Raw genomic sequence first — 130,592 nt, 5'->3', positions numbered from 1 at the left:
ATAATTCTATGATCATGATCCCAGTTCTTCCAGATCTCGGCTCTGGGCTCTCTCCAGCTATTCCACTTCAACTGGAAACATGGTGTCCTCAGCATTAAACAGAAAGTCTAATTCAGAATAATAAATACATCAGTTGAAGTATCTGACACGTGAGAAAGCTGTTGGTTATTTTGTCAGAAGGAATGATTTCTGCCTTTTCCAGAACAGGATGACATTGTACCATTGCTGCCCATTGCAGCCCCAAACCTCTCATGCAGAATCCTTGTGTTACCAGATATTGGTTATTCCAGCTTCTCCACCAGTTGGTCCTATCTTTTGCAAAAAGGAAAAGCCAATCTCCAGTGTCCTACAAAATGCTGCAGTCCCTTTCATCCTGCTATTTGCAAATTCAGTAAGGACGACCTTCATCCCATTTTGCAATTTTCTAATGAAGACCCTGGATAGCTCAGGACTCAGAACAGCCTTCTGAGATGTCCTTCTCCCATCATCACCATGGTAACTGGAAATTTATTAACTGCTGTTCATGAACCATTTTTCCTTCATTTCCTTTAGCCCATGATCAATACTGGGAAAGAAAAAACAACTTGAAATTGAGACAAAAACACTCAGTCTAACAAATATGATGAAAATGTTGTAGAGCACCACGTGTGAGAGAGACCCTTGAGGAACCTCGGTGCCAGAGCACTGGTCAGGGATGGATACACCCTAAAACTATTCACCATTGTGGATCTGATGCCCTGATATTGTCCATTGTCCCCATTGTTCATTGTCTGCCTTGCAGACAGTTCTAGAGTTTATCAGAAGGGCTCCCAGATGGAATTCCTGCACCCCTGGGGAGCAGCTCTGCCATCAGCAGCCGTGGCTGGCACTGGTTGTGCCCAACAACCGGATCTGGAGAACAGGAATGGTCCCCACGTGCCCACTGGAGCATGGATCAGGCTGCCAGGTGCCTTTGTGAGTGGGACCAGCGGGTCAGGGTGACACTGCACGTGTTGATAAGCAAACAACACCTCTCTGGAGATGGGTTTGCTCAGGTTTCTCTGTCCGTCTCCAAGCACAAATGTCTCTTTGGGTTTTTCGTGAGCATTTTTCTTTGCTCCCAGCCCAGCAAGATCTCTGCTGGCCTCCAGGCATAAGCATTAGATGGGATATTAGGAAAAATATATGCACTGGAAGGGTGGTCAAGCACTGAAAGAGGCTGCCCATGGAAGTGAGGGAATCATCACCCCTGGAAATGTTCAAAAAACAAGTAGATGTGGTGCTTGTGGATGTAGTTTAGTGGTGGCCTTGGCATTGCTGGACTTGACCTTAGAGGGCTTTTCCAGCCTTAATGATTCCAGGATTCTATTTTCTACGCTGTTTTGCTTTTCTCTTGTTTCCCTCCATGCCCACCCAGATAACACAGCAGCTGGGAAGCCAGGGAGGATGGAGAGACCTGGAAGGACAAAGTTAGGAGGCTTCTTGTGGGAACACCATGCAGTGGGATAACTTTGAATACCATCTCCAATGGTCATAAACTTTGCATGGTCAGATTGTTGAAGAGTAAACTGGAGAAAGGCTCTTCCCAGTCTCTCACTTGTCACTTGTTTACCCCTTTTCCAGATTTCTCTGTTCCCTCTCTGTTTTTTTATGTCTCTCCCAAACTCTTTGCCACTACAAGTTGATGCCCTGGGAGCCCCCATCGTCAGTCTTTGGTTTTTTTCCCTTTCACTCTCTCTTTTTCGTGTTTCCCATGACCACTGCAAGAAAATAACTCTGCTCATTCCTGCAATTGACCATTCATAACCTTTTAAAAGGAATAATTCCATTTACTGGAGTTTTGAAAGAAAATAAATCATTACTCTTCTAGCAGTGGGTGTTTTTTTTTTGGTTGGTTTTGGTTTTGTTTTTGGCAAGGAAATGGGTGTTTTTTTTAAGATGTAGAGTTTATTTTATAGGTATTGAATGCGATTGTTCCTACAGGTGTTCAACAGGGAATCCCTCATTCCAGCTGAATTCAAACAAACACCACCACTCCTTGCTGATGTTGTCTCAGCATGAAGATTCATCTTTTCTGGATGCAAAACCAACAGCTAAAATTTCCTCCTTTCAGTTAAAGCTCAAGGAGCAGAAAGGATGAGTCTGGATGAGCCTAAAGACACACAAAAGGAACCACTGCTGGGAGAGGCTGAAGCCTCACAGGAGAAAGAGAAGAGCTGGACAAAATCCAGCAGAGGAGGGGAAGGATCTTTTAATGTTTCTTCACAAAACATATTTTCATTGTATTTTTGAATCAGAAATGATCTAGTTTTGATGTAAATATTATTTTTTTTAATCCAAGAAATTCTAGAACCATCTGTCCCCAGGCAGATGTTTCCATCATTCTTATTTCTTTCCAGCTTTTTCCTGGCACATGTAGTGACCTCTTGTGCTCCCTGTACCATTTGCACAAGACGCCTCTGTACCAGTAAATTAAATATTTTCAAGAATGGCAGTAAGAAATGTAAAGTACATTATCATGATATAAATCTGGGCTTATTTCCCCTTGTTTGTCACCTTGAAATTACCAGTTTTTGCAAATCTTTCCCAAAATGCTTAGCAGTGAACACAGTCTTGGTCCAGCCTAAGTCAGAGTTTTAGGTATGGAGGATTTCTACTGTGCAGCACCAGTAATGGACTAAGGGATTAATTGGATTTATGAGATGCTCCTACTGAGGTGCTCCAGGAAGGGCAGATACAATGGATGCAGTTGTACAAAGCGGGTACCTTGACAACTTTTTAAAACTACAGATAAATTATCCAGCAACTTAAATAATGGTTGTCTTTGCTGGCTTTAAGCCGGACCCCTTGTCTTACACCTGTATTAAATTAGGTTGGGCACTTCTTCACAGGAAAACAAAGGCAATAAGAACTGTCCTGTCCTATCCCATCCCATACTATCCCATCCCATCCCAATCCCATCGTATCCTTTCACCTGCCAAGGGTGCCAGATACCTACAGGCTGTCTGTGAAACCCTTACACTGAGAATTTTCATACAATCAGATAAAAGTCCTCACCCAGCTCTTCCAGCTGGCCAAGGAGGCCAATGGCACCTGGCTTGGACCAGCCCTGATGTGTCACAGCCCCAGGGCAGGGCCCATCCCTGTGCTGGCACTGCTGGGGCACCTCCAGTGCTGGGGGCAGCTCTGGGCCCCTCAGACAAGAGAGACATTGAGGGGCTGGAGTGTGGTCAGGGAAGGGAACAGAACTGGGGAAGGGTCTGGAGCAGCAGGAGCAGCTGAGGGAGCTGGAGGGGCTCAGCCTGGAGAAAAGGAGGCTCAGGGGGGACCTTCTGGCTCCTACAACTCTCTGACAGGAGGGGGGGGCAGGGGGGGTCAGGCTCTGCTCCCAGGGAACAGGGGACAGGATGAGAGGGAACAGCCTCAATTTGAGCCAGGGGAGATTTAGATTGGATCTCAGGAGAAATATTCTTCAATGAAAGGGTTGTCAGGCATTGGAACAGGCTGCCCAGGGCAGTGGTGTAGTCCCCATCCCTGGAAATGTTCAAAACACATGTGGATGTAGAACTTGAGGGTGGGGGTTTATGGTGAACACAATGGTGGTGGGTTAACAGTTGGGCTTGATGATCTTACAGGTGTTTTCCAATAGTAATGACTCAATTATTCTATTCCAAGAACATGTGATTTGTTTCTGTGGCTGGTGGTGCCTTAGGAACTCCTTTTCCCACTGCTCTTGGTTCATTGAACCCAGAGAGGAAAGACAAGGAGGTGAAGGCTCAGACAGTGAGATGGCAAAGGGATCTGGGATCTCCTGACTCCTCTCCTCTGGCTCTTTGCACTTGAAAACTTGAAGCCAAGTCCTTGGCATGTCTGAGTCAACTGAGTCTTCTGTTGTGCAGGAAGGAGATGGCAAAAGGATGGCCTGGTTTGGCTGTCACCATGACATTAAACTGCTTCCAGCTTCCAACACAGTGTGGTTCTACCCAAAATACCTCTTGGAAATGGTCCTTGGTCAATGGCAAGTCCTGAATTTGCACTTGGGATCTGTGAAACTGGGGCTGGTTGTCCTGGGACACGGCAGCTCCCAGGCTGTGCCAACCACTGAGCACTGTTTAAACTGGAGTATGGGCGCACCCTAGGGTAGCTCAGGATCACAGCAGCTCCAAGGATTAAAGAAAGAAAGAGGAGTAAACACAATCAAAACTTCTGAACTTCACAAGCCGTGGTGAAAATTTTCTCTGGTGAAGAGTATCCAGTGATGAGTAGAAGATCTCTAGGAAATGAAAACATCACCACTTTTATTCTTATTTACTCTCACTTTTGGTAACTAAACTTTCATTATAGAAACCTGGAGTATAATAATAGAATGGGTTTAGCTTGGAAGGAACCTTTAAGATCATCTCATTCCAACCCCCTGCGAGAGGAAGGGACACCTTCCACTAGCCCAGGTTGCTCCAAGCCCTGTCCAACCGGGCCTTGAACACTTCTGGGGATGGGGCAGCCACAGCTTCTCTGGGTAACCTGTGCCAGGGCCTCATCACCCTCACAGGGAAGAATTTATTCCTGATATCCAATCTAAACCTACTGTCTGTGAGTTTGAAGCCATTCCCCCTTGTCCTGTCACTCCAAGCCCTTGTAAATAGTCTCTCTCCATCTCTCCTGTTGGTTCCCTTTATGTACTGGAAGGGGCAATTAGGTCACACCAAAACCTCCTCTTCTCCAGGCTGAACAACCCCAATTCTCTCAGCCTTTCCTCACAGCAGAGCTGCTCCATCCCTCTGATCACCTTGGTGGCCTCCTCTGGACTCGCTCCAACATCTCCATGTCCTTCCTGTGCTGTGACCCCAGAGCTGGACACCCCCGACCTGAATCACTCCCCAGGATAAACCTTCCACATGCCCACTCTGCCTTGGCTCCTCATCTTCCCTCCAGGTGACATTTCCTCCATTTCACTACACAAATCCACATATTTTTTTCCAAAACATGTTCTTTCCAGTAACATCACCAACCACATTCAGTTTGATGTGAGTCAGCAGGGCTGCCCTTGGCCTTCTTGCCCACCTTGGCACACCTGGCTCATGTTCAGCCATTCCCAGATCTTTTCAATTTTCTGACCCTGCTTTTTCCTGAAAACCACAGCAAAATATCTGCCAACCAGCACCCCCAGGGCCTTTCCCATCTTTCCAGCCACTCTGTCCCCAGCCTGGAGCTGCAGAGGGTTGTTGTGCCCCAAGTGCAGGACCCAGCACTTGGCCTTGTTGATCCTGACACCACTGACCTCAGCCTGTGGATCCAGCCTGTCCAGAACCCTCTGCAGATCCTTCCTGCCCTCCAGCAGATCAGCACTCCCATCCAGCTTGGTGTCATCTGCAATTTTACTGAGGGTACCCTCGATCCCCTCGTCCAGATTATTGATAAAAGTATTAAATAGGACTGGGCCCAACACCAAGCCCAGCTGGTATCCGGCCCCCAGCTGGTTTTAACTCCATTCCCCACCACTCTCTGGGCCCAGCATGCAGCCAAGTTTTAACTGAGCAAAGAATGCACACTCCCACAGCCATGAACAGCTGGTTTCTCCAGGGCAGTGCTCTGGGAAACAGTGTACTAAAGCTTGGGGGGACAACATCCACAGCCTTTCCTTCATCCAGCAGCAGATCACCCTTATCCACTACATCCTTCCCCTCCCCAGCTTCTGCTGAGGGCAGAATGTTGAAGGAACAACACTGGTGATAGGAGAGCACCACCCAGCAGTAGCCAAAACACTGAGGTGTTTCCAACCCCTTTCCAGCTCCGAATGCAAGGCCCAGCACCATGAGGGGCTGTGGGAAAAACTGCCTCCACCTCAGCCAGACATGACACAATGGCGTTGAACAAGGCTCTCCCCATCTGTGGGACTGGCCATTCCCAGATATTTTCACTTTTCTGACCCTGCTTTTTCCTGAAAACCTCAGCAAAATATCCGTCTGTTGCCTGTGCTGATGCCCTCTGCAAAGTCACACTGAAAGGGTGGCCAGGCATTGGAATGTGCTGCCCAGGGAAGTTGTGGAATCACCATCTCTGGAAGTATTCAAAAAGGATGTGGATGTGGCACTCGGGACATGGTTTAGTGCTGGTTTAGACTCAATGATCTTAAAGGGCTTTTCCAACCTTAATGATTCTGTGAATCTATAAGAAAAAAAGCCACAGTGCTACAACAGCAGCTCTGCTTTGCCTCTGATCTTACAGTTAAAGAGACTTTCCCTCTGCTCCAGCACCGCTGGGGAGTTACAGCACAGCTGGATTTTTTTCCAGCTCTCACTTTCTCCATGTCCTTTTTGATTTCCGAAATAACAAGTCACTGCTCTAAATTTATGCCAATCATTGCAACAGGGAGTGGAACAAAAAGCATTTCAGCTTGTAGGAGGTTGTCTGTCTCTGCTGGGCTGCCCTGTCTCTAATCTCTTTTTCACACATAAGCACGGGTACTCTGGCCACTTGTTCTTTATTAACTGGAATCATTAATTGGATTCTGAAGGAAAAGATTTTCACTTCTGAACATCCAACAGAGAGAACATTTTCTCCCACACCGAGCACACCTTTTTTCCCCAACAACAGTGATTCACACCTCAAGCTACTCTTGACACTCAGCCTAACAAATCTAATTCAGGCTATTCGTATTTGATCTTAAATACTCAGCACAGCCTCAGCAGTCACTGCTGAACTGACAACACCAGTGTGTGGTTCCAGCTCCTGACATGGGAAACCACCGTCCCTGGTTGTGAAGGTCAGGTTGGATGGGGCTTGGAGCAACCTGGGATAGTGGAAGGTGTCCCTGCCCACGGCAGGAGGTTGGAACTGGATGATCTTTAAGGTCCCTCCCAACCCAAACTACTCGGTGATTCCGTGATTCCATGAAATTCAAGTCTCACTGCCTACTCAAGCAAAACTTCCTAAGTTTTTGTGTCAGACTTCCATGCTGGTGGATTTGAGAATCTAAAGGGCATCCTGGAGTTGGTTAAATGGTTCCTTGGATACAATTGGTGTTGCTTGTTCAAACCATTGTGAAATGTGACCTCCGAAAAACACCTCAGTTGGAGACTTTCCTCCCTGTCCAACAGGGCTGGGGTGAAGCTATGCCAGGTGTGTGGCAGAACCACAATGTTTGGATACACAGAGATTGTAAATGGGAAGAAATGTATTCCTGAGTCCCTTCACATAACCATGAGAAGCCTGCTCACTTTATAGGGGTGAACTAGTAATTAAACAAACTGGAATTTCTTATGGGGCAACTTGCCAGGTTTCACCAGTTCTGAAAGAGGTTCTTCCCCCAGAGGGTGGTTGAGCACTGAACAGGCTCCCCAGGGCAGTGGTCACGGCCCCAAGGCTGCCAGAGCTCAAGGAGTGTTTGGACAACGCTCTCAGGGACAGGATAGGATTGTTGGGGTGTCCTGTGCAGGGCCGGGAGTTGGACTTTGATGATCCTTTGTGGGTCCCTTCCCACTCAGGATGTTCTGTGGTTTTCCTACATGAAACTTTTTGGGTGTTTTTTTAAGCAGACACTTTTACCAAGTCTCCATCAAGTCTAGGAGGGTTTGGTTTTGAAGATGTAATAATTCTCTTCAAGAGACAATTCAGGATTCAGCTTTCTCAGGAATGATCTGGTGATTCCCTAATTTTGGTCAGACTCCAAGAACCCAGTTTTGGAGTTGTAAAGAATTATCACAACATAGGCAGCTCCCAGGACACAGAGAACTTGGCCCATATCCTATGGAAAAGCACCTAGAAATATGTTTTTAAAGCACCACAGCTTTTAAGTAGTAATAATAACAAATCGGTTCATAAACAATTTATCACCTCACATTATTCTCATTTGCCTTTTCAGAAATAGCCTCCAAATGTTGAATCATGTCCAGAGCTAAACTCTCAAAACCATCCACCTAAAAAATCATGGCACATCAACACATGAAAAATTTATTTTATTTTATTTTATTTTATTTAGACCCCTGTGCAGTGGCCCAAGTTAGTGTTTCTTCAGAATTTAATATTATTTGAATCTATGAAGAAGGTTGAGATTTTCCTCCTAACAAATTCTAGAAAAGCCAATTGCAGATGATATCAGATATCCACGGATACTAATGAGTGCTGAGGAAAGTTTTGGGGACTATTTGTACTGAGGGATTGTTCTCACTCACTCAGAATAATTACACACAACTTTGGCATCACCCTGTCTGTGCGTTTTGCATGGTTGGCCCTAAAGATATTCCAAGAGCGCAGAGACCTGGAGGGTTGTTCCTGGTGAGTGCCTGGATAATTCCAGGACAAGAAAGGATTTTACTGAAGTGAGGAGAAAATAAACACAGAGTTCCTTCTTTGTTGTGCAGACATTTCCCAGCTTGTCAAATGAAAACTGAAAAAACAAACCTTGAGATGGAAAAGAAAATGTTTGGACAAAAATGTTAAATTTAGAATGACAAAATGGGTTGGGTTGGAAGGGACCTCAAAGATCATCCCATTCCAGCCCCCTGCCATGGGCAGGGACACCTTCCACTAGACCAGGTTGCTCCAAGTCCCATCCAACCTGGCCTTGGACACTTCCAGGGATCCAGGGGCAGCCACAGCTTCTCTGGGCAACCTGTGCCACAGCCTCCCCACCCTCACAGCCAACAATTCCTTCCCAATATCCCATCTAACCCTGCCCTCTGGCAGTGGGAAGCCATTCTCCCTTGTCCTGTCCCTCCAGGCCCTTGTCCCAAGTCCCTTTCCAGCTCTCTTGGAGCCCCTTTAGGCACTGAAAGGGGCTCTAAGGTCTCCCTGGATCCTTCTCTTCTCCAGGTGAACACCCCCAGCTCTCCCAGCCTGGCTCCAGAGCAGAGGGGCTCCAGCCCTCAGAGCATCTCCGTGGCCTCCTCTGGACTCTCTCCAGCAGTTCCACATCCTTGTGCTGTTGTTCCCCAGGGCTGGAGGCAGCTCTGCAGGTGGGGTCTCACCTGAGGGGTCAGAGGGACAGAATCCCCCCCTCCCCTGCTGCACACGCTGTGGGACGAGCCCAAGACATGGGGGGTGCCCATGACCTGGGCATGTCCAGCCTCTCACCCACCACCACCCAAAGTCCTTCTCCCCAGGAACATTATACCATGTCCCACGATTTTTTATGACAAAATGCAAAAACTTCATGAGTAACTAGCAATTCCCTGGGAAAAAACAAAAACAAAACCAACTCTGCTAAAAAGAATGTGTTATGGAAATTTAGACCCAAAGAACATTTTGTGTGTGCGGTGTCGGGTACATGTGTGTGTCTGTCTCCTGCCAGCCTCCCTCCTCCTCTGGACTCACTTCAGACTTGCCCACTCACTCTCTGGTTGCCAGATCCCCAGTTTGGACTTGCTGTGGTGTCAGGAGCACTCACTGGGAAGCTCTCCCACACCTTCAGGCTCCCTCATCCCAGCTGTCAAGAGGATAAACCCAGTTTGTGGGGTTTAGGGAAGAAATGTGGATGGCAGCTCTCAGGACACACTGTGTGCTCAGATATGCCAATAATATCAAGTAGAAAACAACAAATAAATCACCTTCAGCTGACTTTCCTGCTATTTTAGCAAATTTAGTTTAAATAGAATATTTTTTCTGCTTCTTTATAGAAGGGTTTTTCTCTCCTCCTCTTTCTTTTCCCGATACCTGGCTACGTCCACACAGTAAATAAAGAAATGCCAGGACCAGGCTAAGACATAAAATTTCTCCCAGCCCCTGGCACTCTCTTGGTCTGGGCAAACTGGCTCAGGAGTTAGAACAGACAGCAATTCCCAGCAAAGCTGCCCATTGTGGATTCCTTTTTTGGGAAAACCAGGAGATCTTAATATCCTATATATGGCTTGGCAATGCCAGCTGGCCTCTGGGCTGCCTTGGATTTATCCCTGTGGATGTGGACACTGCAATCACAGCTGATTTTCAGCCACAAACATCCTTTACCTTGTGCTTTCTGCTCTTGCACTCCCCTTCCTGGGAAAACATGAGAGGGTGAAGCAGCTGGGTGTTTGGATAACAGGATCACAATCTATTTCAGGAATGAAAACAAGCACAGAGGGAGCCTTAAAAAACACCAAGTGCTCATCCAAGAGGCAAATGGTCATGGGACTGCAGCATATGGAGGGTGATTCTCTGCTCTTCTGCAGCCAATTAGTTCTTGGATTTCACATGGAAAACCCTGCTGGTGCGAGTGCACAGAGAGTGGAGGAGAGCTCACCCCCTGAAAAGCCTAAAATCATGGAAATCCCTTCTGATTTGGGACATGTGGGCTCACCAGAGACTCTAGATCAGGGAGAGGAACATCTGCTCCCCAGGGTCTGCCCTGGGGTCTTTTGGGGAGATGCAGGAAGAGTGGCCAGAGAGCCAGACAGTTCATGATCCTGCTCTCCAGGCAGGAAAGGAAGACATGGGAAGAGCCCTGTCTCCTGCTGAGGACAAACAAGCTTCTTGGCAAACCTCTTCAGGACAGATTATAGGGCAGAGGGAAGCAGATGGCTGGGTGTTTAGGGGTCTGGCAGGAGGAATCTCTGGGCATTTGGCAAAGGGCACTGATTGAGCTGCATTTCCTTCTGCCTGGACACTTTCTATTTGTGCTTCTCCTGCTCAACAGGCCTGAGGTTTCTTAGGAGGCTTTACGAGAGCAAAGAAAAGCAGATGCTGCATGGAGATACCTGCTTTCAGAAGCTGGAGAGCCCTTCTTAACCCATCGTGGGTTGTTATAACCCAAATGCACCCTCACAAATACCTGTACAGCCTATGGGATCACAGAATATTTAGGTTGGAAAAGCCCTCTAAGAGAATCGAGGCCAACCATTCATTCCTCCAGCACCGCCAAACCCACCACTAACCCATGTCCCCAAGTGCCACATCTACAAGGCTTTTAAATCCCTCCAGGGATGGGGACTCCACCACTGCCCTGGGCAGCTGTGCCAGGGCCTGAACACCCCTTTCCATGAAGAAATTTTTCCTAATTTCCAATCTAAACCTCCCCTGGTGCAACGTGAGGCCATTTCCTCTTGTCCTATCATTTGTTATGTGGAAGAAGAGCCCGACTCCCACCCGGCTCTACCCTCTGTCAGGGAATTGTAGAGTGAAAAGGTTCCCCCTGAGGCTCCTTTTTTCCAGGTTGAGCCCCACCCAGCTGCTCCTGTGCTCCAGACTTCTCTCCTTCATGCAGGGAGGGGTCTGTACCCCCTGCCACAAGATTATCCTAAAATTGTTGGTGTGCACAGCCCGGCCCGAGGGTTGGGATCTTTCTGCTCGACTGGGGAGCAGCAGCTGTGGGATTGGGAACACAGGACGGGATAATTTGCGCAGGACCAAGAGATAAAGTTTGCCAGGGCTGTGTTTTGTTGCACAAGAGGCATGTTGTTCCCCTCACAATGTCCTGAACATCTCCCATTCTCCAGAGGATTGGAGCAATGTTTGCTGACCGATATCAGGGCTCTGCTGTGCCAGGCAGTGTCAAAACACAGGGAGGGAAGGGCCCTGCTCCAAAAGTTACTGATCCTTATTTTACAGGAGAAAAAACAAGTCCAAAAGAGCAGGATGGCCCTCAGTGTCATGTTCAGAGGTTCCTCTGGAAGAGATGAGATTCAAACCAAATTATTTTGGGTGCAAGCCTTAGCAGTCCATTCTCCCTTATGCACATGGAGAGAAGACAAAAAAGGCAGGCAGTGAAACCCATCCCATTGCCAACCACTCCTCTCCTCTAAAGCACCTCTTACTCCTTTTCCTCAGTGTAATACCTGATATGTCCTTGATTTGAGGGCTGTTTGTGATTGTTTTTTTCCTCTGAGCTGGGAGAGAGATGATCCACATCACCCAGGGCCTCCAGAGTTGTCAGGACTAACACTGGCCTTACAATCAGTCCCCCACGTGCAGCCACAGCCAAAATTTTCACTCTTCCCTCCTTCACAGAGGCAGCAGTGCTGTGTCCCCACTGTCCATGGGGCTGAAGCCTTTGCTTTTCCTCACAGCCACTCTTCAGTTGCAGCTGCTTCATCCCTGGAAGTGTTCAAGGCCAGGTTGGATGGGGCTTGGAGCAAGCTGGAATAGTGGAGGGTGTCCCTGCCCATGGCAGGGGGTGGAAAAAGATGAGCTTTAAGGTCCCTTCTGACCTGAACTATCAAGAGGCACCAGGGGAGGTTTAGATAGGTTATGAGGGAAAATTTCTTCCCTGAAAGTGTAGTCAGGCACTGGCACAGTTGCCCAGGGCAGTGGTGGAGTCCCCATCCCTGGAGGTGTTTAAAAGCCACGTGGATGTGGCACCTGGGGACATGGGTTAGTGCTGGCCTTGGGCAGTGCTGGGGCAACAATTGGACTCAATGATCTCAGAGGGCTTTTTCAACCTAAATGATCCTGTGATTCTATTCCATGGTTCCATGACTGTGTTCTGAATGCTGTTAATAAATATCATTCCCCACAGCACCTTCAGTAGGATGGAGGCCACCCCACATTGGAAGCAGCTGCCCCTCACCTGCAGGGTCTGGTGGTTCTTCCTGAGGATGGGGCTGTGGGGGCCATGGGGATGGAAGGGCTGAACACAGGAGAGCCCAGGAAGTGTCTCCTGAGAGGCTCAGGGGGGTTAATATCCATAACTGCAAGGGATCTGTATGGAATCATAGAATCCTGGAATGTTTTGGGTGGGAAGGGACCTTAAAGATTACAACCCCCTGCCATGGGCAGGGACACCTTCCACTATCCCAGGTTGCTCCAAGACCTGTCCAACCTGGCCTTAAACACTTCCAGGGATGGGGCAGATACAGCTTCTCTGGGCAACCTGTGCCAGAGACCCCAGGAGACCACAGGCCACTGTCCTGCAGCTGAGGAGGTCCCCAAAGCACCAACCCTCCCTGTGCAGTTCCCTGTCCCGCTGCTGTGCTGGGAAGGCTCAGGGAAACAGCTTTTCCTCCTCAGCCAGGATAAGCTGCCCAGGTGAGCAGCATTTTAACAGTCCTGCTCATGTCCTGGAGATGGGAGTGTGTGTTTAGCTGTGGATTCATGTGAAAGAATTCCCAGTTCATGCAGCAAAATGCAGGGAGGATTAATCCTGTGCTCCCAGGCCATCTCAGCACTGAAGTGAAAGCAGCAATGGAGACACGTCTGTGTTTTAAGTTACACGCAGGACTCCCAAGCTCTGGAAGCTTCAGTCCTGGGAGAGACCCCTCTCCTCTTCTGGAAGGGTTGGTGATGTGGATCAATGCAAAACCGCTGTGAGAGGAGAATTAATTGTCCTTATTATGAATCTTTGCATAAATCTGCGAGATTAAAATGTCATTAATTAGACTTCCAAATCATCCTCAGATATTGCAATCACCTGAACTGCCAGCATTAATAAGACACAACCTGGACAAACTCAGGCTGAACTCGGCACCAGGGGTGAGTTTAAAAATTCGGGTCACTGTATCTAAACACCTCTGCAATCCTTCTCAGGGGCAATTGCCCAGGACAGGCTGTCATCCAAACCTGCCTGTTGGCATCTGCACGGAGAGTTCCAGGCTGCTTCCATCAGGCAGGGACTGAACAACCTTGAACTTGCACCACTGAGCTGATCACGGGCAGGACGGCACCAGGCAGCTCCTCACCCCCTCCAAAGAGAGCCCCAGAAATGGCTGGTGACCTGATTTCTTTGTTCTTCCTCAGAAACAAAGCAGGTGGAGGCTTAGGAACTGGAGTTTCTCCAGGTGGGAGAGACCCGTGGTTCTGCATCAGAGCCTGGTTCCACCCACAAGTCCAGCAGTCCCTTTCGGGGAGCAGCCACGGTCAATACGAACAGCAGATCCCTCTTCAGGAGGATTCTGGAATTTGCTGTCACCCTGGAGAGTCTTTCATCTTCTTTCCATTCCTTAGAAGCTCACTTTTGCTTGGAAGCACAGGGCACTAGCCCTTCTCACCCTCACAAATACTCTCAGGGTAAATGCTGGATTTCAGCGTTACCAGCCTTGATTTTGGTTTTTAATCATAAAACAGCAAAATGGTTTGGGTGGGAAGGGATCTTGAAGATCATCTCATTTCAACTCCAATAGACCAGGTTGCTCCAAGTCCTGTCCAACCTGGCCTCGAACACTTCCAGGGATGGGCATCCCTCCCACGACTCTGTCAATAAATTCAGTGGGGACATTTAGTTTTGAGCTGTGCCTGACCTTTCAGATCTTCTTAACAGAGGTCTTTTACCATAATAATTGAGGAAAAAGCACTTGATTTTATGCACATGTGGCCCTGCATCCTCACCACTGGCTGTAGGATGTTATGTCAGAACTTCCAGTGCCTAAAGGGGCTCCAAGAGAGCTGGAGAGGGACTTTGGACAAGGGCCTGGAGGGATAGGACAAAGGGGAATGGCTTCCCACTGTCAGAGGGCAGGGTTAGATGGGATATTGGGAAGGAATTGTTGGCTGGGAGAGTGGTAAGGCCCTGGCACAGGTCGCCCAGAGAAGCTGTGGCTGCCCCACCCCTGGAAGTGTCCAAGGCCAGGTTGGACAGGGCTTGGAGCAATCTGGGCTAGTGGAAGGTGTCCCTGCCCATGGCAGGGGCTGGAATGGGATGAGCTTTAAGCTCCCTTCCAACCCAAACCATTCCATGATTCCGTGATGGAAATGCAAGTGCCGGGTGCTGACCCAGCTTGGAGGGTGCTCTGGGGGTCCCTGCACAGAGGGGCAGATGGAGGGGACCGTCCCCCTGCCAGGGCCGGGTGTCCTTGGGGAAGAGCCTGAGAGGGATTTCAGAACACAAGTGTGGGGTGGTCGGGCTGAATTTTTGGCCGTTTCTCCATTTTTTTGGCCGGGCCGGGCTCAGCCGGGACCTGGGGATGTGTTTGCTCCATTCCCGCAGGTTTTGGACCCAAACCGCGGCTGCCTCGGCGAGCACCGATCCCGGCCCTGCCCCAATGCCCTGGGCTGGGGCGCTGGGATCCTGCTCCATCCCTTCCCGCTCCATCCCCACTGCCTTCCCTGCTCCATTCCCAATCCATTCCTGCTCCTTGCCCCCTCCATTTCCGCCCCCCTGCCCGTTCCCATTCCCTCTCCCTGCCATTCCCATTTCCCTTACATTCCCTCTCCCCTGCCCCCTCCATTCCTGCTCCATTCCTTCTCCCTTTTCCGATCCATTCCCGCTCCCTGTCCGTTGCCATTCCCATTCCATTCCCGCCCTCTGCCCGCTCCATTCCCAGCAAATTCCTGCTCCCTTGCCCGTCCCATTCCCGCTCCCTGCCCGATCCATTCCCTCTCCCTGCCCGCTTCATCCCCGCTCCCTGCCCGTTCCCATTCCCACTCCATTCCCTCTCCCTTGACCGCTCCATTCCTACTCCATTCCCGCTGACTGGCCGTTCCCACTCCCACTCCATTCCCTCTCCCTTGCCCGTTTCCATTCCCACTCAATTCCCTCTCCCTGCCCGCTCCCATTCCGTCTCCCTTGCCTGTTCCATTCCCTCTCCCATTCACGTTCTCATCCTCGCTCCGTTCTCATCCTCGCTCCGTTCCCGCCCCGCCTTCCCTGAGCCCCGCCCCTACACTAACGAAGCCCCGCCCCATCCACGAGCCACGCCCACTCATACCCCGCCCGCTTTGCCCTCCTCTTCCCTAAGCCCCGCCCCCCGCGGTCTCCTTTCCCATAGGCTCTCTTACCCTAAAGGCCCCGCCCCTTCCCCTAAGCCCCTCCTCTCGCCCCGCCCCCGCCTTCAATCCCCCCGTGATTCTCCCGGAACCTTTTTCGCAGGGGTCTCGGGGTGCGCCGGCCCCTTTTCCCGCACCGCCATCTCCTCCAAGGCGGATTGGTCCGGACGGCATCACCTGACCGGGGAGGCTCCCGGGGAGGCGCTTCCGGGCCGTCCCGCTCCGCCGGCGGCTCCCGGGAATCCGGGGGGGGTCCTGGGAATCTGGGGGATCCCGGGGCTGCCTCCTGTCCCCTCAAGGGCTCTGACTCCCCGGGGGTCTCACCGCCCCCCTCTGTGTCTCCCCACTCTCCCCCCGGGCCCTGAGAGCAAAGGGGGGTCCCTGCGAGGGCCTCGCCCCCCCCCTCACACTCCGCTCATCATCCCCTATCCCCCGAGAGCCGCGACCACGGCGGGTTATGCCCCTTCCCGTGCGGGTGGGACCGCACAGACCCTCCCCGGCGCCTCCACCCCCTCCCTGTTTTCCCGGTGGGTTTTTTCCCGGTGAGCTTTCCCGGTGATTCGCTCCCGCCCCCGCCATGGAGTTCGCCGAGCTGATCAAGACGCCCCGCGCCGACAACGTGGTGCTGCACCGGCCGTTCCACGCGGCCGTGGAGGGGACGCTGTGCCTGACCGGCCACCACCTCATCTTCTCGTCCCGCCGCCAGGACAACGCCGAGGAGCTGTGGCTGCTCCACTCCAACATCGACTCCTGCGAGAAAAGGTGGGGCCTCTCAGGTGGGAAGGCTGGTTGTCCCGGATCCAGGTGTGGAGAGGAGGAAGGATGGAGATGGCAATGGGGTTATGCTGCGCCAGGGGAGGTTGAGGTTGGGCATCAGGAGAAATTTCCTCATGGGAAGGGTTGCTAAACACTGGAAGGGGCGGCCCGGGGAGGTGGTGGAGTCCCCATCCCTGGGAATGTTTAAGGAATGGCTGGATGTGGCATCAGTGCATGGTCTGGGTGACAAGGTGGTGCCAAGTCACAGGTTGGCACTCGATCCCAGAGCTCTTATCCAACCTAAATGTTCCTATGAGAGCACAGGGCAGGATTTTCCTTCTGCCTGGATGTTAATTTTGACTGTTGCATCTGAAAGGTTAATTTTTTGGTCATATGGAGAGTCAAAATTTGTGTGTTTGAACACTTCTGCTCTGTGTCAATTATTCAATGGATCCATCAATAACCCTTGGAACACTTGAATACTTCAATAACACTTGAAACACTATATATAATTTCTAAATAATGCAACTCTACTACCTCTTTTGCATTTTTACCACCTCCTTTACCCTGCCCTTTGCAAAGGGGATGGAACTCAGAGCGCTGGTGGAGGGATTTGCTTTGTGTCACCCACCAAAACTGATGGACTCTGGAATTTCTCATCCCCAAATCCACCTCCTGCTGCTCCGCAGCATCATCCCTCGCTCCTCCAACTCCTCATGGGAATCAGTAACCCTTTAACAATGTATTTTTGTGGTTCAACTGAGCTGTAGCTGCAGCACTCCCATTATTTTTCTTCCCCACTCTGTTTTTATTACAGAAGCTCCAGAGATTTGGGGTTTTTTTACTCTCATTCCTGCTTTACCTGCCCCATCACCCTTCCCTCCCTCAGTGTCTGCCCCATGTCACCTGGTCTTCTGCTCCCTCACTTGCTCCTGTTTCAGCTTCCTCATCATAATTTTTTAATTAGTTACAAGGTCTTTCCCATTTCTCTTGCCTTTTAAAGAAATCTGGTAGAACAGATTTTTCTGGAAAAATCAAGCAGGAGCAATTAAAACCCACCAAGTTGGCAAAGAGTCTGGAATGGGGGGAATTGCTGAATGCTGATTAAATCTGTTGCTGCTTAAGTTTATTCCTGATTTTTCTGAAGTGGGAAAGGAGCAGAAGGGTGGGAAACTCAGGGAATGTGTTCCCATGGAGCATTGCTGAGTCCTCAGGGTGGTTTGGCCTCATCCCTGTTACTCCTTGTACTAAAGCTCCATTTTGAAAATTAATATTTACAAGCTTTTCCTTCAGTTTTTAAATTTTTTATGAGCTCAGCTGCAGTTGCAGTGGAAGTTAATCCCAAATAAGGAAGGAACATGGAGTTATCAGAAGGGATTGCTGGCTCAGCACCTGAGTTACTACAGAATTACTCTGCAGATACTCACAGCCCTTATTTTCCAGGAGGTCTCCAGAGCACCCCCTGAGTAGCTCTGTGAGAGTGAAACTTTACCATTTGAAGGGATAAGAGCATTTTCCCAGTGCTGGAGAGGATGGAATAACAAGACTCTCAGATCTGTAAAGGGTTTAGAAAGGCCCAGCCTGACCCTGCTGCAGGTTCTTAGTGCACAATGTTGTGCCAGGCTCAGAAAATCTCTTCTCCCACTGAATTATAAGAGGGGTTTTTTGTACAAAACAGTGTTTTTTCAGATTTATCAGATGATCAAACTGCTCCTTGAGCTTTTGTAGCTCTTTAAGCAGCTGGAATAGGACTGAGGAGGGCATCTGGGAGCTGGATTTGGTTTGGAACCAGAGGTTTTTCTGGGCTCTCTGGATTTGTAACCAGTGGTGGGGGGGTAAGACCTTCATTCCCTGAGATCTGCAGGGCAAATCCTGGCACTGCAGGGATCAAACACCAAACTTCCTTGTTAAATCAGAAATCCCAGACTGGTTTGGGATGGAAGGGAACATAAAAATCATCTTGTTTAACCTCCTGCCACTTATTTCCTCTCCCACTATCCCAGGCTGCTCCAACCTGGCCTTGAACACTTCCAGGGATGGGGCAGCCACAGATTCTCTGGAAAAACTGTGCCAGGGCCTCACCACCCTCACAGACAACAATTCCTTCCCAAAATCCCATCTAACCCTGCCTTCTGGCAGTTTGAGGCCATTCCCCCTTGTCCTGTCACCCTCACAGTGGTGTAGTATCTATACTTCCACTCCATAGCACAAGGATGGAATAAATTAAAATAAAAACAAGCTCATGCCAAATAACAAGTTGGTTTTATATCTTTCTTTTCTTGCAGGATGATATTGGGGAAAATTTGCTGCTAATGGAGTTTTGCCTTGTAGGAATTTGTGGTGGGAAGAGCTGTAACATCCCCTCACACCTCCCAGATCCTGTTCTGATGAGGCTCCTGTTCCATGTCCTGCTGTAGGTTCGTGGGATCGTTGGGCACCATTGTCATAAAGTGCAAAGACCTGAGGATCATCCAGCTGGACATTCCTGGGATGGAGGAATGTCTGAACATCGCCAGCTCCATCGAGGTGAGGATTCATCAGCATCAACGGAACCTGCGGGTCTCCATCTCACCTCAACCTCAACAGCTTTTTGTCTCCAGTCAGGGAGGTTTTCACTGGTGTTATGTAAGGGAAAGGAAAATTCTGGAGTATTTCCCACCAGGTTGTGGGATATTTCCCATAGGTTGTGGATTCCTCATCCCTGGAAGTGTTCAAGGCCAGGTTGGATGAAGCTCTGAGCAATCTGGTCTGGTGGAAGCTGTCCCTGCCCATGGCAGGGGGTTGGAATTGAATGAACTTTAAAGTCCCTTCCAACCCAAACCAATCTATGATTGCTGATAATTGTTAAAATCATGGGGTTTGCCTCTAGGTTTGTTTTTGGTTTTGTTTTTTTTTTAATTAAAAAACCCCTGAAACTCCTTTTTTTTAAGCCCATATCTTGCCATAGCGTTTGGGAATAGGAAACTCATTATGCTGAAGCATCAGGAGTCATACAATTATCTAGTGACAGGACAAGGGGGAATGGCTTCAAACTGCCAGAGGGCAGGGTTAGATGGGATATTGGGAAGGAATTGTTGGCTGTGAGGGTGGTGAGGCCCTGGCATGGATTGTCCAGAGAAGCTGTGGCTGCCCCTGGATCCCTGGCAGTGTCCAAGGCGAGGCTGGACAGGGCTTGGAGCAACTTGGGCTAGTGGAAGGTGTCTCCCTGCCCATGGCAGGGGGTTGGAATGAAATGAGGTTTTAAGTTCCCTTCCAATCCAACCCATTCCATGATTCCATGCTTTCTCTGATCCTCCCAGGTCCTTTCCACCCTGGATTCTGTCACCCTCCTGTATCCCTTCTTCTACCGGCCCATGTTTGAGGTGCTGGAGGATGGCTGGCGCTCCTTCCTGCCTGATCAGGAGTTTGAGCTCCTCAGCTCAGTGGTGAGTTGCACTGGAAGGATTTCCACAGGCACTTGGATATTCCCTGAAGGATTTCACTCAGCAGTGGCTGAACTGAAAATCCTGGATGGTTAAAAATTCATCTGTTGCCTGGGTGAGGAGTGAGTGTTGTTCAAACACTCTGTGAACATCAGGCATTTGTGTGTCATACAAGAGGAGGTTTGAGGAGTTTTTAAAATTTATCTGGGAGGACACAAAGGTAGGGAATGTTTTGTCCTTTGTGAATGACTCCCTTTTTTAAAACAACAAATTGAAGCCCTTTGGCCTGGGTTTGCTTCACTTCACTTTGAATCTGGAGTGGAGTGAAATAAATCTTTGTCAATCCCTTAATTTAAATTAATATTTTAATAAAACTGCTCAGGATTCCTTATATCTCCAGGAATATGACAGTAAAGATGCCCAATTTGAAACTCTTTTAGCTCTAGTTCTGCTGGGGAAATATTCAGGGAGGTTTAGAGAGCAGGAAACCTCCAGTCCTCTTTTTTCCAGGTGCTGTTGAGCAAGTGTTGATATTATTTTGGTGCCATGTTGATATGGTACATGTAGATATTTTTGGTTGGTATTATGGTACATGTTGATATTATTTTGGGTAGGAATTGTCCTTGTGGCATTGTCTGTTATTCAAACTTAATTTTAGGATGCTGAGTTTGAATTGAACCTAATTTTAGGATGCTGAACTATCTTGGTGCAGGAACTTCCTTGGATTTGCGTCTCTATGTTCCAAGTCTTTGTTTCCCATCCAATATGAGCACTTGCTCTACCATCTCAGGTTGCTGAGCCCACATCCATTAGTGTAGCAGCACAGAACATTGATTTTTTTTCTTTTATCTGCAGCCCAGCCTGTCTGCAGCATCTATCACTTCCTGCCTGGGACTGATAACTGAATAATATCATCAGCTTGGCCAGATTCAGGTGATGAAATCACCAGAAAATTAAAGGAGTTCAGAGATCTGGCTATTTTTGTCTCATAATTAGAGAACTCTCATGTGTCTTATCTTCATCTGATGTCCAAAGGCAGACAATCTGACTTATTATCATAACTAGCAACACATGGATCCCTTAATATGCTTTTTTTTCCTTATTTTTTCAGAGATTTTAAAATGCATGTGAATCTCTTGTTTTTCTGAACATCTGCTCCTTGTAAGACCTACATTTAAAAATCATATTATTGTATAGCAATATTTCATTTCTTTAAAATATCCCTGTCTGGCAGCTGTTGATTAATTCTTGGCTTTTAACCCTTAAAACCTCAATTTTTTTAACAAAATGCTGTCAAAAGCCACCTTCAAATGATTTACATTCCCTGAACAACAAATAAATATGTTGTTGTTGACCAAATATTCCTTGTTCTGTGATGAAACTGCCTTATGTGAAGTAAAAGTAAAAGGCTGATTAAATTCTTTCTGCCATAAGTTAAATGAGTAGAATTCCAGAGGTTCCCTCCTTTCCATTAAATCATCCACCTGGATCTGTTATCCCTGACCTTCCCCCACATGTCAAATCCATGTAAAGTAATGTATTAATTCCACATTTGTCTGCCACAGGAGAGTTGTTTTAAAACATGGACACATTCTCTAATGGCAAAGTAAAGCTGTAAAAGTTATAATTTTAAAAAAAAATTAGATAATACATAAAAAATTTAGATTGTCTGTGATGTTCTTTGTATTATTCTACTGCATAACCAGTGAGGGGCTGAATGGAATTCAGAGTTTGTGCAAGGGTTTCTTATTTTTATTGAGCAGTCAGAGAAGAGTTGAGAGGTTTCTCTTCTGCCAAATTCCACAACTTCAGGACACTGCAAACTAACTGGAAATTGTTTCCTAAAATTATGTGAAGAGGCCATGAGAAGTTTGTACATTAACACTATAATTAACATAAAGGTATTTTATTGCCAGAAAATTCAGTCTTAATTCTCTTTTTATTTCCCTTTTTTTTTCTTTTCCTCCCTTTCCTATTTTTCTTCTCCCCCCTTTCCTCCTTTTTCTTCCTCCCTTTTCTTCCATTTTCTCCTCTCCTTTCCTCCTTTTTCTTCTCTCCCTTCCTGCTTTTTCTTCCCCCTTTCCTCTTTTTTCTTTCCCCCTCTTTCCTCTTTTTCTTCTCCTCCTTTCCTCTTTTTTCTTTCCCCCTTTTCCCTCTATTTTCTTTCCCTTTCTTCTTTTTTCTTTCCTCTGCTTTCCTCTTTTTTTCTTCCCCCCTTTTTCTCTCTTTTCTTCCCCCAACTTTTTCACTCTTCCCTTTCCCCTTTGTGGCTGGAAAGAGCTCAGGAATCTGAATGGTTCAATTGTACTTTATCTTATTGGAGCTTCTTTTAAAAAATCCCAGTTTTCTGGCTTTGGGCTCAGTTTGCAATGGTTTGGGTCACCCCCATTTTGCTCTTATCAGAAAATCATCAGTCTTTGCATCTGTTATGCTCCTTTTTCATGCACAACCTGTCCCTAACAGGGCTTTTTCCTTGGGAATGGCCTCTGCCATTGCTGCTTTGCAGGATCCCTCAAGGTTCTTGATGGTTTCCCAACTTTTTTTTTTAAGGCTTATTAGTAGAACTTGAATTATTTCCCACTGTTTTGTGGAAAACAACCTTTCCTGGCAATTCTGAGTTTTAGGATGAAGGATATCTTGGACTTCTGGAAATCAATATCTCCAAACAAGTACTAGGACAAGAAAAGTAGAAATCCCAGAGTTAATCTTGCAAGGAGAAAATACTCATTTTTCTTTCTTTGGAGTCCTTTCCATTCTGCTCAGTGTCCTTTGCTGCTTCTGCCCTTAACTTTTTTTGATTCCTAAAAGAACAGATCTCACGTTGGGAGAATTAAATGTTAATTTTGTGCTTTCTCTGAGTTTTACACAACACAGTTACCTGGTGATGCTGAAGGTGAGGTCCCTCCTCCCTTCCACTGCAGGCCCTCTGCTGCACATACCTAAATTGCTGCTGCCTCCTTCTTCCAGTTCTAATGGCCATTTTTTCTCCCAAATTACAGGTCTACCCCCCAAAAAAAGCTAAGAATGGAGTTTATTCCAGCAGTTTGAAGCTGGCACTGCACAGGTTAATGGGATCTCTGCAGGAGGAGCTGTGCCAGGGAAGACAAATGGTGCCAACTGCTGCCAGGCCCCTCCTCCTTCCCGTGGAACAGTAAATTACAACTGGATGACATAACAGGATCATCTGTCTCGTGTTATAAGTGGGGAGGGGAGGAGGTTCTGGGCAGGGTTAAATTACCAGAGTGGGAGATAAATCAGGGGATGCTTTTTCAATCCTTTTCATGCTGGTGATAGCAGTGACAGCCAGGCTCAAACACACCACAGAGCTCTGGCTTCGCCTTCCCCACATCCTGGGGAGGGGGGGGGTTATCAGTTTTATATTCCTGTAATGTATTTATCAGTTTTATATTCCAGATCCACACAGATTTTTTTCATTGTAATCGGATTGTACACCTTTATATGTAAATTAACACAGACCCCCCAAAAAAGCTATAAAAATAGCATTATTTTATAAAAAATGTCATTGTTGGTGCATTAAAAGCTGGAGCTGTGACCAGCCACATCCCTTTTGTGATCCAGAACTTTTCATCTCTGCTTATAACCTGATGTCCAGAGGCAGTTTGACTTTGCATCTGGGAGAAGCTCTGCTTTCTGTAAACTGGAGCTGTTCAGAGAAGCTGTTTTGAGGCTAATTAATAATGAAATAAGGTTATGGTGCAAGACTGTCCAGCTGGGCCACTGCACACAGGCAGCAATTTCTGCTCTTGCTGCTGCTGCTGCTGATCCTGATGCACATAATGTGTGTTTTTCCAGCATCTTTTTCTTAGATTGCCACTAAAAAGGACAATTTTACTGTCTCCAGTGCCACATATCCCAGGCCTCAGAGCTCCTGCTGCTGAAAGTGTTGTGAGTCAGATCAGCTTGTTGATCTGATGGAAAGACTTCATTGCCAGAAAACCTTTGTGAATTGATCCCAGTTTTCCACTGGAGCAGGGAGCTGGTCAGGATGATTTATATAAGCAGGTAGCAGCCAGGAGGTGCATGGTAAGAGGTAGCAAGCCTCTGGAAGAAAGGACAGAGGGAGAAAGACCTCATTCTGATCAGAAATGTGCAATTAATACATGTTAAACCAGCAGACCTGAATTGAGGTGGGGTTGTGTGTATCCTGTTACAGGTTCATTTGTGCTCTTCCCTTCCTTTCTGTGCTACCTGCTTTACCCTTCTGCCTTTTAGTCTGGCTGAAACTTTCTGTGAACACATGAGCAGAGGTTTTATGGCATTTCTGTGAGGTCTCTGCCTCCTGCAGAGCTCCTTGTTGACCTTTTTTGTTGACCCTGGGTATCAGGTGCCTGAGTTCTCATGCCAAGTGCCTGTGAGGTGCAAGGTGCCAACACTCAGCACTTCTTTCCCAAGGGTTTGGCTCTTGGAAGCTCAAAAGTTACGTAACAGGAGCTGAGGATGAGACCTTGGGCCTTGGATGCTCTGCTGCTTCCAGAAGATGCTTTGGGAGCAAGAGCTGTCATTGAGCACATGGAAAAGAACCAAGCTGGAGGTATTAAATTGCAGTTTCAACCTCAAGGCAACTCCAACATCTGGAGTTGGTGGAAATTCCTGCCTTTCTCAGCCCCCTTTGTCTTGTGAACTCTTCTTTCAGCCCAGATGGAGAGTTGAGCCCATGTTACTGCATCTAAATGAACCTTTCTGCCCCCTAAATTTGCTGATGTAGGAACACATTCCTGCTCTGGGATCTCCCACGTTGTCTGTGCCTGTGAAATAATTGAAAGCCACAATCACCCATTTCTGACCACTTGGGCTTATTTGGTGCTGTTTGAGGATGTGGATAAACCAGAGAGGGAACTGTTGTTCAAGTCCTGCACCTCAAGAACCAGAATCACCTGATCGTTTCCTCCACTGCTTTATCTGCACGTTGGGTAACGAATGTCTGGGAGCTGCTGCCATGAGATGTTTTCAGGGAGCATCAAGGATTTGGGGGAAAATTAATGGGTCAACAGACCTATAAATGCTTGGTAAAAGGACAACTGAGCTTTCACCTGTGGTGCAGATGGAGCAGATCACCAGTATTCCTCTGTGTGTGCCTTATCCTGCACATGGAAGTTCTTCTTCCCAGGTTTTAATGCTCTACCACTAATAATGTGTTTTCTGACCCAAAGCCTGTGTGTTCTGGTGTTTTTCAGACAGATGAGTGGCGTCTCAGCTGCATCAATAAGGAATTCTCTGTGTGTCCCTCCTACCCTTCAGTTGTCATTGTCCCCAAATGCATCACTGATGACGAGCTCCGGAAGGTCGCCATGTTCCGCCACAGCAGTCGCTTCCCAGTCCTCAGCTACTACCACAGGAAAAATGGGATGGTGAGCTGGGTTTGGGTGTTGGTTGTTCCTGAAGGAAGTGTGTGGATCTGTTTGTTTCATGGAAAAGCGACTTGTGCTCTGGAATTAATACAATTTGTGATGTTTGCCCGGTTTATTTTCCGACTTTCTCAGTGGCTGCAGTGAAACTGGTTCTGGGGGATGGAATGAGTCATCTCCATCCTAGAAATAGCCATTAATGTGCTTGTTTGGGAATGTGCATGGCATGAGCTTGCTTACAGCAGTTAAGAACAAGATGAAGCTTGTAAAAGCACTGCTGGCACCCTGACTTGCTTTGTCTGCCAAGAGGCTTCAAGGGAAGGATGGCAGGAGCCACATTGTCCCGTCTGAGTGGTGGGCCCTCGTCACATCATGGTGACAGCAGAGCCAGCACTGCTTCTGCTCTCTGCCTGTGGTAGGAGGATCAGAACAAGCTGTTCTCTGATCCTGGCAGTGCAACATGATTCAGGAGCAGCAAATTCTTGGTGTTGCACAGACTTTTTGACAAGCCAGAGTTTAATGGAGTGACTGATACACTGTAATTAAGAAATGCACTCTATCAAACTGTTGAGTAATTGTGTCTCTTGCTGATGTAACCAGTTCTGAGGATGTTGGGGTGTCCAACCTGCAGCTTTTAAACTTGATACAGGCTCCTCAAATGCTCTAATGCCTTCTCACCTCCTGGTGCCAAGATATGTAAGCCTTGAATTCGAGGACGTCTAGTCTGACTCAGTAATAACTTGGGGCTTTTTTGCCTTGCTTTAAAATCAGCCACCCACCAGCTCCATATCAGTTGTGCTTTCTGCTTTTTCTCAGCTCAGCTGAAAACCATCAAAGGAAGATTTGCTCAGTTATCTCTCCAAATTGTGCATGTTTCAGGTGTGAGGGATATAATGGTGTGTGGCTCAGAGCACTTGAACTTGTGACAGTAACTTTGTCCCTCATGTTTTCCTCTTGCCTCTGAATTCCCAAACGTACTTGGGATTGCTGACTGGCTGCCCTCACATTTTAGTGATCATTTGAGCTGCTGGGGAGCTCCTTAATAGAAAAGCATTTACTAAAGAGAAATCTCAGCTCATCAATCTGTGGACTTAAGGTTTATTAGTTTATCCACCAGAGAAAACTGTCCCTAAGAGGCATCTTTAACATGTGAATGATTTGAGTGTTTTAAGAACAGAGTTGGGAAGAGACCTTAAAAATGACAATCCCAAAAATGTTTGCTTCATAGGATTACAGAATGGTTTGGGTTGGCAGGGACCTCAAAGACCATCCAGTTCCAACCTCCTGCCATGGTCAGGGACACCTTCAACTAGACCAGGTTGCTCCAAGCCCCGTTCAGTCTGGCCTTGAACACCTCCAGGAATTTATAACACTTCCAAGGTTTATAAAGGAGCCATCAGCAGGAAGCCAGTTCAGAGTTTCACGAAGATGGTATTTCAGACATAATTAAAGGGATAAAGCCCCTAAGATGATATCTGTAATTTAGAACTTTACCTGCCAGATATCCTCAATTCGAGGATATGTAGTGTGGTTTTTAAATACGTTCAGTTCCTGCAAAAGATTGGACTTAAAAAAAACTGAAGGATTCAGGGCAAGGCTTGGAGCTCAAGTGATTGGTGCCTTTCAATCTGAACTCCCTCCATTTCCAGTGCCTAATTCCTGGTTTTGTGTCTCCCCAGATCATGATGAGAAGCAGCCAACCCCTTACGGGTACGAACGGGAGACGCTGCAAGGAGGACGAGAAGCTGATCAACGCCTCGCTCCGGCCCGGCAAACGCGGCTACATCATTGACACCAGGTCCTTGAATGTGGCCCAGCAGGCCAGGGCCAAAGGAGGGGGCTTTGAGCAAGAAGTCCACTATCCCCAGTGGAGGAGGATTCACAAGGCCGTCGAGAGGTGAGTGGAATCACACAGGCCCTCCCTTGGGCTTGGCTTTGTCAGGGCTGTGGTTGCTCCATGAAGTATTTGTTCTGTAAGAAGAGTTGTGTATCCTGGTTCCTGTCAGCAGGGTCATGTTCCTTTTATGGCCAAATCAGGATGTGTGGATGATAAAGGTTATTTGGGTTTCGGTTCCTTGTTCTGAACAACCTGCTGCAGGTTTCAGGCATCAGGCATCTCCCTGTGCCAGCTATAGCCACACTCCAGCCTTCCTGTGTTCCCTTCGCACTGGACGGAGCCAGAAAACTTCTGCAGGTGAGGATTTGTTCTGTGGCAGTGGCAGTCACAGTTTTATCCAGAGGATTTTCCCAGAGAAGCTATGGCTGCCCCATCCCTGGAAGCATTCAAGGCCAGGTTGGACAGGGCTTGGAGCAACCTGGGGTAGTGGAAGGAGTCCCTGCCCATGGGAATGAGATGAGCTTTAAGATCCCTTCCATCCCAAACCAGTCTGTGATTCTATGAGCCAGTGCTTTTCACTGGACATCTAGTATTGTTTGGCCATTTGGAGACAAGTTACTAAATTAAATAGACTTTTAACCTGGCCTTGTTCAACTTCTCTCAACTGTAATTTTGGGAAATCCTTCTACACAGATGTGCAGTAATGTTAACTGGAGCTATTGGAAAGCAGTCACTCCTCTCATCACTGTATAGACCAGCTCCTGAGGAGTTAATTAAGGAATTTCCTGGCTGTTACTTTGAAGTATTTGGTTTTGCTTTTAAAGTTTTTACTTGAACTTACATTTTTGTTGATTATTTTACAGTTCTACAAGCATCAAACAGAAGAATGAATAAACCACAATATATGAACACTAAATAATCCATGTCCTGGTTCCTGTGTTACTTCTTACGTTTCCAATAACATTTTCCTTTTCCCAAAGGTTTAATATCCTGCAGGAAAGCCTCATCAAACTGGTGGAAGCTTGTAATGACCAGTCCCACAACATGGACCGCTGGCTCAGTAAACTGGAAGCTTCCAACTGGCTGACTCACGTCAAGGAGATCCTGACCACGGCTTGTCTGGCTGCTCAGTGCATTGACAGGTAAATCTCTTGCAGAAAGGCTTGAGTTTCTCATTCATTTGGTCATTAAATACCTCTGGAAGTATTAATAACTGCCCTCCACGATCTGGCTCGTCCCCGTGCAAGATACTGTTTCATCATCCTGGTGAAGGAATGTTCCTCCAGTAAATCATGCTGAGGGAGGCAACCTCGACTAAGAATAGGGTTTAAATTATGTAATTGAGGTGTATTCCTATGTCTGATGCAACCAATCTGATTTAGATTGCTTTATTGAAGGTTTAGGTTAAAATGTGCCCATTTGAAATGCTGTTTGAGAGTAAAGAGAGAACACAGGGTTGATTTTTTTTTTTCAAAAAGTCCTTTTTTCTTTTCAGCTGAAAGTTTCCAATACCCCACCTCACTTACAGAGGTTAAACCAATGGCATTTCCTTGTTTTCCCCAGGAATTGGCCCAGTGCTTTTCCCCTCTTACATTTTCATCCCTAAGCAATCCTGCTCATCCCTTCTAAGTGCTCCTGACCTCTCTTAACCTGACATTTCTGTCACAAATCCTGCTGACTCAGGTGACTTGTGTTCAGACCTCAGCCTGGAGAGCCAAACCTCCCTGTCAGGTGCCAGGGTTTGTAAGGCCAGATGAAGGATTTAAATATGTGTTTTATTTGTGGCTCCAAGCAGGAAAAGCCTATCCCAAAATTCAGGGAAAACCTGGCTTTTCATACCAGCTGGAGAATGTGTTCTGCAGGCACACAGGCAGGCTGGAATGCTGTCTCAGTGGTAAAAGAGCATCAGAGCATTTAAAATGTGAGCTCTGTGCTTTTTGAAAGCACTGACAGTGCTGGTTTCATTACTGACTGTGCCAGAAAAGGATTGCTCTGGATCAATACTTTTGTCTGTAATTCTTTCCTACATGGGTATGATAAGAAAGATCAGTGATGAAACCATTCTGGCTTGTTGGGACAGTGTCTGATTTCATCATTTTTAAGCTCAGCTTTGCTTTTTCTGTTTACCTGGAGCTGTGTCAGGCCATCTCCAGGTGCCTGACCTGCCTCACTCGGGGCCTGGAGGTCAGAGGTGAGCTGACAGGGATGATTCCATTATTTGCCATGGGCAGGAATGGCTGGGATGGGGAATGGCTGGGACAGATCTTACAGCATCTTGAAGGTCTGGGGCCTGAAAGGTGAAAGGGGAAACTGCTGTTATCCTGCTGTGCCCCACTTTGAGGAGGGCTTAGGTTGGCAGCCTTTGGAATTGTGCTTTATCTGTCACTGCTGTGAGAGGAGGGGAGAAAGGTTAAGATTAGGTAGGAAAGGAAGGTTTAGATTAGATATTAGGGAGAAATTCTGTGCAATAACAGTGGTGAGGCCCTGGCACAGGTTGCCTAGAGAAGCTGTGGCTGCCCCATCCCTGGAAATGTTCAAGGCCAAGTTGGATGGGGGTTGGAACAGCCTGATCCAAAGCCTGACCACTCTTTCAGTGAAGATATTTTCCCTAATAGCCAATCTAAACCTCCACTGTTGCAGCTTAAGGCTGTTTCCTCTTGTCCTGTCACTTGTTACCTGGGAGAAAAGACCAACCCCCACCTGGCTCTGACCTCTTTTCAGGAAGTTGTAGAGAACCTCAGTTGAGGCCCAAATTAAACCCAGGTTTGAGCAAGAACCTCATAATACTGATTTGCAGAGCATCTGGGTGGTGATACATCTTCATTTCAGTGCTTATGGGAAGATTTGAGAGTAATGAGCAAAACAGTGAATGACACAAGCTATTTTGAGCTGCATTTCCCAGCTATAACTCACAGGGGTACCAATCCAAAAGAGTGAGAACCACAAAGGAGGTCTCCCTGTGAGATCAAGACAAAGGGTCTGGATTTCCAAACTGCTTAGCAAGAAACTGAGCCTTTTGTGATGCAGAGCTCTGGTTAGTGTTGGTGAGGACCCAGGTGAGAAGGTGGGATGCTTCCTTAAGGGATGTGCTCATAAAGAACCAACAGAACCTCAGCATTGTCAGCACTGGTGTCCATGGGATGTCATGGCATCCACTGGGCTGTGTATGCCCTTGGGATGTGTTCTGCTCATTCATACTTTTGTCCCTTCCCACCTCTTTCTTTCCCAGGGAAGGTGCATCAGTGTTAGTCCATGGGACTGAAGGAACTGATTCCACCCTCCAGGTCACTTCTCTGGCACAGATTATCCTGGATCCAAGGTGCAGGACCATCCGTGGCTTTGAGTCTCTGGTTGTGAGGGAGTGGCTGCAGGTAAGAAACACCTCTGGACAAAAGGGCAATCTGTTCCAGTGACAGCTGGATTGGGAAATAGCCTGAGAGGCAGCAAACAGGTTGGGCCTTGTTGCAGCCCTGCTTGGTGTGAACGGCCTTTGTCCTCAGAGCAGCATCATTCCCTGAGTCATTTGTACCTCTGGCACTTTGTGGGGCCTCTGCCTCTCCTGGCAGTTTTTTGGGTTTGGGGAACTGCCTGTTTTCTGTGCTCAGGGTGGACATCTCTTACCACAGAATGGTTTGGAGTGGAACAGACCTTAAAGATCATCTTGTTCCACCCCCCTGCCATGGGCAGGGACACCTTCCCCCAGACCAGGTTCCATCTCTTCAGAGCCCTGTTCAGACTAAACCACAAAACCTTAGTTCTGCTCTTTGTACCTTTGCAGTCTGGCCCCTCAGTGCACCCTCACCAGTTTGTTCGTGGTCACATTCTCTGATCAAACACAGGACTGTTCACACAGCCTGGGAAAGGCAGGCAAATTGGTCACAGAATCACAGAATTGTTAGGGGTGGAAAAGCCCTCCAAGATCATTGAGTCCAGCCATTCCCCAGCACTGCCAAGGCCACCACTAACCCATATCCCCAAGTGCCACATCCATATGGCTTTTAAATCCCTCCAGAGATGGGGACTCCACTGCTGCCCTGGGCAGCTGTGTCAGGGCTGGCCAACCATCTTCATGAAGAAATTTTCCCTAATACCAATCTAACCCTCCCTTGGCACAGATTGAGGCCATTTCCTCTCATCCTGTCCCTTGTTCCCTGGGAGCAGAGCCCGACCCCACCCCGGCTCCCCCCTCCTGTCAGGGAGTTGCAAAGAGCCAGAAGGTCCCCCCTGAGCCTCCTTTTTTCAGGCTGAGCCCCCCCAGCTCCCTCAGCCGCTCCTGGTGCTCCAGCCCCTTCCCCAGTTCCGTTCCCTTCCCTGGACACGCTCCAGCCCCTCAATGTCTTTCTCGTCATGAGGGACCCAAAACTGACCCCAGGGTTTGAGGTGAGGCCTCAGCGGTGCCAGCACAGGGGTATAATGGTTACCAGCAGCTTGTTACTGGATGCCTGAGCAATAACAGCATGGTCACATGGACAGAACTGTCTCTAAGGTCTTTTTTGCTACACGTACCCACATCCCACTCTTTGTGTGTGATGCTTCCTCTGATTCCCACAGGCTGGTCACCCTTTCCAGCAGCGCTGTGCCCAGTCAGCCTATTCCAACAGCAAACAGAAGTGGGAGGCTCCGGTGTTCCTGCTCTTCCTGGACTGTGTGTGGCAGATCCTTCGGCAGTTCCCTTGCTCCTTCGAGTTCAATGAACAGTTCCTCATCATGCTCTTTGAACATGCTTATGCTTCCCAGTTTGGGACTTTCCTGGGAAACAATGAAAGTGAAAGGTTGGTAAGGATGCTTGATTTGAACCCTTGTGTGTCTGACAAAAAATCATGGAATGGTTTGGGTTGGAAGGGACGTTAAAGATCATCTTGTTCCAACTCCCTGCCCTGGGCAGGGACCTTCTACTAGACCAGGTTGCTCCAACCTGGCCAAAAATCCCCACCCATCCCCAGTTTATATAGTCTCTTACACAGAAACTCTTCCATAAAAGAATAAACAGCTGGAGTTTGACATGAGTCATGGCTGTGGGAAGCAAACTTGTCCATGCAGGCCTGGAGGAGAAGGTCAAGGCATCAGAAGCCAAAGCTGGCAAGTCTGGTCCTTACCTGTCAGGGAGGAACATAACTCTGTAGCCTGGTGGTCCTGACACCCCCAGGTCCAGCCCTGAGTGGGGCTGCTGGGAGTAGCAAACGGGGGGGAGGGCTGGAGCCTCCCACAGCTGCCAGAGAGGTTTGGATTCCTGTTTTGAGGTTGGATTCCTGTTTTGAGGTGAACAGTTCTGCCCTCAGGACTCCTGACTCCAGTAAGACTGTGTCTGATGGTCTCCTGCTTAACTGAACATGAAGGGAAAAACCGAACTGATATTACAGATAAGGAAGGCAATTTAAAGCTTCCTCTAAACCTCTCTGCCCTTCATCTTGGCTTAGAAGAGACTCTGCTGCCTTCTGCAGGGCTGCTGAACTAGTCATCTGCAAAACCAAGTTAGACTTGAAACCAATAAGATGGAATTTGGAAAAGTATTGGATGTTACATGTAATAACCTGCCTGTCACATTCGAGCCCGTCAGCCTGAGAACACAGACAGGGTTTGAAGTCTGATGTGAAGCTTGTGCTGTCTGAAGCATTCACAGGGATGGTGAATCTCCTCCTGGCTGGCAGTTCAATTTTCTAGTGCAGGCAGGATGTTTGCTGCAATCTAAGGAATAGAGATCCCTGTGTAACTCCTTGTGGTGGGGTTGCCCCAGGAAAACAGCGCTGCCTGCCCTGTGTGCTTAGATCCTTCCTGCCACCAGAGGGACCTGTCAGATGTGCCCATTGCACAGTTCCAGCAGTTACACTGCTTTTATGTACTCAAGAATTCCATTTCCATCCTTCCCTGGTGCAGACCCATCCCACTTCCCAGCTATACCTTAACACAGGAATTCAATCCCATTCAAAACCTGGCACTCGAACTGCTGTGGGGAGGTGACTGATCCTTCACTTGGACAGGAGGCAGCCAACTTAAAAATGTTATTTCCCCATCTTTTATTCAAAACTAATGGTAATCAGCCAGGTTGAGTAAATTGCTTTAGGTTTGCACCCTATGCCACGATGGTGAGAGGTACTGAAGGGATTGTCCTGAATTATCTGGGCTAGTGGCGTGTTGAGGAACTTTTGGCCTTCTAGTCTGTGTGGTTCTGACTAAAACAGTCTTTACGGATGAAAGTGTACAAAACTAACTTGCTCCTGTGGGTTTCTTAGGGCTAAACTGAAGCTGCCTCAAAAGACCATGTCCCTGTGGTCCTGGGTGAACAGGAAGGAAGAGCTGAGCAAATTCAAGAATCCCATTTACGAGGCCAACAGCTTGGTCATCTGGCCCGCCGTGGCCCCACAGAGCCTGCAGCTCTGGGCAGGTAAGCCAGGCTTCATCTTCCTGTTACAGACAATATCTGCTTTGGGACTGCTTGTAAAGCTTCTCCTGACCTTTTTGGATAATCCATGTGCAGTGGGTTCCCTGCTGCAGGAACTTTCTCCATCCCATGGGTGCTGAAGAGTTGGTAACAGTGAAGCAAAGTGGGCTGTCATGGAAGCAGGGAGACATGGATGGGTCTGATCAGGATATGAGGAAAAGAATGAAACCCCCTCATTTTTTCTTTTATTAACCTTGTTTAATAGAATGGTGAACTTGGAGAGGAGAGTCAGTATTTTTAATGGCTGTTTAGGGGGGAGGGCAAGGGAAGAATTTGTAAACTGATGGAATATGAACTCCTTGTAACAAGAAGCCCTCGTGACCTGTCTGCCCTGGGCTTTCAGGTGTCTTCCTCCGGTGGAACAGGCCTTCCCAGTACCTGGAGGAAGCCCAAGAAGAAATGGTCAAGATCATACAACACAACAAGGAACTCCAGGACAAGGTGAAGGTGTTGAGGAGGCAGCTGGCAGAGCTGGAGGCGGCTGCGAGGGTGCAGCCAGACCTGTGACCTGCCCGGGCTTTGCCTCAGGTCCTTCCTTTCCAGCCCCCTCTACACTAAAGACTGAACATGGAAAAGTGCATGTGTTGCTGAGCCCTTGGGTCCAGCTGCCCTCAGCCCTCCCACTGCTGAAACCTTCACACTATGAACCTCCCTGCTCTCCTGGGAGGGGTTTTTGTTTTGTTTACAGAAGACACAGCTGGGCACAGTGTCCTCTCTTGGCCGCTTCTCTGTCTCAACATTGTGTACAGTGTCAGCAGGAGCTGGAACTCTTTACCTCCAACTGTGTGGATGACCAGGATGGGCCAAGAGACAGGATGTCTCAAATTTATTTTGGACTTTTTCTGGGTTTGTTGAACTCTCTAAACACTCACAGGATTAAAATACAGACTTCTACATAGATAGGTAAAGGCAATTTGTCTGAAAGCACCTTTTCTCTCCAAGAGTAGGTAAGGCAGCTTAGTTCTTTAGTTTCCTAGAAAAACTAGAAATTGTTAAAATCTAACTACAGTTTCTGCCAGTCTACACAATCCTCTCAGTAGCCTTCACATCTGACACTTGGGTTTTTGTGTTCAGCATTGGCTTGGGAGCAGAAATTTAAATACCAAACCAGAGCAAGACTTTTCAGTGCAATACAGAACTGAAGTAGGGATTCTGCTGCTAATGTTTAAGCCATGACTTCCAGGTGGAATTGTCCCTCATGGATAAATATCTCCTAAGAAATAACAAGCTTCTTTTCTTCTACCTGGAAAACAAAAAGGTTTGGTAGCTGCTGGAGGTGTTCACTTGCAGAATAGGGGCTCAGAGCTGTCCTTGTAGCCAGATCCAAGCTGCCTTCTTGGAATTTTCAAGTCCCCTGGCTGGGTTTGGACACCTGGCCAGGTTCACAGCATTGCATCTACAGCTCAGCAAAGCACTTTTGCTCCAGCTGATGTGCTTTTCCCTCTTGTGCTCTTATATCCATGTTGTGAAACCTCAAAAAAGCAGGAGTTGGAGGTTCAGGTGACCTCCCAGATCTGCTGCAGATTAAGGGGCCATCACACTACAGAAATGCTCAGAGTTTAGATGATTTGTAGCTGCTAAAATTACTTAAAGACTTTAGGGATAAGCTTTTTTTTTTCCATTTAACTTTGTATTTTGTAGCTACTCTTCCTGTTTCTGCGATTTCAATCTGGTTTTATGAAATTAGAGTTTTCTTTAGCGATTTTTTTTCTCCTTTCAAAAGACAGGTAAGAGTAGGTCTGAAATACTAATTTTCTCAGCTTGATTCCATGGATGGACATGACTGAGAAGAGTTGAATTAACAGCAGCACATGTGGCTGGGATTATCCAGAAATCTTGCTGTTACTGAAATGGAGCTGCAGGAGGTCAGTGGTGTTCTCTTTGGAAACTGTTGAGCTTCCTTTTTATTTAAAAGCCACTTTCATACAGATAAATGTAAAAATGGAGGATCTTTAGTTGTTGTAGAAGCAGCTGGAGAGTGATCTGCAAAAATCATGTGGTCACTAAATATATTCTAAGGAAATCCTATAACCAAGGAAGCAATATAAAATTATGTTATAGTGATTAAGTGCTACCTTAATGCCTTTTGTTCACTCTTTATTTCCTTAATTCTTTTCTTCTTGATTAAGCTAAACTTAGCCCTAAAGTCATGAAAAAATACCAAGATCCCTTTTAAGCCACTGAAGGCAGAAAAGTAATTCTCCCTGCTTGTAACACTGATTTTTTTTAGGTTTGGAGAGTGATGGTTTTGTTCACTGAATCAAGTCTGACACAGGTAATGCTGCTCAGGGTGATCTGTCCTCCATCAGAGGGGAGGCACAATTTGGCTGTTCCCTCTTCCCACCTCCAAATCTGGCTGCTGGAGATACCTCTGGGTATGTTGTTAATATAAGCCCTTTAAAATGACTGTTCACCTTTAAAATCATGTCTGTGGGATCTGCACCTCCCTGGGTGGTGTTTCCCTGCCCAGTTCAGGATTTCTACATCTGAAATCCATTATCCCCAGCCAGATGGGAAGGATTCAGAAGGCACTGTTTTCCCTGTAATAGGCTATACATAAAACACCCTTAAAGGTTATGCAATTTCCTAACACAGTAATTATAGATTGAGCTAAATAATAGAGAAGCAGAGACGGGGTTTTTTGGGATCTAATTGCCTGGCTCCTCCAGCCTCTCCTGCAAACTGCAGGCATCCCAGGAAATTGGGAAACCAGCTGTGACAGCCAACAAAAGGCAGCACGTTCCCTCTGAGCTGGCATTTATTCCATCCTCCACTTGTGTCTCAGGGCTGAATCCACACCCAAGTGCTGTGTGTGCCTTGGCTTGGTGGATCCCAGCCTTTGTGTGGAAGTGCCGGGGTCACCCTGAGCAGCTCCAGCAGTTCATTCCATAATTCCTGTCCCTGCAAACAGGTTACCTGGAGCAGCCCTGTGAGGTGTTGCAGGTGATGGAGTTGAGACACGATGTAGTATTTTAGCTCCTCCTGGGAGAGGACAGTTCACAGAGCTCTTGTGTCAGGCTGCTTCCATGTTCTCCTTTAACTGTTCCATTCATTCCCAGTGCTTCCCAGGCACCAGTCTGGTGGCTCCTGGTGTGAAACACAGTGGAACACTCTGATTCTTTGCTTTCCTGCTTGTCTCCCATATTTAATCACGTATTTAATATCGATGTTGGGTTTGCCCCCTCTCAGAGGGGGACACCTGCCCCCTGAAGTCCCTGACACCCCCATTGCAGATTCCCAGTGTCTTCCCAAGCTCCAAGTGCTGTGGCAGTGCCCAGCTCTGGCTCTTCCCCGTGCCACTGCCTTACACCCCTGCTTACCCCCTGCTTCTGCTCTTTTGCACACACTAATTGTGGAACAAGCTGGACACTGAGGGCCCCACCTCCAAATTCTGGGGTCAGTCAATGAGGACACTGCCATTTACCAAAAGAAAAAAAGAAGAAGGGAAAAGGAACTAACTTGCACAGTTTTCATAAGGGAATTATTTACCTTCAATATTTTGATTGTATTGATCTAACTCTTGAATGTGGCACTGGTTGAAGTGCACTCCTGTTGCATAGGATAGAACTTCAAATTGCACTGTACAGCATTTTGGTGTCTCATGTGTGCTTTGCTCCAGCCTTGGGAAGTGCTCTTGTGTGTCCAGGCTCCGGTGGGAGGGGGGAAGGTGTATCCCAGCACTCCTTGTATTTTGTGATAGCAGCACTGTGTGGTGTGTGCTCTGTATCTGTTCACTGCTGCCAATTCAAATGATGAGTGCACTGCTGTCCCAGCGTCTGGAATTGCTATTTGGACTTGGCTGCTGCATCAGTCTTGATTTTTCTTGTAAAAATTGCAATAGCAGGGCTGGGAGTTGTGCTGGTTTAGGTGTATGCTGTGCGTGTACAGAACCCCAGCTGCTGTGGTGTGGAATATATTGCAAAAAAAAAGGTAACAAATCTGAGGAAAAAAGATCATGGCTCAATGTTCAGCCATTTGGGGAGAGAAAAACAGATACAAAGTGGCTGTAAACTTTGCTGTAGATATGTGAGAACATAGTAAATGTGTCTGTTTAAATTAAAATCTTGAAGACTAAAAAGTTCTTTAATTATAGTGCTGAATCTTTATTGGTGTGGCGTCTGCTTCCCACTGTGTGTGTGTGACCTGGATGTGAGTTCTTGCCTGAAATTTTAGCTCTTCTCAGCTCATGTGTGTTTTATTTTACAGCTGAACAGGTTCTGTGATGGTAGAAGAGGGATGGAAGGAGAAGGTTGAGAGCCTGAGGCTGTGAGTGGCTGGCAGAGCTCTGATATCAAGGTTTTGGTCCTTGGACTCCAGCTCTGCACATGATGGATAAATAATTAGCTTGGCAAGGTTTTCTGCTGGTATTGATCTCTGCAAAGGCAGAGGGGCAGGGGTATTCAGAGGGAAAGGGGTTTGGACTGAAGCAAAGCCCTGCAGAAGGGAGATGGTGACAGAAAGGGGAATGGTTTTAAACTAAAAGAGGAGATGTAGGTTAGATATTGAGGGGAAATTTTTCCATGTGAGGGTAGTGAGGCCCTGGCACAGGTTGCCCAGAGAAGCTGTGGCTACCCCATCCCTGGAAGTGTCCAAGGACAGGTTGGACAGGGCTTGGAACAACCTGGGATAGTGGGAGGTGTCCCTGCCCAAGTCAGGGGGTTGAAATGAGATGGTTTTTAAGGTTCCTTCCAACCCAAACTGTTCTGTGGCTATGAAGTCCATCTGTAGACCTGGGGTCACAGTTACCTGTTGTTTTTGAGGGAGGTGGGGGTACCCTGGTGCACTTGGCAGGGGAAGGAATGAAAAAAGACTAAACAGCTCTTGGGAAATGCAGGCTGGTAACTGTGGAAGCTCCTGGATCTCTCCCTGCTGGTGAGTCAGGAGTCTGGGAACCACTGGGCTCTCTGTTTCCCTGCAGTGTCATCTGTGATCTCTGCAACTCCTTGGGAAGGTGATGAGTTTTTGTGGCTTTTGGTGTTGGAACAGATGGAGACTGGGGGGTTGTGTGCAGCCCTGTGTGATAACACAGGGAAAGGTGCTGAAGGTTTTGATGTGAAAAGATTGATCTTCAGTCCCTCTATTTGCAAAACGTTTCCAAAAGTCCCAGCTGAAACAGAGTAGGTCTATTTAAAATACTTTCAGCTGTGATCAGGCAGCCTGATCTGGGTTAAGCTTGATTTTAGGAGGGGAGGGAGAAAATAACTAAAGAATCATAGAATGATCCAGCTCCATGAGCAGGAACACCTTCTACTATCCGAGGTTCCTCCAAGCCCCATCCAACCTGGCCTTGGACACTTCATGTATCTGACCAAGTGTTGAAATTTGGTTTTATTCACCTTTTTTTTTTTTTTTGAGACTATTGGCATTTCTGTTTTGAAAACCCAAGTGTTATTATTTAGTGCCACTGCAGGACTCTCTTCCATGCTGCCTGTTTTTCCCCCAAGCAGTGAGAGAAGACAATGAGGAGGATTTACCATTGCACATGGGCTGGAACTCGGTGATGCTGGGCTGTGTTGGCTGCTCACAGCTTCCCCTGCTGTGGGAATGTCATGACAAGCCCCTGGCATTTGTCTTTGAGAGCTGAGCTGATGATCCTTTGATGTTCTGCTGTTAGAGTGTTGCTGATGGATTCAGATACTTTATCTGATGCTGCAGCTCAGCTAATGGAGGGTTTGCTCCTAAAGCTCCAAATCTGCTCCCTCAGTATGTGAAAGTGCTGGCAAACAACCCAACCACTGCACTGAGTTGGGGCAACCCATGGGATCAATCCAGGCTGGGGATGAACAGATGGAGCAGCCCTGGGGAGAAGGACTTTGGGTGCTGGTGGGTGAGAGGCTGGACATGCCCCAGCCATGGGCACTCCCATCCCGGAAACCCCCATGTCCTGGGCTCATCCCACAGTGTGGGCAGCAGGGGAGGGGGCATTCTGCCCCTCTGCCCCCTCAGGTGAGACCCCACCTGCAGAGCTGCCTCCAGCCCTGGGGAACAGCAGCACAAGGATGTGGAGCTGCTGGAGCCAGTCCAGAGGAGGCCCCGGAGCTGCTCTGAGGGCTGGAGCCCCTCTGCTCTGGAGACAGGCTGGGAGAGCTGGGGGTGTTCACCTGGAGAAGAGAAGGATCCAGGGAGACCTGAGAGCCCCTTCCAGTGCCTAAAGAGGCTCCAGGAGATCTGGAGAGGGACTTGGGACAAGGGGTAGAGGGACAGGACGCAGGGAATGGCTTCCCACTGCCAGAGGGCAGGATTAGATGGGACATTGGGGAGAAATTGTTGTCTGTGAGGGTGGTGAGGCCCTGGCCCAGGTTGCCCAGAGAAGCTGTGGCTGCCCCTGGATCCCTGGAAGTGTTCAAGGCCAGGTTGGACAGGGCTTGGAGCAACCTGGGGTAATGGGAGATGTCCCTGCCCATGGCAGGGGGTGGAACTGGATGATCTTAAAGGTCCCTTCCAACCCATCCCATTCTGTGATTCTGTGACACACAGACTCACTGTGGTAAGATGTGTGTTACACCAGTCTTAAAAACACTGGTTTAGTTACTAAACTCAGATTTGTTACAGCTTGTGGAGTTACACGCCCAGTTTCCAGGACTGCACATCCCAGTCGGTGGTGGTACCATCCACGATGGTCTCTGTCCTGACATGAAAAACGCTTGTGATGTCCCAGCAAGGTAAGTGCAACATTTCCTTTTGGCTTGTAGATCCTTGATGGTATGGAATAAAAACTTCCTGGCAGGAATAAGGGTTGTTTTAGAGTTTGGGCTTTTTGTTTTAAACAGAGAACTGCTTGGAGTTCTTGGAGCAACGTGGGATAGTGGAAGATGTCCCTGCCCGTGGCAGGGGATTGGAATGAAATAGCTTTAAGGTCCCTTCCATCCCAAACCATTCCATGATTTTATGGCTTAATGAGCTGTCACCTTAGACTGTCACTGCAGCTGGATCCTCACGTAGACTGGAAGAAAATTCCTTTTTTATTTTTATTGTTTTAGGCACCGGACTGGGATTTGGGAGAGTGAAGTCCTGGTCCTGCCACTGCCACAGGATTGCTGGTGTCATCTCAAGTGAGTCGCTTCACCAAGGAACCACAGGGACAGCACATCCCTATGGCAAGAGCTTTGCTGGGTCTCCAGGTGTTCTGAAAGGCTGGGAAGAGCTTCTTTCCCTCAGCTATCCAAGCACAGAGGGTGCAAGTTCAGCAAGGGCAGAGGGGAGCAGGATGAGACCACAAAACCCCACAGAATGTGTAGGAGGGGATGGGAGGGAGATCAAGCCTGAGGTTCTGGGAGAGGCTGTTGCAGAAAGCTTTGAACAAGCAGCACTTCTGGATGCTCCATGGGAAAGGGGAGGAAAAAGGCAGTGGTGTAGAGAGGGGAGAGTGACAGGAACACTCTTAGAGCCACCATGGCTGCCTAGGAGAGGATGGACAGTGCTTGTCTGCTGATGGAGATTCCCAGCAGCAGAAGTCATTCCCAACAACCCTGGTCACCATCCTGGCAGTGCTCAGAGTCCCAGCATGGAGAAGTCCCTCACCACGGGCTATGCAAAGGATGCTCAGGAATTTCCAGTTTACTGTGTGTTAATAAACTGCCCCTCCTTCCTGGAGGGTGGGAATGGTCGGGAGGTTCTGTTGGTCCTGGGTGACACCATGTTAAATATGTTGCAGTTTTGGAACTGTTTGAGGCAGGAAGAAATGGGATCAACTGCTAAGGAATCAGATCCCTCAGGGACTGGCTGCATATGTTGCTCTCCAAATCAGGAGCATCCCTAAATCTGTAACCCAACTGCTGTTCCAGAGTGTCTGAGTGAGGGAGTTGGATAATGTGCTGTGAGGATCAAGCTGTTCCCCTTCTGAGTTAAAATCAGCCTTTTGCTGCCCTCTCTCCCTGTTTTCAGCTCCCTGGATTTCTTTCTGCTGAGAAACCTCAACACCCAGCCCAGATCTGACTTTTCCCTTCCCTCTCATTATGGCCTTGAGAGGCAGAGCAGCTTGTTGGAACATGTCCTGCTCTCTTCCCCTTGATTTGCATTCCCAGTATTCCCCCATTAGTCTGTTACTGAACTTCAGGCTGGTTTTTTATGTCTGAAGTCTTTTGGACATGGATTTATATTATTAAAAAAAAAAAAGGAAATCCAGACAACAGACAAACCCACAAAACCTTAAAATCCAGATAACATGAAAAATACAAACCATACAAACTTCTCAGTAGCCTGTAACTCTCTCTCTCTCCATGGAGCATTTTTTGAGGCATATCTTGACATGCACAGAGATTCTCTGAGCAGGATTGGAACAAGCTACCCAAGGAAGCAGTGGAATTGCCCTGGAAGTGTTCAAAAGGTATGTGGATGTGGTACTTGGAGACGTGGTTTAGTCATGGCCTTGGCAGTGCTGGGAGAACAGTTGGACTCCGTGATCTTGGAGGTCTTTTCCAACCTAATTCTAGGATACACAGAGGTGACGACTGTCACAGAATCACAGAACGGTTTGGGTTGGAAGGGACCTTAAAGATCATCTTGTTCCAACCTCGTGCCATGGGCGAGGACACCTTCCACTATCCCAGGTTGCTCCAAGCCCTGCCCAACCCGGCTTAGTGAGCTCCAAGGCTGTGCTGACCAGAGGAAGACACCCAAGGTGTCTTTGCTGCCCACACTGGTGCTCACTGAGTGGGAGGATCACCCTCAGCTGGTTGTTGGAATGGAACATCCATGCTGCTGAGATGCCATCCACCCATCTGGGCTTGAGTTTTCTTCCCTTCAGGATTTTTTTCTGCCTTCCCATATTGATGGTTTTACTTTTGCCCCTTGGAGCTGCTGCCATTGCATTGACATTCCTACCTCTGTCCCTGGTTTTACCTTTCTTATCTTGCAGGGCTTTATGCTGTTTCCCATGAGCTGGCAACCTCCTCAGCTCTGGGAGGAGGGTTTTCCAGCTGGGCTGTATCAAGGAGGCCTTGGATTCCAGCTGAACCCAGAGAACAAGGCGGTTCAGGGCCAGCTTTCTGCTCACTCCATCCTGCTGATTCCATGCCAGTTTAATGCTCCAAGTGCTGGCTCGGTGCTGGAGGAAGGGAATGGTTTATGGAACCACTACAGATCCCTTGGGGGATCTGCCATCCTGGTGTGATCCTGGTCTGGAAGAGAAGTTTACTGTGTGTCCAGGGAAGGGAACAGAGCTGGGGAAGGGTCTGGAGCAGCAGGAGCGGCTGAGGGAGCTGGGGGGGGCTCAGCCTGGAGAAAAGGAGGCTCAGGGGGGACCTTCCAGCTCTGCAACTCCCTGACAGGAGGAGGGAGCCAGGGGGGCTTGGGCTCTGCTCCCAGGGAACAAGGGACAGGACAAGGGGAAAGGGCCTCAAGTTGCACCAGGGAAGGTTCAGGTTGGATATCGGGGGGAATTTCTTCATGGAAAGGGTTTTTAAACATTGGAAGGGGCTGCCCAGGGAGGTGGTGGAGTCCCCATCCCTGGAGGTGTCCAAGGAATGACTGGACGTGGCACTCAGTGCTCTGGGCTGGGGGACAAGGTGGGGATGGGTCACAAATTGGACTTGATGATCTTGGAGGTCTTTTCCAACCTAAGTCATTCTTGGATTTACATTGACTCAGCTGAGCAGATACAGCAAAGCCCTGGGTACTCCAAGCAGAAAACGCTCTTTTCTTCCACTCTCTGCACTCTCAGGGTCGTGGGGACAACAGGATCTTTTCTTTTTCCCTCTGCAGCATCCCAGGTGACTGTGTCTGCCCTGACTGCAGGGCTGGGCTGGATGCACAGTGCCTTTCCTTGGAGCAGCCACGGAGTCATGGTAGAGGCTCTTACTTCCCTTCCATTTGGTGGCAGACAAATCAGCCTGGAAAAGGAATTGCTGAGGTGATGATATGATGGAAATCTGAGATATATTGGTCTGGAAAATCATGGAATGACAGGATAGGTAAGGTTGAAAAGGACCACTGGAAGTCATTTCACTGGAAGCAATTCTTCCCTGTGAGGGTGGTTTGGGCCTGGCACAGGTTGCCCAGAGAAGCTATGGCTGCCCCATCCCTGGAAGTGTTCAAGGCCAGGTTGGACAGGGCTTGGAGCAACCTGGGCTAGTGGAAGGTGTCCTAGCTCATGACAGGGGGATGGAACAAGATGGGGTTTTAAGTCCCTTCCAACCCAAACCATTCCATGATAATAAAGGGAACGTTTTACTCCCAACTTCTATTTTAAGCATGAATGAGAAAAGGTGCGTTTGTGGATTTTCTGATAGTACTGGGAGCTTCAGCTGGAAGTTCCCTGTTTGATTAAAGTAACTTTGAGGATTGCTAAAAACATTTGAATTTAATTTTTAAAATAACATTTCAGTCTGGCTACATTTTAGTCCCTTAACAACAAGTGTCCAAGGCCAGGTTGGACAGGGCTTGGAGCAACCTGGTCTAGTGGAAGGTGTCCCTGCCCATGGCAGGGGGGTGGAATGAGATGATCTTTAAAATCCCTTCCAACCCATGGAATGCATGACTCTGTGGAGTCCAACCCGGCTGCTGGTGGCCTTTGAGACAGCACAGAGGGTCAGATGATCCTTTAATTTGACTTTTTTTGGCAGATTCTGCTCAGTCTGTAGTAGACAGAGCGACACTGCTGACACTCCGCGGCTTTGCCTCTCCAAGGGCATTAACTGCACTTTTTCAAGGCTCTGCAGTGGAACAAGAGACTTCTTTGTGTTTATTTTCCTCCTGAAGCGCTTTCCCTCTATTCAAGAGGGACAGCTGGTTTGGTGAATGGTGCTTAACAGTCCTTTCAAACTCAATTAGGCACTTGGGAGCCAGGAGCTGTGAGCATTCGGCTTCCATAGCCAGCTGAGGATTTTCCCCTCTGGAAGCTTTGGAAATAGTGGTCAACCCTGCTTTGTTTGCTCTCTGAACTTTGAACGATTTCATTCAGCACTTTTTTAAGAGGGGAAAAAATAAAATTAAAAAGTAAAATCAAAAAATAATCAGGCTCTGCCCCAACCCTGAACTGACTCTTGTCTTATATTCACAGCAAATTCCAGGGATTTTTTTGTTGGCAGGCTTGACAAGAAACCATTCCTGCGTTTAAATAGTGAAGCCCGAGTGCTTTATCCTTTTGTCTCAGTGCATATCAGGGCACAGTGTTTGTGTAGGGTCTCCTCCTGCCCCGGAGCTGTGCCCGGGTCCTGCCCATCCAGGCGGGAAGGGATGTGATTAATCCCTGTCAGACGCGGTTGGCTCTACCTCTGATCTCCGGGCTGGGGAGATCTCGGTGTGTGCACTGGAGGGTTTTGTTTTGCTTAGCAGAGCTCTCTGAAAGGTTTTCCCCTGATACTTTAATGTTCATCTTTGTCCTGAATGAAAATTAAGACCTAAATGTATCTTTTTTTTTTTTTTGTATTACACCGTTTTTCCTTGGTTTAGTTGAGCTCCACAGAGTATTTCCTGAAGGTACCTTTAACAAAAGCATTCTTAATATTTCAGGATTCCTTTTTTGGGCTGCTGAGCTGAAGGTTCCAGCTCAGTGAGCTGTGCCCTCAGAGGGGCCTGGGACACTTCATGTGTCATATTTTCATGCTTTGGGCTCCTGCCCAGGAGCTTCCATGAGACACAGAACTGAGCTGGCTTCAGGAAGTGTGTAACAAGGACCAGGCTGGTCAGAGCAAAGGTACCAGCACCTCCAGCAACCACAATCTATGGATATTTAAGGAGAGATTATAGGGAATGGGACCAGAGCAACCTGGTCTAGTGGAAGGTGTCCCTGCCCATGGCAGGGGGTTGGAACGAGATGATCTTTAAGGACCCTTCCAACCCAAACTCAACCTAACCCAAATATCCATTCTAGGAATATTTCCCAGACTCCAGACTTTTATTTAAGGAGAATGAAAATTGAATTATTTAGGCAAAACCGCCTTTTTGTCCCCAAGGAGGATTTTTTTTAAAAATTTTTTTGCTGAGATTGCTCTTTCCCTGGATGGAAAATTCCCAACCTGCTTGAGTTGGCAAGCTCTGGTTTTCAGTTAAAGCATATGCTGATGTATGTGTATATCTTGCTGCAACAAAAAGCTGTGGATAAATCAAGAGCTGAAGGCAGCAGGCAGTTCCCTTCCCCATCCCAACAATCCTCATATTGCCAGTGGGAGGGTGGAAAAATGGCAATTACAGTTCAGTCTGCAGGAAAATGACAGCGAAACTATACTAATGAAATAAAATATAATTCCAGCTTTATTATCTGTCCTACAGATAATACTGTAAATTCAGGAAGAATTTCTTCATGGAAAGGATTGTCAAACATTGCAAGGGGCTGCCCAGGGAGGTGGTGGAGTCCCCATCCCTGGAGGTGTCCAAGGAATGACTGGACGTGGCACTCAGTGCTCTGGGCTGGGGGACAAGGTGGGGATGGGTCACAGGTTGGACTGGATGATCTTGGAGGTCTTTTTCATACCGAGTGATTCTATGAAATGCAAAAAGATCCAGAAAATCTGACCTACAGCACCTGTTGCCTGAGAGATGTCACGTAAGAAGAAGGAATAACCTGCTTTTATTTCAATAAAAGGACTATTAAACTCCAAGAACAAAGTTTGCAGCCTCATCATGCTACATTATAGTGATTATCCACTAGCACTGGCTGGAAAATGGAATTCCTAAATGTTTTTGCCTCTCCCTGGCTCATAACATGATGCCTTATTACCCTCCAGCAAAGGCAAGGAATTCTTAGGCAGATTTTTCCCTGGCACCCTGCAAGCTCCTGCTGGCTGCTCCATGGGCTGGACAGCTGGGAGAGGCTGGAGAGGCTGTGGGAAAGGTGCCTGCCTGTTCCTGGAGCATCCAGCACACTCCCAGCCCCTGATGAATGGTTTTGCAGCTGTGAAAAGGGCTCTGGTTTGCAGAGATGGCCGGTTTCGATTTAATTTTAAATGCATTTCAATGCTTTTCTGTCCTGAAATTCCCCTCTGAAATCTCCCGTCAGAACCAGCTTTATTTTAGGGTGTGAGTTTTGAGATTAATTGATCAGGACACTTGAGGGATGAGGGATTTAAATCTGTGAGACCTCGCAGATTTCATGGAATGCCTGGATGTGTTTTTAACAGGCTTTTCTCAGGGTGGTTCATGGAGGTTGCCCTGTTCAAGAGCAATGAAACCCAGTGCTTCCCTGGACCATTATGAGCTACAGACTTCCAGTACCTAAAGGGGGCTTCCAAGAAGGCTGGAGAGGGACTTTTCACAAGGGCATGGAATGACAGGACAAGGGGGAATGGATTCAAAATGAGGGTAGGTATTAGAAAAATGAGATTAGGTATTAGAAAAAAATTCTTCCCTGTGAGGATGGGGAGGCCCTGGCATAGGTTGCCCAGAGAAGCTGTGGCTGCCCTCAGATCCCTGGAAGTGTCCAAAGCCAGGTTGGACAGGGCTTGGAGCAACCTGGGACAGTGGAAGGTGTCCCTGCCCATGGCAGGGGGTTGGAACTAGATGATATTTAAGGTCCCTTCCAACCCAAACCACTCAAGTGATTTTATGATTCCACATGAGCAGTTGTGAATCAACTCCCAGATCTGGCAAGTCACAAATTTTACAGAGTTTGACCCCTGACAGGAAAGCTTTTTGTTACGTTATCAGGTGAAACCTGAGTCCTTTTCATAAACTCACTCTTTATGCTCCAAAGTCTATTTAACAAAATTGTGCTCAGTAAATAGAGTTGGGAAAGTGACCTTTCACTGGTTACAGGGTTTTCCTTCTCTGCTTTGTTCCCTTGCAGACAATGACCCTGATTCATGGCACATCCTGTCAAGTTGTAACTGGCCTCAGCCAACTCTGCCTGAGGCTTCTTCTTGGCCAGCTGTGATGGTGGGAGGAGAAGGGGAGGAAACATTGATGTGGGACTGATGAACACCTGAACATTTCCCACTGAACTGTTTTGGGAGCATTCAGTGTTTCAGGGCTGCTTCCTGGTGTTCAACAATTTCCATCTCTTGGGGCAGATGGAGGTAAATCATAGAATCATAAAATATTCTGAGCTGGAAGGAACCCACAAGGATCATCAGAGGAGGGTGATCATCTTCCACCCTCTGTGTCCTGCTTGGTCAGTGCTGGGATTTTTTTCTCCTGTAATGTTCAATGCTTGCTCCTGCAAATCTCTTCTTACCATGGGATGCAGAGGTGTGGGGTTTGGGTCAATACTGTGTTTTTCTGCTAATTACAGAGGCTGTTTGGTACCAACTAGTGAAATAGTCCTGAGAGACCACATCTACAGGGAGCTTGTGATGCCAACCTTGCACTGAGGTGCCCACAGCAGGGGGTTGGAACAAGGCGATCTTTAAGGTCCCTTCCAACCCGAACTATCCTAGGAATATTTCCCAGATTCCAGTCATTGCTGATTTTTATTTAAGGAGAATGAAAACTGAATTATTTAGACAAAACCTACTTTTTGTCCAAAGGATGAATTTATTTTTTTTTTGCTGACATTGCTTTAGTCAAGAAACTCAAATCCATCTTCAAGGAGTGTAAAGCACCACAAAAAACCCCACAGCAGACCATTCCTTCTGGATCAGGTGGTCATTTCCCATTTTCTTTGTTTCTCAGCTTTTTAGGAAGCTGCATCATTGCATTGACAGTGAAGCAAAGTTACAGAAACCACGGCACAAAGATGTTTTTCCAAAACCTGACTTGCATTCTGTGCTTTCCAAATGCAGAGCTGTGGGGTTTGGGTCAATACTCTGTGTTCCTGCTAATTTACAGAGGGTGTTTGGCACCAACCAGTGAAATGGTCCTGAGAGACCACATCTACAGGGAGCTTGTGATGTCAACCTTGCACTGAGGTGCCTTGTCACTCCTGCCTGTGAGAAAGGGACTGGGGTGATGCAGAACCTTTCCTGCACAATAAATGTAATTATAAAAAAAAGGAAGAATTGCCCTTTTAACCTGAGAGCTGTGTGTTTTCACCAGGTGAAAAGATTGCATATGCTGATGCTTTAGTCAAGAAACTCTAATCCATCTTCAAGGAGTGTAAACCACCACAAAAAATCCCACAGCAGAGTACTCCTTCTGAATCAGATGGTCATTTACCATTTTCTTGGTTTCTCAGCTTTTTAGGAAGCTGCATCATTGCATTGACAGTGGACTGAAGTTACAAAAACCACGGCACAAAGATGTTTTTTGAAAACCTGACTTGCATTCTGTGCTTTCCAAACCTTCTCCTCGCCAGCATCAAGGGATCCATCCATATACAAAGGCTGTTAGGGTGGTCTCTTTGCTCTTATCTGAGCATCCCAACAACTGCAAGGTTGCCTCAGGGTGGTGCAGCAGATGCTGCACTGTTGGGGTTGGAAAATCCTTCCCATCAAAACCCTTTTCTCTTGCAACATCTGCTCACCTCAGAGACCTGAGGGAGCTTGTTTTCATACCAGGTTTTGTGTTGTTTAGAGGACACAGACCTTTGGGAAAGCAGGCCATGATTTACTGGACAGGGAAGACTTACCGTGAACAAACTCTCTCCTGCTGACCTGAGAGTGTTTGATCTGCTCCTGCTTAGACTGGAAACTCATCCTTGTCATTAGCTGCACTAATTATGTATCTTGTTTCCATAGCCTACTTGAAATGAATCCCCGTGTGGAAACCTGCTCTGTGAAGGCCAGTGAGGAAGGAAGGAAAACGGATGTTCTGTGCACTCCAGACACGTTGGTGAATCCAGTTCTGCAAAAACAGCTGCTGAGGGTTTATAACGTTTCCCTTCTGCCTTTGTTTCTGGCTGTGGTTATTCATTTTTGTTACAAGGATGAATATTTGGCCTTTATAGAAGGTGTGAAGGGCAGAGAGATTGGTTGGAACTTACTGTTTCTGTCCTTAGTCTTCCATGTGGTGTTTTTATCACTGCTGGAAAAGTCATCATAGAATGGTTTGGGTCGGAAGGGACCTTAAAGCTTATTTAGTTCCAGCCCCCCGCCATGGGCAGGGACACCTTCCACTAGACCGGGTTGCCCAGGGCCACATCCAACCTGGCCTTGTCACCAAAAGAAGTGAAAGTCACTTTAAATTACAGCACTGCCCCCCCATGAGCTCTCTGTATCTACTCTGAGGTGTGAAATCCCTGCTTGAGGGCAGGTGACATCTTACTGTGGATTTCTTAGCAACCTTATGGCCTCTGCACAGGCAGATGTCCATGGAAGGTGTGACTCAGGGCCTGATTTTTCCCCTCAGAAGTCCCTCATTTCCCTCAGTTAAACCATTGTTATATTTGGGATGCTTCCTTCATCCATTTTGTTTGCTTAGATGTGAAGGTGCAAGGCAGTGTGTAAATGGGGAAGTATAGGAGAGTGTTCAGGGAACAAACAAAGCTGTTTTCTTCCCCAAAATAACAAATGTATCCCTTGGAGATCCAGGAATCCCTGCTGGCTGGTTGCAGTGCAGGTCGGGACTTCTTGAGGGTTGTGTACTTCAGAACTCCAGTCAGTGGCTTTTTTGGGTACATTCTCAGGATAAACACTCATTATTTTATGTGTTTATTGGAGAAGCAGCAAGGAATGGGGAGAGATCCAGGTGCTAAAACTGAAGAGAGGAGGTGGGTGAGACTCTCCCTGCCCTGAGACAGGATCCACTCAGCACATCTCTGCTGATGGATCTGACCTGACCTGCTCTTAAATCTCGTAGCAACATAACTCTCCTCCCTCCCCAGGTGACTTTTCCAGGACTTCCTTACAGCTAAAAGTTGGTCCTAATAACTAATCTTGTCACTATTTGAGCACGTGCCTTCAAAATCAATATATTTGAGGTTTTTTGTTGTGGTGGTAGTGGTGCTTCATACTGTAAGATTGGCCCCTTTTCACCTCCAGCCACTTCTGCTCTTCACAGGGCTCTTTCCTTCCCTTTTTCCCAGTTTTTTTATAATTCTTGTTGCTGTGGACTGTCCTTAATTGTGTCTCATCCCTCTTTAATGCCTGGACGTGGCACTCCGTGCTCTGCTCTGGTTGACAAGGTGGTGATGGGTCGAAGGTTGGACTCGATGATCTTGGAGGTCTTTTCCAACCTTAATGATTCTGTGATTGTAGAACCAATCACCACGAGGGTGGAAATTAGAACTTTGGATATAAAAGAAAGCAGATTGTTTATCTGCCATCAGCGCATGAGCAGAATTCACGTGTGTCCTGAGGGGAGTTTCCCTTGCAGGATTGTTATTCCCTGGTCACAGAAAGATGTTGATTATAAGAAAACAGCAACACGGAAGCACCTGGGGAGCACTGGAGGCTTTAATCTGGTCCATTGCAGTGCAAGAATTTCTCTTTACTGTGATTGCAGTCCCCAAGGTGTGAGCACCCAGTGCTGGAGTTAAACCTCCTGCAGAGGCTTTGGCTCCTCTGAGAGGCCTTTCAGGCAGGGATCTCACACACAGTGTGATCTCCAGGTGGGAGATGCCACCAGCAGAGGCATTCTTCCTCCTCAGCCTACCTGGAGGGCCAACACCTGTGTTTTCACTTTGCTGGAGCTCACCGGGAGGGGAATGATGCCAGGGGAATGTGTTTAAAAACAAACCATCTGTGGTTCACACAGTGCTTCACCCCTCATTAGAATAAAAAAAATAAATAGACAAGACAAATCTAATTGAACCAAAGATCATCGAGCTCATTCTTTTAATTAAAAAAAAAATTACTTCTAACTAAAATCTTCCCCTTTTTTCTTCTCCAAGGAAGCAGCAACCCAGTGTGACACACACGTTTGGGCGCAGAAGCGACGCCAGTCACTCACAGAGGGAAGATGAGACCTGGCTGTGATCAGTGTGAGGTTCTCCTGTGCTGCCAACTCGATGTGACACCTCCCTGTGCCTGGGCACAGCCCGTGTCACATCTGCTGGGGATGATGAGCATCAGGGTCAAACCAGTTCAGCACCACAGGGAGAAGATGTTTCTTCTTTTCACATCCTGTGTGGCTGAGCTGTCACATCAAGGCCAAGTTCAGTCTCCCTCCCTGATGACTCTTTGTGGATGTTGTGGCACATGTGGACACAACAGGAGCTTGGACATGTTGCTCACCAGGGCTGAGGGACATAAGGGCGTATAAAATCCAGGCAAAACTCCACTTCCTTATTAATCTGTCTCTGGGCAGTGGCAAAAGCTTGTGGAAAAAACAGGAATACAGCCTGGCATACCTTTGTGGGCCTCCCTTGTAGTGGGCCTAGAAGGAATTTGGAGAGGGAGCCTTCGTCAGGAACTGTAGTGACAGGACAAGGAGTAATGGGTTCAAATTGAAAGAGGGGACATTTAGGTTGGATATATGGAAGAAATTCTTCCCTGTGAGGGTGGTAAGGCCCTGGCAAAAGTTGCCCAGAGAAGCTGTGGCTGCCTCATCCCCAGAAGTGTTCAAGGCCAGGTTGGATGGAGCTTGGAGCAACCTGGGATAGGGAATGTGTCATGACTGCACCTCATCACAGATTCACAGAATGGGTCAGGTTGGAAGGGACCACAGTGGGTCACCTGGTCCCACCTCCTTGCTCAAACAGGGCCATCCCAGAGCACACAGCGCAGGATTGTGTCCTGACAGTTCTGGAATATCTCCAGTGAGGAGGACTGCACACCCTCTCTGGACAATCTGCTCAGTGCTCAGTCACTGCACAGCAAAGTTCTTCCTCAAGTTCGGGTGGAACTTCCTGGGCATCAGTTTCTGCCCATTCCTCTTGTCCCATTGCTGGGCACCCCCGAGCAGAGCCTGGTCCATCCTCTGCCCCCTCCCTGCAGACCCTGACAGACATGGATGAGGTCCCCTCTCAGTGTCTCTTCGTGAGGCTGAACAGCCCCAGGTCCCTCAGCTTTTCTTTGTAAGGGACGTGCTCCAGTCCCCTCAGCATCTTTGTCACCCTTCACCGGACCTGCTCCAGGAGCTCCATGTCTTTCTTGTACTGAGGAGCCCAGAACTGGACACAGAACTCCAGATGTGCCTCACCAGGGCTGAGCAGAGGGGCAGGATCCCTTCCCTGACCTGCTGGCAATGCTCTTCCTAATGGTCAGTGTCACTGCTGGATCATGGACAGCTTGCTGTCCACCAGGACCTCCAAGTCCTTCTCAGAGCAGGTTGGGCCCCACGCAGATGGAAAATTCTTCTACCTCCAAGAAAGAATTCTTAAAGGGGTCCAAGAGCACACTTCTGAGAGTTATAATGGCAGAAAGGTGTTTGAGTATTCAAAAAACCAGAAGATCCAGAGCCCCATCATGAAGATGATAGAAGGAGAAAGTCCTCTAAGACCACATTCTACTGTGCTAATTAATGATGGCAAAACTTCAGGAAAAAATAAAGAATTAGACATTTGCCTTCCTACGTGGAGGAAGATGAAAAAGCAAAAGCTGGAAGGTGTTTTATCTCCTCTCTTCCCCACTGTGAGCAATTTAAGACCTGTTTATGGGCAGGAACTAAGCAAGATGGAAAGAGTATTATCTACAGAACACTGTGAAATTCAACAGACTTTAGAAAAGACAGGCAATGTTTCAAAAAATATGGTTAAATGGGAACTCCATGTCAAAGGAGGAGGTTGGTTTGCCTTCCAGGAGCACCTTCAAATTCAAAGTACTGCAGAGAGGGAGGGTAAACATGACTCAAGCACAAATAATTTTTAAATTAGAGACTGATAAACTCAGCACCACACAAAAAAGGCTCCATTGTGTGAATAACAATCAATTGGGTCCAGCAAACAGACATGACCCTCACTTCACAAATATAATTACTGCACTGGGCTTCCTTGTGCCTCAGTGTTCTGCTTATAATAAATGGCCTTGAAAAACAGCATTTTTATAGAGAGTGGTTTGTTTGCAAAGCTCTCTGGGCTCCTCCTCTGCTCCTTGCTGTGCTGAGGCAGGTTTTGCTCATCACTCAGGAAACCCAACTAAGAGCATAAAAGCAACCACAGCAAATGAAGCAAAGATCCTCCCAGTCCAGTTTCTTTGTCTCTACCAGCAGCTCTTTCCCCACAAAACTCTCACAGACCTCTGTGATCTTCAGCTGAAGGACTTTCTGAACCAGACACCTGCACACTCAGTATATTCACAGTCACTCCTCATTAAGGTTTTTCTCCTCCACAAACTCAACCCACGTGCTTTTGAAACTCAGGTGAGTTTGTAGCGTCCACACTGGATAATGTCCCTCCTTCCCATGTGATTTTGTGCCCTCTAATTACAGTAGCTAAGCTGTTACATAACCATCCCAACCTCCCTGCCAAGGGGTGGAATTCATAAGCGGGAGGGAACGGAAAAAAAAGAGCTTATAAACACCTCTGTGGCAAAGCTAATCTTATCTCAAAGCCTTTGTTCCTTGGGGAGTTAATGTTTGGGGTTGTGAAAGATAGATGTGTTCGGAATGAGGGGAAAAAACATGTAGTAACATTGTTTGCTGGAAGTACAGCTCAGCAGAAGGAAGGAGGAGAAGGATCTGGAAGGTCTTTGCACAAATGCTGTTGAGCATGAGGATCAACTCAGGGGAAGGAGGATTTGATCAACTTCTGTCTGAAGACTTGCTGTGGTCCATCAAATCACTGATCCATCAAACACAGAGTTCTGTTTGCCCTCATCTTGTCCCCTTTGTCCTTCAGAGGACATCCTACTGATCCCTAACTCTGCTCCCCTGAGAAGGAGAACAACACACAAACTTCCCCTTCTGGTAGCACCTTATGTTGTCAGAAGTCACCTTCTCCCTCAGCCAGAAACAGCAGAAGAACCTAAATGGCCTTCAAGGTCCCTTCCAACCCTAAGCATTCTATGATTATAACCATGATTTAGGACTGGGATTCCCATGTCAGGCCCTGCTTCCTAGTCTGCAACGCCCTATCACAGCAGGAGGCTGCTCGGAGATTTAGGAAGTGTGACATGGGATCAGATCTAAGTCCAAATACTTTGCACAAACTGCTCCAGGCTCTCTAATCCCTCCTGGTCACTCATTAAGAGCTCCTTTAAGAACTTCCTGCTCCCTACAGCTTTGCTGGATGTCTAAGAAATTGGGCAGTGCCTGGACTGCATCAAACCATGTTGTGTTTCTGGGTTTCTGCAGTTTTGGCCCCTCTCTAGAAGGATCCTTGGCCAGGACCCCACAAGAAACGTGCAATGGGGTCCTTGCTGCCTCCATAAATTGTGGGGTTGGAAGGGACCTTAAAGTTCATCTCATTCCAACCCCCTGCAATGATCAGGGACACCTTCCACTGTCCCAGGTTGCTCCAAGCCCCATTCAACCTGGCCTGGAACACTTTCAGGAATGGGAAATCTGCGACTTCTCTGGGCAACCTGTTCCAGGGCCTCACCACCCTCACAGGTAAGAATAGCACATGACGGGCTGAGAAGCAGAAGAGAAGGAGATTCATGACTCCAAAGCAAGAAAAGGACTGCAGGGAAGCTACAGAGAGACTGAGTGAAGGACAGCATTGGAGAACTCAGGAAGAACTGGTGTGCAGAGGTCCCAGATGACTCCATGAGCTGCTGTGTGCAGTCACTTCTCCCTGGAGACTTGGCAGCTTTTCCAGGAGAGTTCACCACAGGTTTCACCCCACAGCTTTCCTGTTGGGCTACCAGAGCTGCACCAGCAGGGATCCTGGTGCCTCGGGTAACTCACCCCCTTTGTGCAACCCAGGGGGGGTCCAGGAGCTTATTTTACACCCAAGGGAGCTCTTTGCTCCAGCTACCTGTGCACCTCCCAATCATGTGGACAGAAGAAACACCAGGTGCCAAGGAGATCAGCATTTCCTGATGCAAACTGTAACCTGAGATAGGAAGAGAGTCCCAAGGCCCTGCACACAGATGGGTATCTCTGTGCAAATGACCTGGAAGGCAGCTGACACCCCAGAGCCCACTTTACAGTGATGCATTTGGGGGTAAAAAAAGGATTTGTAGAAGTTGCCTCCTCTGTTGTTGATGTGAAACACCAACACGGGGCCTTCAAATGAAGGATAATTCCCCAGAAAGGAAAATAAAGAAGCAGAATCTGTAAGCAAGAAGCACAGCTCCCAAACCTCAGCAGAAATAGCTTTGGAGGACATGGCAGGGTGTAGGACTGCATTTTCTTTGGAAGGCTTGTCACCTCACAGAACACACACTCCTGTGGCTGAGATCCAAAAATGTTGAACCTGGATTCACAACCCATCAAGCAATTCAGCTTCTCTTCGTTCAAGAACAATGTGCTCATTCAAGAACTCTTGCCCTCTACAGAAATTTAGCAGTGGTGTTTCCAAAACAGAAATGTCTCCAATGGAAAGGGCCATCCTCTCTCAGTTCAATATACCTGATATCAAGTGATTTCCCTCTCCAAGACTGTTTTAGCTTTCCCTTGTAGTGTCTGAGTGTCTGAGTGTCAGCCTTAACCCAGGGTCTACCCCTCAGTGAGATCCTTGCTGTGGACATGCAGCTCCACTGTCTTTATTCTCTTCATGGCTTCCTACCTAAAAAATGTTGATGGGATGAGTTCTCAGAGTAGCCACACCCATCTCCTGCACACAATCAGCCTCCAGACTCTCTCCTGTGATATGGCAGAAGCTGCACAGGAGCTCGATGAGCAGCTGTGGGAGGGTGTGTCCTGATAGGGGGTATCTCCAGTTTTGAGGACCAATGTCACAGCTCAGGCAGCACGAACACAATGATTCCTACAGTCCATGCTCCAGGAAAGAGCCTCTTGACTGAACCAAGTCCCCCCTTCGTTGGTTTCTGTATGTGAGAACAACCAGGTGACTCTTTCTGCTGGGCTGAAGCCTCGGTTAACGAAGCCATTTAGGACTGTGGCCCTCCACAGTGTCCCTGGTTGGGAAGGGGAGACATTTTGAATTGATATTTTAGGAAACAGATTAGAACCTGAGAGGTCCTCCCCAGCCACTGTGACCTCAGTGAGAGTGGGAACACCAGAAACCACAGTACAAATCTTAGCAGGTGTTCATGTAGAACAGCCACTGGAAGGATGCAAAGACAGCAGAGGAAGTTTGAAAGGCAGAGGTGATTATCAGCAACCGAAAGATCACTTGGATACTGTAGCCCTCTCTGATGTCTGAGCATTTAATGAGCTGGTGATACATTTAAGGAGCCTGGGAGAGACAACTGTACCTGTGATGTAAAGATGATGAGGGGAGTGGAGCATCTCTGTGATGAGGAAAGGCTGAGGGAGCTGGGGCTGTTCAGCCTCGAGAAGAGACACTGAGAGGGGACCTCATCCATGTCTGTCAGGGTCTGCAGGGAGGGGGCAGAGGACGGACCAGGTTCTGCTCAGAGAGGCCCAGCAATGGGACAAGAGGCACAGGCAGGAATTGATGCCCAGGAAGTTCCACCTGAACACGCGGAAGAACATCTCTGCTGTGTAGTGACCAAGCACTGGAACAGACTGCCCAGAGAGGGTGTGCAGTCTTCCTCACTGGAGATATTCCAGAACTGTCAAGACACAATCCTGTGCCAAGTGCTCTGGGATTTCCCTGCTTGAGCAGGGGGGTTGGACCAAGTGACCCACTGTGGTCCCTTCCAACCTGACCCGTTCTGGGATTCTGTGATTCCATGACCAGTGCAGTGTTGTACCACAGCTCGGGGGGTGATTGCTGACCAACATCAGAAGGATGTGGAGCTGTTGGAGCAAGTCCAGGAGGCCACAGAGATGCTCTGAGGTCAGGAGACCCTCTGCTCTGGAGACAGGCTGGGAGAGCTGGGGGTGTTCACTTGGAGAAGAGAAGGATCCAGGGAGACCTTGGAGCCCCTTCCAGTGCCTTAAGGAGCTCGTAGAAAGCTGGAGAGGGACTTTGGAAAAGGGCCTGGAGGGACAGGACAAGGGGGAAAGGCTTCCCCCTGCCAGAAGGCAGGGTTAGACGGAATATTGGGAAGGAATTCTCGTCTGGGAGGGTGGTGAGGGGTTGGCAATGTTGCCCAGAGAAGCTGTGGCTGCCCTTGGATCCCTGGAAGTGTCCAAGGCCAGGTTGGACGTGGCTTGGAGCAACCTGGGCTAGTGGGAGGTGTCCCTGCCCGTGGCAGGGCGTTGGAACGAGATGCTCTTTAATGTCCCTTCCCCCCAGTCCATTCCATGGCCGGGAGGTCCCGTTGTATAGGCTCATGCCCTGGGACTGGCCCCCCTCGGCTGGGCTGGGCCTGGGGGCCCCCCGCCCCCTCACAGCGGATGACGTCAAGGCTCAGTGACGTCACTCGGTCCCCTCCCCGGCTGATGTCAGACCCAGCCCCGGGGAAGCGGCACCGGGACACGGACGGGGCGGCGGCGGGAGCGCGGCGGGCCCGGGGTGAGCGTGGGGCCGGTCCCAGGGGGGCTGTGGGTCCATGGGGGTTATTCCGCGGGTCCGTGGGGGCCGTTTTTTGGGGGGATTTGTGGGCGCGAGGCCGTCCCGCTCCCGGCCGGGTGGGAATGAATGAGGCGGGGGAGGGGAAGTGGGAGCCGCGTCCCGCCCGGCGCAGCCATCAGAGCCCTGTCCGGGAGCGGGGGCGGCTCCCCCGGCACCCCCCGGCATCCTCCGGCTCCGCTCGGTCTCCTCCTGGGGACCCCTCGGTCCCCTTCGGGGGCGGCGATTTGGTGCTCGAGCCCCATCGCGGCTCTTTTGTGCCTCTCCGCGGGCTGGGGGGTTTTCTTGGTCCCCGTCACCCGCAGCCGGCGTTTGGCTTCATCCGCGCAGGATGGGCAAGGAACGGAATCAGGAGTGGCTTGGGTTGGAAGGGATCGTCTTGTTCCAACGCCCTGCCATGGGCAGGGACACCTCCCACTATCCCAGTTTGCTCCAAGCCCTGTCCAACCTGGCCTTGGACACTTCCAGGGATGGGGCAGCCGCAGGTTCTCTGGGCAACCTCTGCCAGGACCTCACCACCCTCACAGACAACAATTTCTTCCTAATATCCTGTCTAAACCTACTTTCTTTCAGTTTAAAACCATTCCCCCTTGTCCTGTCCCTCCAGACCCTTTTCCAAAGTCCCTCTCCAGCTCTCCTGGAGCCCCTTTAGGCACTGGAAGGGGCTCCAAGGTCTCCCTGGAGCCTTCTCCTCTCCACGTGAACACCCCCAGCTCTCCCAGCCTGTCTCCAGAGCAGAGGGGCTCCAGCCCTCGGAGCATCTCCGTGGCCTCCTCTGGACTCGCTCCAGCAGCTCCACATCCTTGTGCTGTTGTTCCCCAGGGCTTGGAGGCAGCTCTGCAGGTGGGGTCTCACCCGAGGGAGTAGAGGGGCAGAATCCCCCCTCCCCTGCTGCCCACGTGTGGGATGAGCCCTCGATACATTTGCCTTTCAGGACCAATCTCCCTTATCTTCTCCAGGAGCGTCACACCGTTCAGTAGCTCTGTCACACTGTTCAGTAGCTCCGTAATCTCCCTTTTTTTTATTTATTTTTGGTGCCTGGGGTCAGGTTTCCAGCAGCTCCCTCACTGCCTCGGGCTGACGTCTCCTCTTGGCCGGCTTTGCCCGGGGCCCAACGTCATCCCACAGCCATGCGTCACCCCTGGAACAGGATCCACGGGGGGTGTGTGTGTGTCAAGGTTATTCCATCAGAGTTTGGCCAAGAGCCTCCTGCCAGGGAGAACAGCTCCAGCCTGGACACCCTGGCACACCCCCCCTGCCAGGGAACATGGGGAGGGACGCAGTGTCCCCGGCTGGGGCTCTCCAAACCAGAGGAATTACCAGCAGGGGGTGTGTGATGGATTTGGGCTGTCCAGCAATCCAGGCTGCAGGAATTGTGGTTGAGCTGAGAGTTACCCCTTAGTTGTGGCAGCTTGAGTGCTCCCAAATGCGGGGATCCAATGGAATTCCCACTTGGCAGCACTAGGGCATCAGGGAATAAGGCTTTCCCGAGGGCAAAGCGGCACGTGCTTCATCTTCTGGATGCCCAAGGGAGGCACTTGCTTTCCCCTCAAGCTCTTCTTGGTACAGTTGGAAAAAGTAGAGGAGCTTCCCAAAACATAAGCCCTTCTCCAGGTCTGAAGCAGAAACTGTGGGGTTTGGAGCCAAATGTGAGTTGAGAACTTGGTGCTCAGAGCGTTGGTGTGGACCATGTGCCCGAGGACGTGGTTGGGTATCTTCAAGATCCTGTGTCCTAGAGAGTACCCGATTTTCTTGGAAAGAAAGAAGCTCTGGATTCTTTGGTTTAGCTCCATGGAGGAGCATCCCATGGAGCCTCAGCAGCTGTGCAGCCCCCAGAAACCCTGTGGGAGATCTGGGATTTAGTTCTGGCCTCTCTCTCCTCTCTCTCTCCCATGTTCTTTGAAGCTCACTGGGGGAATTTCCAGACCAACTCGGTGACTTTCTTATCTTCCTTATCGCCGTGACAGTCTATTAATAACTAATTTATAGGAACTACTGCTTTCTATAAACATATTTCTGACTTTTATGTGAGCAACAGGTGTTGCTGCTTATGTAACACCTTGGAAACCTCGCAGAGGAACAGCAGCTGGCTGTTTCCTAAATGGCATTTTATGAATGTTGCTCCTTTTTTTTTTCTACATTCCCTCTTTTCCCTTTCCCTGTGCTTTAATCTCCTTACAAACCCCCGAAATTCCTGCTATCCCAGATTATTGCTGTCCACTGGAACACGTGTTTGCTTTGTGCTAATCCTTTGCACTACCACTAATTGGTTTAAACCTTGTCCTTCAGGTTGGGTTTTGGGACTTAGAAAAGCTGCTTGCCCAGCTTCAGAGCCCTCTCCCTGCCTATCCCAAACTTCCAGGCATTTCAAAATCAAGGAGAAGGGAATGAAGTGATATTCCTGGCTGCTGCTGCTCTCACGAGGACGTGTTTTTTTTTTCCTTTTTTTTTTTTTTTTAAGGTGTGGGACAACTCCTACTTTGTGCCAGGTTTTGATTGGCTTTCCACAGAGGCAGTGTCCTATAAATTCCCTTCTCCTTTCTGCTTCTGCCTTATCACCAGCTGAGGGACAGGTGAGTACAGAGGAGGGAAAATTCCAGCAGCAATTCCATTGCTTAATCCATGATATTGGCGTCAGTTATTAATTTAAATTAATGGGGTGGGGGGAATGACTTTGATGTTTCAGAATGAAAAATTCCTCATTTTACTGACAGTTTCTGACATCAGTTTGAGTGGATGAGTAAAATCAGAGACTAAAAATATTCAGAAGATAATGGGAGGGGGGGAAATATTTTATGGAATCATGGAATGGTTTGGGTTGGAAGGGACCTTAATGCTCATTCCATTCCCCCTGTACCATGGGCAGGGTCAACTTCCACTATAAATGATGTTTATATTTTATTTTTTTTTCTCTTCAATTTGTAATTGAACAGAAGTTTTCCTCCTTGGGATAGTAAGAAAGAAACCTATAAAAAAATTTAATATTTTACATCAGTTAAATGAATATTTTTTGTGTTCAGAGCTATTAATTAGTCCTAGAATTCATTTAAAATGGGAAACTTGGATTTAGCAGAATTGGCTTTTCTGTCTGAGTTGCTTTTGCAAGTTAATTACTGTGCTGCAGCTGACTTTACCTCTTTGGGCAAGTATTTTTAAGGCATAATGTTAATTTCTTTATATATCTGTGCATTTATTGGCAAGTTTAAAATTTAATAATCACACCTCTTTTCCCCCCCCTTCCTGTTTGAAATAGAAATAAATGCCATTGGTGGATTTTTTTCACTGCTGAGGTGTTTCAGTGTCTGGTGTAAAATGAATTTACTGTTCTTTTGAGTCAGCCTAGACCTGTAATTCTGAGCTTGAGCCTTTGTGGCTTCACTCCAGGTACATTTGGAAAAACCAGTCCAGTCGGTGGGGAACCAATTTGTTTCCAGTGTGGCATTTTTAGTAAAAACTAAAGTTAGTTTGTGCTTTGTTTATAGAACTCAAAATGTCAAAATGACTTTGCAGGTACTTTTAGTGGGAATTTTCCACGACAGAGACCAGTGAGTCTCTGTCAGTGCTGTAGGATTTTATTTTCCCATTGTGAAGCAGGAAGGGATTATCATGAGATCCAGTTGTCCAGATGGATTTTGAATATTTCCAAGGATGGAGACCCCCATCACCTCTCTGGGCATCTCAGACTAAGTCTCTTTGATCAGTTTAATTCTATTTTTAATATGCCCTTTTAATGTGTCTGTGCTATTAGACAATAGGTAGTTTAGCAAACCCTTTTGTATTTAAATAGCAAAACTCCCTCAAGTACCAGAAAATTCTCAGCCTGGTGAGCTCAGGAGTGAAAGGAACACCCACATTCATCACTTGCTCCCTTTTCTCTGCATGGTAAATTTGGAATTAAATTAACTGCTGCCATTTCTGGTTGTGATCTTCCTTCTTCCTGACTCCCCCTTTTAGAATATCAGGAATTCCCAAAGAAAGGAACTGACAAGGCAATCTCATCAGGGTGGTCTGAAACGTGCTTTAATCTGGGAATTTGCTTATTATTTGATATTTGGGAATGACTTAAAAGCTGTTGAGAGGGGATAAGGAAGAATTTAAGTGATTGTACCTCAAGAATAGTTTTTGAAAGAAGTAAACTGGGACCTCAGAAACCACCAGTTGTGGCTGCAGGTGTGATTTGTTTGGGGTACTTTCCATTTCCTTCCCAAATGTGAAAGATTTGGAGAGGGAAAAAAACAAACTTAAGTGTAGCACAGAGTAACTTATTAATATGTGAAATAATTCGGATATTTTCGTGAGTCCTGGCTAAATAGTGCCACTCCTTTGTTTGCTTTCTGGGTCCCATCCATCAGGAGTGTTAAGCTGGAGTAAATCTCTCTTTTTTAAAGGAGATTTCCTGCTGCCTCTGGCTCAGCAGCTCTTGCTGATGCAATTCTGAGAAAGTTTGCTAATTCATGGCAGCCTGCAAACCCTTCACTCCAAAGTGGAATCACAGAAGCTTTGTTGAATTCTGTGTTTGGTGCTTGAAATCGCAGTTTATATTGATTTATTTTTTTTGAAAGGCTTAAACTTGAACCGTGTTCTTATTGTTGATTTTCCTGAACCGTGCATATTTTCACGAGCTCCCTCCAGGGAATACATTACCTCCACTCATGTTACTTCCCAGGCAGCTTCTGGGACACGTGGCTCATCATCCGACCCTTGGATTGCATCAAATTCCTCCGAATCCCTGCGGGAGTTTTCTCAGGGAGCGTGTTTAAAAGCCTTTGAAGTCACTCTGACTCATCTTTTCTCTTGTGCCCGCAGCAGGTTTGAAAGGGGAAGATGCCAATTGTCAGGAACGTGGGCAGGGCTGCCAGCCAGCTGCTCCAGAGCTCGGGCTGTGGCTGTGGGATTTCCATCGTGCCCGTTCGGTGCATCGGGGTCTCCCCGCGCCAGGTGGCCTCGGATGCGAGTTTCCACTCCGTCACCTTCTCCGAGTCGGATCATCCTCGGGTGCTCATCACAGGTAATTCCTGTCATAACTGTTCCTGCTCCGCTCCCCTCCTGCCTCCCCAGTGGGCAGAATTCTGGCAGCAAAAGTACCCCAAGTGCTCTGGAATTGTGATGATCTTTCCCATGGGAGCCCCATTTGAACTTTCCTGCTATTTCAGCTCCGTAACTCTACTAAAACCAGTTCATTCGGCTTTCCTTAAGAAAAATGATAAAAGCTTTCTGACTCGCTGAGAAAAATGGTTCTGATTTCTGATGTCATACATACAATAATAATGAAATTCTGTATTTTAATGATCTCCTCTGATTTTTGTCTCCCAGGTGGTCTTGGCCAGCTCGGGGTGGGACTTGCAAAGCTGCTGAGGTATGTCCTGATTCCTTGATATGTCATGATTCCCCGGCTTGCTATTAGTGAGGAATTCAAGCTTTAGCCATTAGTTTTAGAAGCAATAATTTTCTGAAGAGTTGTTTATAAATGAATCCCACTATTGACTGCAGGTTCTTTTTTTGCCTCTCAGCTTTGTAAACGACATTAATGGTTGGACCTGATGATTTAAAGGTCTTTTCCAGCCTTAATGATCCTGTGATTCTTAATGATTCTATGATTAAATTTTCCCCATCATTTTATATTCCACTTCTGTGTTTGTTTGAGGTTGCTGACGTCCTTTCTGTTTGTAAATTGGTCACCATTCCCAAAATAACATAATTTTGTCCCAGGGACAGGGTGCTGAGTTGTTTGCCTCCAGTTAAATGGAAGTATTGAGAGGCTGAATCCTCAGAATTTTCCTTTTCTCTTTTTCCTTTTCCTGTTCCCCCACCCCACACACACAGTTACCTCATGTTCTCCATGATATCTTTTCAAGAAGTGCTCCAAGAGCTCTCCCTCATCCATATCCATGTCCTTATCCACACCTGCTCAACTCCAGGGAATCTGGACTAAGACCAAAAGTGAGCAAACTCACTGCCCTCAACACTGTTGCAGTTTGAATGTTTTCTGCCATTTCTGTGATATATTTAAAAATCATCCAACTAATGGGAGGCTGGAATGTGCTCCAGTGCCATCAGCTGTGACAGCCTTGGGTTAATTATCACAAAGTCACAATTTCTCTGTTTTATTTACTTTGTTGATACAAAAGTAGCTGCAGTTACAGCAACCCAGTGGCTTTTTGTTATTTGCAGGGGAGTAAATTATCTCTGGGTATAATTTTCAGTAAGGAAAGGGTAGGAGGGTCTTTTTCTCAACATATTTTCACTTCCTAAAAGACTTCTCTATCCTTGCACAGCCCTTCACTGCTACTAGAAGTAGTTCACTCATTTTCTAAGATGTTATATTGACGTTTAAAGGTTCAGTGGGGTTTTTTGAAGTGCAATAACTGATATAATTGCTGAAATTATTGTTCTTCTGACATTGCTCCTGCAAAACAAAATAGCAGCAACTGATGGGTTATCTCAAAAGGCTGTAGACTCACTGTTCCATGTGGGTATTTTTACACAGGAAACGCTTTGGAAAGAACAATGTGATCTTGTCTGACATTAGAAAGCCTGCAGATAATGTTTTTTATAGTGGTAAGTGACTGGGGAAGCACATGGAAAAAAACCATCTTGACTTTACCTCTGATTTTCATCGACTAATTACCAAACTGATAAGTGGATTGCACTAACAAGCTGCTGTTCTAAACTCCTGGATAATGCCTTCCTGCTTGGAAATCTTGCAATTGATTGATTTCTTCTATTATTCCCTTTTCCTAAATACTTTTCTTTGCATTTTTGCACTGTTGCTTTGCCACTTCGTTGAGCAGAATAACAGCTCGAGTCAGGCTGTGCTCCTGCTGTAAAAAGAGATGCTTTTATTCTTTTGGAGGGACCGAGCTGGAAATTAAATGTGCGGTGTGTTATTCCATGCTCAGGGAATTTTTATGACAAGAGGGATGTACAGTAGGACTTTAGATTCTTTGATTTCCATTAGAAACTTGCATAAGTTGCTGTTTAGTGATGTATTTAGGTGGTAGAAGCAGCAGCCTTGAGTTTCTGGCAGAACTTTTCCCAACATCCATTCCTGGCAGTGAGTTTCCCACTGGTTCCATTCCCTCCAGGTCCCTTTATCTTCGCGGATATCTTGGACTACAAGAATTTGCGGGAGATCGTGGTGAACAACAGGATAACTTGGCTGTTCCACTACAGTGCTTTGCTCAGCGCTGTTGGAGAAGCAAATGTCCCTTTGGCCAGAGCTGTGAACATCACTGGTAGGTGACAGGGATTCCATGTCCCTGGAACTGTGTCAGGGAAGGTTTAGGTTGGATATCAGGAAAAGGTTCTTCCCCCAGAGGGTGGTTGAGTGCTGAACAGACTTCCCAGGGAATGGTCATAGCCTTAAACCTGCCAGAGCTCAAGGAGTGTTTGGACAACACTCTCAGGGACAGGGTGGGATTGCTGGGGTGTTCTGGCATGGCCAGGAGTTGGACTCCCAACTCAGGATATTCTGTAATTCCTATAATGAAGAAGTGGAGAGCATGTTCTGATAAATCCTGTTGGGTTTTTTTCCAGGTTTACACAACATTCTGGATATTGCAGCTGAGCATAATCTGAGGCTCTTCATTCCAAGCACTATTGGGGCCTTTGGACCTACCTCTCCTCGAGACCCAACTCCTGATCTCTGCATTCAGAGACCAAGGACAATCTATGGGGTCTCCAAGGTCCACGCTGAGCTCATGGGAGAAGTGAGAATTTTTTGTTTTATTCATTTCTTAAAAGTTCTGGGAGAACTTCACTGGCACAGGTTGCCCAGAGAAGTTGTGGCTGCCCCACCCCTGGAAGTGTCCAAGGCCAGGTTGGATGGGCTTGGAGCAACCTGGGCTAGTGGAAGGTGTCCCTGCCCCTGGCAGGGGGTTGGAATGAGATGAGCTTTAAGGTCCCTTCCAACCCAAACCATTCCCTGATTCTATGATTCTAACTTCATTCCTTTTGTAAGATTCCTCACTGCAACATTATTTTCCCTATTCTTTCCTTCCTTCAGGTTTTAGTACTTAGTAGTAGTCTGAGGCAGCTTTTAAGGTCAAATATCTTTTGAGTTTTGTTGGGAAAAGCCCAAAGAATTGGAAACTGGGAAACATCTGACTTCCAGTATTCTTTCTTTCCCTGGTTCTTTTGACTTTGGCCTCTCTGCCTCATCTGGAATTGGATAAAGGACAGTGTACAAAGCCTTGTGAAAGCAGGGACAGTGATGGCTTTTGCCCCTCCTCTCCAAAAAAAGACTTTAAAGTCAAACCCATGGGGATCTGTACATACACAACTTCTCTTTTGGCTTTGTAGTGACTTATATATAACATTTTTAAAGCTGATATTTTTACATACAGATTCCTCACATAGGTCTGAATGCTGAATTAGCCTGAAAAATCTCACAAACTTAGGAGTTTTAAGCTTCTGAACACCAAATGTAGACCCTGCATTAGCAGCTAATCCATATCAAGAATCCATATTTACTGATGTGGATGTAAAAAAAGGGCAGGAAGGGAGTTCAGCTGCCTGGCAGGGAATGGGGGCTGTTTAGTCCCTTTTCTTTCATCCCCATCATGGAATGGTTACAGCATGAGGGTTCATCCTGTGGCAGATTTTTCCTGTGAAATCAGTGAGTGTGTGGCCTGCTCTTGGTGTGTAAAACTGTTCCTCTCCTCCCTCCCTCCCCAGTACTACCATTACCGGTACGGCCTGGACTTCCGCTGCCTCAGGTATCCAGGGATTATATCTGCTGACTCCCAGCCTGGAGGGGGAACAACTGGTGAGTGGATTGTGCATTATGAGAAGGCTGGAAAGGGACTTTTCAAAAGGGGCTGCGGTGCCAGGAGAAGGGGGAATGGCTTCTCACTGCCAGAGGGCAGAATTAGGTGGGATACTGGGAAGGAATTCTTCCCTGTGAGGGTGGTGAGGCCCTGGCACAGGTTGCCCAGAGAAGCTGTGGCTGCCCCTGGATGCCTGGAACTGTCCAAGGCCAGGTTGGAGCCACCTGGTCTGGTGAGTGGCATCCCTTCCAATGGCAGGGGTTGAAACAAGATGATCTTTAAGTTCCTTTCCAACCCAAACCATTCAATGATTTATGATAAATAACACACAGTCCTGCTGCTAAATTTTAGACAGGAGACTTTGGGGGCGGTCTGAGGGTTGTTGCCTGTCATGGCACACACAACAGATCGACCCACATGAACACACCCACCCATCATTCTCCTCCACAGACTATGCTGTCAAGATTTTCCATGATGCCATAAAGACTGGCAAGTTTAAGTGTTACCTCAAGCCAGACACCCGTCTGCCTATGATGTACATCGATGACTGTCTGAAGGCAACGCTGGAGATCATGGAGGCCCCTGCAGAATCACTGACCATGAGGACCTACAACATCAATGCCATGAGCTTCAGTCCCGAGGAGCTAGCACAGGAGGTGCAGAAGTATGTTCCTGAACTCCAGGTGACCTACAACGTGGATCAAGTCAGGCAGGCCATAGGTTAGTATCTTCTCAGGCAGCAGGTAAGAAGAAACATCGAATCAAGGGCAAAATAAAGTTCCTTTTCTCTTTAGGCGCTTGCGAATTACCCCCGTGCAGTTCAAGTCTTATGGTTTGAAATTCAGCTTCGGCAGTTCAAACCAGTGATGAAACGCTTGAAAGTTTAAAGGAATTTTTCTTAAACCTCATGTTTCTTGGTTCTTTTCCTGTTCCCTGCAGCTGACAGCTGGCCCATGAACTTCGACGACAGCAACGCCCGGAGGGATTGGGGTTGGAAACACGATTATGATCTCCCTGAGCTGGTGACCACCATGTTTAGTTACCTTGGGTCTGACTCCAGGATTGCCCAAGCTAACTGAAAATGCTTTCAGATGTTTCCAGATTTCCACAGAGGACCAGGAAGAAATGGCTAAGTTTAGGTTGTAATTTTCTGAGCCTTAGAGCACGTCAGTGGTTAATTTTCGTGAGTAGCAACAGAGCTGGGCAGAAACATCCTGTAGCTGGAATGTACTTTAGATAAATTAACATCAGTGGGTGCTGACTCCAGACACAACACAGATGACAAACACAAAGTTATTGAACTTTCACACTTAGAAAAAAAAACACCAAAAAGAGCACTTACTCCTGGCTGGTGGCTCTCCAATCATTCCTACCTCTTCTTTGGCAAACAGTGTGGGACAGTGTTGTCCAACCTGGTGTTTCAGGCATATCCTGCAAAGTCAGCTATAGGTGTTTTGTTTTCCTGGTGGAGAATGTTAGGGTGTAGTAAGATAAGATCCTTTCTACTCTTTGCTTCCAAAAGAGACTTCAGAAGAGCTACTTCATGTTTCCAAATTGCAGGGGCTCGTTGCAATTTTAGTTTGAAATCAAACTTTGTTCGATAGTTCCTATTTATATTTAGTGCTGTCTAAGCATACACTTTTCTATATGTAGGGCTTAAGAGCAGCATTATTCTTATAAAGCTGCTTACAAATGTGAAGTGGAATAGGACTTGAATTCTCATGATGCTTTAAAAAAAACAGGTTTTATAAGCTAAGCTTCATCCTGTTCTTTGCAAGTGCCGCTGCCTTCGGTGTAACCTTGGAGGGAGATCTGAAGTCCGGAGAGCTGTTCCATGGATGTCAGTCTGGGTGGTTTTTCAGGAAGGCAAAGGGTTTATTAGCAGTACTTTGGGTTCTCCCAGTTGTTTGCAGGACACACTGCCTGGGGCAAGGTTTAAAGGTGGGCTGGTGATGGAGCCTCACGGTAGAGCTGGGTCAGCCTTTGAAATCTTTCGTGTTCACCGCGTTTTCCACCTGCACTGTGTCTGTAGATGCTGTTCATGTGTTACTCATCCCCTTTTGTTCTTCAGAGAGGGATCCAGAAGCTGAAACCATCTTCTAGCTACAGTTAAGGCTGTTCTGCCTGCTGAGTTTCATGCACAGGAGGTTCTGGGATGAACAAGGGAGTTTTTGTAGGTGCATACAAGGAAGAGGTGTCAGTTCAAAAGCTACTTAGGAGACTTTGGGAAGTGACAAAAAAGCCATTTTAGGTAAAACACCAGTTTCCATGGATGTGAGTCTGAGCTGTCAGCTACTCCAGCTGAAAAGCAGCCTCTGAGAGCTTTGGATTTTATTTTTTTTTCAAAGAAAAATTATCTTTCATTTTCAAAATGACTGGAAATTCCCTATAGGAAGCTCTCCATCTTTTTTTTTTGTTGTTTTGCCTTGTATACTCCAATAGTGTGTGTAGGTAAATACATTCAAGTATTTTTGTTTTCTTTTTTTGCCTGCAACTTGTTTGCTCTGTTTCCTGTGATGGTGCTTTGGTGGTTGCAAGTCTGTTCCATTCTCTGTAACCTTGTGGTGGTCCCTCAGTTGGTGGATTAATCAGATTTTTGTCTGTGTGTGAAGGACTCTGCTGCAGGGAATATGTTTCCTCACAAAAGTAACCTTCAAATGAAGATTCTGTGGTGAAACCCAGTTATTTTAAACATTTGTTACACTTGTATTTCTTGCTTTTGTACTTATTATTTCACCTCTGGGCAAAGTATGAATTTCCCAGGTATTTAAACTCAAAGGTTGTGGCCTGTTATGGAAACATTTTTGTATTGTTTACATTTCTGAAAAGACAAGTTCGTAAACTTTGGCTGCTGTTCAAGTGTAATATTTGGCCCAATGGGCCAGTGAAGTCCATTCACACCCTGCAAGGAGAGACTGGCTCAGGTTTGGCCTCTGCCCTGCCCAGACTGGGTTGGATCCAAACTGGATCTCCCAGTGAACTGGAGCTGTCAGATGAGGGGCTTTAAAGGAGCTGAAGTGTCTTGTCCACTCCAGCCTCTCGTCATTCCCACCCTGGGGGCTCATCATTGCCTCTGATCCATGAGATGTGTAAAATAAAGAGCTGTTGATGGGTCTCACTCCATTTCCTTCCTTCACTCAAAGTCGTGGGGTCTTCTTCTAACTCCAGTTTACCTGCAGTTAACAAGAGTGAGGAGTAGGAATGTTCTTTCTCTGTAACACACTGTCCTTGGTGGTGGCATTGCACCAAAGCCTTGGACAAGATGTTACAGCAAAGGTGAAATTCAAACCTATGACATTTTGAACACTGTTGTTTTTTTTTTTTTCTCTGTCCAAAGTTTCTGACTTCATTTAGGAGCAGCCATTTAAGCAACTTAAATTCTTTAAAATCTGAAATAAACCGTGTTGCAATAGGGAATGGTCTGGAGATAACTGGTGATAATCAGGGAATGTCATTAAATGTGTCTGTCCTGTTTGGAATTCTGGTTTTCAGCCTGTGACCAATGATCCATGTATTTTTTTCCATGTCTTTCCCATTAACCTCTGTTGTAACTATGTTACAGTCTTTTCTGTATTAAACCAACTTGATGTGATACAAAATGTCTTACCTTTTGCTACCAGTTCGAAGTTTCACTTCTGGGCAGAGACTTCCTTCATGACACTTGAGCACTGTAGCTGTTAAATTACCTATTCAGGAAAAAAAAAAAAAGAAAAAAAAAAGTTGTTAAGAATATTTTTTCAAATATTGTAAGTTGTGAATGATGCCTACTTTAATAAAATCCTATGCAGATGTATCCTTGGTTTGTTATCCTTGCTCAGAGCAGGTCAGAGCAGTGATAAAGGATCCTGGTCAATGAATGATCCTGATCAGTGCTGAAACCTTTTATGAGCCAGGTTGGGACAATTCCAAGCACAAGCACAGGCTTGGAGGAGCACGGATTGAGGAAAAACCCTGGGAAGAAGAACTGGGGGGTGCTGGTGGGTGAGAGGCTGGACAGGCCCGGACATGGGCACTCCCAGCCCAGAAATCCCCCATGTCCTGGGCTCATCCCACAGCGTGGACAGCAGGGGAGGGGAGGATTCTGCCCCCTTAGCTGAGACCCCACCTGCAGAGCTGCCTCCAGCCCTGGGGAACAACAGCACAAGGACCTGGAGCTGCTGGAGAGAGTCCAGAGGAGGCCACGGAGATGCTCCGAGGGCTGGAGCCCCTCTGCTCTGGAGCCAGGCTGGGAGAGCTGGGGGTGTTCAACTGGAGCAGAGAAGGCTCCAGGGAGACCTTGGAGCCCCTTCCAGTCCCTAAAGAGGCTCCAGGAGATATGGAGAGGGACTTGGAACAAGGGCTTGGAGTGACAGGATGCAGGGAATGGCTTCCCACTGCTAGAGGGCAGGGATAGGTTAGATATTGGGGAGAAATTGTTGTCTGTGAGGGTGGTGAGGCCCTGGCACAGGTTGCCCAGAGAAGCTGTGGCTGCCTCTGGATCCCTGGAAGTGTCCAAGGTGAGGTTGGACAGGGCTTGGAGCAACCTGGTCTGGTGAGTGGCGTCCCTTCCCATGGCAGGAGTAGGAGATTGTCTTTAAGGTCCCTTCCATCCCAAACCAATCTGGGATTCTGTGATTAACTTTGTGTTGACTATCCCAGTTGCTCAGCAGAGCCACTCGCAGGGAGACACAGCATGAATACCCCTCAGTCTCCAGTGAGCCACGAGGCTGGGCTTGCAGGTGGCAACCATCCAAGAAATGATGGCTTTCAACTATTCCTCTGTCTCTGCTATATTTCTCAGGGTGAGGAGCCTTTTGTTCCTTCCTCAGTCATGTGTCTGTCTCTCTTTATAGCTTGAAATAGAAAGAAAAGAGCAAGAGTGTTCTGGGGGAGGAGCTTTGAAAGCACACCCCAAGAACTGAAGATTGTTGGGTCCTTGTTTCTGCAGGTCTTGTCTCCAGCTGTTGCACAACCAGCAGGGTTGGTCAGCAGAAGCTGGTGCAGTGAGAATGAGCGGACTCACCCTGACTCATTAATCCATGGATAAGCCTTCCCTTCAGGTTAAACAAGGCCTTTCCCTCCTCCTACACCTCCACTTTCTAATGACGGGAACCTCTTGTGGAGAAAACATTCCTCTTGACCACATTTGATGACTAATGTGACCATCCTGCTGCTTGCAGAACACGGAGGGTGTTGCAGCTCCACCCTCTGCCCACCTACTTCCCTTTGATTTGGCTCCTGTCGAGTCCTGCTTGACACAGGCCCAGTCTGGCTTCCAGAAATGCCACAGGTGATCATAAGATCCAAAGATTCTACAGTTGGAGACAGGCTGGGAGAGCTGGGGATGTTCAGCCTGGAAAGGAGAAGGCTCCAGGGAAACCTCAGAGCCCCTTCCAGTACCTAAAGGGGCTCCAAGAGAGCTGGAGAGGGACTTCAGATAAGACCATGTTGACAGAACAAGAGTAATGGTCTTTAATTGAAGGAGGCTGGGTTTAGATTGGATATTAGGAAGAAATTCTCTACCATGAGGGTAATGAGGCCCTGGCACAGGTTGCCCAGAGAAGCTGTGGCTGCTCCATCCCTGGAAGTGTCCAAGACCAGACTGGATGGAGTTTTGAGCTGATTTCTGCTCTTGGCTGCTTAAGACATAAGAGAGGTGCAGCAGAGGTGGAACCTTCTTCCCTCAGTGAAAAGGTGTGAGGGGTGTGGGTGATGAACTTTGTGACTTTGGAAAACGCCTTCTTTCGCTCCTCAGGATGGAGTCAGGCTCTAACACACTGTTGTTGGCAGCTCCTCATTCCTCCAGGGGAGCGAAGCTCAGCCCAGGGAGCCTAAGAGAGGGTCAGCCAGAGGGCAAGAATGTGGCTCCAGGGGCTGGGGTGCCCATTTTGCAGCCCCCCCTCTCCACTCTCCGTGTTTCAGACTGGGTTGGTGTCTTCCCTGACACCCTCCAGGCAGGTTGTTTCTATTTTAGGTGACCATCAGCTGGCATTTGCCCTTCTCCTGGAGGCTCAGGCCAGACAAATGCTCTGCGGGCTATTTTTGGCTTCATACCATAATTGTATGTGATCCTAAATTCCCTGTGGGTCTGAGTGCCTGAGGGGCTGTGCAGGGAGAGGGAGGGGCAGCTTCTGGAATAAACCCAGGGATTTAAGGATGACCGGGACTCCATAGAGCAGTAAGAGAGTTGGCACACACAGCTGCAGGGACAGGATTAAAAAGACATTTATGCTTCAGCAGCACCATTATGGAACTTAAATCCAGAGTGGGAGTTGCTCAGTCAGGGAAAAAAGTTGCTTCCTGCCCCTGATTCTGCAACTGGGAGCACTTTAAGATGTTCTCCTGCCCCGATTCTGCAGTTGGGAGCAGTTTAGGATGTTTTCCTTCCCCTAATACTGCAACTGGGAGCAGTTTAGGATGTTTTCCTGCCCCTGATGCTGCAAGTGGGAGCAGTTTAGGATGTTTTCCTTCAAGCTGGCAGTGGCTATCTGTGCAATTTTGAGGACTCAAACCCACAGTTTGAGAAAACTGACTTCCAGTTTAGCATTGGAGTGGTTTTCCAGTACAACCACCACTCAGTCTGACCCAGGGTCAAATGCTTCTATGCATTTGATACCTTCCAGTGGCTGTATTTCCTATAATCCTTTGTGCAGCCTCCTGAAGTTCCCAAGAAGGTGCATTGCACAGATTAGTGTAAAGTTTTGAGGGAATTTAAACCTTTGGACAAAAACTATAAAGAGCTGAGTGCCATCTGCACAGTCCTCTGCCTTTTCCCCCACCTCAGATGGGTGCCCCACAGTAGAAAAGGTCTTAAGTGTAGGATGACATTTCTTCTGACCTCAAGCAGAGCTCTGGTCTTTCAGCCTGGAGAAGACTCCAGACCTTAGAGCCCCTCCCAGTGCCTAAAGGGGCTCCAAGAGAGCTGGAGAGAGACTTTGGACAAGGGCTTGGAGGGACAGGACGAGGGGGAATGGCCTTAAGCTGAAGGAGGGTAGATTTGGATTAGATATTGGGAAGGAATTGTTGGCTGTGAGGGTGGTGAGGTCGTGGTACAGGTTGCCCAGGAAGCTGTGAGTGCCCCATCCCTAGAAATGTCCAAGGCTTGGTTGAAGCAATGCGGGATTGTGGAAGGTGTCCCTGCCCATAGCAGGGGGTTGGAATGAGATGAGCTTTGAGGTCCTTTCCAACCCAAGCCATTCCATGATTCTATGATATTTTGCAAAGCCAAGTCCTACGAACAATTCCATATTTCCATTCTGCTTCCCTCACCCTTTGGCCATTCTGTTTGTGCCACCTCGTTTATCCCTTATCCTTCCAGCGGAGGTGTGAGATTCTCCAGACAGTCTGGGGGCTCAGCAAAATCCTCCTGGGAGCTGCTACAGGCACTCACTGCTAAATGTATTTCTAGCTCAAAGTGCCAACTTTTAAAAAAGTGAAAAAGTGCTGGTTACAATGACATTTCATGTGGAAAATACATAATTTCCCTGTAAATTACTTTTTTGGAGTGAAGTCAGAAACTTCCCCTATAGAAGTAGAACAAGACATTAATTTTAAGTTTAATTTTTCCAGAGCAGCCTTTTATCTTGCAGTGTGCTTCACCTCAGAGGATTTCAGGCAGTGAGAAATTCCACTCCTTTCCCAATCCAGAAGGCATTTCCCCAGCACAGAAATGCCAATTTCTTTAGCTACCATGTCTTCCCAGGCTACTTGATCTCATCTGTGCACCAGGAAAAGCAGGAACCCCTTACAGATGTCAATGCTTGAAGGTCTTCTTATTTTTCGTACTTTGTGGTCACTTTGGTCTTTAAATACAGAGTGATCCCCATGTCAGATCCAGGCTGGAAAGACTTTTCTGTCACAGAGTTTTAATGTCGTGACAGGAGGTGGATATGGACACATGGAAGAAGAAAGGAATGTGGGCTTGGAGTCGTGGTTGGAAGCAGACAGACCTGGATGAAGACAACTCTGTACATCTCCTCAGCTCTTCAGGAGGTGAATATAAAGCTGAATGGAAAATGGCCACAGGAGAGGTTATTTCTTAGCACAGATGGAAATAACCTCAGGTTTCTCTGCCAGAATTTCCCAGAGGAGAAAATGAGACCCTTCACGTGGGTGAGCTCCCAGCTTGTGCAGTGGTTGTGGATGTCCTTAGATCCATGGCTTTGTTTTCCACTGTCCTGAGGGGAAAAGCAGCTGAGAGTCCAAATCCCTGCCAGTTTGGGAGTGAGGTTTGGGGCAGGAAGGGGTTTAGGGATGGGGAGGAACAGCACAGCTTTACCCGGATTACAACAGTTGCCTGTTCTCCTTATTTACCTCCCAAACTCATCCCTGGGAATAGGTCAGGATTAGCCCAGGGCAAGAACCACGCCCAGCAGGCAATTGGGAGGCAAGGATCCTATTTTGGATGGAAAATTAATTCAATATTTGGTTACAGCCAGACTGTGCCAGCCAGGGAGGGCCCAGGCTCCAGGTTAACCCTAATCCTGACACCAACAGGCTTGACCATCTCCAGCCTGTCCTTTCCACCAAATTCCTGGGACTTGGACACCCAGGGACACTTGGGAAGAAGCATGAGGAGGCTCTTGGATATCTTCCCATAATCGAGTGATATGTCCCCTGTCCCTCTCCAGCTCAACAAGTGTGTCCTCCACCTCGCTGCAGGTTGCTCAGCACATCCCTGCTTTTGTTCTTTGTCAGGGGAAAAGGCAGGAACCATGTTCCTGGCAGGACAAATGCATGCCCAGGAATTTCCCTCCTGCAGGGAGGTCACAGTGTGTTCCCGGATGTGTGGCATGACCTTTAGGCCAGGAGAGGAGGTTCTTGGCAGGGGATGTTCAGCTCCAAGGACACCAGGGAGCCCGTAATTTTTTGGCCAGACAGGAGCATTGCTGCTGATGTCACTTTACCCATGTGATGCAACAGGTCCTTCATCTCTCCAGCTTTTCCATAATTCCAGGTTAAAGATCCATCATCAGTTGCGAAAGGAGTGAGCCAGAGGAGAGAAAGTAAAGTCCAGGGTTCATCCACTGACCATCCTCTGCCCCTTCAACCAGCACTGCCCAAAATCCATCATATTTGGGGCATTTTTGAGGCTCTTCCTCCTGGGGTCTTGTGATTTCACGCATGAAAAAAATCTGTTGTTTCAAGAATAAGAAATACAGATTCAGAAATATCACAATTATTTACAAATAATGAATAAGGGGGCCTGGTTTATCAGCTTCTATGGCAATGTAGCAAAAAATGTTTAATTTGTACACAGGTTTGGTTGTATAAAACACGTGCTAAATAAAATGGGGTGTGAGGGAAACTTCCAGCTATTTCCTGAGTAAAACACATTTTATCAAAACAGTTAGAGAACACTAGTATTTGTGCAGTTAAAGCAGTTAAAAGTTCACAGCTTGTAGAATGAAGTTCTCATTTGATTTATCAAGTTATCTTTTATCAAATCTTTTCATCTTTTCACATGTAAATCAGTTTATTTTGAACAACTTCCTAATTTTATTACAGCTTTCATTCACTTGGAATTTTCTGTGATTCTGTGGTTCTCAGAGACTCCCAAATGAGGTTCAGGAACAATCCCTGCCTTTCCAATCCATATAATGTTAAGGAAAAATTAGTCTTCTGGAAATTAATATGAACTGTATGAGCTCAAAAATCTGCAATTAATTATAACAAGTGTTGCATTTTAATATTTTGTTACTATTTTATTTATAATAATTTTTATTACATTTTTATTATCTGGCTCAATTTAGTGAGCTCACAGTTTTTCACTACATGGCCACAGAAAATTCCTGCATTCCTCTGATAAATACAGGAATTACATTGATAGTGCTCAGATATGGTTTGCCAACATCTCCTAAATTGTGATAAAGTGCTAAAATGACATTTTTTGGGGGATAGTTTTTTACAGGGAGTTCACTACAGCGTTTGAGTGTGTTTGGTTACACACAAACACCACCCCAAACATGCTGTTTCATGGGATAAGTGGTTTATTGAGCTCCAGCACCAGGAAAACTTGGTTTGCTATGGATTTGTGTCTTGCAGCTGATTGACAGGGATGTCTAATAATGAAATAAAATATGTTCTTTTTACAAGTAGGTGCCCCTTCCCTCTGCCTGAGTCCAGCCCCATCATGGGGGTCACAAGTGTCCCTTCAAGTTGCCTTTGGGGAATGTCAAGGGAAGAAAGGTCAATAAATGAGCAATTTCCCTTTCTTCATATTCCTCCTTTTCATGTCATCTCTCCTCCTTCCACATCCATGTGGGTTTTTTACATGGTTCTGTGCAGGTTAAGCAGGTCTGAAGTTGTGCCAGGGTCCAAAATGTGTCCCAGCTGGCCCTGTTGAAGGCAAATTGTGCTTCAGAAAATGGGAATAACCCCAATTCCTCCTGCAATCTTTTCCCCGCTGGAAGGTGGTGTGAAACCTGACATATTTAACCAACAAATACAATCTCCAATGGGATAACAGCTGCTTTTAGGGTGCTGAGGGCAGGAGGACGAGGAGCCAGTGAGCTGTAGATCCTGCTCACCCAAGCCCAGGACAGCTGATCATAGAATCATAGAATCATTAAGGCTGGAAAAGACCTCCAAGACCATCAGGTCCAACCTTTGGCTGAATGCCATCATCCCCACCAAGCCACACCATGAAGGATCTTCTGGTTTCCTGCAGACCTTGCAGAAGCTTCCTGGGAGGAGCCGCTGCTGCTCGAGTGTGCTGATGGCAACCAGAGGGGTTCAGCATGTGGGAGTGGACTCTGGTGAAATCTGGAAGAATTTCTTTGTGTAAAGGGTTGTTAAGCATTGGAAGGGGCTGCCCAGGGAGGTGGTGGAGTCCCCATCCCTGGAGCTGTCCAAGGAACGACTGGACGTGGCACTCAGTGCTCTGGGCTGGGTGACAAGGTGGGGATCGGGCACAGGTTGGACTCGATGATCCTGGAGCTCTTTTCCAACCTAAATAATTCTGTGATTCTGTGAAATCTGAGCTCTTGCCAGGAGCAACAGAACCCCAGGGCTCAGCAGGGATGCAGCATGGCCTCATCACCCCACTGCACTGTGTGTCCAGACTGCCCTGTGGACACCAGCTCCATGTGCTCCATGTCTGAGGTTCAGTCCTCGATCCACACCTCGATCCCACCACCTCTTCCATCACTTCTCCATGAATATTGCTGCCTCCTCCGTCAAAGGCAGAGGCCTTGCAAAGCCCTAAGCACAGGACAGTCTCTGCCCAGTCATTTGCTCAGCTGTTTTTTCTGCTGTCTGGCTGATGATCTGCCAAGAAAATGGCAACACCTTCATTTCTCCATCCATCGGAACTTCAGCTTTGCCAGGTGGAAAAACTGCCCCATCCATTGCACAAGAGCAGCAGAGTCTCACTGGAGACACTCTGGAGGGGACAGAGCAGATGTTTCAGTGCCAATGACCCTCGACTGCCCGGGGGTGTTTGCTCTGTTGGCAGCGTGTCCCAGGATCAGTGCCAGGAGCAGATTTTCCACCTCCCCACCTGGCAACAGCAGCTGGGCCGTTTGCCTGAGATAATGCTGAGCCTCTGGGGGACAGAGAGGGGACATTTCCCACATGTCCCCAGGCACGTCTACCTGCCAGGGACCCCAGGTCCTCAGCTGGCAGGAGAATTGGAATATCAGGATCTACATTGCATGGGAATGGTGGCACCTCAGTCCCTGGGGACACACCATGGCCCTGTCCAGACAGTGTGTCTGTGCCAGATTCCTGAGGAGTTTGGAGGGGTTTTTATTCTCCAGAGAGTCCAACAGAGCTCCAACCACTGTGGTGAAGGGGGTTGTGATGGGGAAGGGCAGTTTTGCTGTGGACAGGAGGAAGAAGATGTGGCTGGGCTGGGAATTCAAAGAGGGACTCCAGTCCACAGCCCCTGAGCTGCTTGCTGGAGGCAAGTAAACAAATTGTAATTTAAATAATAAAACCCCATAAAAATAATAGAAACATGGAATGGTTTGGGTTGGAAGGGACCTTAAAGACCATCTAGTTTCAACCCCCTGCTGTGGGCAGGGACACCTTCCACTATCCCAGGTTGTTCCAAGCCCCATCCAACCTGGCCTTGGACGCTTCCAGGGATGGGCAGCCACAGTTTCTCTGGGCAACCTGTGCCAGGGCCTCACCACCCTCACAGGGAAGAATTCCTTCCTAAAATCTAATCTAACCCTGCCCTCTGTCAGTTTAAAAGGTCCTATTTCAGCTTTCAGGCCCTATTTAAGCTCTGAATGCCGGGATAATGATGCAGTGAGAGCAGAGCTGCTCACACTGGGAGCTCAAAGCCTGGATGCTCTTCCAACACCTTGCTGTTGTTGCCAAGAAGATTCCACTCATTCCTCTGGCTGATGCTTCTTCACAATGGCTTTTTTTCCATGGCTGGTGATCACATATTTGCTGAGCTCCAGGCATGTGCTGCTTGCCTGCCAGTTTCCAAATCCCTTCCCATCACAGCCACCTGCCAATGCCACCAGGAGCAGCGTCTCCAGCTCTTCCAAGACACGTGGAGCCAGTCACAGCTCTACTTGTCCTCTGGCCAGGACAGGGTTCTGATTCCTGCTGAGATGCCTGTTGAAGTGGAAAGTTTAATTTAAGGCTTAGCTTGTCCTCTCCCCAGAAGCCATAAATTAATTAGTGCTGTCTTGGGCTGGAACGTTGGAGAGAAGGGCTGAATGTTGCTGTTGCTCTGGACATGGAAGATAGTTGGATGTGCAGGAATTGCCCCAATTTGGGGTGTTCTTGGGGCAAGCAACACTGCTGGAGCAGGAGAAGGCTTTGGAAAGAAGATGCTCCGAGGGCTGGAGCCACTCTGCTCTGGAGACAGGCTGGGAGAGCTGGGGGTGTTCCTCTTGAGAAGAGAAGGCTCCGGGGAGACCTTGGAGCCCCTTCCAATGCCTAAAGGGGCTCCAGGAGAGCTTGGAGAGGTACCTGGGACAAGGGCCTGGAGGGACAGGATGAGGGGGAACGGCATCCCACTATGAGAGGGCAGGGAGAGATGGAATATTGGGAAGGAATTGTTGGCTGGGAGGGTGGTGAGGCCCTGGCACAGGTTGCCCAGAGAAACTGTGGCTGCCCCATCTCTGGAAGTGTCCAAGGCCAGGCTGGATGGGACTTGGAGCCACATGGGCTAGTGGAATGTGTCCCTGTCCATGGCAGGGGGTTGGAATTGTGTGATCTTAGAGGTCCCTTCCAACCCAAACCATTCTGGGATTCTACAAAAGGCTTTTTCCATGGCCAAGGTTGGTGTCAGAGGAACATCTGGCCCAGGTTTCTTCTGTGAGCCCAAGAAGTGGCTTTAACAATGACTTTGGAAGGTGAAGGATTCTCCCTCCTCATGCATTAAGCCCCAAGTCAAAAAAGCTACTTTGCATTGGCACATCCTCCCTCCTCTTGTACGTGAGACCTTGTGCATGATGACATCAGTGGGGGCTGATGACTCAAAAGTTCCAAAAAACTGGATTTTGTGAAGTTTTTGGATTGTTTTGTATTTTTAAGAGAAAATGATGGTTATGCACAATCGATATACACATGCTTATGTGAAACCAGCTCTTCCCTCCCCACCTGCATCACTATTTTGATAGAATCATGGAATCATGGAATCATAGAATCACAGAATCAGCAGGAGGGCAGGATGGGAGGCTTATAGACAGAGAGGAAAATGCTCCTTGAAATAAATCCCCATGGGAAATGGGAGGATGGGAACAAAGTGTCTCCCAAGAAGGTCAAATTCAGGTAGGGAATACAACCAGGTGATCTGCCAGGATGTTTATGGGACCAGCACTGCTTGTTCAGTTATTTTCTAAAGGTGTTGAAATGCAGCCATTCCAGCCTTGCTGTTCCCCAAGCTTCTGTGCCATAGGCATTTTTTATCCTTCTTGCCAAGGAAGTGAAGCATTATTATGCCTGAGTGTTATTCCCTTTACCCACCAGCCCTTCCCCAGCAATCACTGCACCCCATGACTGATTTCAGCCATGTGGCACCGAGAGCTGGAGAGACAAAAGATGCCAAGTCGGTAGAAAATCTGAGGCAGGAGCAGCTGGAAGGAGTGAGAGAGAGATGCCATGGGGTGAGTTGAACCTCACATTAGACATAAGAGAAGCCCCACCCTGGCACAGGTGGCTCCCAAGTCTCTCCCTGGGACTTGTGGATACTTTCACCCCAAAATGTGGGTTCGTCTTGCCATCTACTGGTGGATCCTCTCAGAGGAGCAGGACTGAGGGACAGAGGGCATTCAGGAGAAGGAGAAGGGGAGGACTGAGCCCTGTGCTGCTGTTGGAACCCCTCAGGTGGGACCAGCCTGGTCAGGAGGGGACCAAGCCCAGCCTTGCAAGGTAATTTATTGCTTTCCAGAAAGCTTTCCTCGCTCCTGGGCCTACTAATTCCTGCTTAAACATGTTCATCCTTCTGATGGATCACCCCTCTCCTAAACTCCTTCAGGGTACCTTCCCTTTGGGCCCCCAGGGATGTTCCCTTCTCTGGTTTGTCGCTTCTGTTGCTCTCCTGGTTTCACCTTCCTCAACACAGAGGTCCCAGGGATGAGCTGCAGGTGGGCTGGCATGGATTTTGATGGAGTTAAGGGGCTGTAAAACCCATCCCAGGAGAGATCTATGGACATCAGGGCTTAGAGAAACAAGGGGACATCTCCCACCTGCAAACACAGATGCATTGGGAAGAGATGGACATGAAGGATCCTCACTGTAGGTCTGGGGGGATGTGTCCCAAATATACCAGGCCATGCTTGGCACGGTGCTGGTGGTGCTTTAGTTTGGTCCAACATGGTTCACAGGGTTTCCTGGAAGAAGTTTGGAAGCACACTGCACCCCATTATTCCTTCAGAGGCTCCTGTGGGTGAAGCAGCACCACACCTGGATTTTGGGGTTGCCTGACCCACTCAGAGGTTTTGTTTGTGCCTGTGGCCCAGACCTGAGGGGTGAAAAGCAACCCCAGTGCCTTCCCCATGAGCTTTTGGGAGAATGGTTGGACCAGTAAAAGGTGTCAGGAGAGGGAGCCAGAGCCTCAGCTGAGAGTAGCGAGAGCTGCCTGGGAAGGGCTGTTCAAAACCGATACAGAGACACCCCAAATGACACAACCACCCCTTTGGAGTCAGTCCCAGACACCTTCGAGGATGCCCAGAGCAAGTCAGGTCTGTCAGGGTGCTAATTTTTGGAGGCTGTCCTAGTTTCATGGAATCATGGAATCGTTTAGGCTGGAAAAACCCTCTAAGATCATCGAGTCCAACAGTTTGGCTGGGAGAGAGTTAATTCTCTTCCTGGAAATTGAGAAAATGCTGCATGGGTGATTAAATCGGGATGGAGACACATCCCGGGGCATCAGTACCTCTGGGACAGCAGTTTGAAGCCCAGTGTGAGTTTTGCCTTGGATTTTAATTACACTGAGAGCTGTGAATGCTTTGGGTGGGATGTCTCCTGGTCCCCTCTCCTGCTGCATCCAGCCACACATTTCCATCTGCCTCAGCAAACACGATCCCTCTGTTTTGCTGTGTCCTTCCTGAAGCTCAGCTGATAAGAAATGCATCCAAGGATGGGTTGAATTCCCAATTTAGCAAAATACATCCTCTGTGCTGCTGTGTTAACTTCAGCTTCAGGCTTTTACCTTCCAGTTTTCCTTCTCAATGAGTTTAAGGGATGCTCAGAAAGATGTGAGCATGTCAAAGATGGGAAGAGAGAAGCATTTCTAACTGTATGGATACCTCAACCTCATCAATAAAATGGTGTTCCAGCAAGCTCAAAACCTCACTCAGGGCAGAGAAAAGCACAGAGCTGAGTGTGGGAAGAGGTCATAAATGAGCCTTGTGACTTCCCTGGGAGGGAAAACTGGAACCTGGTGGCTTGAAGCCCGGAGAGGAGCAGGATCCCACCACCTTTATTTGTGGTAGGAGGATGGATGGTGAGGCTGAATTTGGTGTCTGGCCCTGGAAATGCAGAGGTGAAAGTGCTGCATTCTACACACCAGGATTTGGCCACCCTGACCCCAAGTCCTTCAGGCAAGCACTGCCCTGCCTCTGTCTCCAGCTCCATTTCAGAGCTTCCTGAATTATTGATGGCTCTGATGCAGGAACCTATAATTAGCTCCCCAGACCTTTTCCCTGTGGGCTGGAGCTGGGAACACTCTTTGTCTTTTGGTGGTTTTGCTCTGACTTGAGCAGATTGATGAGGGAGGAGGGGATGGCCAGGGAACTTGGGGAACATCAGGGGAGGACCAGGGTGGCTTTGAATGCATGGGGTAGTTTAACAGTGGCCACCCTCATTATAGTCCATCACAGAAAGGGATCTGGGGAGAGCCTGGGCTGTCTGAGGGGTCTTAAACCCAGCTTGTGCAGAGTGGAGGTCATACCAGGAACCAGGAGAAGGCAAAAAGGGTCTTCATGTCACATTGTGGGGACTCTCAGCCTCAGTGCTGAGGGATTTACAGATCAGGGGGAGAAAAATACTGAGCCCTGGCTGCTAAGAGAGAACCAGACTTCATCTCAAGGGGTGAAGGGCTGTGTTTGTGTGTGTTTGGGTATAGAAAATGATGGGTTAGGGACACAGATGGGCAGCAAAGGGGCAGTTCAGTACCTTAAAGCTCTGCTTTAAGAGCCGTTCATAGTCTAAAAATTGCTTTGGTGATTTCTACGAGCTCTGGGTGCATTAACACTCATTCCTTGAAACTGTAAGTCCCAACCAAAACGGGAGCACAAATTCCCTGGGGTCCTGAGCTCAGAGGCAAAACCAGCTCTCAGGTTTAACTCTAGGAATTGCTTTCTGAAGAACAGGCAGTTTGAGCTGCAGCAAACAGTGGTACCTGCAGGCTGCCCTGGCTCCCACAACCCTAATTCAGGGGTTTTGTGTTTAGGTTGGAGATGTTTTGCTTCTATACTTACAACAGTTCTCTTGAAGCGTTCAAGGCCAGGTTGGACAGGGTTGGAGCAACCTGGTCTAGTGGAAGGTGTCCCTGCCCATGGCAGAGGGTGGAATGAGGTAATCTTTAAGGTCCTTTCCAACCCAAACCATTCTGTGATTGTATGAGAGGCTTGACCAGGGACTGTTTGAGGCCAAAAGTCTTCTCCACCTTGAGGTCTCCCTTCTTCAGCTGGTGGAAATCCCACTCCACAGTGCTGGGGGGGGAAAGACTGGCCTGTAAATAAGGGGAGCATATTTTTGGTTGCAAGATGAATTGTGAGACTGAAACTGAGGACAATAACCTCCCCTTCAAGCCCCAGAGACTCTGGCCACCACATCTGAGCACAGCATAGACCTTCCTGCAAGCCTTTCCTGCAGAATCCTCCTGCATGGAGCAGAGATGAAGGCCGGGGCCAGCAGCAGCAACAACTCACAGTAAGATTTGTGCCGCTGCTGCCAATGCTCGTGTGAGTGTGGGGATGATCAAAGGCCTGGCAGGAGAGCTCCCATTCCCACATCTTTGCTCCAAGATAGAATCATGGACTCATTGAACAGTTTGGGTTGGAAAAGACCTCAAAGACCATCTAGTTCCAACTCCTGCTATGAGAGTGACACCTTCCACTCCACCAGGTTGCTCCAAGCCAACTAAACCTGGCAAATATTTCTCTGGGCTACTTTAAAAAATGTCTGGAGAATAAGGAATTTCCCTTCCTGAATGAGACTCCTGGTGAGAAACACTTTCCTAATCTCTAATCCTGCTACAAGGCACTTGGCCTTTTAATAGGATTCTTCTTCCAAGGAGATGCAGTAGGTGGAAGGGAGGAATGGCAAGGAAGTGGCTCATCAACAAGAAGGAGTTCAATCCCAGAAAGACTTGGGCATGGTGATAGGGGCTCTTCTATGAAGAGCTGGTCCTGGGTTCAGCCCGGACAACACCATTCCAAGGACCACTCCTGTTTGCTACAGCACATCCTCCACTCCCCTGAGCTTCATGGGGACTCTGCATCAAGGTTTGCCTCAGACACTTCAAACAACACCACCACCCGGCCTCCAGCAGGAAACTGCATCTATTTATAGAGCATTTGCATAGTTTAAGGCAGGGCTGACCCATGGCCGACCCTTGTATCCTATTCAGGGGCAGGCTGAGCAAGGGGCAGATCTCCCAATGAGGGCTCATCCTGCCCTGGTCCCATCCCCTCGGAGACCCCTCACTCGGTGCTGGGAGGTGTCACTGTCCCCTGCCTTGCTGTAAGTTCTTGCTTCAAGATGTACATTAAATATATATATTTAAGCACATTCCCTAGAAATTGTCCCTTTTTTTTTTTTGAGAAACATGGTGTAATTAGAGAGTTGACTTAATTCCAGCTGTGTGGGAAGGGCTGAAGGCAGGGTTGGAGCTGTGCTCCTGCTCTGCACCAACTCATCAGTGATCTGTGGGCAGAGGTTTGGCCAGGATGAATCCCACTGGCACAAACATGTACATGTGCACATGGGGGTGGTGGACTAAAAAAATGGGGAAAAGGAGGGTTTTCCCAGAAGGCACCACCAGGGTTTGGATGGAGATGAAGGATCCTGCTACAACTTGTGGATACTCTACCCCTGAAAGTGTCCCAGGCCAGGTTGGGCAGGGCTTGGAGCACCATGGTCTAGTGAAAGGTGTCCCTGCCCATGGCAGGAACTGGATGATCTTTAAGTTCCTTTCTGACCCAAACCATTCTTTGATCCTCTCTACACCTTGAGAGTCACTCTGGGGTGAAAACACAAAACGAAGGGATGGAGGAGGTCACTGGGATAAGTGCAGCCATGGGACCAAGCGGGGATGAAGGGCATCATTCATTGTGTGGCAGAGGAAAGCCAGGCCAGATGGGGCAGAGGGTGAAGTACATGATGTAGGTGTGGTACTTGAGAGACCATCAGATAGATGCTGCCAGCGCTGGTTTATGTGTAGTTTCTGCTCCCTCAGGGCAGGGAAATGATCTGAACAACCTCTCAAGGCACTTTCCAGACCTATTAATCTGCATTTCCAAAGTGCCAAGCGAGCCTGTTAACCCACAGACTGACCTTCCCTCTCACCCAGTGATGCAAAAACCCGGAGCTGAGTGGATAAGGGAGCAGAGGGAGGTTTAAGGTCAGGACACGGGTCATGGGAGCCCATAATAAATAAACAAGACTTGTTTAGAAGATGAGATATGCTGCACTAATATTGTTCCCAGTCTCCCACTCATCACTGCAAGCTAATTACCCTTCTTGGAGCCATTAGACTTCCCTTCTCATCTCGTGTGCACTATGCGAGGACCTGGATATGACTGAGTAGCTTGGGGCTGGGCCTAGCCTTTCTGTTTTGGTTTCTTTTACCTTTCCTGCTGTAATTGGTCCTGCAGTTCCACACTAACAAGCTGTATCCTGGCCTCTGAGGAGCTCTGGATCCCTGCCTTGCTTCCTTGAAAGAACATGGAATGGATATGAGGTAAAGTCCCACATAAATCTTATGTGAGGCTTTGTGCAAACGGATGCAGGTTGAAATGGGTTTCATTGGGTGTATTTGTGCCAGCAAAGAGGGTCTCTGAAGGCTGGGAGATGGACCCACTCATTGGACCCTGGACATCTCTGCTGGGCTGTCACATTTTCTCACATGGTTTTGGCCCATTCTGTGTGAAATGAAGGTTTTTTTGCCTCAGATCTGGAAGGGAAAGGGTTAGTGGTAGGACGGTGGAGAGACTGGGAAGCAGGAATCCTTCCCCACTCTTGGTCTGTGTGATCTCTGAGAGATGGAGGCCCTTCTACCAAGGAGGACCTCATGGAATTACAGGTTGGTTTGGGTTGGAAAGGACCTTGAAAATCATCTTGTCCAGCTCCCCTCCCGTGAGCAGAGACATCTTCAACTACATCAGGACATGACTGAGGACGCATCTTGTGATGGAGAACACCAACCCTTGCTCTTTGCTTTCTGTATCATTTAACTGGGACAAAGTCCAGCTTGGGATCACCTTTGCTGTGTGGTGTCATGGTGGGGAAGGTGTGTCCCCAAGCAGAAAAGGATCTACTTCATGCCAGACTTACATCAGAGTGGTATCAGTGGGCCAAACTCCCTCACAAAATCAGTCCCACTGGAAGTTACTGACCTTTTTTGACCTTAACACCACCCCATGGCTCCTGAGAGGGAGCTTTCAAGCACATCCTTGAGGACTCCAGGTCCTTGAGGCCAGTTCAGAGGTCCCCTGGATTTGGGTGGTGGGTGCTGTGAAGAGCCTCTGGACCTTCATCCAGGGTTCAGGACAGCTGCTGGGACTGGGGTAGTTTTTAGGATCCCTCAGCTGCAGGGACATCCTACAAAGAGATGAGAGTACACCCAGGAAAGCCAGGAATGGATAAATTAGGGGTAAACCATTCTCTGAGAGGAGGGGAAGGTACTGCCAACTAATTTACCAGAGGATGAGCCCCAAGCCAGGGTTGGCTCCAAGGGTTTTGCAGGTCTATGTGATGATGGGGCTCAGCCTTCCCTGCTGCTCCTCATCTCCTTCTGAAATGCCTGAGTGGCTCGTGCTGCAAAGCTCAGAAGTCTTTTTTCCTCCTCCTTCTCCCCTGCATGATTGATCACCCAGGCTAATTCTGTCACCCCAAAACTGTCTCCAGGCAAAGTGTGCTGGGGGTTAGGTAATAAATCTGCCTTTGCTCCCATCCACAGCATCAATGATGGACCGAAAACCAACTTGCTGTGTAGTAATTAGGATGCAGGAGCTGGGCACAAACAGCTTAATTTCCACCTAACCCCCCATGCTTCCAGTGCCAAAGACCCCTGAAAGCCTGTAGAAAACACTTGATCCAAGGATTTTTGGGTGTCTGCATCTGAAAGGGGGGGCCTGGGGTTGATTTTGGGTGCTGGAGGCTGAGACAGCCCTGACCCACATCACTGACTTGGCTGCAGGGTCTGACTGGAGGAGTCTGCACCTGCCTGAGTGTAGGGAACATCCTTATTATCCACAGGGATTTATTTATTCATCAATAGAGGACATTTTGGGACTGTAAATATAACCCAACCTTAGTTTAGCTCCAGTGCAAACACCTACTTAGAGCAGAACACAGACATATGGAAATCAGGTGTATGGAGGCAGGATGGGGCTGGTTTCCTTTGTGGTGAGAAACCAGGAGCTGACACAGGAGTCTCTGGAGTTGCTTGCACTGACCTCACCGCTCTCAGGAGAAAGTTAGAACCAAGCATAGCTGAGACCATTCAGATGCCTTGTTTGGAAGAAATAATCCCTATATGACAAACCGCAATAATAAGAACAAACCAGACAAGGCACAAAGAACTGGAGTCTGCATCGCAGAGAATCATAGAATAGTTTGGATTTGAAGGGATGACCTTTTTAAAGGTGATCTTGTCCCCCTGCAATGAGCAGGGACATCATCAACCATCCCAGGTTGCTCCAAGCCCTGTCCAACCTGACCTTGAACATTTCCAGAGATGGGGCAGCCACAGCTTCTCTGAGCAACCTATGCCAGGACCTCACCACTCTCACAGTCAAGAATTTCTTCCTAATATCTTATCTAAATCTACCCTCTTTCCGTTTAAAGCCATCACCCCTTGTTCTGTCACAACAGGATAAGGCAAACCTAAAATACCCTTTCCCAAGGTGCTCTTTCAAATCCAGATCAAAGTATTCCTGAGCTGTGCCTCAAGGTATTCCTGAATTCGTCTGTTGTTTCCATCTACTCCTTTACCAACGCTGAATTCCACTGTCACAAAATAATCTGGTGTCCCATTGATTTCATATCAACTTTTGGCAGGAACCTCGCACCAAGGAGATCTACAGTTCTGTGATATGAATCCATTTTTAAGCACTTTACCAATTCAATTGGGTGGAAAACAGGGTAAGAGTCAGTCTCTGGGAAATACCAACACCTCCTCCAGGCCCTGGGCACAGGCTTTGGCTTCTGTCCCTTGAAATTGCTGCTGCCTCTGGAGCAAAGATTGGGACAACAGATCCTTTCATACCTCAGAGGAGAAGGGAGCAGGACCACAATGCAAAACACCCAGATTTTCCATGGTTTTGGGCCAGACAGGTGGAAAACAGGACTGTCAGCAGAGTAAAGAGGGAAACCCAAACACCTTGGATGCAGTGTTTCATGGCGCTCCAGCCAAATTTGAAATTCTTCCCCCTGAAGGTTTTGAAATTACTGTTCCTGAGGCTGAAGATGGATGGCTTCATTCCTTCCTTTCCCAAGTGTAATTTCTCTTATTCTGACCCTATTCTAATAGCTCCAAGTGTTTAATGTCTGGGATGTTTTCCAGGTAGTTTAAACACCAACTTCAAGGGCTGACTTGATGGTTTCCTGCTGTGGGATACCCTGCAGTTGGATGCAGGAATGGATGCAGGTGATTTCTGGATGGTTTTCTCCACAGAACAACAGGTTTCCATGGAACAACAGGAATTTGCCCCTCCTCAGAGTCTGGTTTACCCTTTCCACATGTAACACCTGCTTTGCTTTTTGAAAATTGCTCCAATATGCTGAATCTGGACCTTTGAAGAGCCTCTTGCAATGCTCTGCCCTGACCTTTCTGGATGAGTGGTTCCCATCTATTCCAGGGATTGATGTCATTGATGCTCAAAAACTATCTGGAAAAGTTTATTTAAAAAAAACCAATCACCAAATGTAGCCCTCAAGGGATGAAATATGTTCCCAGCCTGGTGAGTGGTAGCAGTGAATTTATTAACACAAACCACAGCAGCAATTTAAAATCATGGAATAATTCAGGTTGGAAAGGACTCATGGAGCTCATCTTATTTTATGTCCTAATCAGTGCAGGTCTAATGAAATCAGGTCACTTAGAGCCACATCCAGTTGTGTCTTAAACAGCTCCAAGGATGAAGGAGGCAAAGAAAGGCCTGGCCATGCTGTGTAAGGTTTGGGGAAGGATGAGAGTCTGTTTCCAAGGTCTGGCACAGTCTCCATGGTCTAACAGAGCTCCTCAGAGACAGGCAGGGGGAGTGATGGATGGTGCAGCTCTGCAGCCATGGTACTCCTAAATTTGGTAGGGAAATGGTCTTTGCCATGGTCTGCACAGGCCTGGAGGCTTGTGCTGAGAGAGCTGGGGGTGTTCACCTGGAGGAGAGAAGGATGTGGGGAGATCTTGGAGCCACTTCCAGTGCTTAAAGGGGCTCCAGGAGAGCTGAAGAGGGACTGGGGACAAGGGCCTGAGGGACAGGAAAAGAAAGAATGGCTTCCCACTGCCAAAGAGCAGGGTTAAATGGGATATTGGGAAGGAATTGTTGGTTGTGAGGGTGGTGAGGCCCTGGCACAGGTTGCCCAGAGAAGCTGTGGCTGCCCCATCCCTGGAAGTGTCCAAGGCCAGGTTGGACAGGGCTTGGAGCAACCTGGGAGAGTGGAAGATGTCCCTGCCCATGGCAGCAGGGGGGAACGAGGTGAGCTTTAAGGTCTCTTCCAGCCCAAACCATTCCATGATTCTATCCTTCTGTGACCTACTGTGATTCCATGATTCTGTGATTCTATGACCTACATGATGGTTCCTCCAGGAACCATCATGGCCGTGGCTGGAGCTGTAGCTGTTAAGAAAGCCTTGAAGCTTTGCTGAATTTGGAATTGAGTTAAAGGAATTCTGAGTCTGAACAGGGGCACTGGAAGGATAAAACCCAGCCTTGTGCTCACACCCATCCTGGTTTTGCAGTAGCCCCCCAAGGTGGTCCTGCACTGGTTGGAAACTTGACAGCAGAGCAGACCAGAGCCCTTCCAGTCTTTGGGATATCTCATGTTGGAGTCAGACCCCAAGATGCTCAGATCCTTCATGGAAAACATCCTCTAGTGTTTAGCCAGCCAGGAACCCTGGGGATTGACAACCTGTCCCAGAACTCTCTCCTAGCACGAGAGATTTCCAAGGGCTATGGCAGAGGAAGGGGTGTGAGTTGCATGTGTTGGATGGGAGCCACCAACCTCCAGCCAAAGGACACGTTCTGCTCCACCAATCTGTTCCCTGTTTTCCCTCGTTAATGGCACTTCCACGCTCGACAGTTGTGATTTGAATAATTTGGACTGATTAGTGTTTACATAGAAACATTGGGAGGAAATGAAACCACACCAGAGCCAACAGCCAGCTCAGAGCTCTGAAATGCTGGGGTTTGGGGGGTTTTCTAAAGAAAGGGGCTTACACGACCTGAAGACCTGTTTCACTTCTTGTCTGCAAGCTTAGTCACCTTGAAATAGGTGACAAATCTGGTCTAGGGGGGCAGGTCTCAAAGATAGTTGGTTTTTGAAGGTTTTGAGTAAAACTAGTTGCTGGCTGGAAGACAGGAGATGCCTCACTGTTGGCACTGAAGGAAGGGCAAGGGTGGCAGTGCCTCAGATTGTTCATATCCCCCAGAGCTGAGCCAGACCAGCTGGGTAGTGCCTCTGCCCTCTTGCTCAGCCCCTGCATCGCTCCAAACAAGGCCAAGACATGGTGTATCCACAGCCAGGAGAGCAAGGATGGGCAGGAAACAGGGGGATGGAGGAGAGAAGGCAGTGAAAAATTACACCTGAGAGATAAAAAGGACTTAAGAAGAAAAAAAAAGAATTATGGGATTATGTGGGAGTCTTGTGTAAAGGGTAAAAGCAGCCTTGGAGCTGTGGGACACAAATGTGAGCACTGCAAAGATTCACCCATTGCATGGAGCTTCTTTGCCTTTTTTCCTGATCAAAGATCATTTTTCAAAGGTTACTTAGGAGGCAGAAACCCTTTTAGTGAATCCCCTGCCTTCCTTCATCTCTGCAGGCAGAGAGGCCTTATAAGATCTTTTCCTGCCCCCTTCTTCAAAGGTGCTGGTGGAAATTGTGATCCTTGAAAATTTTATGTGCAAAGCCAGGAAGGTTCCTCCTCCTCAGTCTACTTTTGGCACTGGCAACCTCTGCTTTATTCTTGTCTCCCTGGGGCTCAGTATTTGCTTGAGCTGGTTCAGACAGTCCCAGGAGAGTCCTGGTACCTCAAACAGGGGGTTGTTCAGCCTGGAGAAGAGAAGGATCTGGGGAGACCCTTCCAGTACCTCAGAGGTACAAGGGACCTGGAGACGGACTTTGCACAAGGGATGGAGGGACAGGACAAGGGGGAATGGCTTCAAACTGTCAGAGGGCAGGGTTAGATGGGATATTGGGAAGGAATTGTTGTCTGTGAGGGTGGGGAGGCCCTGGCACAGGTTGCCCAGAGCAGCTGTGGCTGCCCCATCCCTGGAAGTGTCCAAGGCCATGTTGGACAGGGTTGGAGTAACCTGGGCTAGTGGAAGGTGTCCCTGCCCATGGCAGAGGGGTGGAATGGGGTAAGGTATAAGGTCCCTTCCCACACAAACCGTTCTATGATTTTATGAAATTCCTTGAAGGAAGAGTTGAAGGGGGAATATCTCAATGCAGGGGAGGATCTGGATAACATCAGTGGAGTTTTTCTGCTCTCCCAGTTCCCAGTGGAGCTCTGAGTGCAGCAACACTGGTGAGACACAGGATTCTCCAGCAGAGAAGAACAGGGATAGGACCACCATGAAGTTTCAGGGATCCTTTTGTGCTTTGGTTTCTGTAGTACTTTCCCCTCTCTTCCTAATCCACCCTGCAGCTTCCCCCACTGGCATTCACCTGAGGGCATTTCCCACCATCCTCCCTCTCCTGTAAGCCCCAGTCAACTGGGAAAACCAGGAGATTTAACAGAAACTGAAATAATCAAATCCCAAAGTCCTTCTCCAAAGCTGATCTTTCATCTGAGGAAGGGAGCAGCTCCCAAGCCCGCTCAATACCCGTCAGGACTGTGAGCCAAGTACTGATCCTATTCAGGGGCTATCTCTGATCTCCAGCAACAAGTTGAGGGTAAAACTCTCAGAGGACTAAAGAAACCTTCCTGTGTTTACTTATTTATTTGGCACTGTGCCCGTGGGCATGTTTGTTTGTGTGTACAGGGATTTCTGAAAGAGCACAGGTTTGGATTTCCTGGCTGGCTGTTTGTTTTTTCCCTGAAAAGACCAGACTTCAACCCTCTAATTTAGGTGGATCTGAGTGTTGGCAGTGCCCACACACCCCCCAGGTGCTTCCTCAGTGTTTCTGTGGCTGGTTGAGCAGACCATGGCTCTGCCTGCCTGTCCATGTCCTTTCTGAAGGAGGGAAGCGCCAACACTTCTGCCTTTTCTCTTCCTACCAGCAGATGATACTGCCAAGGAAATGCAAAATCACTCTTCCTGGCTGCAGGAATTAATAACCAGCTTATTGAGACAAACGACACCAGGCTCTGCCTGTTCACGGCTCAGCAAACTCCAATTCTCCTCTCCCAGGGCTCTCAACTCTGCATGTGGTGCAGACAGAGATGGAATGCTGCTCCCAGGGGAGAATTATCTCCCCCTGAGACTGCGGCTTCCTCTGTTTTCCAAGGTCTCTATCCCTTCAGGATTTCTGGGCACTGACTCTCACTGTCTCTGCCTTACCCCACCTCCTGCTCTGCTTCCCAGCTGGACTGTGGTCTCCCTCAGGATGTGTTTTCACAGCTCTTTGGGAGGAGAGGCATCAGTCTCAAGAGGAACTGTGAGGATCCAGGTGGCATAAGGAGGAGTGGACGTAGGGAATCTCTCCAGGGGTCAGAGCAAGGTTCCTTGCACCCGCCCTGCCCCCAGAGAGGCGTTTTAGGGAGAAGTTGTGAATGCAGCACCTCTTGAGTGCTCCCCCAGCATCCTCACCCCTGGATCAGGGGCACCAGGGAGGACATCCCTGCCTAGTCTTTAACATCCATTTATGGCCTTGCTGCTATTCCTCACTCTCTTCCCAGTATCCTTTTACTTTCTGACGCCCACCGTGCCAAGAGCTAATTTGTGTTATCAGTTTTACACTGATTTCCTCATGGTTTCATCCCTTGCTCCCCAGGATTTGTCATATCCACCTCCTCCAGGGCCACTTGATGCAGCCAGGGGTGCCTTGGGACAGAAGACAAATCCAGGCACTGGTTAGTTCGTGGAGGTGGATGTAGTTAGTCTCCAACATGTGTTAGAAACCTAAAGATATGGAATAATTTGTGTTGGAAGGGACTTTATACCTCATCCCATTCCACATCCCTGCCATGGACACCTTCCACTATCCCAGGTTGCTCCAAGCCCTGTCCAACCTGGCCTTGAACACTTCCAGGGATCCAGGGGCAGCCACAGCTTCTCTGGGCAACCTGTGCCAGGGCCTCACCACCCTCACAGCCAACAATTCTTTCCCACTATCCCATCTCTCCCTGCCCTCTGGCAGTGGGAAGCCATTCCACCTTGGCCTGTCCCTCCAGGCCCTTGTCCCAAGTCCCTCTCCAGCTCTCTTTAGGCACTGGAAGTGGCTCCAAGATCTCCCTGGAGCCTTCTCTTCTCCAGGCTGAACAACCCCAACCCTCTCACTCTCCTCTGGATAAATAAACTGATGGAAAAACACTTGAGAAACATTTGTGGGAATGTGACATATCTGAGGTTCACTGCTCTGTCCAATCTGGATGAGGAGGTTCCAAAGTCGTTTGGAGGGAAGGGGAGTGGATGAGAGTGGGATACACAATCAGTGTCATTCATAAGTATCACAGGAATAAAACAAACATTCCAGAAGCAGCTTGTGCATCAACAATCACAACTGATACCAGGAGAAGGGAAATCAGGACGAGTGGGGAAATTTTCCAAGGTGCAATTAATCAGATGCACCAAATAAATCACAGCTCTGCCTCCGAGGAAGCAGCAGAAGCAGAGAAGGAGAAAACCAGGCTGAGCCACTCTCCCTCCCCACACCCAACATGCAAATCCATCCTGAGCAATTTCTGGAGCAGCAGCAGGTCAGTACTTGATTTGGAGACCCGGGTTTCTGAGTACATCACGATGCAGATGTGCTTCCCAGCCCGGCACAGCTCCCACTGCAGCAAATGAGCTCAGAATACGAATGGAGAGGGGAAGGAGAACATTCTTCCCTTGACAGGGGAACAATGGGGAGATAAAAAACCCTTTCCACGCTGAATTAACCCACTTTTGTCTTGAGTTGCAACCCCCTTCCCTCCCCCCCTTCACTCCCCACAGCAAAATTGCCTTGCTGGGGTAAAAGGAGGCAGTAAAAGGAGGGGAGGGGATTCACCAGGGGTTATTTTTCCCTTGATTTGGAAGCTGCTTGCTTTGGAAATGTTTCTGCAGTTTCAAAAATCAGAGCAGTTCTGTTGCTCCTCATCTCATCCCCACAACTCAGACATCTTTTGGGAAGGATGGAGAGTGAGACGAACCTCATCCCAGGGATGAAACCACGATGGTGGAGGGGGGAATGGCTGTTCCTGGCTGTGGTGGCTGAGCACTGGCCCAAGCACATGTACCAGAGACAGCTTCCAGCCCAGATCTGAGCCTAAACCTTTGGGAACCCTTAACAACCTCCTGACTCCTGGACTACTGCATCTTCCTCAGGAGTTCTGGAAATTAAAGGAGAGGATAAGAGAAATTCAGTCATGTTGGTCTATCCACAGCAATTGAATGAAACCTCACTCAGGAAAATCTTACACTGATGTTAGAAGCTGAAAAAGGAGGGTCCAGGGTGAAGATGAACAGTCAAAATGAGAACCTGAAGAGAACAGATTGGTTTCATCCTTCCCCACTGAAATCCTGTGCTCATTTGGCCCTTCCTGTGATAAGGATTTGCCCAACTCATGGGCCAGCAAAGGCTCTTGGGATGGTGACACCCATCCTTCAGGACCTGGATTGAGAGCCATGGCTTTGTGCAGGGTGATCTTGCTGATCCAAACCAGCTACATCTCTGGTTTATGGGCTTTAGCACCTGAACACCACAACCTTGGAGTACAAAACAGCTGCTCACAGAAGTTACAGTGCTGAGAGCTTTTGTTGTGGTCTAAAAAAAAGCCAGGTTTGCAGATTTTAAGCCCAGTCTGCCTCCTTAGCAGCTCTGGATTTTTCAGTAGTGGAGTTGGATGAGTATCTCAAGAGTCATTTTGAAAAATTCAGGAAAAAAAAAAGGAATGTGGTGCCCAGAAGAGCTTTGGGCAGCTGGGTCTCCATCCCTCAGCACCCCTGCAGTGCAAAGATCACCTCCTGCCTGCTGCAGGTTTCAAGTTTTCATGTATACAGTGCTCCAAGAGGAGGGATCCCCTGGGATCCAGGCAGTGCAGGATAAGCACTAATCAGAGCAGAGGAGTATCTGGGAACGTGACTAAACAGTAGAGCAGGCCCAGCACAGTTATTCTTTATTTCTTCTTTAATTATGTCCTCTCTTGTAATGAGATCTGCACTGATACAGAAGACAGATGGGCCGGGTGAGCTGAGACTATTTTGTTCTCCCCCTCCTCATTATTTGTACAAAGAGGTGCTGCAGGGAAAGGCAAATATTTGACTGTTTGGGATGCAGGAAAAAGAGAAATTGAAACGTGAGCCAGCAAACAGCTCCTGACTCAGGCAGGGCTTTCTGTGGCACTGACACAATCCTCCATCAGAGGGGCTGGAGTGGGAGGTTCTGGCAGCCAGCTGGAAGGCAAGACTGAATGAAGGACATCTGCATCCTTTTCAAGTGTGTGCCCTTATCTCAGTCCCACAACTGAGGGTGTTTCAGAGGAAAAAAGCTGTTGGAAGGGAGAGGAGTTGGGAAACAACAATGCGAGGAGTGGGCTTGAAAAAGTGGTGTAAAGGAGGAAAGAGGGATTTGACAATGAAATATCTGAGGATCTGCCTTCTGACAGTGATGTTACTTTGGTACCAAATAGAGGCACGTCACCTGCTGCCCCCAAGGACAGCCAGTACAGCTCTTCTCCACCCTCCAACCTGCCTGTGCTGGGAAGGACCACAAGGACCCTGTCCCTGTGCACCTGCTGAGGCCACAGAAGCACCACATAGGTGTAGGGACAAGGTGGCTGGAGGTCACAGACATGCTTGGCCCATCTGACAGCCCACGCAGGACATGTCCCCAGGGCTGGTTGCAACCCCACTCTGGAGCATGGACATAAAATCATAGTATCTTAGAATAATTTAAGTTGGAAAAGACCTTTAAAATCATCTGCTTAAACCATTCCTCCAGCACTGCCAAGCCCATGAGCAAGCAATGTCCCCATGTGCCACATCTACAAATCTTGTAAATCCCTCTGGGGATGGTGATTCCACCATTGCCCTGGGCAGCTGTGCCAGGACTGGACAACCATTTCCATGAAGAAATTGTTCTTAATATCCAGTCTAAACCTCCCCTGGTGCATGTTCAGCTCCAAAGCATGGCTGCGCCCCTCTGTGATCTTCAGTTATACAATTTATTTATTTATGAGGAAAGGCTAGGAGAGTTGGGGGTGTTCAGCCTGGAGAAGAGAAGGATTTGAGGAGATCTTAGAGTCCCTTCCAGTGCCTAAAGGGGCTCCAAGAGAGCTGGAGAGGGATTTTGGACAAGGGCCTGGAGGGACAGGCCAAGGTGGAATGGCTTCCCAGTGCCAGAGGGCAGGTTTAGGTGGGATATTGGGAAGAAATTCTTGGCTGTGAGGATGGTGAGGCCCTGGCACAAGTTGCCCAGAGAAACTGTGGCTGCCCCTGGATCCCTGGAAGTGTTCAAGGCCAGGTTGGACAGAGCTTGGAGCAACTTGGGATAGTGGGAGGTGTCCCTGCACATGGCAGGGGTTTGGAATGCCATGAGCTTTATTTTCACTTCCAACCCACTCCATTCTGTGATTCCATGTTTAGAACATGTTACCTGTACCCACATACACACACACACACATGCCCAGCACGCTCCTGGGAGCTGATCCCCAGCCAGAGAACTCTGCACATGTCTGAGGCCAATTAATGGGTTTTGGCAGTCAGATTAATAAATTATATTCCCTCTATAACAGTGCATGGAGCCCTGAAACCCCCAGATTTTTTGACATGCCATTGCCTTCCTGAATTCCTGATTCCTTGTACTTCCCTGTGAGCATCCTCACATGGGCTGATAAAGGCAGTCATGCTCTCCGGGAAGCTGGATCACATTTGGCTTTCCAGGATGGCTTTCCTGATTCTCTCAAAACCAGGGTTTTAGAAAAACCAATCACTCAGAGGAAGGGAGGTTTATCACAGATGTTATCCCATCCTCCCTGGTCCAGGTAAATAATGGCATCCTGGACATGTCAGGGTAAGAAATGTGCTCCTGGACATATGTCCTGGGACTTGGAGATGGGTAAAATCCTAGCAGGGACATTTTCATGCAGGGAGGAGTGTTAATGTCTGCATTTCAGGGGAGCAGGAAGGCTTTTGGAGTCTGGAGGTGTCCCACAGCTCACACAGGCACCCAAAAATCCCGTCCCTGCCATCTACTCCTGTAAATTTCCCCTTCCCATCACCCACATCCCAAATGTGGCACAATCCAGAGCACGTGGGCAACCCTGCAGGAGAGCATGGATGGGTCCAAGCTGCAGCAGCTTGTCATGGAACAGGTGTCCCTGGCACAGGGACACCACTTCATTTCCCAAAATATCCTACACCAGCGAATTTTGGCCCTTGGAACTGGCACAGCCACTGGACAGATGGTGGCAGGACACAGTTCAGGTAGGAAGGCAGCTCCTCCGTGCTCAAAGCCCTCCCTTTTCCCCCTGCTTCCAGCCAAGGAAGGGCCTGATTAGCAAAAAATCCATGGCAACCCGGCCAGTAGCCTCGGAGGGAGCTCCTCCATCCCTCCCCTGCTCGAATGCTTTGTTTGCCGTGGCACATTCCTCACTTTTTGCCCTCCTGCTGGATTTCAGAGGGGGTAGCTTTGCTCTTCTCTTCCCCTCCCGGCAGTGCTGGCTGGGGACAGAAGATGCAGGTTTCCTCCTTACCTGGAAGGGACACCTTTACTCCTTTTCCTACTGCTGGGGAACCTTTGTGTAAGGAGCCAGGCAAGGGATATGCCATCAGGATTCAGGCTTGCTCAGGAGATGGGAAATACCCTGGACTACCACCCCCAAGGAGATGATTTCCACCTGCAAACAGCACAGTGGGAATAAAAAAAAAACAAACAGGCTGTGACTGCAAAAGTCTTCTCAACAACCCCCTGGCAATTACAAATCAGGGTGTTCCCCTTAGAAAAGACTCTGCAATAAGGAAAACATCCTACAATAAGAAAAAAGACCCTACAATAACATTTGGTATGATCTCCTTTGAGGTTAAGGGCACTCCTAAAGCAGTGAAACTGTATTTTCCCTCTGGGGCTCACAGTGGGGAGCAGAGTGAGCCCACACTTGGCTCCCTTCATGTGAGCATCCCTGCTAAATCCAGCCTGGAGTCTGTCTTGTAGAGGTCTGCAAATGCATCCTGCTGAGGACAAATCAATAGGAAGAAGGGAATTTTCCTTTCCAAGCAGAAACAGGCCAGAGGGAATCCCCAAAACCCCACTCTGATCCCTCTCACTGAGCCCACTCCAGACATGAAAACCATTGTAAGAGCAGCCTTCGAGTCCACCCATCTCCCAGGGAAAGCTTCTTCCAGGGAAAAAGCCTCTGCAATGTATGAAACCCTCCAGGTACCTGGACATGATGAATGGAATCTTTGCATCCCAGGGGGTGGGTGTTGGCAGAGTCTCCTGCCATTCCCCCTGCTCCCCTCGGCAATCACCCTGGGAGACTGGGGTGAGCCCCCGAGGAATCCTGCGCTGGCAACAGCTTCCCAAAGCCTGGCCAAGCATCCCAACATCCCTCTGGATGGTGCCAGTAAGTGATGGCAAGCAACCACGGCAGCAGGAGCATCAACCCCCCTGCATTGCCTCGCCTGGAGGCTCCGTGTTCGAGTGAAAACACGGAAAAAGGGGCGATTCTTGGCAGTGCGGGAACTTTTTGAGTGCTGCAGGAGGATTTCAGCTGCCTGGCACCATCCACTCGTTGTCTCAGCGTGCCAGCGGTCTTGCTAAAGCCTGCAATGCCGCCTCTGCTTAAAGATAAGCTGCGCCTGCATCCCGGGCTGGCTGGAGCCCAACCCCGGCACAAAGAGGGCTTTGTGCGAGCGGGATGAACAAGGGGATGGGGCAGAGGATATTGGAGGCCCGGAGACAAAACGGGTCCCCGGGGGGAAGCTCAAAGGGGACTTTTCTTGGCGGGGCCGGAGGGAGCTGAACATCGCAATTAACGAGCCGCAGGTGATCAAACCCCCGCGGCCGCCGAGCAGCGAAAGGGGAACAAAGAGGCGCAGGGGGGGAGCCGGGAAGCGGAGTAAACACTCCACAGGGATCCGATGGGAAAGAAAGGCGAGCTGAGCTCGGAGGGGTAGGAGGCTGAGCCACGCTGGCACCTCTCGGGTCTGCCAGGCTTGAACTCATCAAAAGCTGCTGCCAGGCTTGAGCTCATCAAAAGCTGTGTTTTCTCTGGGATGTGAGGCCGAGGGCCAAGGCTTGAGATGATGCTGACCCACCAGTGAGAGCAAGGGGAAGGGGAGGCAGTGTGGTATCAGGGGAAAAGCATGACCCTGTGCTCCTTACAGGGCTTAAATCCTTGGGCAGGCTGGGCTGGATGTTTGGCCGAGCTGAGGGAACACAGGCTGGTCTGGTGTGTGGGCAGGGGGCATCTGCAAATCCCACTTGCCACAAGCACTGGCTGAAGAATTGCAGCTGAACTTTGGGCAAGTGCAAGACCTTGGATTCAGGTCCACAGAATCATGGAATCACAGAATGGATAAGGTTGGAAGGGACCGCGGGAGGTCATCTGGTCCAACTTCCCTGCTCAAGCAGGGTCCTGTGGAGCATGTTATTAAGGGTTGTGTCCAGATAGCTTTTGAGTATCTCCAGGGAAGGATATATCCAGAACCATAGAGTATTAGAATGGTTTGGGTTAGAAGAGATTTTAAAAGTCTTATTACAATGCCTTGCCATGGTCACTTCCAGGGATGGGGCAGCCACAGCTTCTCTGGGCAACCTGTGCCGGGGTCTCACCACCCTCACAGCCAAGAATTCCTCCCTTGTATCTAGTCTAAACCTCTCCTCTTTTAGTTTAAAACTGTTCCCCTTGTCCTATCACTATCTACCCATGCAAAATGTTGTTGTCCCTCTTTTTTATAAGCACCCTTTAGGCACCGGAAGGGGCTTTAACATCTCCCGGGAGCCTTCTCTTCTACAGGCAGAACACCCCCATCTTTCCCAGACTGTCTCCAGAGCAGAGAGGCTCCAGCCCTCAGAGCATCCTCATCTTCTCCTCTGGACCTCTGCTCCAACAGGTCCATGTCCTTATGCTGAGGACTTCAGACCTGGATGCAGCACTCCACGTGGGATCTCACAAGGGCAGAGTCCATAAGGAATTCTTGGTCAGTGCCTGTCCACATCCATCAATGGGCTTGACCCGCTGCTCATAAAGATGGAGGAGCAGAGGACAATCGTGGTCAGGAGCGTCAGGTGGGTCTGAGATGACTGGACCTGCATCTGGAGAGAGGCTTGAGAACCCAAGCTGTGGACTGAGGACTCTGGATCTCAGAAGAGCTGAACTCAGCTTATTTTGAGGAACTAGGGGGTTGCTGTGAGGGGAGAAGTTGTCCAAGACAGCTGGCTGATTTATTTTTAAAGAAAACTTATTCAGAGCTTGGGAACAAACCCTGCCTTTGCACATGAAAATCAGGAATTTCAGCACAAAGCCTCCTTGGCTAATTAAGACAAGCAGCTCTTAGTGAGCTGAGCTGCTAAAAGGGAGCATAGAAGAAATGGAAATAAGGAGGGAAAATGAAAGAAGAGTGCAAATGCATGGCTGGGGTGCTTAGGGATGAAAGCTGAAGGGCTGAGGACCAGCTGGAGCAAAGATTGGCCAGGGATGCTGAGGGTAACAAAAAGGGTGTTTTACCAGCACACTTCAGGGAAAATGTGGGTTAATTGTTGGATGGGGGCAGAGCCTGACAGTGGACGATTATGGAAAAGGTTGAATGCCTTTCCTGCCTCAGTTTCTATAGGTCAGACTTGCTCCAAGCTTCTGCACAGAACAGCATTTGGGGAGAAGAACAGCCAGCAGTGGGGAAAGGAAAAGGTGAGGGACTATTTAGTGGAATTAAATGTTTTTACATCCCTGAGACTGGATGAGAGTCACCCTAGTGCTCTGATAGGCCTCTCTGATGTGTTGTGATGCTGCTGCCATTGAAAGAAACCTCATGGTGTCTGGGCTCTGCCCACCCATCAGGTGTCTCCAAGAATTATACAAGTCCTAAAAAAGGGAAAAAGGAGGTTGTGGAGGGCTATAGAGGTCACCCTCACCTCGGGCCCTAGAAAGATCATGGATCATGTCAGCTGGGAATTAATTTCTGGATATATGAAGAGCAAGAAGACAAGGAGCCAGGGACTCCAGACCTGTTTCTGTGGAGGCTGGTGTACAAGCTGCTCTGCAGAAACAGAGTGTGAGAGAAAGCACAGAAAGGAATCTGCTTTTCTTCTTCAGTGGCAATAACTTTAAATTTGGGCTAGGAAAAGGGATTGCATTTTGGGGTATGAAGAGACTCCTTGGTACTGAAATCCTGGTACTAAATCCTTTCCTTCTCTGCCAGAAGTGGGAAGAAATCACAAACAATGAGGCAAATTTCACCTCACACTGTGGAATGTGGCGAATCTCAAGGCTTGCCTGCACCAAGATCAGTCCCTGTCCTTGTTCATCCCAAAGCTGGGATAAGAAAATGGTGAAAACCCAAAGAAAGGCTTTTCCCAGGCAATATGGCTGGGAGTATAGACCCATATAGCCTTGCTTGAAGCTTTTCCCTTTGCCCAGAGCAGGGGCTCAGCTTGGCATCGTGGCTCATCCCACCCAGGGGGTGCAGCGAGAGAAATTTTGTTGGATGGTTTTCCAGGAACACCACAACATGCCCTCCTTCAGAGAGGTGCTGGAGACAGCTGCTCCTCCCCACAGAGCCCTGGAGCTTCCTCCACCATCCTCCTCTCCTACATGGCAAGGAACTGTCTGATAAATAATTCCCTTTTTTTTTTTTCTGATTACATGTTACTAGGAAGCATCCTGGCATCCCTGGGACTTTAACTCAGAGCAGACTGGCAGCTAATGAAGAAAATTAAAATTTTATAGTCACTTTTCTAAACAAGCTGGCCAACCTTCCCCATGGGGGTCTGAGGGGGGTCCTCTGTCTGTTGGAAGAGACCCATGAAATGTAGCATAACTTCTTCAGCACGTTGCTGGTGTTTGTGCTGTGGTTGTATTTGTGCCGAGGAGCAAACCAAAAGGCTGAGGGGCATTTCCAGGGCATGGATTTCAACTGTTCAAGGGTCTTACAGCCCCTGGTATGGTTTAGGCACAGGAAAATGACCCTCAGGAAAAGCTTGGGAGCGTTCACGGGTCAGGGATCATTCCTAAGATGCAGTTTGGCTGTGATTGGTGTTTTGTAATTAATAATATGGACTTGATTAGATTGGTCATTTGGCCTTAGGTCAAAGAATGGGTCCTGGTTGCTCTGGCAACAGCTCTGGCTGTTCCTCTCCAAAGGAGTGATCCTATCACTGGGTGAGAGTTTTGTGTGTCACGAGCCAAGAAAACTTTGTCTCTACAGCCTTGGCTTAAAAGTGCTCTGGGGAATTGTCCCTTCCCAGGATTTATGAGCCATTCATGGTTGCTGCTTTGTAAGAAAGGCTTATTGCACACTGGCCTGGCCGTGTTTCTTCAAGCAGTTGTTGCAACTCTGTGGGTGAACTGAACAGCACCAGGGTCCCTCCTGTGTCCAGGAGCCCCCCTGGTACAGCCCAGCTCATGTGGTTAATCCCTCATACTCCAACAGGAGCAGCAGCACCCAGATTGCTTATTTGGGGTGGCCCATGTCTTACACCAACTCCTGAGCCATAGCTCCTGGGTTTTTGAGTCAGTTCTAGTTGGACTGGACCAACATCATGCCAGGAACCACATGGACAGTGGATCAGGCAGAGCTCACCCTTGGCCAAAGCCACATTCCAAAGCCACCGGCGCCTTGGCTGCAGTTGTCAGCACAGGAAGGGGGACAGGGCACTCAAACAAGCTGCTGGTTCCACAGGGTGAGTTTAAGAGCATTAAGAACTTGATCCCTCTGATCTGGTTAGAAGCTTTGCAGCAGGATTTCAATCGTAATTCACCTGCAGGACAAGATTTTGTCTGAAATCCCAATCCCAGCAGCTTCCAGGGTGGTGAAGGACACGCTGAGCATGCCAAGGTGTTCACACCTGAGAGTCCAGAAGGTCCTCAGACTGAGCACCCACAACATCTCATTTTCCACCTTATAATCAGAGGATAATCATTCTAATTATCCTTTCAGGGGTGGTAGGAAGGAGCTGACCTTTGCAGATCTCCATGGAGCACTGTTAGCAGCATTCCTGCTTCCCACTGAGTTGCCTCCTTGGCTACCCAGGCTGAGAGCTAAAGAAGTTGGGGACAACTCCCTCTGCCTCCCTGAGCAATCCCTATCCCAAAGAAATCCCCTTGTATCACATGGCATTTTTGGAGCAGCTCCTTCCTAACCCCCATTGTTCCCTGGAAGGAGAGACAATGATCTAAGAATGCAAAACTCCTGAAACCCCTCCAGAAGGCTGCAATTTATGAGCAGCCTGTTCCAGCTGGCAGAGGGAACTTGTCAGTGAAACAAAAACATTGTGTAATAACCCCTTTCTCCCCCTTCTCCCCTTTCTCCTCCTCTGGGTGGGTGTGGGGGAGCTGAAACAGCCACCAGGGAAAAGGGAGTGTTGTGGAAGGAGCAGTGGTGAAGCACTGAGCGTCTTCATAGGATTATAGGATAGTTTGAGTTGGAAGGGATGTTAAAAACCATCTCATTCCAACCCCCTGCCGTGGGCAGGGACACCTTCCACTATCCCAGGTGGAAGCCTCGTCCAACTTGGCCTTGAACAATTCCAGGGATGGGGCAGCCACAGCTTCCCTGGGTTTGGGCATTGCAGAGCTCTCACAGTGCTGGTCCAGAGTATTTAAAAACACATGTAAGTGCCAAAGGCAACAGTGACCAGGATGATTTGTCTGCCCCAAGGATCAGACCACAAGGATTCTGTACTATCCACCTTTTGCAAGGATGGGTCAAGTCCAGGTCTTGGCTTCTCTAAATGATGGGTAAATGCAGGTCTTCCCTTGGTCCTTCTTCATAAAATAGATTGAAAGGATGAGAGATGAAAGCCTAAAATCAAGACTTTTCCCCGAACTTGATCAATGCTTACCTTGAATTCCACATCCAACCAATTGCAGCTGGGGGTTCAGCTTCACATGATCATCTGAGGCTCAGAGGTGTCTCCTGCCCAGAGAGGGGAGGGATCTCCTGCTGCTGATCAGCTTTCCAGGTCACACAGAGATAAGTGAGGATTTTAGGAGTGGTTTGCACATCTTTTGGAGCTGCTCTTCCTTTGGGCTCCTGCACAGCTCCTCTGGACACCATCCGGTTTATAAGTGATGCCAGAGGGGTGATTTCCCCTCGGGGATTTTGGGATGTCTCACTCCCTTGAGTGTTTCCCTCAGACACAGCACTTGGTTGTAAAACGTGCAGCGAGGGAAGCGAGCCTGGGTCTGGTTTCAGTGTGTATCCTGCCACCTCCTCCTTGCAAGCCTTTATTTTCCTCCCCCTCCTTCTGTCTTCCTTGATGTAAAATAAAACCCACTCAGCAGACAGCGTCAGTCTGTGAAATAAACCCACAAGGTGCTGCGAATACTCCAGCTGGAATTTTTTTTCCCCATATATATGTATATATATATAAAAAAAAGAGGTTAAACTGTGATAGTTGAAGTACTGTGCAGCACAGGCCATTTGAAAATTCAGTCTTTAAGTCCTTAAACTTGTCATTCCTTGGCTTTCCTGGTGTAAAGTGTGGCACTTCTGTGGTGGTGTCTGCACTGAATTTAATTAAGGTTCTATGGGAGACCTCAAATCACTCACTGATTATGTGATAGCACTTCCCAGTGCCAAAAGGAGTGAGAAATGAGACACTTTCCTGGGAACAATGACCCTTTTCATCATTTCTGCACAGAGGACCAAGGTCCTGCCCATTAGTAGGTCGGGGCAGACAGTGCCAGGGAGAGAGGCCAGTTGACCATGAGGTAAAATGTGTAAAATTGCTTTGTGTTCCCTCTTAATTGACCCAAAGAAAGTCAGAAATCAAGCTGGGCCAATTAATTTCCAACTAATTCCTCCATGCTGAAAAATACAGAGCTTTGGGCTGGCTAAATCTTCAGGGATTGGGTCTGGCTGGAAGAGTGGCTGATACTCACTGCAAAAGAGGAGGTGGAAAAGCTTCATTAAGGCTATTTCAGGGAAAATTTTTTGGCTGTTCATTGCAAAGCACTGTTTGAATGAAAATGAAGTGTTAATGTCTCAGTTCTAATTTAAGATTTTTAGAACTATTTTTACAAAATCACGGAATGGTTTGGGTTAGAAGGGACTTTAAAGATCATCCAGTCCCACTCCCTGCCATGGGAAGGGACACCTTCCACTAGCCCAAGTTGCTCCAAGCCCCATCCAGCATTGCTTTGAACACTTCCAGGGATGGGGCATCTCCAGCTTCTCTGGGCAACCTGTGCCAGGGCATCCTCACCCTCACAGGGAAGAATTTCCTCCTAAGTAAAGAATTTTAAGTGAAGTATTTAAGTTTTGAGTAAAAGCAAAACTTATCCAATTAAAATGCTGGACTGACTCCCCAGAAGTAGAATTTTATCTTCTACTTAGCCTGGAGAAATCCATGGTTTTCCAGTCTGGCCATCTAAAACAAGAATGCAGGTAATTATTCCCACGGACTGGTCTCAAACCTGCTCTTTGTTTTCAGCAAGGAATGGGTCTCCCTGCTGGGTGGCTGTGGACAACCCTTGAATCGATGTCCAGAAGATTCCTACTTCAAACTGATGGAGCAGCAACCAGTGGTGCTCCAGATGGAGGTACTACAGCTTTGATTTTTTGGTCCACATGTTGGTAACATTAAAGGGCATTTTCAGGATGTACCCCAGAATCATCAACCTTGATTTCCAGAAGCCTTTCTCTGTAGGCTTTATAGGTCATTTAGGAAAGGGAACGTGGCTCTGAGCCACTTGTACAAGGAGAGGAACCAGAACTTGAGGGGATGAATCATCTCATTGCAGACAGCTGAGACATGGAGGCTCCTTTCTGGAAATTCTGTGGTGGGAGCAGTGACCTGTACTCATGTTTCTTAAGGCTGGCCCTACATGTGGATGACTTTTTTTTTTTTAAACAAAGTTCAACAAAAATCAGACATATTTCTATTTATTTTTCCTCCCTAACCTGATATATTTTTTAAGTGACTGGAGCCACTTTTCACTCAGTGGATGAATAACATAAAACATAAAAGAGTGAGATTTTTTTGGCTTTTTTTCATGTACATTTTTGTTCAAATATGCCATAAGTGCTCCCACCTTTATTTCCTCCCATCCTCTCCATTTGCAAAGTGGAGCAAATGCTGATGGAGCTGTGTGTGGACACAAAAAACTGCTTGGAAACCTTCCACACCTGTAATCCTTGAACACACCGGGCTGGAGCTGAAGATACAGAACACAGTGAGAGACCAGAGGCAGAAATCCATACAGACAGAGTTTTATAATTAAAAAATTGTGCATTTCAACAAACAGCTGGCAGTTATAACCATCCCCCATCCCCCTCAATGCAGAAAATACATGTCTGGAACTCAGACATCTGATATTTCTAATGCCACGTGTAATGACCTCCTCAGACTGTGCTTGTGTTAACTCCTGCAATGGGCCACCAGACAAGAGCCCAAAGGCAGGTCCACCCTGTATCGACCCTAGAGAGAACCAATCCCCCTCTTCCAAGGCATTATTTTCACTAAAAACCCATCATTACTATATTTTGACTGAAAATGCCTCTGAAAATCAACATGTGGGACACGAATGGATTTATTTTTATTAAAAAAGTAAACAAAGAAGAATTTGGATGAGGTGGTTTGTTTTCTTTTTTTCCAAGATGTCCATGGGGAAATAAGGCTATTTCTTTACTAGTAAACTAAATGGCACTGTGGCTGGTTGTCTTGTCCAGAGGCCAAGAACCCAAATAAACCTTCGCTGCCTGGGCAGCATGAGGTTCAACACCCAGGCATGATGCTGATGGACTGACTGGTGTAGATAAAGCTCCAGTGCCTAAAATTCCTCCTTCCTTAGCAGAAAGAAAAGATACTCAATGAGCTTTGAAGCGAATGGAGAAGTATCACCTAGAGGTTGTGTATTATGGGGGATAAAGGACTGGATTCAGCTCCAGAGCCCCCAGCCCCACATGGATATGAACCCCTTCATGGTGCTAATTTATCCCTCCCACGGAGACTTGTGGAGGCACATGAATTATTTGTCTTCTCTGCATTGCCCTGAACTCCCTGTGGAACCCCAAGCCTTGAAGCCTCGTTGCATCTTCCCAGGCACGTCGGAGTCTCATCAGATTCTGGTTCACGCCACATTTTGGGACAAAGGCATGACCCCACCCCTCAGCCTCCTGAGGGAGGCGTCCTGTGGGCTCACATGCACACGTACAACAACTTACACACACACACAGCTTACAGACACAGCCAGGTACAGGCACATCAACACAGCTTCCAGCTCAGCTGGGATTACACCTCCCGCTCCTCCCCAGGCCTCGGGCTGCTGCTGGGTGGGCACAGTCAGGTTTGCTCAGCCAAGAGCTCCCTGCCCAGGGAGCAGAGCTGGGCTGGAGTGATGAACAGAATGGTTCAGGTTGGAAGGGACCATAAAGATCATCTGGTTCCAACCAGGGACACCATGAGATGGTTGAGAGATTGTACTGCTCTGACAGGAGCGGTGCCGGCTCCTAAAGGCACCCACACTTGGTCTAAACACGCTGTCTTGGGTGCCAGGTGTCCCAAGATTGCCACGGCAAGACCCCTTGAGTCCCTGCCCTTGCTGGGCAGCACCACAGGTCTCTTCCCTCTGTTCCACATACAGGCAGGTGTGCAGCTGTGTGCACTGAAAGGCAAGAAAATACAGCTTCCATCTCTCACCCTGCTAAGCAGGGAGGGAACCCCATGGGTTTGCTGCAGGCCCAAAGCTCGTAGCAGCAATATTTCTCCCCTCAATTTTATAGTCACATTTTGAGTTCATTACCCAAAAAAAAAAGTCCCTTTTCTCCTCTTGAAGTTCCTTTCTCTGATGGCTGTGTGTTGCTACAGAGGATCCAGGATTTGCTGGTGCTGCTGTTGGGGGAATTTCAGGCTGGGGTGATTTCTCTGATAGGAGATGTCTTGGGTGCATCCCTTTGCCTTGTTGCTTGTGGGGACAGTCACATGGTGTCTTGTGGACACTGCTGACAACAGGATCAGAAACCTGTCCTGCTCTGGGTATGACTTCCAGGGCACACAGGAGACTTCTGGACAGCTGGAGTCTATATAAATGTGTCCCTGATCAGTCCATAATCTATACCACAGCAAAATTGAGTCCAAAATACCCTGGACTCAATGGAGCAAGTCAACAGACACACTTTTCACCACTTCTTGGGGCTGCACACCGTTTAACCCACAGACCTTCTCCTGATGGGAGGGCTCCTCTCCACTGGAAATCAGCTTCCCACCTGAAATAGCCCCATGGACCCTGTGCTTGGGCCAGCAGAGGCTGAGGGTTGATGCCCAAGAAGACATCCATGGAGGACATTTGCTGAAGAGACAGATCCAGCCTGGGAGGAGGTACAGGGGAAGAGAAAAGGGATTTGGCTCTGTGGCTGATCTTCGACCCCTCCTTTGATTTTTGAGTAACACCAACCACACTGAGCTGTGTCTTAGTTACTGTGGGGGGAAGAGAAGGAGAAGGGACTTTGCCAAGGAGCAGGCTAAGTGCTCATGTTGGGCTCAGATGCTCTCCAGGCTTCCCCCATGCAGGTCCTGTCTCCTCAACGAGCGGCTCAGTGCCCAGGTCTGCTGCTCTACCCTGCCTCCAAGACCAGCTGTGGATTCCCTGTTTGCCCCTGTTCCTTCTGCTCCTCTTTGGCCTTTTTTTTTCCCAGAAAGAGCCCTGTCCCCTCTCTTTCTCCCTCATCTTCTCCCCCCCCCCACTTCAACACAGCGAGAACCGGCGGGAGTTGATGTTCATCTTGGTGACCCCGATGAGCTTGAGGGGCGTGGAGAGGCTGAAGGAGCTGACGAGGGGGAAGTCACAGAAGAGGTCGGCGAGTTCATCCCGCTCCTCCAGCTCGAAGGTGGCATCGTTGAGCATCCTCTGGTGCAGGTGACACGTCTGCTCGATCTTCAGCTTGTTGATGTCTCCACGGAGCCTCATGAGCTGCCTGGCCAGCTGCTGGTCCTGCAGGCGCATCTCTGCCTGGAACACAAGATGGAAGGTGGGGAGGGAAGAGGGGGTTGGAAAGGGAACAGCAAAACTGCTCATTGTGCTGCTCTCCCTGTCAGAGGCTGCATGGAATCACTGGAAATACGACTTGTCTAGATGCTGGAGCTGGGAGGGAGATGAGGATCTTCCAAGCCAGCAACGCATCCCAGTCCAACCCCCAAATTTTTGACAATCAAGGAAATGTCTGGCTGCTCAGGTTTTCAGGGGCACCAGGAATATAAGATATTAAGCTCTTACAGTGTCCAAAGGAGGGCAACAAAGATGGTGAAGGGCCTTGAGGGGAAGCTGTGTGAGGAGCAGCTCAGGGCACTTGATGTGTTCAGCTGGAGAAGAGGAGACTGAGGGGAGACCACACTGCAGTTACAACTTCCTTGGGAGGGAAGAGGAGGGGCAGGCACTGAGCTCTGCTCTGTGTGACCAGGGAATGGACTCCAGGGAATGGCCTGAAGCTGGGTCGGGGGGGGCTTAAGTTGGATATTAGGAAGAGGTCGTTCCCCCAAAAAGTGGTTGGGCACTGAACAGGCTCTCCAGGGCAGTGGTCATGGCACCAAGGCTGCCAGAGCTCAAGAAGTGTTTGAATGATACTCTGGGACATATGATGTGACTCTTGGGGATGGTCCCATGCAGGGCTAAGGACTGGACTGGATGATCCTTGTGGGTCCCTTCCAATCAGCACATTCTGTGATTCTGTGAAACTGGAATTAAAGCCATGCCAAGGCTGTTGGCTTGGTTATCCCTCAGCTCAGGCTTCAGAGCCTCCATCTCAACATCAAACAAAGCCCAAATTAATTTTGCTCATAAGGCAGCAGCCACAGTGAGAGGGAGCAATTAGAGGTGGAAAGGACCAATTAAAAGAACACCAAAGAACTGATCCCCAAATACTCAGCCTGAGTTTCCGGCCTGCATAAATCAGAGCTGGTTCACCACAGTCAGGAACAGGGGCCACCACACCCCCCATGGCTTATCTTATCTTGGTGATCTGAAGTGTCTCTCAGGACAGGACCCCCATGGTTTCCCACAGGAGAGAGAACAACTACCCCTGGGCTAATGATCTGAGTGTTTCAGAGACATTTTTCTCTCCTGGCACCTAACTCTGCAAGGTGGAAGATTTAGAGGTGATGAAAGAGGTTTTTTATTAAAAAAAAACAAAACAACTCATAATTAAGCAGAAGATTTGTTGCCACAGGATGCTGTGGGTGGTGAAGGAAGGAGGTGAACACTTGGTGCAAGCATCAGCCTTTGTCTGGGGAGCAGAAGCAGGCAGGGCTGGAACAGAGATAATGAGAAGACAATCCCCACTTCTCACCCCGCTTCCCTCCTCACAGAAAAGCAACAAACCACAAACGTTGCAAAGAAAAGAAGGTGATGGGAGAGAAACTGAACAGCTCTTAGCAAACCCTGTGGCTTAAATCTGTGTGACTCCTGGGAATTAGGAGGAAACAAAACTGGAAAAACAGCCCTACATTTGCCCCAGTGCAATGTTCTGCCTCTTTCCCTGGTGTTGCCTCCACCACAGGATACAAACTGGCACTGGAAGGATCTCCTTGGCAACAAGACGCTTGATTTTGTTTTGTTTGGGTTTTTTTACCTCCCAGTAGCTCCCTGGGTGAATCCTTTCCTCACTGATTTCTCAGTGCACGAGGAGATGCCATGAGCTCACTTGTAGCTGCACCGTGGAGCTGCCCTGACCCCAAATCCATCCTTTACCTCACTCTTTGATAGGATTCATCCTCATCAAGCATTTAGGAAGAAGTTCTTCCCTGTGAGGGTGGTGAGGCTCTGGCACAGGTTGCCCAGAGAAGCTGTGGCTGCTCCATCCCTGGAAGTGTCCAAGGCCAGGCTGGATGGGCCTTGGAGCAACATGGTCTAGTGGAAGGTGTCCCTGTCCATTTTATGATTCTATGATTCTGTGTTTCTATGATTTGGGACACATTCCCCTTTTCTAGATTCTGACAGCATGGATGTGGCCAGAGCATCCCAGTTTGCCTCCAGGCCTAAAAATGAGCTGTTTAATTTATGGGTACAGATGTAGCTCTAGGGGTAGGGAATAAATTATTCTGGGTCTGGTGGCTTATGCATGAAGATGAAGAAGTGAAGGGAGGCGGGAAAATTCCCCTCAAGAGACTCCAGAGGTGGCCCTGATATTTCTACGTGAGACTTTTCCGTTCCTGATGCCTGGGCTACTGCAAGAAGAGTGGGAATCAAAGCAGCCACAGGGTTGCTCTAGGTTGTGTCATAATCCCTCCTCCTCCAAGTAGTTGTAGAATGGTTTGGGTTGGAAAGGAGCTTAAAGATCATCTCATTCCACTCTCCTGCCATGGGCAGGGACACCTTCCGCTAGCCCAGGTTGCTCAAAGCCCCATCCAACCTGCCCTGGAAGACTTCCAGGGATGGGGCAGTCACAGCTTCTCTGGGCAACCTGTGCCAGGGCCTCACCACCCTCACAGGGATGAATTACTTCCCAGTACATAATGTAAATCCCTTCAAACCCAAACTATTCTATGATTCTCTATCTGACACTACAGGGACATCCTGGAGGGCCTTTCCTGATGCTCCCGACCAGTAACTGGACCCCAGCTCAGCTGACTGGAGTCACCTTTGTACCAGTCTCTGAGTGAGTCCCTCTCTCTCTCTCAGCAAATCTCTCTGAAATTATTGGCAGGGTTGTGGCCATTCACCTTCTTCAAAAAACCCCACTATTTCCTCGCAGACCTCGTAGCCTGTGTCCCCAGCAGAGCAATGCTACTCAGCAGGTTTTTCTCCTCCACCTGGCTTACAATGAAAGAAAGTATAATTTTGTTGATATTTTTCCCCGTCTCACAACAAATGCTGTGACCGTGAGTGTTATTGAACTGACCCTGGGTCACTCCTTCTTGTTGGTTCATCAAGTTACGTAAGAAATGTCAACAAATGCTTTCATTGAATGTTTTGAAGAATGTGGAATTAAAAAAGCCACTACTGCCAAAAAAAAAAGAGTTTAAAAGAGAATTATTGAGGCCATTGTGGAGAGGGGTGTGAGCTGGAGTTGCTGTTTTCCCTTGCAAACCAGCTTTACACTTTCTGTCCAGTTCTTGCTTTCCCTGTCTCCTGAGGAAGTTGCCTTGATTTCATGTAAGCTGGAAGACAAAGCTTTATTTCCAGGAAATAAAGATGAGGAACAAAGCCTGGCAGTGGTTGACTAAAGACATGTAGATGTGACACTTGGGGACATGGTTTAATGCTGGGCTTGGCAGTGCTGGAGGAACATTGGACTTGATGGTTTTAGAGGGCTTTTCCAACCTGAACGATTCCATGACTCTATGAAAGGATAACCTGTGCTTCTTGGGAGTCTGTCTTGTCTTCCCAAGGGCTTGGAAGTTTCTTACACCGTGACAGGTTCTGTGGAGGCAGGTCCATGGGGTGACAAGTGAGAATAGGGTAGAGCACAAAAAGTGGGCTACTCTGCAGGGTATAGTTTCTCTCTTCCCACTCATCACTTGGCTTGAGATGCAAATATCCTGTCCTGCATCCATGGAATTGTCCTATTAAGTCCTGCTTTGTTCAAACCCACCCAGGATATCAGCAGAATTTCATCCAGAACCCAGAAATCCTCATTCTTCTTCCCTTTCCCAGAGGCTCTGCACGAACACTAAAATCATTCTATCCATCCCATGCTGAGGACCGAACAATCGCCAGAGATTATGAATGATGCCTCTTTAAAAGGAGCAGTGTCAGGTCAGCAGAGCTCCACAAAGCTTCCTGGAAATGAATAATGGGATTACAGGGGTCACATCACGGGAAACCGTGGGTTTTTGGTTTACACAGTTCAGCCACAGGGCCAGTCACCACACGGTGACTCAACGCACCAGTTCATCCATGTGGGACAACACGACCCCACACACTCTGCACAGTGTCCTGCAGAAACCCACGGGGAGCATCCAGCAGAAAGCAGACATTTTGCTTCCTTCCAGTCTCTCATGCCAAGGGCAGGAACAGCCTTAGGTTTGTCTTGCTCATAAAAAACAGCTTCTTAACAAATTATGCCTATTTTTGCAGCTCCAGCTGCTGGTGGGATGGACAGGATGCTGGTTTGAACTTCCCCAGGTGGGAGAGGGAACCAAACTCAGAACCTTCCTGGCACAGAAACAACCGCCAGGCTGAAATGCAAAGCTGGACCACAGGATGTTATGAACCCAGGAAGGGTTTTCTGTTTGGATTGAGCCTCAGAGTCTCCCAGGGCTGTTTAATATGGGGAGGAAGAGAAAACTTTGTATGCCCCCTTGCCTGTTTTCCAGCCCAAATAGCTATGAGGACCTGCCTTCAATTTTGCCTTACTCATATGGTTACAGAAAGGAAGACCATTAATCTTCCCATTTCCAGTGGTTCATTTTCTCCCTGCGTTGCTATGGGGGGATGTTTCAGCAGCAAGCACCTCGTGGCATTGAGATGTGGAGCTCCTTGTGACCTCTTCCCAAAAGAGAAAAGCCCTCTGGATGCAGCCCCAGCCTGTGGTCCATGAAGCTCAGGGTGATGGTCTGTGGAGAAGCAGCTGCTCCCATGGGTCCAGCCCTTTTCATTTCCAAAGGATCAAAAGAAACTGAAATCTAAACTGGTGCTTTCCTGGGAGCAGCCACTTGGATTCAAGTACAGAGAAGCACAGGCCAGTTATTAGATCCTTGCCAAACACTTCTGAGAAGTCCAGATTGCCTGTGTTTTGGTTTGAGGCTTCTTCAAAGGTGCTCAGATGCCACTCTGTCGTGGATAATTTCAGATGCTCACGCCCTTGTGGTGCAACCCACAGCCCCAAGTGAGGTATCCCAGCTCCTTCTGCAGTGCCTGGGAGTCACACACCCTCAAAGCCCAGGAGACCTTTGCCAGCTGGCACACGCAGAACCTGTCATGGGTCCCAAATCTCACTCTTCTTCAGTGTTGTTTACTCTGTGTTGGCTCCCTCAGAATTAATCTTCATAATACCTTTCCTGAGGGAGGTAATTACCTCTGGATTTTGTTAAATTAAGGGGTGTTAAAATGCATTCAGCACTGGGAATTTCCCCATTGCCAGGGGAAAAGCCTGGAAGTTCAGCATCTGAGAGGGACATCTCAGTGGGGTTACATGTAAGTTTGCACAGGAGAATTTCACATGATTTCTCAGAGCTGCAGTTACATCTCTGTTGTGCACATAAATCAAAGCCACCCCACAAAACTCACTCTCTCTCCCAAACAGGGTGGTTGGGCCCAAGTTGGCCCCTTGGGGATGGTCCTGTTCCAGGATAACTCCCAAACTCTTCCCTGGTTTCAGCAATTTAACAATAGAGGTCACTGAATCATAGAAGGGTTTGGGTTGGAAGGGACATTATAGACCGTCTCATTCCAACCTTCTGCCCTGAGCAGGGACACCTTCCACTATCCCAGGTTGCTCCAAGCCCCATACAACCTGGTTTTGAACACTTCCAGGGATGGGGCAGCCACAGTTTCTCTGGGCAACCTGTGCCAGGGCCTCACCACCCTCATAGCCAAGAATTCCTTCTCAGCATCCCATGCCCTGCCCTACTTCAGTTTAAGGCCAGCACTGATTTAATAATAATTGGCCAACTGTTTTTCCACCAAGAGCATCAGATATTCGTGTCCCTTTTTGAGTCTTTCCAGCATTCTGTCTCACACACCTCAGATTTCAGTGCCAAACTGGCGAATTTGAGACAGGAAACTCATTTTCCTGCTGGGACAAAGTTAGAAGTGTTCTAAGATGTTCCTGTTCACAGGTTTGTTCTTTAGCCATATTTAAGAGGGAAAGGATTTTGAGTGCTTAATTTTATAACATGCAAAGCCTGACAAATTTCAAAGAGGAAAGTACAGTCTGACCCCTCAGGTCCTCGAGTCTGTCACCATTCCCCTGCTGGTAATGGCTTTGCTCTCAGTACTGAGGAAGAACAGCCACACTTGACAGGCCAAAGGCAAACACAAGGGCAAAAAAAGAGGCAGGAGGAGCTGGGGAGGGAAGTGCTGCAACCCTGGGGCTGTTCAGCACACTCTGAGAGCTGCAATTTGCTCCCACACCTCCACAGAGCCTCTCAGCACAACAAGAAGAGCAGTCTGCATGTCTGGATAAATCAGCTTCCCCGAGAAAGATTCTCAGCAGGTCCCAGCTGACGTGGCTGGATGGGGCTCCGTGGGCATATGTCAGTCCTACAAACCTGGGCCAGGGCCTGACGTGCAGGATCAGGGACTGGGACAGGCCATGTGAGGCGAAACACCAGGAAAAGCAGGTGGACAGTAAGACCTTGGATTTGTCCTTTGCTTCAATTCCGAATGCCTGAACCTGGCTGAAGCCAAACCAGAGCAGGCTCTGGAAACACAGAGGCAAATTCCTCTTCCAGTGTTAGATGATGCCTTTTGTGTGGATTGGGAGTAACAAGAGATCGGGCACAAGGAAATGGCCTCAAGCTGTGCCACGGGAGGTTTACATTGGGTATCAGGAAAAATTTCATGAAAAATTTCTTCACCAGAAGAGTTGTCCATCCCTGGCACAGCTGCCCAGGGCAGAGGTGGAGTCCCCATCCCTGGAGGGATTTAAAAGCTGTGTGGATGTGGCACCTGGGGACATGGGTCAGTGGTGGTCTTGGCAGCGCTGGAGGAATGGTTGGATTGGATGATCTTAGAGGGCTTTTCCAGCCTTAATGATTCTGTGATTCTGGTGCTTCAGATTTAACAGATAGTACGAATTTTAAAGCTGAGGACTCCTGGTCTATCAATTCAGCAGGCAACTCATCCATGTCATGGCCCTTTCTGTAGAACAATGGCCAAGGGCAAATTTGGGTATACATATACTACTAAAATCACTTTCCTGCCTTCTACTGCTTTTGGCTGGGATTGAGTTAAATCCAAAACTGGGTGGTCCCATACCAGTTGCCTGTTGGGAACAGTCTCCAGCATGTGCAGACTCCTGAAGCTCAAACTGCTTGGCAGGACGCTCCCTGGCACATGCCAAAACCATGCTGGGGCAATGCTGCTGAAATAACCCAGCCTGAACATGCTGTAGTTGTGCTGAGGGTTGTGGGTGATGGGGCTGCACACCCTCCATCATTGCATTTCCTTCAGTAAGGCCATGGGCTGCTGCACTTCCTTCTAGGGTAGGAAGAATCTCCACATTTACCAGTTTTTGCCCTTTCATTGGATGGATGAATCCTACAGACCCTAAATTGATTTCTCATGAAGGATTGTGTAGAGTGGGGGAGAACTCATCCTGAGGCAGAGGCAAATTTCACCTCAAATATGACCACTGGGTCATTTTTGGATCATCTTCAGAAAGATGCCTGAGATAATCAATATTTACTTGAGGCAAGGCTGGGTTGTATGGTGCCCCCAGGACCATGTTCTTGTGTGTTAAATCACACCAGAAGGATTAATTGCCCCCTCAGGGTGACCTTACCCAAGGTGTGGGGTCCTGGTGACTTTCCTGGCAGCCCCAAGCAGAGGGACTGTCTGGTCTTGGCTTCTGGCTTAGAGAAATATGTAAACACAGAGATAACTATGTCACAGAATCATAGAAACATGGAATGGTTTGAGTTGGAAGGGATGTTAAAGGTCATCTCGTTCCACCCCCCTGCCACGGGAAGGGACACCTTCCACTATCCCAGGTTGCTCCAAGCCCCATCCAACCTGGCCTTGGACACTGCCAGGGATCCAGGGGCAGCCACAGCTTCTCTGGGCAACCTGTGCCAGGGCCTCACCACCCTCACAGTCAAGAATTTCTATCCAATATCCAGTTTAACTACTTTCTTTCTGTTTGAAGCCATTTCCCCTTGTCCTGTCACTCCAGGCCCTTGGAAATAGTCTCTCTCCATCTTTCTTGTGGGCTCCCTTCCAGTACTGGAAGGCTGCATTTAGGTCACCCCAAATCCTTCTCCAGGCTGAACAATCCCAACTCTCCCAGGCTTTCCTCATAGATGAGCTGCTCCATCCCTTTGATCATCTTTGTGCCTCCTCTGGACTCGCTCCAGCAGCTCCATATCCTTGTGCTGTTGTTCCCCAAGGCTGGAGGCAGCTCTGCAGGTGGGGTATCATCCAAGAGGGTAGAGGGGCAGAATCCCCACCTCCCCTGCTGCCCACGCTGTGGGATGAGCCCAGGACATGGTTGGGTTCCTGCTATGAAACCTTCCTGATTATTTTACTATCACAACATGGGAATAAACGAAGAAAAATCCCGTCTGTGTTGGGATGTGTGGAAGCTTGTTCTTTTATTTGAAAATAAGCTGGATTTCACCCTTGAAATGTAATGTGAAATTCATCTTTTCATTCCAGCACCCTGGGATGTGATGGCCTGGCTGTGCTTTCACTGCTGGCTGGCAGCTCTTACCCACAACAGTGCCTCCAACACAGCTATTCCAGTGTGTGGTCAGGCAAATCCCTGCTCTCTCTTTTGGGGAAATTGTTCTAAATTACATGAGTCATGTCCAGATCCAGAAAAGACCAGTATAATTAAATGGCAAGAAAATGGAAAGTGAGGAACAATTAGGGTTTGCTTTGTCCTTTTTTCTTCTTTAATTTAAACTTTCAGTTTAAGACAGATGGTGGTTTAGATACCACACCCCAGTCTAAAGGGTAGAATCAGGCTCTGAGATAATTTATACTTCCAATATGGGAAGAAATTGAAAGAAAAACCCAAATCTTTTAAAATCAGGGCTCTGAGAAGGAAAATCTGCTCCTTACTCTTTTTAGGCATCATAAGATTTGGGATTTACATGAAGTGCACTGTGCATTTACGGTGGTATGCAAGGGATGCAAGCACAGACTCAGATTCAGGTCTCTGGAGTTGAGGTTCTCCAGAGCACTGAGTGGTTGTAGGAGATCATCTCAAAGCTCTTCCTAACAGTCCTGGGGTCCTGAAAGCAAGCCACTCACCTTCTGAAAGCCACAACCCTGAGAAACAACTCAACCACCAAACTGCGACATCCAGAACCACCTCTGTAAATAACCCCTCTAGACATCAATCCATCTGGGAGAACGCAACAGAAAGTTGACAAATGAATATAACCTGAAGTAAAAGTTGCAGAGAAATTTTTTAAAGTCGTTACTCGTTGTTGTCAGGAGTTTTTCTCAAAGACTTTCAGTGCTTTTCAAAAGCAAAGTGAACATTTTCACAAGTGTTGACCACAAGTAATGTCCCAGCCCCTGTTGCAAATATTCCTGCTGAGACTCCCAGGCAAAATTCCAACCAGCCAACAGAAACAAGGCCACGTGTCATGAGTCACTTCCATTAATTTGGGCCAAGTAATAAAGATTTTTCATGCTGGTGAGGAGAAGGGAAGGATCACTGAGAAGTGTATTCTTGGTGTCTGGTGGTTCCTACACTTGCAAAGAGGACTGGGACTTTCTCCAGGCCTAAAAGCAGCTGCTCTGATAGGGCCCTGTCCATCTTACTGAGCTCCTGTGGCCTCCAGAAAATGATAGAATCATGGAATATCCTGAGTTGGAGGGGACCCACAGGGATCATTGAGTCCAGCTCCTGGCCCTGCACAGGACAACCCCAAAATCACACCATGTGCCTGAGAGCATTGTCCAGATGCTTCTTGAACTCTATCAGGCTTGGTGCCTCCATGCTTCCTCCTGGGAATTACTCCTAGGCTGTGCTGACTCCCGAGCTGGGTTGGGAACTGCCTGAGTCAGCACTAGTTGGTCCAGGATAAATTTGTGCCAAAGACCATGAGAGCAACGTGACATATAAAAGATGAATTCCAGCCCCCATGTCCTGGCTCTGTGAATCCTCCTAGCACAGGTTCCTGGACAAGACAAAGTATTTTTGTCTTGTCTTTCTCTCTGTGAAACCACTGGTTCATAAGTACCAGAAATAAACAGGGGTCAAGGCTGGGATGGGAGAATGTCCAAAATGTGCTTCTAATGAACCAGAAGACAATGGATGATGAGCCTGGAAGAGTCAGACATAGAAAATTCAATGACTGATTGTTGCCTTTTCACCTGGGGCTGAAGGCAGACAGGAACAAAGAGCTTCCTCATTCTTTTATATTTCTCCCCTCTTGAGAAAGTGTCCTGTCTAACAGGGAACAGGAAATCACTTACCAGTTCCTTCCTGAGCCACGTCAAAGCTTCGTCGATGCTCTCAAAGCCGCCTATTCTCCCTGAGGAAAGAGTCCCCTTGTCCTGGGCAGGGCTCCCATTGAGATGCAGCTGCACCTTCCTCAAGGGGACAGTCTCCCCCGTGGTCTTTTTGGCCTCAGTTCCCTCCTCCTCCCCCTCTCCTGCTGGCTGGGGGCTCTTCCATGCCTGCTCCTCCAGCTTCGCCTTCCACTCCAAGTAGGAAGGGCGCCTGGTCTCCAGCCTCAGCTTCTCTGTCAATGCCTTGAGGGTCCTCAGGTGGTCATCAGGAGGAGGAACACCACCAGGGCCAGCATCCTTGCTGTCCAGAGCCTCCTCTATTTGGATTTTGGGTACAGACATCCTCGCTGGGAGTCACAAGGCATATGGGTGGGTTGGAAAGGATCAGGGACGGGGATGGGAAACGCTCAAGGTTTGACCGGGTGTCACAGGGTGCCAAACACAGCTCCTCCTCCTGCTCAAGGACCACATCAACATGGGATGAACACCTGGAAGAAAAACAGAGGATTGGTTACCAGTTTGAGAAGGAAAAGGGAGTGAGGAAAGAGAGGCAGATCTTGCTGTAGCAGAGGGAGAGAGGGTTTTGGGAGAGGCACTGTGCCAAGGTGCTGCTGGGGAGTGTTACCTCACCTCAGCTATCTGACTGCTTTTGGGGCAGGAACAGACAGGCTCTGGCTTTTAGCAAAGCTCTGGTTACCTACATCTCCAGTCAAGGGGCCATGAAAGGGTTGTCAAGGGGACCAGGGCACATTCCCAGACCCCTCTGGGTCTGTACCACACAACCCAACATCCTCTGGAGAAAGCAGTGGATGTTGGCATGTCTGTGCACAGGATTTTGCTGATTTTCTGGCTGGCAAACCTACATCTTCCCACTTGGGCAAATTGGGTCCAGGCAAAGTAAGACAATCTGAAAGAGCAGAAGTTTAGATTAGATATTAGGAAGAAATTCTTCTCTGGGAGGGTGGTGAGGCACTGAGGCACAGGTTGCCCAGAGAAGTTGTGGCTGCCCCATCCCTGGACGTGTTCCAGGCCAGGTTGGATGGGGCTTGGAGCAACCTGGGATAGTGGAAGGTGTCCCTGCCCGTGGCAAGGGGGTGGAATGAGATGGTCTTTAATGTCCCTTCCAACCCAAACTATTCCAGGATTTTAAGAACCCAAATGTCTCTCCTGAGAATTTTAGTCAAAAGGAGAACTGGCAAAAGGAACTTATTCTTTTTTCTACCCTCAGTTTTACAGATTTATGTTTAGGTCTGGGTTTGTTAAAGATGCCAATCTGCAGCCACAGCATTCATCTCCCTCCTGACCTGCAGGCTCCAATCAGGAGCGTTATCCCAGCCAGGAGTGGGAGTAAGTGGGGTGCCTGTGCTCATGGAGACTTGCACTTGTGGTTTCCATCACTGGCCATGTCCAATGTGCCTACTGGGAGTGGTGTCTCGAAAACACCCCAGTGGGAGACTAGCATAGAGGAGCCAGGAGCTTCCTCTCCACTTTTCCTCCTCATATATGGACTCAGAGAAGCTGTGCCCAAAGCCAGTCTATCTGGAGGGACCTGGAGGGACACAGGACTTAACAACTCTGCAAGAGTTAAGCTCAGGCAGCTTCCACCTCCATTTGCCAGCAGGATCAGATAAGGGACTTTCTCAAGGTTGTATGCTCATCTAAAGCTGAGCTAGGAATAGATCCAGAGCTCTCCTTTACACCTCAAACACAAAACAAAATACTTTTTTGCCTGCCTGGTAAGATGCCCAGGAAAACCAGGATATAGGCAGCTTTCTAGAGTTACTCAGCCATTCTTTCCACTGCTATTTCCACAATGACATGTGTAACTCTGAAAGTCAGACCATAATTACACATCCCCAACCTTTTCAGTTAGAAGATTCAATTTAAAAAAAAAAACAAAAAAACACCAACAGAGAGTAAGATTTATCCCACAATTGTGTGGAGGCACATGAGCTGAACGAGGAGTTGATAATATACACACAGACAGTCTGGGGGTGGAGAATTAGTCATGTTGTGGTCTCATTCCTGCTCCTATTTATGCTAATGAGAGTTTTACGGTGAACAGGAGCACACACAGACACTCTGTCAGGTTGAAGCCAACAGCCCTCATGCCAGGAACAGCAACGATTTTCCTTCTTCCATTGAAAAATAGATTGTAAGGAGGGGAAAACAGTGAGCTGCCCTTGTTGGAGAGGCAGGTCCTGCACCAGCTTCTCCGCAGGGCTGAGAGCACTCAATGAATTTACCTTGCCTCCCGCTCCATTCTACCAAAATCAATAAAGGAAAACACTTAATGACTTTAAAGATCTCACTTCTGAGCTTTTTTTTCTGTCCATTGAGGTGGAGATTGCTAAGGCTGGCCAAAACCAGCAGCCCAACAGTCTGATGCTGTTCCACACTACTGGGCTACTGGATTTGTTAATCCCCAGCAAACATAACATTTTTACAATAAAGCTGAGTTTTCTGAATGCCACAGCTGCAAAGCAAAGCCTCCACAAACTCTTTTGTTCTATGTTTTCAGCATGTGTGGAATCCTCAGGGCAGAAAAGGCCCTTGGTGTTGGAGCCCTGGGTACAGCTCAGTTAACACTCAGATCATTGAACCATGAAAACAGGACAGCAGCTTGGAGCATCCCCTTTGTCACCACCCTGCTGTCATCTCCCCCTCCCTTTCACCACACCTCCCAGCAGCTTTGGAGGAAATTTGGGTTTTCTACTCTAAAAGCAGCATTGATTTAACCCATCCTACACTTTCTCTCCTGTGTAACACGAAACGTCTCTTTCACTCTGTAGGGACCTTCCCCCTAAACAGGCAGCTCTGTTCCCCTGCCTGTCCAAACTCAGAAGTGACAGAAAGGAGCCACCTCTAATTTCCCATCAATATCTTGGACTTGGATCAAAGACCTGCTGTGGAAAAAGAGATCTGAAAGTGGTAATTGTGTGAAAAATGCCTTGCAGTGTGAAGCTGTAACACAAACCCTTTGCTGCCTGAGAGCTACCGAATTCCCAGGAACAAGCCTGCCTTTGGCTCCAATCCACATACTCCCAGTCTCCTGCCCCAGGCTCTGTTTCCCCCTGGGCTGGCCTATGTGAAGTGATTAACCCTTGGTTTGTCTCATTATCACACTTGCCACAGGGTGTTCATGCCATACCTAATTAGGGGTAACAGGAGTTCAGCAGCAAAATGGGGTGAGGGTTTGCTCCCACCTCACTCAGACTCTTTGCTTAGGGGTTCCTCCCTTCCCTTCCGTGAATCCTGAAAGCACAGGACACATCAGCTCACTGAGACAACAAAAAAAATCCCTTTAATTTCTTTCTTGGGATAGATTTCCATTGGAGAAGTCAACTGATCTACCCCAAGCTGTAATGCAAAGACATCAGCAGAAACCCACATCCAGGACAGAGAAATAAGAGGTCTGATAAACTGGAAGTTTTATATGTCTGTACCTTCCTCATCAACCCTCTGTGCCCTGGTCAGATTTGAACATCAGGCATTCAGGAAGCAGCACTGGTTGTTGTGTGCTGGGCACAGGCACAGCCTGTGAAATTCAGGGCTGGAAATGAGGGCACATGGTGCTTCGGAAGGTCACACGCCGGGGAGCCAAGAGGTCCAGGAGAAGAAAGGGAAAAAGGAAGGGAAAAACACTCAGTATGAAAACAGGAGGGAGAAAAGCAGAGTAAATCAAACAATCAGCCAAGGTGTGGGGAGCAAACTATTCTCCCTTCACTATTCCTGGTGGACTGCAGCTTAATGTAACACCACCTTTTATTGCAGAGGAACAGCAGTCATTACAGGAGTCTGTATTAAAGCAATGCTGCTCATCCGGTGTCCGGGAAGACAGAAAAGCCTGAATACGAGACAAAACCCCATCTGAGAGAAGCCCTTTTTCCCACACAGCCCATGGATGACACTTCTGACATGGGGCAAACAGGGCAGAGGTGATGGTTCAGCCTGTTAATGACCTTCAAAAAGCATTTTGGCCCCTTTATGCCTCAGTTTCCCTCTCACTGAGTAGTCAGGTCGTGTAGCTGAGCTTCAAGAAAAAAGCTCTGAGGATTCCCAGAGATGTACAGAATTCACTCCTGGTGTCTTCAGACCTCATCTGGGTGACCATATTTGCACTCCAATCAGGACAGGGACATCCTCTATGACCCATGGAGTTTGGGATGTAGTTCTCCTGATCATTTGCAGGCATTTGCTCTCAAGGTTTGCACACGTGGGCCATGGAGATATTCCCTGATCCTACAAAGGAAACCCCTGGAGCAAATCCTACCTGCCAACATCACCAGTGAGCTCTGCAGGTCCCAGTGGATGAAGAGGACCCTGAGCCTGAAACAGTGGGATGAAGGAATATCAAGCTGGAGCGAGAGGTGGGGGACAGTGCCTGGTGTGCATTCCCCAAGCAGGGACAGCTGTATTTGCTCTCCTTGTTGGCACAGCAACAAGGCAGGGATGGGGTGGGCATGGCTGACTCCCCTGGAGGTCTCTGACCCCCCTGGATGTCTGCAGCAGGTTGGAAGCAGGGCAGAGAGGAGGGGATGCCATAGCAATGGAGAGGGGGTTGCCATAGCAATGGAGTAAGGGAGGACTCTGGCTGCTCAGGGTGGTGGATGGAGGCTCCCGAGCATCCTCAGGGCAGGGGAGACACAGAGGCCTCAGGAATCAGGTGAGGGAAGGACAGACCCATCTCAGTCAACACTGCAGCTCCCTGGAGCTGGTGATTCCCTTTCAGGGAGGCTCCACATCAATCATTCCTTTCTCCTTGCCAGAATGACCTCACTGAGGAAAGGAGCTGCTGTGCTGTGTGTGAGCTTTGGTCAGCTGGGAGTTTCCTCACCCTGGGGTCTCCCCCCTGCCACAGTCCCCCAGCAGCTGAGGTCCATCCTGCTGCTCTGCACAAGGGTCCTACAAAGATGGAGAGCAAGTTGCTCCCCCGGCCATCCCACAGGCTCAGAAGAGAGCTGGTATCCCTGGGATGTATTATCCGGTGTTTGCCCACTCAATCCCTTCCTGTAGCACCCGAAATCTGCTCCTGCAGGAAACTGATCTGGTTCCCAAATGCCTTTTTCAGCTGTCCCAAAGTGACCTTCAGATTTCCTCCCCACAAAGAATCCAGCAGCATGAAGATCTGTCTGGTTCTGAAGCCGGGACACACTCCAGGGCTGAAATTGGAGCTGTCAGGATCAGATGCTCCCTGCCTGCTCAGGATGGTCAGGACAGGACGGAAGGGGCTCTGCCCATGCAAGGCTGGAGGAGCCATGGCAAAGACTTCAGTGAGTGCCACTGGCCACAGTGGCCATGGAGACCTCCTGGACACATTTATGTGGGCTGTGAGCTTGTCCCTTCCTCCATGGGCAAGATGATGGAACTGGTGCGACCAAGCTGGACAACACAAGCATGGACTGTCTGGTGACTCTGCCTTCAGGCCTCCTTGCTGGGCTGCCCACGTTGGCTGTGTCCCTTCACACACACACAGACCTGACTTCCAGCCTAACACAGGACAAAGGCCCAGTGAGGAGACCAAGATTCTGTGCCCAGATTGATCCAGAATGCAATGATCATGGAAAGGTGATCACAGAACAGTGGGCTCAGATAAGGGTACAGCACCTACCTGAATGGCATCCTGGATACACCTGGATATTCCTGTTTGCCTACTGCCAGGAACAACCCCCCTGAAGACCTTCCAGACAGTTTGGATGCTCCTTCAGCCCTTTGGATATGCATGTGGCATTCACAGATATATGGGGAAAGAGGAAAAAAGAGGGGCTTTCCATTCATGTATGACCTGGAGCAGGATGAGGGCTTGCCCCAGAACATCCTTCTGCCCAAATGGCCTCCAGAAAGGCCCCTAAACACTGCAAGGAAGGGAGGAGGGCAGAGCAGGGGAGGCTACAGAAAACCCATCAGCCTTACAAGAGGAGTGAAACAAGAAATCAGAGATGGCTGCCCCATCCCTGGAAGTGTCCAAAGCCAGGTTGGACAGGGCTTGGAGCAACCTGGGATAGTGGAAGGTGCTCCTGCCCATGGCAGGGGGTTGGAACGAGGTGAGCTCTAAAATCCCTTCCAATCCAAACCATTCTGTGATTCTCCAAGATTAGAGGGGACCAGTTTGCACTCCCTGCCCTAAGGCACTTCTCCTTGGCTTATTTCCAGCATCACTAGTAGAGTCAGAACCTGTTTCAATAAACACATCTGTACCTTCCTGCCCGACTACATCCCATCCCTCCTGTGTCCCCTGCACAAAATCCAGCAGGCTCCTTGCGAGGAAGCAGCACTGAGATTGCTGCCTGATTCAGATGGACCCCTGCAGCTCCATTTTCAGACCAGCTCAACTCCCCTTGATCAGCAGGAGCTCTGTGGAAATCCTGCATGAAGAAATATTTGGCATTCCAGCAAACCAGTCTTCCAGCGAGTGGGAAGTATTTGCAAACTGGGAAGCTGGACGGGGTCAGTGCTCTCAACCCATCATCCCAAACCATGTATGATTCTTCTTAGGAGGAATGGGATTAAGCAGAACATCAAAGGCAAGTTTACAGGCTTTTGGTGAAGTCACCACGTCGACCCTCGTCATCTTCTGGTGAAATCTGTTGAGGCAAAGGGAGCCACGGATTATGGGCAAAGGTTGCTTCTCTGCACACTGCCCCAGGCTCCTTGCAGGTTTTTGGATTTAATCTTGGAGGTGGCATGCCTAACCTATTCCCAGGGATGCCCCCAAAGGACTTGTGGCTTGGCACAGCCAGTTATTCCCTTATTTTCCCTGCTGCCACCCCAAGCACAGCTGCGTTTCAGTGAGGAGAGGAGGGGACCTCTGTGCCCGTGAGACCAGGGTAATGAAAAGGGCTGGGATTCCTTGGGAACGAGCCAGGGCAGGCTGAGAAATGCTCTCTTCCCAGGAGACCAGCACAGGGAGTTATTTTTTCCCTAAATGCAGCGTGGAAGGGTGTGTTTTCAGTGAAAAAAAAAACCCCACCAACCTTTTTTTGGCTTTGCTGAGCTTCGTCTGCCCGGCACTGAGCTCACCCCCTACAGAGACAAGCCCCAGGGCCAGTTCCCATCCGAGACCCCAGGCTCCAAGTTAACGGGATCAGGGGAGCGGGGTCAGCCCCCTGGCGACCCCCTAATCCCCTTTACATGCCCCCTGTCCCATCCAATTACCCGCCTTGGCAGCTTCCTGAGCCACGATCAGACAATCTCTGTCCTTAGACCTGTCTTCTCCCAGTGCTGAGCTGGGTATTTAATACCATTTAAGATGAACTGGTTGCAAACAGACCCCCCTCCCCTCTCCGCAGAATCTGAGGCTGCTTATTTTTATTTTGGGGTTTTTTTTGTTGTGTTTGTTGGGGTTTTTTTCCCCTGCAGTGTCTCTGCTACATCTTGCAAACACCTAATGGCTACGGGGCTGTTGCAAGCCCAGAGCCCAGGAGAAGCTGGATTCCTCCCGTTCTCCTTTATTTTTGTGTTGTATGGATGCTCCCACGAAGGATGGGAGGGATCTGTAATGGGCATTTGAAAGCAGAGGAGACCTGAGATGCAAATAACAGCAACTGCTCCCGTATGCTGAAATGATGGCTGGCACAGAGGAAACCCACAGCAGCCAGAACAGGCTTGTTCCCGCTGGAAAGTGGGGAATTCCTGGGATACAGGGGATGAGCAGACAAAGCCAAAGGAATCAGCTGGACACGGGTCCTCGCTGGAAGCAAGGAACTTGCTTTTCATCCATTTCACCCCCCTCCACTGAGGACCCTGATGCAGGAAAGCTCCGAAGGGTGCAGCAGTATGGAATAACACAGGGAGCATCACAGGAAAACAGGGAGGGGTGTCCGTAGAGAGGGAGAGGTGACAGCCTGCACGGACCGGGGAGGGTCCACGCTGTAGGATCGGGATGGTGTGGGTGCCTGGGTGAACACCACACCAGGGAATTTTGGCTGGGCTTGCACAAACGCTCGCGCTGGGAGGGGTGTGGGCTGCTGCTATTATTTTAGCAATTAGCCCCAAGCTGTTAGAAAGGGCTCTGAAGAAGTTCTGGCTGGTTTGTTTTGTTGGATTTTTTTCTCCCCCTCGGTGTAAACCTGAGCTGCAAGGGCCAGACCTGAGCAGGTGGAAACCTGCTCTGCTCAGCACACAGTGCTTGCTTCAAAAATCCAAGGTAGCTACGCCCTGCGAGGCCACCGCGCTCATCCCACCATGTCTGCACTGCACAACCCCCCGAGCCTTCCCAGGGCTCCTGCAAATCCCAGGGAGGGGGCAGAGGGAGCAACAGGTGATCGTCCCGAAACCTGGCCAGGCTCTTCCCTCTTACACCTCATCCAGTGTAGAAAAATCCTCCTGGAAGGGGTGAGTAGCCCCACACCACTCCCAGCTGAGAGCAAAATCCACAAATCTCCTCGGAAAGAAGGACTGAATCCCAGCCTGTCCCAGTCAATGGGGAGCAGCCGTGCTGGCCATCTCCAGGGAATCTCGGCAGGCAGGAGATGGTGGCTGGGGGGGACATACTGCAAGCTCCCAGCCCTACCACATCACTGCCAGCACGATAGACTCCAGCGCTGAACTTCACGGTGGGGTCTCCATCGCCCCCCTCCCCCGGGACCTGCTCCCTGCTGCTGCCCCTTTCCGTGGGGCTCAAACAGCCAGGGCATCTCCTCCAGCCCCGGGCATCTCTCCCACAGCCCCCGTCCCGAGGGCAGGGGCTGTCCCTGGGCTGGCTGTGTCCCCCCACCACGGCCAAGCCAACACGAGCAACAAACTTACCGGGGCCGGGCTCAGAGGGAGGATCGCATGGACATCTTGGCTCCCTCCTTCCACCTCGGGGGTCCAACTTGGGGTTTGCAGAGCGGTGTCACCGGTGCCTCCAGGAGTCTGTCTCATCCTCCTCTCTGTCTCGCTTCAGAAATCCGTGTGTGCTGTGGTTGGTGGTTGTTTTTTTTTTTTTCAAATTTAAGGGACTTTTTTTTTTTTTCCAGCGGTTGCGTCAGGCCTGTTGCCTGGAGACAGGCGAGCTATTCCAGTTTGAGCTTTTCAGTCCAGATTTCCTCTCTCTCTCTCTTTCATTCATACCACCGAGCCCTGAACCTACCTCCCACCAAGCAATAACCCTGGAGAGACCTGAAAGGGAGGAGCTGCACAGCCTGGGTCCTAAACATCCTCCGGTACCCAGGCGAGGGAGGAGGAGCAGCGATGCCTTGGGCGTGGGTAACAGGGATGAAGTGGTCCAGCGGAGAGCAGGGATCCTCAAGGCTTGCAGGAGATGCCCGGAGAGCTGATGCGCTCCCAAAGGAGTCTGTGGCTCTTCCCGACACCAACCAGGCTGGTGTCCCCACGCTGTTCCTATTTCACACCACGGATATCAGCCTTTCAAGGAGCTTGGGGTCCTCTGGCACTCGGGATAACGTTTTCCAGATGCCACAGCTTGCCCGGGGTCAGTGCGTGTGTGGAGGGGAGTTTTGCAAGGACACATCAGCATCTCTGGGAAGCCCTGGGGTGGTACCTCGGGGCACTGTGGTTAGTACCAACTCACTAGCACCATCCATCCCTGGGCAGAAACCAACTTGGAAACCAGCTTTTTCCTGAATTTTGTACTGGGAAAGCGCCTGTTGCTTCCACGGCTGCCCCAGTGGGACTGGAAACCATTTTAGCTGCTTTCAAGGAGGGACTGATAGAGGCAGTGTGCCCTGGCTACTGGCTGAGCTGGGGCCAGAAGCAAAGGCAGGGGACAGAGGGGGTTTCCTTCCTTCACCAGAAGCTGAATTTTAACCCCTCAAAACCTGGGGACAGCTCTCAAAATCATCCCACACATCTGTCCCCACATTCAGCTACTGTACATCTGGTGGCTCAGAGCCACTGGTGGTGTTTACAAACCTGATGGTGCAAAGTGCTAAGTGTTGGCCATTGACCCTCATCCATCCAGGCCCCTTCCCACATTTCCACACTCAGCTTTTGTGAGAGAAAACCCTTTCACAGCCTTTTTTTTGTTGTTGTTTTTCCACCCTTCCCTTGTGCTTTAACCTTCCTCCTCTCCCCACGGGCAACTGGGAGAGATTTACAGCCCTTTCCTGAGCTCTGCATGGAAGGGCTGGGATTTCCCACCTCCCTTCAAATGCCAGCCATGCTGAGGATACCCCAAAACCCCCCAGTAATTTAGAGGCTGTGCTTTTACAGCACCAACCACATGAGAGCGGGTGCCCTAGGTGCAGCAATGCAGATTCAAAGCGTGAAGAGCAGCACTTTCACATTTCTGATGAAAATGCAATTTTAAAACACTTTTAAATTTTTTTTTTTGCTTTGCCAGCACCCTTTTTTGTCAGATTTCAGATCTGCATATGCAAACTCAGCCTGGTGATAGCTCTGGCTGTGCTGCAGGCAGGCACCTGACTGCTGATGATGATGGAGAGGAACCAGGGAGATGGAAGAGCTGTTCCTTTCATGCTGGAACCACCTGACACAGACCTGCAGCTGCACTGAAGCTCTGAGCAGCAAAGAAAATCACAGGATCACACCATGGGTCAGGTTGGAAGGCACCACAGTGGCTCACCTGGTCCCACCTCCCTGTTCAAGCAGGATCATCCCAGAGCACATGGCACAGGATTGTGTCCAGATGGTTCTGGAATATCTCCAGTGAGGGAGACTCCACACCCTCCTTGGAAAACCTGTTCCAATGCTCAGTCACTGCACAGGAAAGAAGTTCTTCCTCGTGTTCAGGTGGAACTTCCTGGGAACCAGTTTCTGCCTGCGGCCTCTTGTGCCATTGCTGGGCACCCCTGAGCAGAGCCTGGTCCATCAAACAGATGCTGGTTGAACATTTCCTACAATATCTCACCCCAAACAAAACTGGGTCTGTGACAAGGAACCAAAAAGCGCCAGGGAACAGGCAGGGGCGCAGGAACCTGGTGAAACACAGCACCTGGTCTGGTTCTGAAGTAGTTCCAGGACATGGCTCAGGAATGAGCAAGACTGGGGCCCCTTCCTGACAAAC

General features: G+C 48.5%; 3 protein-coding genes and 1 long non-coding RNA gene across 16 annotated transcripts; 3 read left to right on the top strand and 1 right to left on the bottom strand.

Annotated features, from left to right (window-relative positions):
• Positions 1–15,779: 15,779 nt before the first annotated feature.
• MTMR9 (myotubularin related protein 9) lies at positions 15,780–41,523 on the top strand. Of its 6 annotated transcripts, none has more exons than XR_003536585.1 (12): positions 15,780–16,350; positions 18,762–18,870; positions 19,644–19,769; positions 24,962–25,135; positions 26,812–27,029; positions 27,950–28,111; positions 30,199–30,340; positions 31,521–31,741; positions 33,200–33,351; positions 33,752–35,273; positions 37,615–37,674; positions 40,389–41,523. XR_003536585.1 is itself a non-coding variant. In XM_027697833.1 (10 exons), exons 1-10 carry the CDS (start codon positions 16,166–16,168, stop codon positions 33,913–33,915), a joined length of 1,653 nt encoding a protein of 550 aa, XP_027553634.1. In that variant the 5' UTR covers positions 15,780–16,165; the 3' UTR covers positions 33,916–37,514. The 6 variants fall into 6 exon arrangements, 1 of the variants encoding a protein (XP_027553634.1); XR_003536588.1 differs by lacking the exon at positions 40,389–41,523 and adding an exon at positions 38,327–38,622; XR_003536589.1 differs by lacking the exon at positions 37,615–37,674 and having other exon boundaries at positions 33,752–34,311.
• Positions 41,524–49,917: 8,394 nt separating this feature from the next.
• Positions 49,918–73,348, top strand: LOC113974587. Its single transcript, XR_003536591.1, has 3 exons — positions 49,918–49,930; positions 57,772–57,777; positions 72,235–73,348. It is a non-coding gene; the product is annotated as an uncharacterized LOC113974587 (long non-coding RNA).
• On the top strand, positions 57,407–70,175 carry LOC113974585 (L-threonine 3-dehydrogenase, mitochondrial-like). 6 transcript variants are annotated; one of them, XM_027697835.1, is made up of 10 exons: positions 57,407–57,592; positions 60,111–60,222; positions 62,456–62,657; positions 62,963–63,005; positions 64,137–64,207; positions 64,735–64,884; positions 65,186–65,358; positions 66,326–66,416; positions 66,868–67,137; positions 67,357–70,175. In XM_027697835.1, the coding sequence occupies exons 3-10, from the start codon at positions 62,474–62,476 to the stop codon at positions 67,494–67,496; spliced, it is 1,122 nt and encodes a 373-aa protein (XP_027553636.1). In that variant the 5' UTR covers positions 57,407–57,592; positions 60,111–60,222; positions 62,456–62,473; the 3' UTR covers positions 67,497–70,175. The 6 variants fall into 6 exon arrangements, with proteins under 6 accessions (XP_027553636.1, XP_027553639.1, XP_027553635.1 ...); XM_027697838.1 differs by lacking the exon at positions 57,407–57,592 and having other exon boundaries at positions 58,966–60,222; positions 62,459–62,657; XM_027697834.1 differs by lacking the exon at positions 57,407–57,592 and having other exon boundaries at positions 58,967–60,222.
• Positions 73,349–78,387: 5,039 nt separating the features above from the next.
• Positions 78,388–128,740, bottom strand: FAM167A (family with sequence similarity 167 member A). 3 transcript variants are annotated; one of them, XR_003536584.1, is made up of 4 exons: positions 128,372–128,740; positions 119,588–120,111; positions 107,959–109,507; positions 78,388–78,426 (listed from the first exon to the last, which is right to left on the bottom strand). XR_003536584.1 is itself a non-coding variant. In XM_027697826.1 (3 exons), exons 2-3 carry the CDS (start codon positions 119,963–119,965, stop codon positions 109,244–109,246), a joined length of 642 nt encoding a protein of 213 aa, XP_027553627.1. In that variant the 5' UTR covers positions 119,966–120,111; positions 128,372–128,740; the 3' UTR covers positions 106,757–109,243. The 3 variants fall into 3 exon arrangements, 1 of the variants encoding a protein (XP_027553627.1); XR_003536583.1 differs by lacking the exon at positions 78,388–78,426 and adding an exon at positions 103,991–104,033; XM_027697826.1 differs by lacking the exon at positions 78,388–78,426 and having other exon boundaries at positions 106,757–109,507.
• Positions 128,741–130,592: the final 1,852 nt, after the last annotated feature.

Source organism: Neopelma chrysocephalum, unplaced genomic scaffold (assembly GCF_003984885.1).
Source record: "Neopelma chrysocephalum unplaced genomic scaffold, ASM398488v2 Primary Assembly neopelma1_123, whole genome shotgun sequence".
NCBI classification, from domain to species: domain Eukaryota; kingdom Metazoa; phylum Chordata; class Aves; order Passeriformes; family Pipridae; genus Neopelma; species Neopelma chrysocephalum.
The sequence above is the reverse complement of the archived record's forward strand: the minus strand, read 5'-3'. Positions and strand labels throughout refer to the sequence as shown.

Coding starts and splice junctions, on each gene's coding strand:
- MTMR9 (XM_027697833.1), top strand. CDS start 16,166: ATGGAGTTCGCCGAGCTGATCAAGACGCCCCGCGCCGACAACGTGGTG. Junction 31,742..33,199: donor GGAAACAATGAAAGTGAAAG/GTTGGTAAGGAT, acceptor TGGGTTTCTTAG/GGCTAAACTGAAGCTGCCTC. Junction 33,352..33,751: donor GAGCCTGCAGCTCTGGGCAG/GTAAGCCAGGCT, acceptor CTGGGCTTTCAG/GTGTCTTCCTCCGGTGGAAC.
- LOC113974585 (XM_027697835.1), top strand. CDS start 62,474: ATGCCAATTGTCAGGAACGTGGGCAGGGCTGCCAGCCAGCTGCTCCAG. Junction 64,885..65,185: donor CAGAGCTGTGAACATCACTG/GTAGGTGACAGG, acceptor GTTTTTTTCCAG/GTTTACACAACATTCTGGAT. Junction 67,138..67,356: donor TCAAGTCAGGCAGGCCATAG/GTTAGTATCTTC, acceptor TGTTCCCTGCAG/CTGACAGCTGGCCCATGAAC.
- FAM167A (XM_027697826.1), bottom strand. CDS start 119,965: ATGTCTGTACCCAAAATCCAAATAGAGGAGGCTCTGGACAGCAAGGAT. Junction 109,508..119,587: donor CGTGGCTCAGGAAGGAACTG/GTAAGTGATTTC, acceptor CTTGTGTTCCAG/GCAGAGATGCGCCTGCAGGA.